Source organism: Passer domesticus, chromosome 25 (genome assembly GCF_036417665.1).
Source record: "Passer domesticus isolate bPasDom1 chromosome 25, bPasDom1.hap1, whole genome shotgun sequence".
In the NCBI taxonomy this organism is placed as follows: domain Eukaryota; kingdom Metazoa; phylum Chordata; class Aves; order Passeriformes; family Passeridae; genus Passer; species Passer domesticus.
In genome coordinates this window covers 5,883,786-5,999,609 of record NC_087498.1, presented here as the reverse complement: position 1 = coordinate 5,999,609, position 115,824 = coordinate 5,883,786, and the positions used below count along the sequence as shown (strand labels likewise).

The window sequence follows — 115,824 nt, the reverse complement described above, 5'->3', positions numbered from 1 at the left end:
AGTCGGGTTTATAACTGATTTTATATCATTTTGGGGATTATCTTGGCTGGCGAGGCCAGGGATGTGCTGGGGGGGTTTGGGATGTGCTGGGGTGTTCGGGATGTCCTGGGGGATTTGGGATGTGCTGGGGGGGTTTGGGATGTGCTGGGGTGTTCGGGATGTCCTGGGGGATTTGGGATGTGCTGGGGGGGTTTGGGATGTGCTGGGGTGAAGCTCTCCACCATTCTGTGCTGCTCTCCTGCACGGAGCTGCCTGCTGGAATGTGAGTGCTGAGAGCACACTGCAAGACTCCACATGCCCAGGACATTGTCTTGACTCATTGCATAATTTTGTTTTGCCTTATGGGAACCTGGTGATTTGTTCCCAGGAGAGAAAATGGTTCCTTTTTGTTTTGATGACTGCAATCTTCTCCAGCTGGGAACAAAGGGCTGCAAGAGACCTGGAGTACAAAGCCCAGCTGCTGCTGTTGCAGGTATCACGACAAACAATCGTGTTGATAAAATAGTGATATTAATTTGGCACTGAAATAAAGTAAATCCCATAGCTGCTGGTATGAGAATTCCTCTGCACATCCTCTGTGTGCTCTGCAGACTGCCTTGGAAGAGCTGCTGTCTCTCAGTGTACCTCACTTCATAAGGTACAGCTTATCAGCCAAAAGATCTCTTCATTTGATTTAAAAAAATGCAGATAGAGGTAAAAATGGGCAGAGAGAAGTAAAAATAGAAATAATAATTTCCAGAAAACGGTTTGTGCCTGAAGGAGCAGCAGCAATGCTCTGTGTGTCACGGTGAACACTTTGGGTGACCAGGTACAGACAGGTAACACCTGGCTGCACATCCTGCCTCATGAGCTGTCCCTGGATCATCACCTCTGCAGCTCCAGAGCTCTGGAGTTTCCCAGCCAAGAGCATGGAAAAAGATGTGCAGCTCCTCTCCCGTCAGCTGCCTGCCCCAGCGTGCTGCCACACGCCTCAGCACGCGCTGCTAGAAACTCAGCAGGGAAAAAACCACCAAAGCCTGCAGAGGGCTGGGCAGAGTCACTCGTTTGGCATCTGAGTCGGTGCTGGGAAGGCAGCAGAGGCTGTGGCACAGGCAGCAGGGTGCTGGCACAGCTGCAGGGACACTGCAGGCAGGACCCTTCTCTCAGGCTGGAGCTCCCAGGCTCAGCATCCTCACTCAGCTGCTCTGTCACTTTGCTCCGTTTTTTAAACCCTCAGCCCTGACCTGCCCCAGGACCCCTCGAGTGTCCTTCCAGTGGGGCCAGGAGGGGCAAAACCCTGCCCAGGCACCGCCAGCCCTGCCCAGGCAGCCCGGGCAGCAGGAGGGTGAGCAGCAGCAGTGCTGCTGTCCCCTGCACTGCTGTCCCCTGCTCAGCTGCCCTGCAGCCCACCACAGCCACAGCCAGCCCAGAGCATCCTGACCTTTCCCTGTGGGACAGGGGCGTGGGCAGCAGGAATGCAGGGAGCTTTTGTGCTGGCCTGTCTGAGGAGAGATCAAAGATCCTTCAGAGCCTGGCCTGGAGTTCAGCCCAATATCTGCCTGTGTCTCTTCCTGGCTGCTCCCAAAATTTCCTACCACTGCGTGCTTTACACAGCAGAATACCAGGGGTGTTTTACTCCAGGAACTGCTGTCCCTTGATTTGCACCTCAGGAATGGTCAGGTACCACTAAGGAAACCCATCTCACCCAGCACAGGGAGTGCTGACCCCGGAGTGCCACATCTGCTTATTGCCAGAAAGGTTTTCTTATGTGCTGACTAACTCCTGCGTGTTTCCTGAGTGGAATTCCATGCTGAATGAAGGCTGAAATATTTACCTTGCACTTGGTATCCAGCAAGGCGAACTTGCCCAGAAAAAGGGTGAATTGTTTTGTCTCTGTGTGAATATCTCCAAGATTTTGTCCAGTTCCAATCTCTTGGCTGGGGACTGAGCTGTGGGTGTAATCAGCCTGCCCAAAGTCAGGGTTCAGCGTTTCCCACAGTGTTCGTGGTGAGAAGGAGAAGGGAAATTCCCAATTTTTTTTTCTGGTTCATTGAAACTGAAAGGTGAAGCATTGTATGATCCTTGAAACCAGGATTCACCACTGAGTCACGCTTCTCCACCTACGAGGAAAATAAATAAGACGCGAGGCTGGAGGGCAGGAGGCCGCGGAGGGACCAGGGAGAAGCTGCTGAGCCCCTTGCCAGGGGTAGGTGCGACCTAGAGTGGGGATGGAGCCAGGGAACAGGGACGTTTTTATGCTTTTCAGAGAAAAAACTGCCTGTGGATTCAATCAGAGCTGCCTTTAGGGTTTGGCTCCATCCTGTGTTATCATTGCCCGGATATGGATTTATACGGATGGATGGATGTGGGACAAGAGCAAACCTACTTAGGTTGTGCTGGGGGAGGTTTAGGTTGGATATTTGGGAGAATTTCTTCACTGAAAGGATGGACAAGCATGGGAACGGGCTGCCCGGGGAAGCAGGGAGCCAGCGTCGCTGGAAGTGCTCCAAAGCCTGCGGATGTGGTGCCGAGGGACACGGTTTGGTGGCGGACCCGGCAGGGCTGGGTTAATGTTTGGACTCGATGATCTTCCAGGTCTTTTCCAGCCTTAATCATTCCGTGGTTCTATGACTCAGCTGAGTATGCTTTGAACCGCGAAAAAGCCCAGGAACGCAATGCTTTCTTCCCAAAATACTCCATTTAAAAGGCAAAGATACCCTGCTTCAAAAGCAAACTTCTTTTCCTAAACACTCCATTTACCAGGGGGAAAAAAAAAAAATCCCGTTTGGAAGTTTCCTAAATATTCCATTTGACGGGAAAAAGGCCGCGGCAGGAGGGCGGGGGTGCGAGGAGCTCCGCTCGGCCCCGGTCCCCGTGCGGGGTCCGGGGGTCTGCGGGACGGGACGGGCGGCACGGAGCGCACCTGGGCAGGTGAGAGGGGCCGGGCCAGGTGAGAGGGGCAGGTGAGAGGGGCAGGTGAGAGGGGCCGGGCCAGGTGAGAGGGGCAGGGCCAGGTGAGGCGGGGCAGGTGAGAGGGGCAGGTGAGAGGGGCAGGTGAGAGGGGCAGGGCCAGGTGAGAGGGGCCGGGGCAGGTGAGGCGGGGCAGGGCCAGGTGAGGCGGGGCAGGTGAGGGGGGCAGGCCCAGGTGAGGCGGGGCAGGTGGGGGAGGCAGGCCCAGGTGAGGCGGGGCAGGTGAGAGGGGCAGGCCCAGGTGAGGCGGGGCAGGTGAGGGGGGCAGGCCCAGGTGAGGCGGGGCAGGGCGCTGGGTGAGCGCGGCCGCCGCTGCCCGAGCGCCGCTGCCCCACGCGCGGGCCCCGCGGGGCGGCCCCGAGCCCCCGCGGGACGGACCCGCCCCAGCCCCACGGACGGACGGACGGACGGACGGACGGACAGACGGACGGGGTGAGCCGCGCGGGGACCGGACGGCCCCGGACCTGGAGCAGCCCGGACCGGGAGGCGCCGGGCGCGGCCCCGAACCGCGTGGGGCTCCGGGCGGAGCGGGGCCGGTGCGGGGCCCGGGGCACTGCGGGGCCGGTGCGGGACCCGGGGCACTGCGGGGCCCGGGGCACTGCGGGCTCCGTGCGGGGTCTGGAGGCTGCAGCGCCCGGCCCCGGGGGAAGGGCGGCGGTGCGGGGGCGCCGTGCGGGTCCGGGCGCAGCCGGCAGGGCACAGCCCGCTGGAAATGCCGATTTAGCGCTCCTTGCCCCCCGGGCTGCGCCTTCCCGGCCGGTGGAAAGCGAGGCCTAAAGTTAGGGCAAGGCTGGGGTGTTCCCCCATCCCCTGCAGTCTTCTGATCCCAGCTGTAACACCCCAAATCCCCACGGTTTGTGAAACAACTCGGGCCCCTTCCAATTTCAGAGCAGCCTGGCCGTGGTGGGGGCTGAGGTGGCCAGACTGGGGTGTGCAAACTGGGAATTCAAAGAGTTGATCGTGTTGAGATGTTTCGGGGACAGCAGGGCTGGTGGGAGGCAGGAGATGTACAGAGCTCTGAAATGTGGGAGCCCCAGGTTCCTGGTTAGGGAGGTGATTCAGCATCAGATGGAAATGCAGCCTGTTTCTCTGTGGGAAGGTTTGCCTTTGAAAAAATGAATACAGGTCCATGAAATCCAGGATAATACAGCAAAGACAGGAGAGGGGTCTGTGGGTTTGCAGCTGAGAACCCCGAGAAGATCCTTCCATCTTCAGAGGCTTTAATGGACGAGGTGGAGCAGAACACTGAGTATATCTGGATTGTGCAGCAAAGCTGAGTTGGGCTCCGGGATGGTTTTCCTGGTGCTCTGGGTGCTGTTGGACTGTCTGGACCTCACCGGGGCTGTCCTGGCCTTGGTCACTCCTCTGCAGCCCTCTGGGCAGTGGCTGCAGGCTGTCTGCTCCTTCCTGACTTGGAGTGCTTCTTGTAGGGCTGAATGTCTCCAAGGAGAAATACTAATAATTAGGGTACAGGCAGTAATTACATCACTGACCAGAGATGCATTAGCAGCACAGGGATGTGCTGATTATCCCTCCCCAGCACCCCGATGGAGTGGGAATCCGGGGAGCTGGCTCTGTGCAGGAGGAGCCTCTGCCTTGGCAGAGCCGGGAATGTCACAGGCATTCCCCGGGTGTCTGGCACTGGAGGAACCCAGCGGATCGAAGTTGAAGGTTGGGAGAGGCTGACTCACCGTCTGAGCCCAGCAATGGGATTCAAGTTGATTTGCTCTCAGTTATTGTGTCAACAAGGCCTTGGTGATAGAAGGTCATAAAGCATTGTAGTGTGGAGCGCTGACAGACGCTGTCTGCGGCCGGGGACAATCCCTGCCAGCTCCCACCCTGTCACCCGACCCCTCTGCTGTGACAGGGCCACAAATCCCCCCTTTTCTGGGGGTTTGAATTTACTGTGTCTTGCAAACCTGTGTGCACATCACACGTTGTTAGCAGGGCCTGCTTGTAATGTTCAGTGTAAAAGAGATGCTGGAAAGCAGCCGTGCTAAGGATTCCTCAAAATGTCACTTTTTTTTCCCTTTCAAGAGGAATCAGTGCCTGATTTTGATCTCAATTCCAAGTCCAGGATTAACTGGACGCTTCTGAAGATTTAATTCTGACAGCATTTTCAACATGGACAGCCAACACAGCAGAGTTTCAGGAACAATAAAATAATTTTGATGATTGCTTCCTGATCCTTTGCAGCTCCTGGGAAACAGTCTGGTAATGTGCCCACACATTTTCAAACTATTATTTAAAAATGGTTTGCAGTTGAAGCTGAACGTTTTCTTTGCAGAAAAGATAAACAGATAAACTGAGTTGCGTTTGGATTCATTTTGTGTGAGCGCTTGCCTCTGAATGGGATCTGCAGGTATTTGAACAAATAAAACCTGTTCCTAGACTAGTTCTTGGATGGGATTTTTTTTTAATCTTCTCCATCTCTGCTACCAGACACATTTTGCAACTCCTCCAGCAATATTCAGGGCTTATGGCAAAGGTTTTACTTGTCCTGTGACTGCTTTATTAATGGGAATATTTGTAATTTCTCACCTCTGTTTCAGGATTTACAAAGGAATATGGGAGATGCACCTCTGAGCACATGCATAGTACAGAAATCCCCTCCCAAAATCTAAAGATACTGAATGTTGCCTCTTCTTAGTGAAGGACACGCGTTAATTTTGTTTGTTTGGCTTTGTTCTACACAAGGAAAATATTGTTGGCTGGCTGCAGTTGTGTGAGCAGCACAAGGCTACTTAACAAAAACATTAAGTAAACAGCAGTCGATTTTTAGCAGCAGTGCAGGCAGACCTGCAGTTCATGTCCTTCTGGATAAACATCCTGGTTATTACAGGTCACTGCTGTTTGCCAGTGATTATGCTGCATTCAGGGCATTCATGGAAAAGTCATAAAATGACTTTCAGAGTCTGTGGCTGGGGCAGAGCAGCCCCTGTGCCTCAGCCTGGCCCCTGAGCCTCAGTTGAAGCCTCTCAGTCGGGGCCAGTTTCTCCTCAGTGTGTCTCTGAGAGGACTGAAGGAGCAGAGATCAGATCAGCCCCTTCTCCAAGGTGTGCGTGGAGCCTTTGGAAACTCTGCTGCCTGTTCTTGCTGCGGCTTGTTTGTGTCTTTATCTGCTGCTCGGGGTTTGCAGCCCAGCTCTGCTCAGGGCTCGGCTCCGTGTGCTGGTTGAGCACAAATAACACACTCTGGAGCACTGAACGTGAGCTGCTGTCCCTGTGGCAGCTCTGTCCCCCTTAGGGACGTGTGTGTGACTCTGAACGTGAGCTGCTGTCCCTGTGGCAGCTCTGGCCCCCTTAGGGAGGTGTGTGTGACTCTCCCTGGCAGAGGAGTCACCCGGCTGAATCCGAGTTGGTGCTCTCAGGGTGCAGTACCATAAAAACAGCAGTTGCACAGCACAGGGCCCTTTCTTGTTCCATGAATTCCGTTTCTTTGAAGCAAATGAGGCTGAGGTAACCTCTAGCAGCGGCTCTGCTGTCACCCCTGCAGAGCATGGCCCTCCACCCGCGGCGGGTGCGCCTGAAGCCATGGCTGGTGGCCCAGGTGGACAGCGGGATGTACCCCGGGCTGATCTGGCTGAACCGCGAGGCCAAGCGCTTCCAGATCCCCTGGAAACACGCCACTCGGCACAGCCCCCAGCACGAGGAGGAGAACACCATCTTCAAGGTGAGGCAGCGGGAGCTCGGGCGTCCCACCGCCCTGGAGCAGAGACAAAGGGCTGGATTGTTGGCCGGGGAGCTGGTCGGGCATCTCGGGAGCTGTTTGCAGGCACATTTTATTTATCTGACCTCAGAAAAGCCACTTTGTGCACCTGGATGCCAAGCTTGGCACTGCCTGGGATGGTGTTGAGTTCTTTAACCCTTTCCCACCACCCCAGGCTGGGTGCTGTGTGATCCTTGGTCTCTGGAAGATGACTGCTGTTGGCTTCATGTGCTCAGGCTGGGATGTGGTCACTGGCTTGTTCTTGGCAGCAAATCATCAAATGCTGTTACATAAGTCTTAAGAGGTCCACCACAAGCTCATCACAAGCACTCATCGCTGCTGTCCCTAATATTCTTATCCCAAGGGATTCACTGTAACTCCCTGCACTCCTTTGAGGAATTTCTGACCTTTGTCTTGGAGGCATCTTGGACCAGTAATCAGATTTTGGGGTGAGAGAGGGAGAGGCCAGCTGGATGTCTGTGGCTGTCCTTCCACTCCATTTTAACCGAGTTCATTCCTCCTACACAGGCTCACTGTCAAAAATTACTTCTGGTGTTGAATCTGAGACCCACAAAATCTCTAACCCAGAATTGTGAACATTCTTTTGGAATTTGGATTTACATCCTTTTTCTCCACTTTCTTTTAATAGAAAAACTGTTAAAGTGGGCATTTCCTTTTTTGTTATCACAAGAGCTCTAACTAAGACTTCTGCAAGAGAAGGATTTTACAGTGGATTTGTTTGGAGGTTTGGTTTCTGATAAAAGCTGCTCCGTGGGGAGGGCTGGACTGAGCTGCCTGTACTTTGTCCCCAGGCATGGGCTGTGGAAACAGGAAAGTACCAGGAAGGAGTGGACGAGCCAGACCCTGCAAAGTGGAAGGCCCAGCTCCGATGTGCACTGAACAAGAGCCGGGAGTTTAATTTGATGTACGATGGCACCAAGGAGGTGCCCATGAACCCTATTAAAATTTACGAAGTGTGTGACATCCCGCAGTCGCAGGGATCAATCATTAATCCAGGTGAGGGCCTTGCTGACACGGGCTGGCTCCTGGGCTGGCTCCTGGGCAGGCGTGGGTCCAAGGGAGCTCCTTCCCTCTCTGCATTAACTCTGCAGCTGCCAGGTGAAGCCTGTACTGTAACTAAAAGGACTTTGAACCACCCTTTAGCCCTAAAATTAAAATAGCTGCACACAGTTGTATGTTTTCCTGCTAAACAGGCTAATATTGGCAATACTGTGTCTTACTTCATCAGTACTTTAACCTTTGCTTTCTAGAATTATATATTAAACTGAAAATAGCATGTTGTATGGGTGAGATTTATCCTTTTTTACTGAGATTTGAAAAATACACAAATTAATATCCAACATGAAGATGATCCTTTCCCAGTGTTTCATGCTGATCATCCACCCACAAGAATGTGCTTGTTTGCAGGTTCCACTGGCTCAGCTCCGTGGGATGAGAAGGATAATGATCTTGATGATGAAGAGGAGGAAGAATTGAATCAATCTCAGCATGTCCCAATTCAAGAGACATTTCCATTTCTTAACATCAATGGTAGGTGGCACAGACTGATGTATTAGGGAAGGTATTTGTTTGGAAATTGCCGCATGCTTGAAATAAAATCTTGATTTATTGAGAAGTTGTTGCCTTTTTGTAGATTCTCCGATGGCTCCAGCCAGTGCAGAAAACTGCAGCTCTGAAACTGTGTGGCCAAAGAATGAACCTCTGGATATGGAAATGCCCCCAACGGCGCTGCAGCACGACTTCTTCAGCAGCCCCGAGCTCTGGATCAGCTCCCTGCCAAGTACGTGCATGGGCTTGTAACAGTGCTTCTGCTTTGTGCTTTAAAACCCCACAGAAAAGAGTTTTTCCTGTGGCTGTTCGTGAGTGAGTGAGGAGAACTTGTGTAGTTTGAATAGAATTGTGTGTGGTGTGAACATCCCCGTGAGGGCAGCAGGGCTTGCGTGGTGTCCCAGCTGCTGGTGCTCCAGGAAAAGCCACGCTGATGGTTTCTCTCTCAGTGACAGACCTAGAAATCAAGTTTGAATATCGAGGAAAGGAGACCGGACCCACAACGACCGTGAGCAACCCGCAAGGCTGCAGACTTTTCTACGGAGAGCTGGGTCCTATGCCAGACCAGGAGGAGCTCTTTGGGCCCATCAGTTTGGAGCAAGTCAAGTTTCCAGGGACGGAGCAGATCACCAACGAAAGGCAGAAGATCTTCACGAGTCGGCTGCTGGATGTTATGGACAGGGGACTGATCCTGGAGGTCAGCGGCCACGCCATCTACGCCGTGCGGCTCTGCCAGTGCAAGGTCTACTGGTCTGGGCCCTGTGCCCCCTCCTCCACCACCCCAAACCTGATCGAGAGGCAAAAGAAGGTCAAGCTCTTCTGTCTGGAAACGTTCCTGAGCGGTAGGTGACTTCTGCTTCTGGGAAACAGCTTTGGATGGCGGGCATGGCACTGTTGGGAAGGGTGGTCTGCACTGGGCTCTGCCTGGATGCACCAGGTGTGCACAGCGGGTCAGGGCCACTGACTTCAGGGGAGCTGGGAGCGGGTGTGTGGCAGGAGAAGGGCACTGCTCACTCATTTAGTGCTCTGAGAGACACCAGAGGGCCTTGCTTTTAAAGAAAGCACCTCACGTGCAAGGAACGAGCTGTAACTGTGTGAGAGGTGGCAGAGCACTGTGTAGGTAAGGCCGGGGTGATGCAATGAGGTGGGATGTCATGGGTGTTTCCCCTAAAGAGGACAACCCTGCAGCACTTTGCTTTTCTTCCTAGAGCTGATTGCCCATCAGAAGGGACAAATTGAGAAACAGCCACCATACGAGATCTACTTCTGCTTTGGAGAAGAGTGGCCCGATGGAAAACCCAGGGAGAGGAAGCTGATCGTGGTGCAGGTAGGGCACTGGGGTGACGTGTGCCAGCCTTGTTTGGTTTGGGATCAATTCCCGTGGATACTGAGACCTGTTCTTACCTGCTGTGGCTTCTGACACCAGGAAAACTCCAGTGAGATGGTGGTTTGGGAGAGCAAATACAAATGTGACGTGTGCTGAACAGAGTTAGTTTGTGAGTGTGTTTTAGGGTCTGCATCCAGGGCAGGGGCTCCTGCAGAGAAACAGGGATATTCCACATGCCTTTAGGCTCAAAAAAGGGACGTCTTCTTCACCAGGTCATCCCCGTCGTGGCGCGCATGATCTACGAGATGTTCTCCGGGGACTTCACGCGCTCCTTCGACAGCGGCAGCGTGCGGCTGCAGATCTCCACGCCCGACATCAAGGACAACATCGTGGCACACCTGAAGCAGCTCTACCGGCTGCTGCAGAACCACCAGGAGGGCTGGCCCATGCAGGCCCCGGCCATGCACATGGCACAGCCGCTGCCCGCGCAGTGAGCTCCCACCGCGCCCTCTTCTTGTACATACACAGGAGTGTTTCACACCTGTGCCTTGCCTCAGTCTGAGCAAATAAAATCTGTACATCCCGTCATCTTCTACGGTTTCAGCGATTCGTGGTGCTCTTGGTTTGGAAGTGGCTCAAAACAGAGGGGATTACAGGAATGCTTCTAACTCCTTCACCCTCTTCAGATGTTTGCTTAAGTAACCCCTCTGTATAAATCAGATTGCAATTCTGTAATATTTTTTAATCTGCTATAATACAATGTATATAAAAACTTGATCATTAGAAGGGGAGAAAGAAAATAATCTGTGCTCTATTAAATCTGCCTGGACAATATCACCTGGTCTTCTTTTTTTCTCTTTAACGGGCTGTAACAGCAACCTCAAAGGCTGATACTCTTTTCAGTGTGGGGTTTTTTATAGTGATGCATATATGTTGTCATTGTAAATGCATATATAACAGAATGGGGTTGGAAGGGACCTCTGGAGCTTCTGTAGGCTCCTGGGGGCTGGTCAATCAGATCTGTACCACCCTGAGCAGTCAGTGATGGCACGGAGCTGTCTGCGGCTCCCAGCACGGCTTGGCACTGTCCCTGTGCCCTGCTCTGCGCCCGGGCTGGGGCACTGTCCCTGTGCCCTGCTTTGTGCCCAGACTTTGGGCACTGTCTCTGCATTGCCTGCTCTGTGCCCAGGCTGTGGGCACTGTCCCTGTGCCGTGTTCTGTGCCCAGACTGCGGGCACTGTCCCTGTGCCCTGCTCTGTGCCCAGGCTGTGGGCATTGTCTCTGTACCCTGCTCTGTGCCCAGGCTGCGGGCATTGTCTCTGTACCCTGCTCTGTGCCCAGACTTTGGGCACTGTCCCTGCATTGCCTGCTCTGTGCCCAGACTGTGGGCACTGTCCCTGTGCCCTGCTCTGTGCCCAGGCTGCGGGCATTGTCTCTGTTCCCTGCTCTGTGCCCAGGCTGCGGGCATTGTCTCCGTACCCTGCTCTGTGCCCAGACTGTGGGCACTGTCCCTGTGCCCTGCTCTGTGCCCAGGCTGCGGGCATTGTCTCTGTACCCTGCTCTGTGCCCGGGCTGGGGCACTGTCCCTGTGCCCTGCTCTGTGCCCAGGCTGCGGGCATTGTCTCCGTACCCTGCTCTGTGCCCGGGCTGGGGCACTGTCCCTGTGCCCAGGCCTTCTCCCGGCCCTGGTCCCGGTCCCTCCCCGGCCATGGCGAGCCGGCCCCGCCCAGCCGGACGCGGCTCCGCCGGGGCCGGGCGGAGCGCGGGCCCGCCCCGGAACCGCGCTGGGTTCCGCTGATGGCCCCGGTGCCCGGGGCGCTGCCGGTGCCGCTGCTGGTGGCGGCGGCGCGGGAGGCGCAGGGGCCGGGCCGGCGGCGGCGGCTGCCCGCGGCCCGGGCGCTGCACGCTGCCGGCGAGGTGCTGGCCGTGGCGGCCGGGCTGAAGCCGGCGCTGCTGTGGGACTGCGGGCCCGCGGGCCCGGCCGAGCTGCGGCGCTACCTGGGCCGGCTGCGGGAGGCCGGGCTGGCCGCGGGCCGCCTGCACGTGCTGGCCATGGGCGGCTCGGCGCTGGTGCTGCGGCCGGGGCTGGCGCGGGGCCGGCTCCGCGCCGCGCTCCGCGCCCGGCCCGCGCCGCTCGTGGACGTGTCGGCGGCGCGGCGGGGCCCGCGGCTCTGCGGCCCGGCCCAGGCCCGCGCCGTGCGCCGCCACCTCGCCGCCCTCATGGGCCACCTGCGGCACGCCGAGGCCGCCGGCGCCGAGCCGGTGACCGCCAGCGAGGTTGTGGCCAGCGGGTGGAACCTGTGCACCGTGGCCGGGGTGCTGCTGGGCTACCCCGCCGTGTACACCTTCGCTGAGGGCGCCGAGAACTGCCTGGCGCTGACCCCGCTGAGGGTGTTCACGGCCCGGGCCTCCTGCCCCCGCATCAAGGACGGGCTCAGGGTGCAGATCTACTCCTTCAGCGTCCCCGAGAGCCTCTGCGCCGAGCTCCGGGACGTGCTGGATGCCTGGAGCCAGGAGCTCAAGGAGGCTTTCAGTGCTCAGAGCGATTTCGTAGATCTCTGCATTTCCAGCGAGGTCGTGTCTCTTCCAGCGGTTGCCTTGTAAAACACGAGCGTACTCAGACTTTTTAGCCTTCGTCACTGCATCAGGGACCAAGGCAGAAGATCCAGCTCCCTGTGTGTGTTGTCCCCAGCATCTCTCGTGGTCCTTGAGCACTGAAGGCTGAATTGTGGCAGTCACTGCAGGCCGGTGGCAAAAACCAAATACATTTTCTTTTAAAAAAAACCAAGTGTGCTCCCAGATGCTCTGCTGCCTCGGTCCTGCCTGCCTGCACTTTGCACCCTGCAAAGTCGGTGTGTATTTATTTGCAGTGGGCAGCTGAAATTTAATAAATGATTTGAATACCACCATGCTTTGAATTAGTGAAGTTTATTGTAGGCTCCTTGTGTATTTACTCTGTGTACATTATGTGTATATTTCAGGTGTATTTCCTTCCCTGGGAGGTGGTGTCATGGCCTGCATTGTGTCTGAGCCTGCACGTGAATGATGGGCCAGTGCTGCTGTAAAACCTGCACGGTGCAGCTGCAAAAGGGACTTTAAACCCCTGTCTCTGGTGAATTCTTGTGGTGCTGGCAGTGAAGGGGAAGCGGGTGTGGCTGTGGGGATGCTGGGCCACGGGAGAGGCTGGAGTGGGATAGAGCAGAGGGTGTGGGGTGGGAGAATCACTCAGGACACACGAGGGGACAGTGCTGAGGAGCACCCCCGAGCTGGTTCCTTTGTCAGGTAAGAGTAGAGAGCCCAGGATCGAGAACCTCCCGTTTAGGGAGGCAAAAATACAGGAGGAGAACTTGGGGGCATAAACCCCAGACAGGCTGGATGCCAGGGGCACAGGATGCCCTGTCCCTCTTGCTCTGTGCGAGCCACAGCAGCAGCAGGCACAGGGGCTTTGTCCCTCGGTGCCTCGGGGCAGGAACAGAGTAACCCCAGCAGCCGAGGGAAGGGGTGATGTCCTGTCCCCATGGTCACAGGAGCTGGCTGGAGTGAAACAGCTCGGGATGGAGTAACCAGCTCGGGACAGAGTAACCCCAGCAGCCGAGGGAAGGGGTGATGTCCCCATGGTCACAGGAGCTGGCTGGAGTGAGAGAGCTCGGGACACAAACCCAATGTGCATGTACAAAACAGCAGAAGGTGAGGTGAGGCCAGGCTGCTCCTGGTGAGGCAGAGGTCAGTTCCTGCAGTGAAGTCAGTCATCCAGGAGCTCCTTCACAGCCTGTAAGTCGCCAGGAAGGCAGCGATGGCCACCGCTGCCACTGCCACCAGGAGAGGGATCCAGGGACCGCGCCGTCTCTGCGGGAGAAGCTTGTGTTACTAGGAGCGTGCTGGGGGATGCTGCTTCCCATGCCAGCCCAGCAAATGCCCCCTGCACGGCGCAGAGGGGCTGTGTCCCAGGCTGGCATGCATTGCTGGGCTCGGGGCGGGAGCTCCCACCTGTGCCTGGCTGCTGTGGGAGCGGTTGAGCTCGTCGCGGCACTGGCGCAGCCGGGTCAGGCAGGACTGGTACTCCTGGCTCAGCGCCTCCAGCTCCGCGCGCAGCTCCGAGCACTGCAAGCACAGCGAGGGGCTCTCAGCAGGAGGGGTCCCCTGGGCTCTGCGTGCCCCCCGAGCAACTGGGCTGCTGCAGTGGGTGCAGCGCTTCACCCGCAGCCGGGCACGGCCCGGCTCTGCCCGAGAGTCCTGGGGTGCCTGCAGGGACAGGGCACAGCTCAGTGTCACTGCAGTGTCCTGGGGTACCTGCAGGGCACAGCTCAGTGTCACTGCAGTGACCTGGGGTGCCTGCAGGGACAGGGCACAGCTCAGTGTCACTGCAGTGACCTGGGGTACCTGGGGTGCCTGCAGGGACAGGGCACAGCTCAGTGACACTCAGTGTCCTGGGGTGCCTGCAGGGACAGGGCACAGCTCAGTGTCACTGCGGTGACCTGGGGTGCCTGCAGGGACAGGGCACAGCTCAGTGTCACTGCAGTGTCCTGGGGTACCTGCAGGGCACAGCTCAGTGTCACTGCAGTGTCCTGGGGTGCCTGCAGGGACAGGGCACAGCTCAGTGACACTGCAGTGTCCCGGGGTGCCTGCAGGGACAGGGCACAGCTCAGTGTCACTGCAGTGACCTGGGGTGCCTGCAGGGACAGGGCACAGCTCAGTGTCACTGCAGTGACCTGGGGTGCCTGCAGGGACAGGGCACAGCTCAGTGACACTCAGCATGCTGCTGGGGCACTGCCCGGCCTGCCAGCTTCCCACACGTGCCTGCTTTGCTGCCAGCACTCACAGCACAAGCTCTTTTCCTGCGTGGCTCTTAGCTCTGCTATACTATGTTATAATTTTTTTTTTTAATAAGTCCTTTTTAATAAATTCTTGCTGGCTGAACACTGCTATAAGAATTGAGGGGCTGTTGGTTGGCAGAAGGCTGGTTTGGTGGCAAAGTGTGTGTAAAAGGCTGTAAAGCTTTGGTTTTTTTGCAGCACAGTTGTACGGGCATTGCTTCTGTTAGCAGGCCCTTGCTGTTATTTTTATTGTTGTTATTATTGCAAGCATTTTCTTTTCCTCCTCTCCTTCCTTTATGCTCAGGGGCTTGGCTCTTAAAGTGTGGCTTTGGCTTTTCCTGTGGGGCTGCTGAAGCTCTCCTCTCTGTGAGAGCAGGGGGGTTTTTATGGGGAAAGTTCTGGTCCTGCAGCCCTGCCCTTGTGTGTAGGTGCTTCCTCAGGGGTTTAGGAGTGGATCAGGATAAAATTTAGGACAGATAATCCTTACAGGAACCAAGCCTGGGCTACCTGCAGGAGCTGTGGTGTTTCTGTGAGTGACTTCCTCACCTCGTTCTCCTTTGCTGTGAGCTGGGATGTCCTTTTCTGCATCTCATCCTGCAGGCTTTCTGTTCCCTCCTCCTCCTCCTCCTCCTCCTCCTCCTCCTCCTCCTCCTCCTCCTCCTCCTCCTCCTCCTCCTCCTCCTCCTCCTCGGGGTGCTCTGACAGAGCTTTTTGTTTTTCCTTGGCAGGAGTGAGAGGTGGGGTCTGTGTGGTGAAAACCTGGTCTAGAAAACAGTCAGGCTTCTGATGAGAAACAGCTCCAGGCTCTGGGCTGGCTTTAGCTCTTGTTTACTCAGCACAGTTTAAGGATAATATTTGTGTGCTGTGCACAAAGCAGGGGACACAGGAGCTGGGTTTGTTATCACAGGCCTGTCTCTGCTGTAGCTACAAGCTCATCATCTTAAGAGCAATATTTCTGAGCAGTTGCCAGAAATGGAGGGGAGAGTTAAAATGCCTTTTTTTTTTTTCTTTCTTTTTGTCAAGTACAGCTGTAATTGCAATTATACACTGGAATGTGTTTTGTTTGGAAAAAATATGGCAGAGCCACTGAAGTAGAATTTGCAGTGAAATCCATTTATTTTTTAAAGTGTTTGCCACCATAAATACGTTTATGTTTTAATGTTAGCTAGCAAAACAACTCATTCTGTGTAGCTCTAAAAGAACCCTTTGTTCTAAAGCACTGCAGACTTTTCCTAGAGTCAGGGCTAGTGTTCCTGTGTCCAGGGAGTGCTACGTGGGGGTTACAAAGTTTGCTGACCTGTCCTTTGCACCTCCACCTGCTGGCTCTTCTGTTGGTTGTTCTGGTTCTGGATCAAGTCTGGGAACACAAAAAGCAACATTATCGTCTACAGCACTAAGGGAGGTCTCTAACTTTGTGCATTTCTGTGTTACTTACTCTGCAAGTGGCTGATTGTTGCCTCCAGTGTTACTTTCTGCTCTTGTTCTTTTTGCAATTTATCTGAAATAAGGATAGAAGATCAAGGTTGGTATAAATATGTATCTTTATGCAAGGGTGGTACTTTTCTGTTCTCCACATGTGTAGAGTGGAGCAGATATTGTTGGCTGCCCTGGACTTTCTTCTCCGAAGGGATGTGATTTTTAGCTGTTTATTGCGCTTTCTTTTCTGGCAGCTTTTTCTCTCGTGCCTCATGTTCAAGTCATTTATGGTTTTATTTTAAAGCCGTTCATGCAAGACCCGTTATGAGATTAGAACTGCAACCCGCTTTCTCTTCCCTAATTATGTTTTAAAACAGCCATGTGTGAGTTTAAAATAACGTGTGTGAGTTTCCTGGCCTGTGTCTGAAGGACATTATCAGTTCCTCTGTGCTGCCCTCACCACGCAGCACTGGGTTTGTCTGATGCTCTGCCAAGGGAGGAAAGCCCTGCTTCAAGCTGAGGACACACCTTAGGTTTTTATTTCTTTTCAGGTCCCACATTACATCCTTTCCTCCAGCAAAGCCGCTTCTCTGAACTCTTTAATCTAGCCAGGAGCACCTTCAGGCGGGCTCTGGCACTCAGCATCTTTGCGGCACGCCGGAACGAGCCCGGTGTGCGCTGCCCTGAGCCCGTGGCTGCGGGAGCGCTGCCCTGGTCCCTGCCGCGCTCGGGAGGGCACGGCCCCGCGGGGAGGGCACGGCACGGCCGGGTACCTTGCTTGTACCCTGCACAGCCCCGCGGGGTACCTTGCATGTGGCGGATGTGGCCGGCCTGGCGGTCGTTGTCGCTGCGCAGGGCGCTGGCTCTCTGCAGCAGCTCCGCGCGCTCGTCCCGCAGCGCCCGCAGCTCCCGGCCCAGCCGCTGGCTCTGCGCGTCCGCTCGCTGCACCAGGACAGACGGACAGACACACACACACACACACCGGGCCGGCTTGGCAGGGCATCACAGCTCGCCTCGTCCTGCCCCCGCGCCGCCCTCCACTGCCCAGGCTGCTGCCAGCCCCAGTGTCCAGGGCACTGCCGGGGGTCTGGGGCAGCCTCGGCCGCTCTGGGCAGCCCGGCAGCAGCAAATCCCCAGAGCAAGCTGCTCCTGCTGGCAGCTGGCGTACCTGGAGCTCGCTCTGCAAAGCCTGGAAGCTGTTCCTGAGCTCGGTGTGTGCTGTGGTCTCCTTGGTCAGCTCGGCTTTGAGTGTGGCGTTGTGCTCCTTCCAGAGGGCCAGGCTCTCTCGCATCTCTGCCAGGCTTCTCTGGGGAGCAGAGCAGGGACCCAGGGGTGGGGGTGACCCAGGGGTGGGTGACCCAGGGCCCGGGGGATGCTGCCAGCCTGCCCTGGTGACACAGCTGGGGTCTGCTGGGCTGTGCTGGCTCCCCGAGCAGCAGCACACAAAGCCCGCGTGGGGCTGATGCCATCTGATGGACAGAGCCAAGCAGGGCAATGCTCCCTCTGCAACCGGTTCCTGTGCTCCAGCAGGCTTGAGGAGCCTGGTGCTGCTTGGCATAAAGCTCACTTGTCTTTCTGCAAATACCACTTATCCTGTGGGTCAAAGCAATTTGCTGCCTCTTGGGGAAAAGCTATTTTCATATAAATGAGCAGCTCCAGAAAAAGCAGCTCTGGAGACCTCGTGCCCTAGTGTCTGTTGGCGTGAGCAGGGCAGGGAACGGCCCAGAGGGATGGTGGGGGGGGAAGGGGTTGCAATTCAAGCTGACAAACCCGAGTACATCTCCCCAGCTGTGAGCTGTCTGTAACGTGATGTGCAGCCCGTGCAGTGAGCACAGGTTGCATTAAAGCTGCTTTGGGCTTTGCTGAGTAGTTAAAACTTCATATTTTTTTATCTTTGCTGCTAATGGCAAGCCTGTCATCACCTTTCCCTGACGCGTGGGTTTTCTTTATCACAGTTGGGCTATATTAAAGCCAAGCCAGGTGTAAGACCTGTTGCTCACCTGGGAGTTCTGCAGCTGCTGCTCTGTTAGGAGTTTGTCCTCCAGCATCTTCTGAAGAGCCTCTTTTGCCTTCTGCTCATAGGTCTGCTTCTGGTCCTCCATCTCTATCAGGATCTTCTGCACACACTCCTTTGAGTAACTCTGGAAAGAAAGAAAGAGCTTGAAGTGCTCATCTGTCAGATTCCCACCTTGCTAAACCTGAGTACTGGCAAACCCAGAGTGTGTAAATGCTGCTGCTAATGTGCTGTGAAGCATTGCTTCAGCACAGAGTTGAATTCCTTTTTGGATAGGTGTCTCATCACATTGATGTAGAAACTGAGACCCGGCCCAGTTCAAGGCTTGGTTTTTGTTTTCCTGCCTCTCTCACCCGTGTTTGTCAGTGAATCAGCATTACCTGGGTGCAGGCCTGCAGCTGATTTTCCAGCACCCGTAGTTTGCACCTCAGTTTGTCCTCGTTCAGCTGGCCCTGGGGAGAAGCAGTTGAAGTGAGGTGTGAAGTCATGAACTGCACAATGTGCCCCCAATGTTTTGTTGGGCTGTGTCCTGATTCATTCTCTCCCTTCATCTGTAATCAGATCAAATTCTCTTCAGTGCCGAGAGCTCCAGTAAACCTTCCCAGCCTCAGAATAACTGGGATATGGGGGAGGTGAAACTCGTATGGATTGAAAACCTGTCCTGAGGCAGTTTCTCTGGTTACTGAGTGCAGGTGCTGGCAGTGACATGACAAGCTAGGAGCGAGGGGATTTTGGGCTGTTCTGGCTGGCTTTGGCAGACATGCAGCTGCTGCCTGTCCCCACGGATAGCCCTGTTCTCTGCTCCCTCCCTGCCTCGAGCTCCAGCTGCTGGAGCAGCCTTTTCTCCTGCTTTCCTTAGAAAATGGGTTGGCTCTGTGTTGCAACATCTGCAGCTGGGCAGGGGATGGAGGGCACCCGTGATGATTCATTTTCCTCACTGTCATCATCTCTCGGTGTTAGTCAGGCTGCTCAGGCTTTGTGGAAGCAGACTGCATGCAAATTCAGATAACACTTCTAGCAGAGTTCACGTGGGCTGTTTTCCGCCACCCGTACTGAGAGCACCAATATCCTCTCTGCCCACTGCTGTCTGAAGTCACGACTCTGAAAAGAAACTCCTCGATGCTACAGGAATAGCTGACAGACCCAAGCAAAACCAGACTCCCCGGTGTCTCAGCACTGGTTAAATTTGCACAGAAGCACATTTACAGTCCCAAAGACTCAATCTTCCCAGTTCAGTTGTTGATGCAAAGAACTAAAGGCTCTTAGTAAGTAGGTGGAATTTTGAAAAGCAATTTTAGATGTGCAATATTGTGCCTGGTTTTTCTCAGTTCTCCTCTGCTGTCTGCACAGGTTCCAGCTGTGCACAGATGTGGCTGTGCCATGTGCCAGGCAATCAGGCACAGCCTTCCTGTGCTCCGGAGCAGAAATCATGGAAGGGTTTGGGATGGGGAGACTCACTGAGCATCACCCTTCACCTGGCAGCAGTTCTGAATCAGCCAAGCAAGTTTTACAGCTGGTGGGGGATTTGAGGCACAGACCTGGGGTAGGAAGGTTTCTCTGACCTCAAAGTGAAATTGTGGAGGGAGGAGGAACGAAATGCTTTGTCCCTGCACTGTGCATTCACTTGCCCCTTCAAGCTACAATGGATTCCATCCATCCATCCATCCATCCATCCATCCATCCATCCATCCATCCATCATCCATCCATCCATCCATCCATCCATCCATCCATCCATCCATCATCCATCCATCCATCCATCCATCCATCCATCCATCCATCATCCATCCATCATCCATCCATCCATCCATCCATCCATCCATCCATCATCCATCCATCCATCCATCCATCCATCCATCCATCCATCATCCATCCATCCATCCATCATCCATCCATCATCCATCCCTTTGCCAGCACCCCCTGGAGAAGCCCCCCAGCCCCACCTGCCTCGTGGAATCCCCTCCCAGCAGCAGCATCTGCCCGTTGGCTCCAGCACCGAGGGGATTGCCAGGCTGATGGAAAGCTGAATTTTAGGCGGACAAAAAGCTGATTTTCAGGCGGATAAAAAGCTGATTTTCAGGCTGATGGAGCAGCGGCGTGCAAGAGGCAGCACAAAGCCTCTCCTGCAGCAGGGACAGCGAGCAGCAAGGAGCACCCACCTGTCTGTTATCTGAGGTTTCCTGGCCACTTCCTGCGCCTGTGGCCGAGTGTTTTTTCCTGCTCACGTTATATTGGAGGAGCGAGCGAGGAGGAAGTTTCTCACCACAGGATGTGTAACAGGAGTTTTGTGCCCCCTCACCCAATCACTCGCTTCTCTGCCCCAACAGAACTTTCACAACCCTTTTTTTAAAATGCCACAATGGCATGAATTGTTTGATTTAAGGATCCTATAAGAAAGCCCCATATATTACAAAAAATGTAACATCTTAATTTTGCATCTGCATAGAAAACAAAAAGATTTTTTTCTGCTGAGTTGGTGCCACCCTCCCTGGGCAGAGAGGCAGGGGACCAGGGGAGGTGATGGGCGTCCTGCAGCTCTCAGGTACCTGCCAGGATTTCTCTGAAGCCTGGAGCAGAGTGGAGAGCAGCTCCTGTAAAATCACCATCTTCTGCTTGAGCAGCAGCTCGCGGTGCAGGGCCTCCTGTGGGGCGGGGACACGGTCAGGGGGGGCACAGCCCAGAGCCCCCCAGCCCAGGGCCTGGGGGCTCCAGGTCTTTGAGCTCTGTTGGCTTTTTTGGCCATGTGAAAAATGGGGTTTTAACACCCCTTCATTTAGCAGTATTAATAATTTTAAATGTGTCATTCCTGATGAAAACCAGCTGTCCCAGTGGGTGCCGAGCACTCGTTGGTACCTACCTTCAGGTAGTTGGAGAGCTGCACCATTTCCTGAAAGGGAAAGGGCAGATGTTTAAAAATAGGATTGTTTCAGTTTATAAACATGTCGTGAACTTGCTCCAAAAAACTAAATATTTTTAAATAAAAGTGGACTAGCAGCCTATATTTGGGTGGAGAAGGGGAGCCTGCTGGGGTCCACTGGGTTAGTTTCTCCAGTGAAGTGGAAATATTTCCACAGCAGTTTAATTTCCAGCACTTCCAGCTGGTCATTACCTGTGCTTTGCTTACCTTATTTAAAACTGCTATTCCCCAGCTGAAATGAAACACAAAGTGTGTTACTGAGGTGTCAGGGAGGGTCTTCAGCTGGACACCCCCTCCCCAGCTGAGCTGCTGCCCCGTGGGCATTGCCAGGCAGGGCAGGGGCAGGAGCTGCTTACTCTGTCTGCTGGCTCGAGTCTGTCACTCCTGAGCTGGGGCTGGGGAGGGTCTGAGTTCCTGTGGGAGCAAAGGGAGAGGCTGTGAACGATCCCCTGAGGGGCCGAGGGTGTTTTTCCATGAGGGTGTCCAGTTTAAATAAAATAAAATTTGAAAAATAAATCATTATTAAACAGTGTCCAGTGACAGCCCAGTGGGCACAAGAGGCAAAGAAAAGCCCTGCTCTGCTGGCAGAGAAGCAAAGGAAGTTATTCTGCAGTGAAGTTGCTCCCCTGGCTGGTCCTGGGGCAGCCCTGGGCACAGCAGCTGCTCAGCAGCACTGGGGTCACTCTGCACTGCTTTACCCTCCCCCAGGAAAAATATCCCTAATCCCCGAGTCTGCAGGGAGACCTCAGGCTGGGGTGGTGAAGCAGCACAGGAGGGGGATGCTGCCTGGGGAGCTGCCAGCTGATCCCAAACAGCTCCGCGGGGATGGGAAGGTGGGAAGGGAACATTGAGGGAGATCTGAGCAGCCCTCACGTACCTTGGGTGGTGACAGAGTCCCCTCGTGCCTGGGGGCTGCTGGGGCTCAGCTGGGACTGAGCAGGGGGCAGCGTGGGGCAGCTCCTGGGGTGCTGGAACGAGAGAGGGCGGCTGGAGTCAGTGTCTGCCCCAAACAGGGGCTGTGCCTGCAGGGAGGGACTGCCCGAGGGGCAGCAGAGATGCCAGGGAGTTCTGGCACTTCCACAGGGCTCTGCTGCTTTGGCTGCAGCAGCTCCAGAGCTTCGTGGCAGAGTGGGCAGCAGCCTGCTGACTGCTGCCTGGGGAATGACAGCCCAGAAAGGGGCGAGGTGGCCGGGAGCTGGGCCCTGGTGTGGGTCTGTGCTGCCCCTTGGCTGCTGGGCAGGGGTGCCAGCTCTGCTCCCCGGGCTCTGCACAGCTCACAGGGCAGGCCCTGCACGTCACAGCTTGTCCCAGAGGCTGCTGAGGTGGCAGCAGGGGTGGGTGGCTGCCCTGCTCACCCTGGTGTGGGGTGGGTGTGTGTAAATCACCCCGTGCTCAGCTGTCTGAGCCCACACAGCTCTGTGACCCCAGGGAATTTTACACAGAAATACACTGACAGGGAGATCTGCCTGGGGCGTTCTGCACAAAGGTGTTTGAGGGCAGGGAGCCCTCTGGGCTCCGGTGTGGCACGGGGAGGGTAATGAGTGCCAGGAGTCTCCTGCCTCCTCCACCCTTCCTGCTCACAGCACGGGTGAGGGAGGATGGAGCTCACTGATCAAGGGTAAAATTAATTTGTGCAAGTGCAGAACTGCAGCCTGGCAGCAGAAAGGTGCAGCTGTGCTTGGAGAAATGGCAGAAAAAGCTCCGTGTGGTTCAGGGCTTGGCACGCAGGAGAAGAGCAGGGACTGTGAGAAACGCACGTTTTTGTCTGTTCACTCTGCATTTGGGCTGTGTTTGACTGGGATGTGATGCTCTGGTGGTGGCTGGGGCAGGATGAGCTCCAGGATGAGCTCCGGGCTGAGCTCTGGGCTGAGCTCTGGGCTGAACTGCAGGGCAGGTGTTACCTGGAGCAGGATTAGCTCTGGGCTGAGCTCTGGGCTGAGCTCCTGGCTGTGCCCACCAGGCGTTACCTGGAGCAGGGTGAGCTCCTGGCTGTGCCCACCAGGCGTTACCTGGAGCAGGGTGAGCTCCTGGCTGTGCCCACCAGGCGTTACCTGGAGCAGGGTGAGCTCCAGGCTGTGCCCACCAGGCGTTACCTGGAGCAGGGTGAGCTCCAGGCTGTGCCCACCAGGCGTTACCTGGAGCAGGCTGCTGGCTCCGCGCTCCACGCATGGGGAAGGTTCCAGAGGGGTCGGTGCCTCGGGCTCGTGTCCCTGCAGGGTCTCCCCGGCCTCAGCCACCAGGTTCCTCCTCCTGAGGAACTCTGCCTGCCGGGGGCTGGTGGCAGGCCGCGGGGCGGGCCGGCGGGCAGGGTGGCTGCAGGTGCCATCCCTGCCCCGCGGCCGCGCCTCCTGCCGCCGCTCGCTCCGCTCCTCGTAGCTCTCGCCCGGGCGCGGCCGTGCCCTCCTGGGCATGCTGGCCTCGTCCCCTGCCCTGTGAAGCCAGGCCAAAACACGGGGGATGAGTGAAAACCCGCCCTTTCTAGGGTTTGTGCATGTGGGGTGTCGGGCAGTGCTTCTGGAGGGCCAGTTACATCCAGAGTGCTTCCGTGCTGTTCAGTTTGTACTAAAATCTGCTCTGTAATTCTTTTTACTCTCCTTGTGGTACTCAAAGCTCAATCCTGGTGCTACCTCTTACTGTAGGGGCCTCCTTTGAAGCAAGCAGCATTTCTGGCGTGGTCCCTGGGAGGGGAAGGTGCCCACAGGCCCCAGGCAGGACACTGCTCCAAAAGCTGAGCGTTTTAAAACTCATTTTGTTCCATTTTAGAAAAGGCCGAGTTGTGTGTGCTGCTCGTTCAAAAATGAGCATTTTTCCACTCATTTTGCTCCATTTTAGAAAAGGCCCAGTTGTGTGTCCTGCTCAGCCTCCACTCATCCATCTCTTCCCACCAGGAAAAGCTCAGTCCTCTCCCACCTGTGCTGCCTCTGGCTTGCCCAGCCTGTCCCACGGCTGTAAAAGCCTCAGTTCACCAAAAATGCACTGAAAAGCAGGATAAAGCTTAAAGAAACACAGTCCATTACTCACCGGGGGCTGAGCAAACCCCGGAGGCTTTCTTGACAAGCTAATGCTCCATTTCCTCCTTCTGCTATCCCAAATTACCCTCTGGAATTAAACATGTCCTCTATCTCTGCTTTCCGAGCTGTTACACCTCTCGCTTCAAGGGAAACCACGAAAAAACCTTGCTTCTTGCTGGTTCACGTTGCAGTTTCCCAGTGCAAGCTGCGGAGGCTGAAAGTGGGGTGAAAACAGGGGGCGAAGGTGCCTGGAGCTGCCTCTGGCCGCTGCTGCCCTCCAGCCCAGCAGCCTGCAGCTGCAGGTCTGCAGCTCTTACCTGTGCCAGGCTCCTGTCCTGCCCTGGGTGCCGTGCCGAGCCGGGTGCTAGCGGGCAGGAGCACGCCCCAGCTGCCCTCCTGGTGCCAAGCAGCCCATCCTGTGCTCTCCTGCTGTCTCTGCAACAGGAAGCGCTGCAGCTGCGCCCCGGTTCCTGCGTGCGCCCGCAGCCCGCTCGCAGCGGGGTCGGGTTTATCTCGGGAGCCCCGCGGCTCCTGCCCGGCTCCCAGCACGGCCAGCAGTTTTCTTCTGGGCCATCTCCCCCTCTGTGGCACGGAGGTTGAGGTGGAGCTGCCTGTGGCACTCGGGGACGGAGTTTCCCCGAGCGGCTTTGGGGAAGCTTCTTGCAGATTGGAAAGAGGGGAAAGAAGTGTGTTCTGGCAGCTGAGGAGAGGTCAGGAATGGCAGAAATTCATTAAGGTCTTTAGAGAAGTGAAAGCTCCGTTAATGCAAATCGGGAGGAGGTCGGTTTAGGCAGCTGGGCACTGATAAGGGCGCCCTGCCCTGATAAGGGCTGTGCACATGGAGAAGGAACACCCGGAAAAGCAGAGATCTCAAAGTAACACTGGATTTATTTTTACAAAGACCGGCACGGAAGGGATGTGTGACAGAAGACCTCCAGATTCAGAGACCCTCTGGTGGCTTTGGGTGGTTTGTGCTGCGTGGCCGAAAGCCTGGTCCTGGTCCTGGGCCCAGCTCAGCTGCCTCGGTGGCTCTCCAGAGGGAACAGTTTCTGCAGGCTGAGCAGGAACCCCGCCGGTGGGCAGGGCACGGGCACCAGACTCTAAAGTGCTTCCTTGGAAAAAGCCCTTTACAAGAGCCCGGACTAAAAAGGACATTTTTGTGCTGCTGCAGACTCCTGGAGTGTCCCGCCCCAGGCTGCCAGGGCGCCAGCACAGGGATGCCCCAGGGTGAGGAGAGGAGCTGGGCTCCGAGGCAGCCGTGCTGCTGGGCCCAGGTGCCAGCACAGCCCAGGACTACGTCCTGCGGACGTTTTCCAGGCGGTAGCTGCTGCGGACGAGCGCCTCGAGGAGCTCGGGGGCGAGGCTGCGGGCCAGCAGCATGCTGCCCACGGCGCGGCCCGGGTAGTGCAGCTCCCGGCGGCGCAGCGCCCCGGCACGGATGATCTCCAGGGCACACTCCTCCTTGGGGGCCGGCGTGTCGGGGATGACGTGTGACACGGCCCGCACGGCGCTCTCTGCAGCGGGGACAGGGGCGAGTCAGGGACAGGGACCATCAGCCCACTGGGGTGTCTGGGGCACCCCCAAACCCACCAGCTCTGGGGATCAGACCTGTGTAACAAGGCTCAGAACAGTGACAATAACAATTCTCTCCTCTCATTTTCCTTCCCTTCCCTTCCCTTCCCTTCCCTTCCCTTCCCTTCCCTTCCCTTCCCTTCCCTTCCCTTCCCTTCCCTTCCCTTCCCTTCCCTTCCCTTCCCTTCCCTTCCCTTCCCTTCCCTTCCCTTCCCTTCCCTTTTTCCTTTCCATTCCTTTTTCCTTTTTCCTTTCCTTTCCCTTGAGAGGCCCCAGGACCTCCCCTGAGCTCACTGCGAGCCTGGCAGAGTCCAAGGCCTCAGGCCACGCTTTTGGAAGGGCTGGGGTGGTGTTTTCCAGCTGCAGAGGCTGCAGGAGGAGGCTCCAGCAGCAGCGGCACAGCAGGCTGGCACCAGGGGCTGGGGTGGGCTCAGCTGGGCTGTGCCAGGCAGGGCTGAGCCGGGGGTCCTGGCAGGGCTGAGCTTACCTGTGTTGATGTAGCCCAGGATGCAGAGCGTGATGGAGACGTTCACCTTGTCTATGATGAGTTCCTGCCTCAAGGAGCTGAAAAATCCGTCTAAGGCGAACTTGGTGGCGGAGTAGGGAGCAGTGAAAGGGCCGGCAATTTTACCTGGAGCAGGGACACCGTGCTGGGGTTCAGGGTCTGGGCAGGCACCAGGCTGCACGGCTCTCCCCTCCTCCTGCCCTGCCAGTAGCTACCGTGCTGGGATTGAGGGTGTTGGGATAAGCTGTCATGAATGCCTGAGGGATAAAACACACTCAGGAATGTTTAAAATGTAACATATGGCACAAAGGGCCTCCCAGAGCAGCTGATACTGCTTTTGTATCCCGGCAGAGATGCCCATGTGTTACAAGTGTGTTTTCAATGTGTGGCCATGCCTGTGAAATCACACATTTGCAAGTGTGTTTTCAATGTGTGGCCATGCCTGTGAAATCACCTGCACTGCAGTATGTGGAGGTGATCAGAGGGTGCCAAGGCACTGACAGCACAAAAGATGAATTTCCCAGAGGATTTGGGTTGTGCACCAAAGATCTCAATCACCTTCTGACCCCAATCACCAGCTCTGCTTGTGGTCCTTGCTCTGCCTTTTGCAGCAGAGTCCCGACAGGGATCCGTGGCAGGCTGAGGGCCCCGGGGCTCACCTGCTATGGATGAGACCACCACGATGCTGCCCTGGCTCTCCTTCAGCATGGGCAGGGCAGCCGTGGCCAAGGCCACGTAGCTGATGAAGTTGGTCTCCATGAGCCTGCGGACGTGGCCCACGTCCCCGCTGAAGAAGGTGAAGCCGCTCTGGCCGATGTGGTTCAGGATGAGCATGTCCAGGCCACCTGGGGGCAGAGCAGGGGTGCCACCAGCCGCTGTCACCTCCGAGCCAGCACCTCCTGCAGGCTGCGGGGTCAGCAGGGCTGAGCCGTGATATCTTATGAAAAATCCTTTGTTGGGTTTTTCCCTCCTGAGGAGCTGAGGAGCCTCAGGAAAGAAATCTAAACAACAACTGTGTGCTGCTGTGAATGCAACAGGTGCAGCTGGGATTGGGGCAGGTTGTTGTTTCTAATTAATGGCCAATCACAGATGCAGCTGCATCGGACTCTGAGAGTCACAAGCCTTTGTTATCATTCCATTCCTCTTCTTTCCAGCCTTCTGTTGGATCCTTTTCTCTCTATTCCTTTAGTATAGTTTTAATTTAATATAATTTTTATATAATATATATTATAATATAATATATTAATATATTTTTAATATAATATATATAATAATATAATAAACCAGCCTGCTGAACATGGAGTCAAGATTCATGTCTCTCCACTCATCCCGGGAGCCCCCACAAAGCCTGGACCCCATGGGCAGCTCCCAGCACCTACCCCAGGTGTTCTCAGCCTCCCTGAGCAGCTCCTGGGGCAGGCTGGGGCTGTCCATGGAGCCGCTGATGTAGCGGGCGGAGGCAGCACCGAGCTCCAGGCACCGCTCCACGACCTGCGGGCACAACGGGCTGGGATGGACCCCCTGCACGGAGCCCCCAGCCCAGGCTGCTCCTTCCTGGGCCGGGCTGGAGCTGGGGAAGCGCTGGGGAGGGTCTGCAGGGAACCTCGCGCCCAGCCCAGCACGCCCTGCTCGCCCTTTACTTTCTGCAGCCTGGCCTCGGTCCGTGCCGTGAGCAGCAGGTGGGCCTCCATGCGGGCCAGGTGATATGCCATCTGCTCGCCGATGCCGCTGCTGGCTCCCGTCACGATCACCCGCTTGCCCCGGAGCATCTCTGCAGAGGAGGGCATGGAGCTCAGGGCTGGCACAGCCCCTGCTGTGCCTCTGCCCGCGGCTCCTCCGTGCCCTGCGGCTCCTCCGTGCCCTGCCAGCCTCGCCAGACCCCGCTGGAGTCTGATCCCCAGTCCCAGTGTGGCGGGGAGGCTTCAGCTCTGCACGCAGCCTGCCCAGGGAGCGGGGAGAGCTGGCCGGTAAAGGATGGAATGTTTAAAACTGCTCGTTTCCCGAATAAGTCACTCACAGAGGTCAGGCTGTGCCCAGCAGAGCCAGTGCAGCTCGGTGAGTTCCCCGTGCTCTGACCCTTGCCTGGGGCGGTGTGACCTCCCCTGCCGGCCCTGAGCCCTCCCTGGCTCTGCCAGGCCCGGCTGGTTCCCTGCACGGCACACGCCGCCCCTCTGGCGGTGCCCGTGGAGCCTGCTGCTCCGGGCTTACCTTCGCTGAAGTCCTCGGGTGCTGAATAAAAATAAAAGGCCAGTGCTGCTCCCAGCAAAGGGATGAGAATCTTCAGGAGCAATCCCATCCCCTTGCAGAGGTGCAGGCAGGAACCAGAGGAGCCCCGCGGGGAGGTGGAGGTGGCTGGAGCTCGCAAACGGGGCTGGCAAGTTTTGAGCTGGCTCTTATCTCACACAAGTTTGCTGTTGGACCTTTTCTTTGCCCTGCCGGTGATTTAGCAAACATTAACCTAATGAAGCGTGTGGCTTTGGACTTTAGGCTGTCCCTTTGCACCCTTGGCCTGCCAGGAGAGCCAGGAGTGCATTTGAGAGAGCTGCAGGGAAGGCACTGGGCAGAGCAGTGGTGCAGGGTCTGGAGGCTGCCCTGGGACAGCAGTGTCCCCTCAGAGCAGACATCCTGGACCAGTGGACATCTCTGTCTCCCCACTCCACGCCTAAACCAGGAGCAACCCTTCTCTTCCTTGCTGCTGCACAAGGATTTGCTGAGCAGCACTCTGTTGTGCAGCTCATAGCCAGATCTGGAGAGAGCAGGGCTGGCAAAGGTTCCATTTTCCAACCATTGCTGATGGTTCTGGTTTATCCTCTGGGCCATCACCATGGGGGTAACACTGGCAGTTTGCTGGGTGGCTCTTACCCCTAAAAAATATCCCTGTTGAGGAATACATGGGCTGCAAAAGGCAGTAAAGGAGCCAAGTGGATGAATAGGAAAGATCTTCAGCTTTCCCAGGGCTGTGATTCTGCTCAGTGTCTGCTGCGCAGGTGGCAAATGGCTTTGAGGGTGATTTTCTGAAAGTTTAAAGGGCAGAGCCCACTCTGTGTGTGCTGGTTTGTGAGGGTCATCTTGGGGTAAGGAGAAATTAGGGAGGAATTGTTCCCTGTGAGGGTGGCAGGGGTGCCCAGAGTGCCCAGTGGAGCTGTGCCCACGAACAGCTGAGAAAGGCGATAAAGCCCCGCCAGCACACGCAGAGCTGTCGGGTGAATACACTTTATTTAATAATTAGCTCAATAATTAGCGTTCCGCGGCCGGGCGGGGCCGGCGGGGCACGGAGCGGTGGCGGCCAGGAACGGGGCTGGCCGGGGACCCTCCCGGTGCCAGGGACCCTCCCGGTGCCAGGAGACCCTCCCGGTGCTAGGGACCCTCCCGGTGCCAGGGACCCTCCCGGGGCCGGGACCCTCCGGGTGCCAGGGGACCCTCCCGGGGCCGGGACCCTGGCGGGGCCGGGGCTCAGTGGGTTGGGCGGGGGGCGGCGGGGGGCGCGGGCAGGCGGTAGCGGCTCCGCACCAGGTAATCGAGCAGCTCCGCGGCGCAGTCCCGCAGCAGCAGCGGCAGCCGCGTGGAGCTGTAGCGGTAGTAGAGCTCCCTGCGGCGCAGCGCTGCGCCCTTGAGGATCTCCAGCGCGCACTCGTCCCGCGGCGCCGGCCGCTCCTGCAGCACCTCCGCGGCAGCGCGCACCGCGCGGTCTGCGCGCCGGGTCAGCGGGGACCCCCGGGATGGGGGAACGGGGAGAACGGGGATGGGGGAGAGCGGGGATCCCCGGGGGATGCGGGAGAGTGGGGATACCCAGGGGATGCAGGAGAGTGGGGATACCCGGGGGGTGGGGGAGAGTGGGGGTCTCTGGGGGATGGGGGAAAACAGGGATCTCTAGGGAATGGGGGAGTGTGGGGTCTCTGGGGGATGAGGGCAGAGCGGGGACCCCCGGGAGATGGGGGAGAGTGGGGATCCCCAGGGACGGGGGACAGTGGGGATCCCCTGGGGATGCAGGGAGAGTGGGAATCCGGAGGATGCAGGGAGAGCAGGGGTCTCTAGGGGATGGGGGAGAGTGGGGGTCTCTGGGGGATGTGGAGAGAACGGGCACCCCCGGGGGATGGGGAAGAACAGGGATACCTGGGGATGGGGGAGAGTGGGCACCCGAAGGGGTGTTGGGCTGTGCCAGCCTGTAAGCAGTGCCCAGTTTTACGTGGCACAGGGAAATAAATGGCCTTTGAGGCTGTTTTTTGGGGCAGACAGGTGGGATCCCCCAGAGGCTGCAGCAGGGGTGAAAGGCTGAGGGGGGCAGCAGAAGGAGCTGGGCTGGGGATGCTCAGCCCTGAGCAGGGCTGGACAGCTCTGCTCTCACCTGTGTCGATGAAGCCGAGGATGCAGAGCGTGATGGAAACATTAATGCTCTGAATGGCGAACTCCTGCCTCAGGGAGCTGAAAAATCCATCCAGGGCAAACTTAGTCGCAGAGTAGGGGACGGTAAAGGGGAACCCGACTTTACCTGGACACAGAGCAAAGTCCTGTGTTAGCACACGAGGCTGCTGTGCCTGACTGCTCTTCTGCCCTTCCTCAGAGACAGCATTTTACCAGTGAAGTGTCAGCCTGGCACCTGAGCACAGCCTTACAAATATTCCTGCTGGCTTCCAGCTCTTAAGGCCCAAGCCATGGCTCACATCTGCTCAGGGCATGGGCAGCCCACAGGCACCACAAAACCCTCAGAGGGCAGAGATGGAGCAAAGTTGAAACTCTTGGCCCTGGCCTGGGCTGCTCAGCAGAACACTGACAGCACGGCAGCTGTGGGTTTAACTGCAGATTCTCTTGAAGGAATTTGTTTTCTGCTCAATCCAATCACCCCATTTTGGTCAAAAACTGAAATGGGGTGATTGGATTGAGCAGAGAACAAATTCCTTCAAGAGAATCCCAAACCCGTCTGGATTTGGGTGTTGGGGCTGGTTTTGGTGGGCTTTCAGTGTGGAGCAGTTCTGCCTCTGGAGGTGCCTGCTGTCTCTGTGCTGCTCCTGGCAGCCCAGGTGCCTCCTGAGCCAGCCCCGTGCCACCAGCCTGCTGACACTGCCCGCTCACCTGCCATGGATGAAACCACCACGATGCTGCCCTGGCTCTCCTTCAGCATGGGCAGGGCTGACGTGGTCATGGCCACGTAGCTGAGGAAGTTGATTTCCAGGAGCTTTCGTACGTGCTCCACGTCCCCATCAAAAAAGCCAAAGTAGGACGCGCCAACATGGTTAAGGATCAGCATGTCCAGGCCTCCTGCAGCAGAAAAATGGAAAAATGGGCATTAGTGCTTGGGGGGAGAGGGCTGCAGCCAGCAAAACAACATTTTCTGGGAGCACACTAAGTGTAATCCAAGGAAATCAGGTTTTTGGGTCAGAGCTGTGGCCTGTTATCTCCGGAGCAGGGATACAGCCTGGATGGTGGCTGCCAGTAAATATTTTGTTGTGATATATTTTTTTGGTTCAAAACACAAATGCCATGGCCCAAGGGAGATCACCCTGAGCTGTCTGTGGGCCGGGAGGGAGAGGGAGTGCTGCATTTCTGAGCCGTGACCCGTGGCCACAGTGGCCAGGGCTGCTGGATGCCCCGGACCCCGGCACTGGGCTGATGAAATCCAGGGCTGTGACACTGCCAGAGGATGCCAGGAGGCCACAGGGCTGAAATCGAGAGCGCAGTTCAGTTTGAGAGGCAGCAGTGCAGGCAGAGGAGCGGGGCTGCAGAGGGCAGAATTCGGGGAGAATTTTCCCATCTCTCCTGATTTTTTTTGCACGGCCAGGCCGGGATGCTGGCAGCGTGCAGAGCAGTTCAGACGTACCCAGCGAGCTCTGAGCCTCCCTCACCACGTGCTGGGCGAAGGCCGTGTCCTCCATGGTGCCGCTGACGAAGCGCGCCGAGGCTGCTCCCAGCTCCAGGCAGCGCTGCACCACCTGCAGCATGGCACAGCGGGGCTCAGCAGCGCCCCCCTGCCCGGGAACCCCCTGCCCGGGACCCCCATCGCTGCCTGGGGACCCCATCCCTGCCCGGGACCCCCATCCCTGCCCGGGGACCCCATCCCTGCCTGGGAACCCCATCCCTGCCCGGGACCCCCATCCCTGCCTGGGAACCCCATCCCTGCCCGGGAACCCCCTGCCCGGGACCCCCATCCCTGCCTGGGGACCCCATCCCTGACTGGGAACCCTATCCCTGCCCGGGGACCCCATCCCTGCCCGGGGACCCCATCCCTGCCTGGGAACCCCATCCCTGACTGGGAACCCCTCCCTGCCTGGGAACCCCCTCCCTGCCCCGAGCCCCATCCCTGCCTGGGAACCCCATCCCTGCTTTGGGAACCCCATCCCTGCCCAGGAACCCCATCCCTGCCCAAGAACCCCATCCCTTCTTGGGAGCCCCCTCCCTGCCCCGAGCCCCATCCCTGCCCAGGAGCCCCCTCCCTGCCTGGGAGCCTCATCCCTGCTTTGGAAACCCCATCCCTGCCCTGGAGCCCTCTGGCTCTCAGGTGTGGGTGTCTGAGCTTCCTGTGATGTGTCCCCACCCAGAACCAGTGGTTTGGATTTTTGGGGAGTGTGTTTGGAGCCTTGTGAGCTTCAAAGGGAGCTGGAAAATGATTGCTTGGGTGGGCGCGTTCCCCGAGGCAGTCTGGCTGCTCCTGCGTGCAGGCTGAGCTGGAACTGCAGGAGTGTGGGATGAGGGGTGTGGGGATGTCACTGCGACTGTCACTGTGACTGTCCCTGTCCCTGTGTGCGGCCCAGACACTGCGGGGTGCAGTGCAGGGAGCTGTGTGTGCAGGAGGGGACACGTGTGTGTGTGTGTGTGTGTGTGTGTGTGCAGGAGGGGACACGTGTGTGTGTGTGTGTGTGTGTGTGTGTGTGTGTGTGCGTGCAGGAGGGGCTGCCAGGTGTGCAGGATCTCCCAGAGCACAGGGGTCTGTCACCATGCCCAGGTGGACCCTGTGCCTGTCACTGTGCTCAGCCAGGACCTGTGCAAGTCACCATGCCTGGGCAGGGCTGTGCCGTGGATGTCCCTGTGTGCCATGGATGTTCCTGTGTGTCCCTGTGTGCCATGGATGTTCCTGTGTGTCCCTGTGTGCCGTGGATGTCCCTGTGTGCCATGGATGTCCCTGTGTGCCGTGGATGTTCCTGTGTGTCCCTGTGTGCCGTGGATGTTCCTGTGTGCCATGGATGTTCCTGTGTGCCGTGGATGTTCCTGTGTGTCCCTGTGTGCCGTGGATGTTCCTGTGTGCCGTGGATGTTCCTGTGTATCCCTGTGTGCCGTGGATGTCCCTGTGTGCCATGGATGTTCCTGTGTGTCCCTGTGTGCCATGGATGTTCCTGTGTGCCCCTGTGTGCCATGGATGTTCCTGTGCGCCCTTGTGTGCCGTGGATGTTCCTGTGTATCCCTGTGTGCCGTGGATGTTCCTGTGTGCCGTGGATGTTCCTGTGTGTCCCTGTGTGCCGTGGATGTTCCTGTGTGCCGTGGATGTTCCTGTGTATCCCTGTGTGCCGTGGATGTTCCTGTGTGCCGTGGATGTTCCTGTGTATCCCTGTGTGCCGTGGATGTTCCTGTGTGCCGTGGATGTTCCTGTGTGCCGTGGATGTTCCTGCGTGTCCCTGTGTGCCGTGGATGTCCCTGTGTGCCATGGATGTTCCTGTGTGTCCCTGTGTGCCATGGATGTTCCTGTGTGCCCCTGTGTGCCGTGGATGCTCCTGTGTGCCGTGGATGTTCCTGTGTGTCCCTGTGTGCCGTGGATGTTCCTGTGTGCCATGGATGCTCCTGTGTGTCCCTGTGTGCCGTGGATGTCCCTGTGTGCCCCTGTGTGCCGTGGATGCTCCTGTGGGAGGTCCCCTCCCCTGCCATGCCCAGAGCAGTGCCCATTTACGTTCTGCAGCCGGGCCTGTGTCCGTGCCGTGAGCAGCACGTGGGAGCCCATCCGTGCCAGGTGATATGCCATCTGCTCGCCGATGCCCGTGCTGGCTCCCGTCACGATCACCCGCTTGCCCCGGAGCATCTCTGTGGCAGAGGCACAGCCCTCCCAGTTATCCCCACGCTCTTAGAAACACCTTTAAACTAAGAGACAATAAACCCCTGCGTGCCCTTCGGATCAGCAGTGAATTGGAAGGCAAAGGAGCCTGAGAGTGCAACGCCCCCGGCACCAGCGGGGCTCTCCCATGGCACGGCAGAAGCTGTGGGGCTGCTGCAGCTCCCCGGGGAATGCAGCGACACAGGGACACCTCTGGACTCTCCCAGCAGCTTTTCCCACCAGCCAGGGCACAATTTATCAACGCCACAGCTGTTCTGTAGTAAAAGCAATCCACTGAGTGCGTGCTCCAAGCTCTAACGCTCACAAGCCCTGTTTATAAACTCTTTTCCTGCACAGGGAAATTGGAGCACTCAGTGCCCTCTCCCTCTCGCCCCCTGCCTCACGGGCTCCTTCAGGAGATTTTTCTGCATGGCCCTTGCTCAGTTTGGTTTAAATCTGTGTTAAAGCCACTTTCCAGAATCCTCCACCACACAAAGGCTCGGCCGTGCCTCGCTCCGAGCTCTGAGCGGTTTCCATGCAAAACACCCAAATGTGGCTTTCTGTCGTTTTTTCCTAAAGTCAGATTCACTTTGGACACTTACCCGGATTGAAAGTGTCCCTCGCAGAATAGAACCAGAAGGCCAAAACCAATCCCAGAAAGGGAATGAGAATCTTTTGCAACCGACCCATCCCACTGTGGAGTCAGGAAATACAGCACGGGAGAGAAGGAAGGAACAAAAAACCCTCTGCAGAGCTGCTCCTGAGGGAAGCAGCAGTGTGACCCTTTAAAAACCTGCCAGCCGAGGAGCTGCAGCTTCCAAAGGCCCGGAAAATCACGGCTGGGTGGATGGATAAGCCAAGCAAAGCCCTTGCTTTGCTCCCTGCTGCCTGGCCTGGCCAGCGGGGCTGTTTGGGTTCTGCCCGGCTCTTTTCATATTTCCTGTCCTACATTAAAATGCAGAATTTTGCACAACACCCTGGAAGAGGTGTGTCTTTGCTGAGCAGCATCAAGTTTCACTTGGAGAACATCAGAGGGAGCCCAGTGCAGGTGGTTCAACACTGTCCTTTATTCTGCAGGCCCAGGGCAGGGCTGTGACCCCCAGCTGGTGCTGGGCTCCCCAGGGCAGGGCTGTGGCCCCCAGCTCATCCTGGGCTCCCCAGGGCAGGGCTGTGGCCCCCAGCTCATCCTGGGCTGCCCAGGGCAGGGCTGTGACCCCCAGCTGGTGCTGGGCTCCCCAGGGCAGGGCTGTGACCCCCAGCTCATCCTGGGCTCCCCAGGGCAGGGCTGTGGCCCCCAGCTCATCCTGGGCTCCCCAGGGCAGGGCTGTGACCCCCAGCTCATCCTGGGCTCCCCAGGGCAGGGCTGTGACCCCCAGCTCATCCTGGGCTCCCCAGGGCAGGGCTGTGACCCCCAGCTGGTGCTGGGCTGCCCAGGGCAGGGCTGTGACCCCCAGCTCATCCTGGGCTCCCCAGGGCAGGGCTGTGACCCCCAGCTGGTGCTGGGCTCCCCAGGGCAGGGCTGTGACCCCCAGCTGCTCAAGAACTTCTTTGGGACTTTTTCTTGGGGGTGGGAGCAGGAAAGGCTGCGGGGAAGGGTTCTGTGACCTGGCTGCTGCAAGGCTTGGTGGGCAGAGCCCAGAGCTGTGCCAGAGCTGTGCCCAGAGTCGTGCTCCCTGTGCCAGAGCTGTGCCAGAGCTGTGCCCTGTGTGCACAGAGCTGTGCCCTGTGTGCCAGAGCTGTGCCAGACCTTTGCCCAGAGCCGTGCCCCCTGTGCCAGAGCTGTGCCAGAGCTGTGCCCCCTGTGCCCGAGCCCTGCTGTCCTGGATCACCCCTCTGGGTGGCCCCGGGTGCGTTCCCTGTCCCTGTCCCAGTGCCCAGGGCTGTGCTCCCGAGGGTGCTCCTGCCCTGTGCCCACCCTGGGCAGGGAGCGTGTCCTGGCAGACCCCGAGAGGGGAGCGGGGAGCCTGGGGAGCCCCTCAGGTGCCAGGGCACGGCTGGGGCTGGGGCAGGTTCGTGCAGGCAGCTCCAAGGCTCAAAAACACTTGGCAGGAATTTGGATTCCACTTCTTTTTTTTAATTTTATTTTTTTTCCCCTTTTATGAATGACATTCAGCTTTTTTCAAATCATTATTGAATATTGATCAAATGCAGAAGATTTTCCTTTTCCTTTTTTTTTTCTTTCCCCTCTTGCTTTCCTTTATCTCATAGACATTCCAATATTATTTTTCCCTCCCTGCTGTCGCAGTGCCCTTTGCCATGAACACAGCTCCAATTCCTTCCTTTACAGACGGGGCCACCACGATATCAGGGCTGGCTGCCCTCGGTTCTGCTTTTCCCCTTGCACATCCTGCAGGTCCCATCGCTGTCAGGCCACACTGGAAATGCCCTCCCAGTCCCAGGGCAGCTGAGAGGATTGGGGGATGGCTTTGCTTTGGTTTGACATCACAGTTCTGCTGCTTTAGAGACAATCCCATGATGTTTGAGTCCTTTCCAAGCCCTAAATTTGTGTTTTTTTCCCTGTGTGACCAAATTGGGAATTTCTGCCTTGAAGTTCCATTGCTGGGACAGCGGCTGCTGGGAGCCTTGGCCGCTGTCCATGTTCCCAGTGCCCTTGGAGCTGGGCTGAGGCTGATATTCTTATCTGCACCCCTAAATTTAGCCTGGCAGCCCCTGGGGTATGCAGTGTGCACGCTGACATAGTGAGGGCTCTCTGCTGACATCCAGCCCCTGCCTTTGGAGTGGCTGAGCTGTCAGGGGAGGGCTGAGCCCCTGGCATGAGGGGCTGGGTGACAGCTCCAGGCTGAAACCAGATCTTTGAAAGATGGCTGCACACAAAGACCCACCTGAGTTTGTGCCAGCTGCGTTTTTTCCCTGAGAATTTAATGTACCAGGGAAGTGTCACCTTTACAGGCTGGAATAAACCACACTGAGACAAGTCTCAGAGGAGCAGGGACAGGGACAGGGACAGGAGAGGGGACAGGAGAGGGGCAGGGGCAAGAACGGGGCAGGGGACAGGGAAGGGCAGGGTCGGGAGCGGGACCAGGGGCAGGAGAGGGGCAGGAACAGGAGAAGGAGAAGGAGAAGGAGAAGGAGAAGGAGAAGGAGAAGGAGAAGGAGAAGGAGAAGGAGAAGGAGAAGGAGAAGGAGAAGGAGAAGGAGAAGGAGAAGGAGAAGGAGAAGGAGAAGGAGAAGGAGAAGGAGAAGGAGAAGGAGAAGGAACAGGAGCAGGGCAGAAGCGGGGCAAGGCAGTGGCAGGAGAGGGGCAGGAGCAGGGCAGGAGCAGGGCACAGCCCGTCCTCCGCGGGCCCTGCCGAGCAGGGCTGTGCTTTAGCTCCCTAATCCCCTGAGCTGCCTTAGCCGAGGCTATTTTGACTGCTCCCAACCCTCTTTGCTTTAAGCTCCTCACTGGGAGGAGGAGGTGTGGGCAGCCAGGCAGCACAGCCGGGGGTTTGGGGCAGCCTGGAGGGGCTCACCTGGATCCCCCGGGGGCTCAGGGGGTCCCTCTCTCCCTTTCCCAGTGCCCGACCGCGGGGCAGGCAGGGTGGCACACCTGGGACTGGCAGGGCAGGGCTGGTCGGGGGGCTCAGGGGGATTAAAGCTGCCCAGGACGGGCTGGCACTGTCCCCTGGGTGTGACCCGCGTGAGCTGGCAGGACACGGCAGCCCTGGGAGCGCCTCCATCCCCCCGACACCACCACGGGCACCCCGCTCCTGCCCTGTCCTGCCCCAGGGGTCGCACAGCCAGCTCCAGCCCGGCCTTCCTGCCCCGAAATGTAAAAACCCTTAAAAAGCTGGGGTGGGCAGGGCAATGGCGCTCCTCAGCTGGTGACCCCTTCAGGCCTGAATTCGAGTTTCCCCAAGAAACTTCCACCGGTGTCAGCGAGGGGTGGGATTGGTCAGCCCTGCCAGAGACCAAAGGGCATTCAGTTACAGAATCAATTCATTCAGTCACAGACTAAATGGAGTAATTCTCAAATACTGTTTTAAATTAACCTATCATTTTAATTGAGGAAAAGTCCTTTAAATGTGAAAGCTTGAGCAGATTTTTTGTGCAGATGCTGGGTAGGATTCTTTCTCCACTTGGTGCTGCTGGGTTTGTTTTGGTAACAGAAATAATCGTCAGTAAAATGAGTTGTGGGTTGCGTATTGTGAAAATGAAATTGTGAACTTCAGCCGTGTTCTGACATTTTCAGGTCCTGGTCTTGCGTTGTGCAGCTCAGGGAGGAGCTGTGCACTGGGCACTGAGGTCTGGCAGGGCTTTTTCATTTTCCATGAGCCGTGTTTGGCTCAATTATTTTGTCTTTAGCTGGAGAGTGGCACACTGCTGGTCATCTCCCAGGTTCTGTGCGGTGTGTACCCTGCTGCTCCTGCCCTGAGGGCGTCTTTGAGCAGATAAAGAGGATTTTCTGCCCTGGCCAGGGCTGGCAGGGCCTGTTTGCCTGCCCTCCCCTCTGCAGTGCAGCCGGGATCACTCAGCTGTGGCTGGCTGCAGACTTTGACTGACATGACACAGTCCTGAATGCAAGAGATTCTTGCTAAGCCCCAGAACATTTTTTAAATAGGTGAAAGTCCTCTAATGCTCCTGGCAGCGCTCTGAGTGGAGCCTGAAGCCTGGAACAGTTTGCACACCGCCGGGCTGACTGGGCCATCTCCGGCTTTTTCCATCTGTGACACCCTGGGACTCTGGAATCCAAAATTCCCCTGGCACTCTGCAATCCAAAATTCACTCAGGTGCCTGTGGTGGCCTTGTGAAAGATCCCAGGAAAGGTGGAAGGGTTTTGGTTTTGGTTTGAAGATTTTTAGCTGTGCAGCAGCTGTTGGAGGAGTGCCAGGGCAAGAACGGGGTTTGATTTATTTTAAAGCAGTTCTGTGCCCACGTGGCCGTGGCAGAGACAAATCTGTGCCATTGAACCCAGATAACCCCCGAAGCACAGCCCCACCTCCAGCTCGGGCCATGTGGCACCCGTGTGACACAAATGCCACCTTGGGAAGGAGCAGAGGGACAGACAGACAGACAGAACAGCCCCCAGAGCAGCCTCGCTGGGTTCATCTCCTCCCCTGCCCCCTGCGTCCCCCCCTGCCCCCCAGAAGGAGCCAGAGGTGTGAGCAAAACCTCTGCAAACCAGCACGGGAAGGCTTTGAAAACAAACGCAGCAAGAGAGAGCAGCGGTACCATATAAAATATTTATTGATCTTGCAAAACGGTGTAAAATGCGTCCGTAAGAAAAATAAGAACCCGCGCTGTGCGTCGCGCGCGGGTTTATACCAACAAAAGGTATTTTTCCCCACTGCTGCACGGCAGCAAATATAACCCTTCACTTGTGGCGAGGCTCACACGGGCAGCCTCCTTCAGCCGAGCCTTCTCTTCGTGCTGGAACCCCCTGGGCAGGCGGAGTCTCTGGGTGCTGTGGCCAGCCTAGGACGCGTGCTGCCGGGTCACCAGGGCCCTCTGCAGCGCCGGCGCAGCCTTGCCCTTGGCCAGCACCAAATCCTCCCTTTTCTGCGGCAGCCGCTGCTCCCGGGGCGCCGCGGCCTTGCTCCTGTCCTCCTCCTCCTCCGGGCTGCCCTGGGAGCTGAAGGGGCTGCACACGGTCTCCACCAGGCCGATGACCACCCCGAAGAAGGCCAGCACGCTGCCCAGCATGTACAGCTTGACCATCTTCCTGTTGGGCTTCTGGCTGAGCATTTCCTTGGCGAAGGGGATCAGCTCGTGCATGGTTTCCATTTCAGTTCTGCAGCAGTGGGTTTGGATGTGGGTTCTGGAGGAGAAGAGAGAGGGGGATGTGAGTTAAATCCAGCGGCTGTGGTGGCAGAGCTCTCCCGGCTCCCTGAGCTCCCCGCAGCTGTGCTCTAAATGGGGATTTTTGCTGAAGGTTTGCTTCAGGAAAATGCACCCACCCTGTCCCTGCGGTGCTCCAGGATGGAGCCACCCTCCCCAGGACAGAGCCACCCTCCCCAGGACAGAGCCACCCTCCCCAGGCTGTGGTGGGGGCACTCGCTGCTGGTCCCACGCGTTTTGAGCAGCGTCCCACCGCATCCCATCCCATCCCACCGCATTCCCCATCCCACCGCATCCCGTCCCCTCTCAGCCCTTACCGGCGGTGTTGCTGCGGGCTGTGCTGTGCTGTGCTGTGCTGTGCAGGGAGCGCTGCGGTGTTGCTGCAGGGCTGAGCGGTGCAGGGAGCAGTGCAGGAGCAGTGCAGGGAGCAGTGCGGTGGTGCTGCGGGGCTGTGCTGCTGTCGCTGTCGCAGCCGCTCCGCTGCAGCTGCTGCCCGGGGCCGCCGCCGCCGCCTTTTATCGCTGCCGGGGCGGGCGGGGCGGGGGCCGGGCCGGGAGCGGGGCCCGGAGCCGGGGCCAGCCCGGCCCCCCCGCGCCTGGCAGCTCCTGCCCCTAATCCGGCCAGACAGAAAAAAAAACCCACTCTTTTTTTTTTTTTTTTTTTTTTTTTAAACCCTTTCCTCTCCCACTTTTTACATTTTTTTTGTTTCTTTTTATCTCTTCATTCCATTTCTTTCTCCTTCCATTTCTCCTTGTGTTTTCCCATCCCTCCTTCAATTTCTTCTTTTTCTCTTAAAAAACTTATTTTTCCTTCCTCCAAAAACCCCCAAGATTGTCTCAGTCGAATCCCCCAACCAGAGATCTGATGCCTGGCTTGCTGTGCAGCTCTGTACCTGCTTCTGCAATAAATATTTCAAATCTTCACACAAATATATTGCCTGGGAGGCAGGGACAGGGTCTGTGCCCACAGCTCCCAAAACAGGGCAGCGTTTGGGTCAGGGCTCGGGGCTGTGAATGGCAATTCTGCAAAATGTCCCTGCCTTGCTGCCAGTGGCCAATTCTGAAAAATGTCCCTGCCTTGCTGCCACTCTGTGGGGAAGGAGTGAGAAAACACCCTGGGGACACAGCGGGTCGGTGTCACCGGGCTGAGGTGTGACAGTGTCACCGGGCAGAGGTGTGACATGCTCGTGGAAGGTTTCTCCAGGTGCCTCACCAGCCATGAGCAGGTGATTCTGCAGGTGTGACAGCCCCCGACTTCCTGGGAGTGAGAGAACTTCGGGAAAGTCCAAGGATGGAGAAGGGACATCAACTTCTGATCCACTCTTCACTCTTCCTGCACCTCGTGCTGAATCTGTGTCCCCCCCTTTGTGCCCCCCTTGTGCCCCCCTTTGTGCCCCCTTTGTGCCCCCCTGTGTCCCCCCCTGTGTCACTCCGTGCCACCTGCAGCCCGGTGCTGTTTCCGACCTGGCCTGCAGCCCGGCAGTGTTGCACCAGTAACCCCCAGCACTGCTGATGGTGCAAGAACGATTGCATCATCATCACCATCACCACCATCATCTGCTCCGGCTGCAGGGGCCCTCTGGGCTCCATCTCAGCCCAGCCCAGAGAGCTGCTGAAGCCTCGAGGGGTGGTTGGGATCTACAGCAGATGAGGGGCTCTGGGACAGGCTGGTCCAGGGGGCTGAGAGGACGGGAATTGCTCTGCAATTGAAATATCAGCTGATGCTGCAGCAGCAGTTTTAGGGAGGGGTTGGTGGATGTGGAAGGAGTAAAGTTCATGTCCTTCCTGCCCTCCTCCTCCTCAGCTCGGGTGCCCCACGCTGCCCGGCTCTCTGCCCAGGAGCTGGGCACTGCTGAGCAGCCCCAAAAAGGGGCCCGGCCCTTGGATGTGAGGGGTTTTCCCGAGGCCCTTGGATGTGAGGGGTTTTCCCGAGGCCGAGCCGTGCCGGGCGCGGGGCAGTGACTCAGCCCTGGCTCCTCACATCCCGCACGTCCTGGGCTGCTCCAGGGAAACGCTCCTGCTGAAACTTGGAGTTTTTGCTTTTATTTTTGCAATTTTGAGTCTGCTTAGGAAATTGTATTGCAAGACTGGCTGTAAAAGTTGCTAAAGACTTGTCTATCCCTCCTCAGCGTCTGGGGTTTTCTGCTTTAAATAAAGGGTCCTTATCTTCCCTGCCAGCTTGGCAGCCGAGGCTGCGGCCGATCCCTGGGTTCGGGCTGTGCTTTTTCACTGCTGCAACACTCAAAAAAAATGGCTTTTGGAGAAAAGATAGCTGGAGGAGACAGCGACCAGACAGGGAAGTTCAAGGGCACGGCTGCCCTCGGGGGTCACCGTGCTGCCCCTCAGCTCCAGCACAGGCGGGGCTGCTCCGGCCCCTGGCACAAAGGGCGCTGTCACTGTGACATTTCACCTACAAAACGGATTTTTGGTTGGTTTTGGGGTTTTTTTTCAGGCAGGGTTTTTGTTTCCTGCTGAGCCTTGTGTTTGCAGGTCTTTTCCTGAGGGCTGGGAAGGGTATTTTTGTTCATGAAATACTGATGGAGAGGTCCGTGCTTTCCCAAATGCTGAGAGCTGGAGCTTTTGGGCTGACACGGAGCTCAGGATAATTTTGAGCATTAACCAATCAGCTGGTAATCATCTCTGGCAAACACTTCTCATGGCAGCACTCAGATTGTGTTGATCTAATTTAATAATTTAACAACAATTAATTCAATTTTGGTTTAGATTTCAGTAACAAAGCCTATGCAAGCTCGTTGTGTGGACATTTAAATTGAATTAAGTGGATAAAACGATTAATGGTTAACACTAAATTAGACTAATTTTAGCCGTTCTAAATCTTATTTGGGAGAGTCTGCACGAGGACGTTGTCAGGTTTAATCGCAACTTTGCCTGAGCCGGGCTTTGTGCCTGGGGAGCCGCACGAGCTGAACGTCACGGGGGAAGCGCTGTGCCTGAACCTCCCCTGCAAGGTCAGCGGCTTGAGCCGAGCCTCGCCGGGAGGGGAGCCCGGGGCGCGGCAGCTCGGGGAGGATGCTCCGGAGCGCCGGCCGGGAGACCCGCCTGGAACTGCCCTGCAGGGGCACGGGGGTGCTGGGCTGCACCGGGGCGCCTCTGCAAAAACTGGGCATCCTCCTGGCACGGCTGGGTGGGCACGGTGCCCTCGGTGCCAGGGGTGACATTGGTACCAGGGGGTGACCTTGGTAAAGCGGGGTGACCTTGGTAAAGCGGGGTGCCCTCAGTACCAGAGGTGCCCTTGAAGATGCACTCGGAGCAGGAGAGAGTCCCGCTCCCATCCCCGCTCCATCCCCTCTCCATCCTTCTCCCATCCCGTTCCCATCCCCGTTCCCATCCCCGCTCCCATCCCTGCTCCATCCCCGTTCCCATCCCCGTTCCTGGCCCTTTTCCCATCCCCGCGGAGGTTTCCAGGAGCCCGGCTCTGGTTTCAGCGCCCGGGGCCGGGCTGGCACTCCGCGCTGGCATGGGCAGGGGCACGGCAGGCGCTGGGCACAGCAGGCGCCGGGCACGCCGCGGGTGCGTGCTGCGGGAGGAGAGCTGCCCTGGAAGGGGCTGGCAGGGGACGGGAGCTGCCCCTCCTGCCAGAACAGCCCCACAGCACGCCCAGGAGGCTTCCAGGGTGCCTGATCTGCTCGGGCACACGCTGCTGCAGGGGGGGTCACCCTGAAACACCCAAGGGAGCAAGGAGAGAAAAGGGGAAGGGAACCCTAAAGCCCTGCAAACCCCAAAGCCCAGCAAACCCTAAAGCCCTGCAAACCCCAAAGCCCAGCAAACCCTAAAGCCCTGCAAACCCTAAAGCCCAGCAAGGCTTGTTAAGGACCTGTCCTATTGCAAATGAATAAAATAAAGCAGGTTTGGCTCCACCAGCCCGGCTGTGCCTGCTGGGCCCAGAGCAGCCTCCCCAGGCTGGGATGGACTCAGGCTGCAGAGAGCTCTGGCACAGCTCTGGCACAGCTCTGGCACAGCTCTGGCATGGCTGCCTCAGAACCCTGCCCTGCCGTGGGGTCTGAGGAGTGGTCACTGCCCTGGGCAGGTCACAGGGGCACAGCCACGGGGACTCTGCTGCTGGTCCTGTCCCTGTGCCCCTGGTGCCAGCACTGTCCCTGTGCTCTGGTGCCAGCAGTGCCCTGTCCCTCGGTGCCAGCTCCCTGAGTGTGGCACCCCAGGGTGGGCTCAGCAGCATCACAAGAACAGCACAGAGCTGTTGCCTCACCTCCCACGTGTCTGTGAGTGGGCAAGGGTCGGGCACTGCTGGACTTTGTCTGCTCCGTAGGCTGTGCCAGGGAGGGCAGCAAAGGTGGCACCAGCCTCTCTTCTACCTGGGCAGGCAGGAGCAGCAAACAGCGTGTTCTTGGTGTCACACAGGGGCAATCTGTGCCTTACAGGGGCTCCTAAATGTCCCTAAATGTCAGTTTAAACTTAAAGGGGGCTTAAGGTTTAAACTTCTGCCCTGGATGTTGCAGGGAGAGGCTTTTGGGGGTTTGCTGGCTGGCACCAGGGTGCAGAGACCCCCCCCATTCCACCTGGAAGAGCCAAAATCCTCCAGAGGAGAGCTGGACGCTTTCCTGATGGAATATTTTCCTGTTTAGAGAGCAGGGATGTGACAAAAATAACGCTGCTCCCCTGCAAGGATCATTTTATCAAGGTCCCGGTGGGAAGTGGGCACAGTGCCAGCTGTGCCCTGCCAGCCCTGCGCCGTGGGCCTCGTGCCTGGGGGGCCGTGCAGCCCAGCCCTCCTGCTCCACGGGGACACTGGGGACGTTGGGACACTCGGGGTACTGGGAACACTGGGATACTGGGATTCTGGGGATATTGAGGCATTCTGTGCCAACCCATCGAGGGCCAGGCCACAGGGAATTCCATGGCGTGGGGAAAGCAGCTGGGGGGAAAAGGAAAACCCAATTTAAGGGCAAATCCCGAGCCTTTGCCTTGCTGTGTGGAAGGATTTGGGACGGCTGCTGTGCCCCAGGGCTGGGCTGGGTGAGGGGCAGCTCCTGAGCCCCAGCTGTGCCCACAGCTGTGCCCTCCCTGGCAGCACAGTCCTGCCCCAGCTGTGCCCACAGCTGTGCCCTCCATGCCACCAGTCCTGCCCCAGCTGTGCCCTCCATGCCACCAGTCCTGCCCCAGCTGTGCCCACAGCTGTGCCCTCCCTGGCAGCACAGTCCTGCCCCAGCTGTGCCCACAGCTGTGCCCTCCATGCCACCAGTCCTGCCCCAGCTGTGCCCACAGCTGTGCCCTCCCTGGCAGCACAGTTCTGCCCCAGCTGTGCCCACAGCTGTGCCCTCCATGCCAGCAGTCCTGCCCCAGCTGTGCCCACAGCTGGCACGGCTGCGGGGCTGCACAGGGAGCTGGGCTCACAGCACTGCTGCCCTTTGGAGCCAGCTCCCAGAGTTACTGGAATTTAAACCCAAAGTAGGTCAGTGGCACTTTGGTTCAAAGTTTTATTTGCTTTCAGAGCAGGTTTTCAGAACATGAACTGGAATTTCATCAGGAATTCCTGAAGTGCTTTTAAAGGAGATCATGGTAATTAGCCAAGCCAGTGATTTAAATCATCTCTGCTGGAATAAAGAGGTGGTTTGCTGGTCAGGATTGAATTAAAATGGGAAATGAAAAGATTAGGTGGAGGAAAACCTCCTTTATTACTGATATGATTAATCTTCCAGCTCAGAGGGTTATCAGAAAGTTACAACACGAGACATAATTTCTTACCCCTGACAAAACCTCCCAAGTTTTCCTTTTCCCAAGCAGCTCCAGTGCTTCCAGCCCATGTCCCGTGACTCTTGCAGGTTTTTCCCCCAAAGGCTGCAGGTGCCTGACAGGACTCAGGCTGTGCCTGCCCAGAGCTGGGAGGATTCATCCCAGCCCTGGGAACTCGGGGGCTGGAGGGGGCTGGGAGTCCAGACTCTGCCCTGCCCCGTGCCAAGATCCTGCTCTGCATAAGCAAATTATCCCCGTGCCTGGTTTTGTCCCATTGTAAAGCAGCTGCTCGTGCAGCAAACGTGCTTTCAGGAATTGTGCTTCAGACATTTCTTAATCCTTCCATGGAAAATGTGACAGCAGCATTAAGTATTGTTCCATTTCTGTGTGCTTGAACTACAAACCCGTCCTGAAGCAGCACCCTTTTCCCTGTGCAGTGTCCCCTGTGCAGTGTCCCCTGTGCAGTGTCCCCTGTGCAATGTCCCTGTGCAGTGTCCCCAGCTTCACCTGGGCCTGAGCCTTCCTGCCCTGCAGGGCTGGCACACGGATCCTGCCTGGCACACAGATCCTGCCTGGCACACGGATCCTGCTGGGCACAGAGATCCTGCCCTGCACAGGGATCCTGCCTGGCACACGGATCCTGCTGGGCACAGGGATCCTGCCTGGCACAGGGATCCTGCCCTGCACAGGGATCCTGCCTGGCACACGGATCCTGCTGGGCACAGGGATCCTGCCCTGCACACAGATCCTGCTGGGCACAGGGATCCTGCCTGGCACAGGGATCCTGCCTGGCACAGAGATCCTGCCCTGCACACAGATCCTGCCTGGCACACGGATCCTGCCCAGCACACGGATCCTGCCTGGTACACGGATCCTGCCGGGCACAGGGCTCAGGCTCTCCTGCCCCTGTGGTGCCCCTGGGCACGGGCAGCAGCAGCTGGTGCCGATCCGCCCCTGGAGAAGAGGCTTTCCTCGGCAATGCTCCTGCAGGGCAGGGGACGTCCCGTGACTCAGAGCACGGTTTCCTGCGGGACTGAATGGTGTTTGTTCTCCAGGGAATGTCTCGCCCAGCCCTCGGAGGGCTGTGGGCACACCTGGCACAGGTCAGCACAGGCTGGAGAGGAACTGGAGCCCTGTGAGCATCCCCTGTCTGTCCCACCCACCCCAGATTGTTCCAGCCCTTGCATTTATTTGCTGTGGTGAATTTCCAGCAGCAGTTCCCATCTCCATCTGCAACACCTTCCCCCCCTGCTGCCCAGGACAGCGCTGGGGCTGTTCCAGCCCCTGGTGCCACCAGGGCTTTGAGGGACCCCCTCTCCCTGAGCACCCCCGTTCACAGCTGATTTTCCCTTTCCCATTTCCTCGCTTTGCAGTTGATTTTCTGTGCCGAGCCCTTCCCTCGGTGTTGTTCTTGTTTGAACCTGTGCAGCCTGGCACTGCAGGCGATGTTTTACCTTGGGTGGCTCTGCGGGGTCGGTGGGAGCCCTTCTCACACCCGGGGGGCCACAGAGGGGCTCGGCGTGGGGCTCTCCGAGCAGCTCGGGGCAGGTCCCATCCCATCCAGGGTTTCTTCTCGCTTCCCTTTCCCTTCAGACATTCCAGGGCTCCTCTGGCTCCCCTTGCCGCCGGGCGGGGCTGGGGAGGAGGAATGCGGCGTTACCGCATTGCTGAGCAGGAGCCGAGCACGCCCAGGTGTGCCCAGGTGTGCCCAGGTGTGCCGCACCTCAGCCCGGCTTTCACACTCTGTAGCCCCAGGGACGATATTTTTATTTTTTATTTTTTCCCCAGCCCTGTGTGGCGCCCTGCTCGGAGCTGCTGGCCCTCAGCTTGTGCCCGTGTCCCTCAGGGTGGGGACACACGTGGGTGACACAACAGCAGGAGACACCTGGGGTCGCCTGGGGGGTCCTGCTGAGCCCCTCAGCCCTATGGGACAGGAGCTGACCTTCGGGTTATCCCACTGAAGCACGTGGAAAGGGCTCGGTAAAGTTCTGCTGAGGATGAAATTTCAGTTTTAGCAGGAATTCAGTGCGTGGGCAGCGCTGGGGGGAGGTGGCTGCTCTCAGCAGGGTTTAGGGGTTTCCGACTCTGCTGCCGCTGTACAATAATAACAAATCAATAAATAAATCAATAAATAACAAATGCTGCTGTTTCCGTTGGTATTCAAAGGCTGGAGCTGAGGTGCTGGAAGCGGCACTGCCGTGCCAACCGGTGTGGGCACAGCGTGCCAACCCTGCCCCGAGGGTGGGCGAGCTCTGTGCAGCGGCTCCAGGAGCCCAGGTGGGTTAGACCGAGCCCAGATGGGTTAAACCGAGCCCAGATGGGTTACACCGAGCCCAGCCAAGTTAAACCGAGCCCAGCCGGGTTACACCGAGCCCAGCCGGGTTACACCGAGCCCAGCTGGGTTACACCGAGCCCAGATGGGTTAAACCGAGCCCAGCCACGTTACACCGAGCCCAGCCGGGTTACACCGAGCCCAGCCGGGTTACACCGAGCCCAGCCAGGTTACACCGAGCCCAGATGGGCTACACCGAGCCCAGCCGGGTTACACCGAGCCCAGCTGGGTTACACCGAGCCCAGCCGGGTTACACCGAGCCCAGCTACGTTACACCGAGCCCAGCCGGGTTACACCGAGCCCAGCCGGGTTACACCGAGCCCAGCTGGGTTACACCGAGCCCAGATGGGTTACACCGAGCCCAGCCGGGTTACACCGAGCCCAGATGGGTTAGACCGAGCCCAGCCAAGTTAAACCAAGCCCAGCCAGGTTACACCGAGCCCAGCCAAGTTAAACTGAGCCCAGCCGGGTTACACTGAGCCCAGCCAGGTTACACCGAGCCCAGCTGGGTTACACCGAGCCCAGATGGGTTAGACCGAGCCCAGCCACGTTACACCGAGCCCAGCCGAGTTATACCGAGCCCAGATGGGTTAAACCGAGCCCAGATGGGTTAAACCGAGCCCAGCCAGGTTATACCGAGCCCAGATGGGTTAAACCGAGCCCAGCTGGGTTACACCGAGCCCAGCCGGGTTACACCGAGCCCACATGGGTTAGACCGAGCCCCGCCAGCTTAGACCGAGCCCAGCCGGGTTAGACCGAGCCCAGCTGGGTTACACCGAGCCCAGCCGGGTTAGACCCAGCCCAGGCGGGTTTCCCCTGCTCCCTGCCCGCCGTGCCCGCCCGGGAGCTGCCGGGAGCCGTGCGCTCACAGGGTGTGGATGTCTGGGATCCTGAATCACTCCTTTGTCATCGCTGCACCCACAGGCACCTTCTCGGCAGGTGAGGCAGCGGCGTTTAAAGCCGGCGAGGCTCGGCCGGCGTCAGAGCTGCGGCGGCTGCGGGGACGTGGGGACACGGCAGGGGACACAGGGGACACAGGGGACACGGCAGGTGAGGCTGCTGTTTGCTGGGGTGTGTGCTGGCAGCATTTCCTCCCCCGGGGCTCCTTTCCCTGCCGGAGACGCTCACGGGAGGTTTTTATGGATTTCTCCTTTTCCTGGAATGTGAGTTCGGGCCACGGAGCGAGCTGGGATCCGGGACTGGCTCGGGAAGCGCAGGCGAGGGTGGGGCTGGGGCACCCAGGGTGCCCGGGGGGTGCCTGGGGGCTGTGGGGTCGTGTGTGCCCACTCCAGCCCCGTCCTGCCGGCACCAGCGGGGGCTCGCTGCATTGGAGGCAAATTCAGCTCCAGCACCTGATTTTCCTGTTCATTATTCTTGGTTTTTCCCCCACGCTCTTCTGTGCGGGTTAATTAATTAAAAGTATCTCCCTGTGAGGTGAGAAGGAAGCAGGACCTGGGCTGAGCTTTTGAACTGAAATTTTCTGCTCTTTTCAGCCTCGCTGCAAACTCCCCCAGCTGTGTCCGAATGGAGCCCTGCTGCCAGCTGTGGGCAGCGCTCGTGCTGCTGGGTAAGGCTCGCTCTGGGCTCCCAAAGAGCAGGGCACAGCTGGCCAAAGAGCTGCTGGATCACAGTGCTGGGGGGCAGGAGGCTGCCCTCTGTCCTGAGCTGCAGGGCTGGCTCTGGGACTGGGGAACACCTCCAGGGCTGGTTCTGGGACTGGGGAACACCTCCAGGGCTGGCTCTGGGACCAGGGGACACCTCCAGGGCTGGTTCTGGGACTGGGGAACACCTCCAGGGCTGGCTCTGGGATCAGGGGACACCTCCAGGGCCGGCTCTGGGACCAGGGCACACCTGCAGTGCTGCTCAGTTCGATGGGCAAGGCACAGAGCATCCCTGCAGCCCCAAACCCTGGGGCCAGGGCAAGGAAGTGTTTCGGAAGTAACTCTTAATACAAAGCGCTATTATTAAAAAAAATAAAGGTTTCACCTCAGGGTGAAACACCCTTCTCTTGGTTGGCACGTGCACTGGGAGGGTGTTCCTGGTCACGGCTGGTTTGGTGCAGTGGGGCAGGTTGGTGTCTGTGCCCCCAGCCCTGGGCACGGCTGGTTTGGTGCAGTGGGGCAGGTTGGTGTCTGTGCCCCCAGCCCTGGGCACGGCTGGTTTGGTGCAGTGGGGCAGGTTGGTGTTTTTACCCCTGCCCTCAGCCCTGCTCCCCTGTTGCAGCCGCCCCGGGGCTCCTGGCAGCGCAGAGAGCCTGTTCCCAGGGAGCCTGCTACCCTGCCCCCGGGGACCTGCTGCTGGGACGGGCCCCTCACCTGAGAGCCTCCTCCACCTGCGGCCTGAGCAAGCCTGAGACCTACTGCACACCCCACGGACAGGTACTGCACACCCCACGGACAGGTACAGCCCCCAGCCCACACCCAGAGCTCCCCAGGGGTGGGAAAGCCTCTGTGTCCCTGCCCTGAGCACTCCCTGCAGCCTCTGTGTCCCTGCCCTGAGCACTCCCTGCAGCCTTTCTGTGTCTGCTGTTAACCCCAAAGTGCCCTGGGAGGAGCGCCGAGGGTTCAGTGCAGGACAGGCAGACAGGGTTTTGGAAGGGATGCTGCAGAGGAAAGGAGTGGCAGCTCTCCAGTGGGGCAGTGTTTTCTGCAGTGGAGCCCAGCTCCTGTGAGTCAGCCTCGTGGTTTTAATTCCCCTGCAAACTGGAGGCCAAGATGTGGCTGTGAGTGGGTTTGTTGTGGAGCCAGTGGTGTCCTGGCTGGGCTGGAGAGATTTCCCCTCGTCCCTGAGCTCAGGGTGTGAGCACTGAATGCTCCTGGATGCTGGGCTGGCTGCAGCTCTCTGCTCCCTCAGGTCCCTTTCCAGGCTGACAGTCACAGCCAGGCATTTCCTCCACTCCCTTTTTCTGGAGCTCTTCTGCTGCTCCCAGGGATCAGGATTTGTGCTCACAAATAAACCCTTACTGCTTCCTGTTGCTTAATTCGTTTTTCCTTCCAAATTTCTGCTTACAGATGAGGAAAAATGCTCAGAGATGTGCCTCTGAAAAGTTCATGTAACAGTGATTTTGGCAGTGATTTATATTTGAGAAGGGGCCGTGGGGGCCTTGTGCTTGGGCAGTGAGGGAGGACGAACCTTGATGGGTCTGCTCATGCTAAGAGCAGCTGGAATGGGCTGGCTGCCCCCTTGCCTGACCCTGGGAGCTCTTTCAGAGGGCATTGCTGTGACCCTCTGCATCATTTGAATCTCCGAAGAGGGGCTGGACCCCTGTGCAGGCTGTGCAGGAGTGACCTGCAGGCTGCAGGGCTGGAGGGAGGGCTGCTGGGGGAAGGCAGGGACAGGGCTGCAGTTGTCTCTTCCAGGCTACAAATCCCAAATCCATTTGGTTCTCATGTCCCTCGTCCCTTGCCTTACAAGTACCAGGGTTAAAGCTGGCATTGTGTTGAGCTGGATTCTCCAGTTCTGGCTCTGGGAATGGGCTCTTCTCTTCCTTACACTCTGCTCCTTTCCTTTATTGAAATGAGACATCCAGAGCTGCTGAGAGCAAATCCCCAGATTTCTGTTCTGCAGCTGTAATTGCTGATGGAGGTTTGATTATTCCAGCTCTTAACTCGGGACAAATCCCCACGGCTTCAGCATTTCCTAATTCTTCCCTCCCTTCCTCTACTTCCCTAATTTAAGCCAAACTGAACTCGATTTCCCTATTCCCACCCTATAAAAAGCAAGCACGTTTAATTTATAGACTCCGAGGAGCCTTTTTTTGGTTACAAGGCTCGCTCTTGTTCCGTTGCCAAATAGGTACAAATCCGGGGGTGCTTTTGCAAGCTCAGCAGAGGGCACGGGACCAGGGGTGGCTGCGGTGCCCGGGGCTGCCAGCGCTGCTCCCTGGGGGCTCTTTTGCAACCCTGGTGGCCACTGATGGACCGCAGCCTCTGCTCCATTGTCTGCCCGGCTCCGGGCCCCTCTAACCTTTATTCTTTGCCCTGCCCCTTGCTCCATCCCTGGGTGGTGGGAGAGGAGCGGGGCGCTCAGCCCGGCCGGGGCAGGGCAGGGGGAAGGACTCGGGCTCAGGGCAGGACTCGGGCTCAGGGCAGGACAGGGGGAAGGACTCGGGCTCAGGGCAGGACTCGGGCTCAGGGCAGGACTCGGGCTCAGGGCAGGACAGGGGGAAGGACTCGGGCTCAGGGCAGGACTCGGGCTCAGGGCAGGACTCGGGCTCAGGGCAGGACAGTGGGAAGGACTCGGCTCCTGGAGCCACCAGGAAACTGGAAATGAGAGGGGAAAACGAGCGAGGCTGGGTTTGGGGAGTGGCAGGTGTGATGGGCTGAGGTGAGCTTCAACCTCGGAGCTTTATTGAACTCTGGAATGGATATATCAAATGTATCTGAAATATTTTAAATATAAAGGTATGCACAGCGCTGGGGAGCAGCCCCACTGTACCTGCAGCCAGGGGAGGCTCAGAGTGCCTTCCACAGAGCCCTGAGCATCCCTGTGAGATCCCGTGCCAGGGAACAGGGCAGGAGGCAGGGCAGGAGCAGAGCTGGGTCCTGTGCTGCTCCTGGAGACTCTGAGTCCTCACCCTCCAGCCCTGGCAGACTTTGGATGTTTAAAATGTTCTTTGCGTGGGATTTTCTGCCTGCCTCACCTGAGCTTTGTGGGCACTTACTGCATGTGGAGGCTGGGCAGTGCCCAGCTCGGGTGTCACGGAGCCATCCAGGATGAGAGGATTGACAGGAGAGGTTCCAGAGGAACCTGGGGCAGCCAGGCAGGGAGATGTGAGCCCGCTGGGCTGCTGGCACAGCACAGGGGGCCCTGCTGCTGATGGATGGTGGCAGCTGCCTGGCAGGGCGGCTCTGCAGCATCTCTGGAGCCTCAGCACCAGCTCCTCTTTGGCTGCTTCCAAAAATACCGGCCAATGCCTGCCAGGAGGGCAGTGCCAGTCAGGTCTGGGCTGGGCTGGTGCCTGCATCTGCTGGGCCACCTGCCTGAGTCCCTCAGGGAGCTGGGAGCCCACCCCAGCACTGGAGCAGGCAAAGCTGTGCCTGCCAGCCCACGCACAGCCACAGCAGCACTGGGCAGGAGCAGGGCACCCCCAGAGACATTGGGCAGGAGCAGGGCACCCCCAGAGACACTGGGCAGGAGCAGGGCACCCCCAGAGACACTGGGCAGCAGCAGGGCATCCCCAGAGACATTGGGCAGGAGCAGGGCACCCCCAGAACCCCTGGGCAGGAGCAGGGCACCCCCAGAACCCCTGGGCAGGAGCAGGGCACCCCCAGAACCCCTGGGCAGCAGCAGGGCACCCCCAAAAGCACTGGGCAGGAGCAGGGCACCCCCAGAGCCACTGGGCAGGAGCAGGGCACCCCCAGAGACACTGGGCAGGAGCAGGGCACCCCCAAAAGCACTGGGCAGGAGCAGGGCACCCCCAGAGATACTGGGCAGGAGCAGGGCACCCCCAGAACCATGACATAACCGTGGCTGGATGGCACCGAAGCGTGGCTCTGGTTTGGGTTTCCCTTTGTCCAGCCAGGGCTTTGCCCTGCCTGTCTGTGCTCCGGAGGGGTTGGGGTGAGCAGCAAGCACGGGCTGCTCTGTGTTTGTCTCACCTGGCACCCGGGCACGCCCTGCTCCCTGCTGCAGGATGTGCCCCTGCCTGCCCAGGGAAAAGCCTCCTCCCCTCTCTGCTTCTCGTTTTCCTGGCCTCAGGGCTGCAGGCTGGCACACGCTGGGCACATCTCCCCACTGCCTGGCACCCTGCATGGGGTGTGGGATCAGCTGGTGCACTTTGGGGTTTGCAGCCTGTCAAACCATCCTGGCAGACTTCAGATGAAGTTTTGCTGGTGTGAGAACAGATGGGGCGAGGAAAACAGCACCCACGAGCTGGCTTGGAAGAGAGGGAAAGGAACTTCCTTTCCTTAAAACTCATCCCTGGGAGGTTTGTCCCACTCCGGCCTTTACCCCATCCCTGCTGCCCCCCTGAATCTGGGGTAAAACCAAGGTGGATCTGGGGTAAAAGCAAGGTGGATCTGGGGTAAAGCCAAGGAGAATCTGGGGTAAAACCAAAGTGAATCTGGGGTAAAGCCAAGGAGAATCTGGGGTAAAGTCAAGGAGAATCTGGCGTAAAAGCAAGGTAAATCTGGGGTAAAACCAAGGTGAATTTGGGGTAAAAGCAAGCTGGGGGCAGAGCCCCCTCTCTGTGGTTCGAGCATAACCCAGAGCTCGTTTTCAGTGTCATTTGCCACCAGCCACAGTGACACTGATGTCCTGGCAGAGAATCCCAGGCTGGGGCTTTGGGGTGTCCTGTGTGGGGCTGGGAGCTGCACTCGGATCCCTTTGACCTCCCTGACTCTGTGCTGGGTCTGTGCCCCCAGATGTTGTCCCAGTCCAGTTCAGGGAACACCAGCTGCTCACTGGGAAGTTCAACCATGGTGGCAGAGCCACGGGAGCTTCTGCTGCCTTTTGCCATGGCAGGGGAATGGATTTCCTCCCTGCCCCAGGAGCCTGCAGGTGCCAGGGCTGGAGCAGAGAGCCGTGCTGCACAGGGGGGCTGGAAGAGGGAATGGCACAACCTGGCCTGGCAGGGCTCTGCCCCCCAGGGAGCCTTGCTGCCCCTCATTGTTTAATGACCCCAAATCTCTGTGTGTGTATAAACTCCCACAGTTTCCAGTGTTCCCAGGTGGAACTGGGATGGTGATCGCTGTCCCTGAGGAATACTGGCAGTGCAGGAGCTGCCTGGGGGGCTGAGTGCCAGCAGCTGGCTGGCACCGTGCCCTGTCCCTGCTCAGAGCTGGGACCCCCAGGCCCCGCAGCCAGGAGAGGTCTCTGCTCCATGGCTGCACGGCCCAGCTCCCCTCTCTGCTGGTGAGAAAGTGCAGTTATTCTGGGCTCTGCCCCTGTGCCAGGAGGTTTTTATTTCAAGGGCTCTCTGCTCATGTTCAAATGGCAGCAGGAGCTCCTGGAATAGCTTTGGCCAGGGGCCACCAGGTTAAGCTGAGGGGGGTTTGCTGCCCCTGCACGAGCAGGGAGGCTGCTCAGGAGCTGGGCCACGAGGGCAGGGCGGGGGGAGAGCAGCACAGACCTGCACACTGTCACGCTCAGCCACTTCCCAGTTGCTCTCTGTGCACTTTTCCCCCTTCCATTTATTTCTGAGACGTGACTCTATTTATTCTGAGCACAGGAGTTTTCCCTCTGTGCTGTGAATTCTCTTTCAAGAGTCTGGAATGAATTCCCGTTAATCCCAGAGCCTCCATAACCCATCTTTTGGGTGTCTGGAGCAGCTTGGGGGCACAGAGGGCGAGAAGTGATTTCCTTGCAGACCCACAACCCCTTTTACCTCCCTGAAACAGCCCTGTCACCCTTCCCAGCAGAGCCTGGCAGGGAGGGGAGGCTGTGCTGGAGCCAGCAGTGCCCAGAGCAGATCCAGAGCTTCCCTGCCTTGGGGCACGTAGCACTGCAGCCCTGGGTGCTCCTGGCCACCCAAAATGTGAATTATGGAGCCCCAGAACAGATTTAAAGCTTCCCTGCTTTGGGGCACGTAGCACTGCAGCCCTGGGTGCTCCTGGCCACCCAAAATGTGAATTATGGAGCCCCAGAGCAGATCCAGAGCTTCCCTGCCTTGGGGCACGTAGCACTGCAGCCCTGGGTGCTCCTGTTCACCCAAAATGTGAATTATGGAGCCCCAGAACAGATCTAAAGCTTCCCTGGCATGGGGCACGTAGCACTGCAGCCCTGGGTGCTCCTGGCCAGCTCCCAGGGCTCCTCTGAGCCTGGTCAGGAAAAGAAAAGGCAAAGAGCTGGGAGAGGTACGTGCTGCTGGAGCTCTCGTCGCTCCGGGCTGTCATTTTTGGTAATTGCCTCTGTCCCAAGGAACTTTGAGACACATAGTCACAGCTGGTAAGAGCAAACCCTGCTGTTGTGCAATGCAGGGGTTTCACAACTCACTCCCAGCATGTGGAATGGATTTGGTTTCCAGTGTTAATTTTAGTCTTGATTAAAAAACTGAAGAGAAAAAAAAAAAAAAAAAAAAAAGGAGATTTTTGCAGCCAGCAGAGCCCTGGGCTGCCTGGGAAGGGTTTGTCTCACAGCCCTGAAGCTTCATTTTGATTTAGCACCAGGCTGGAGTGGGGCTGCTGGGAGCTGCCCCTGCCTGTGTGAATGGTCTCACAAGTATGCACCAGTCACTCCTAATGAATAATTTAGCCGAGATTAACCTTTCCCCTCGCAGAAAACCTTCCTTTCTCCTTTGCTAAGCACAGTCAGGACTGGTGGGAAGTTTAATCACCGCTGGCAATTGTTCACTAGATTATTTCTGTGGATAATTCCTGCAGCTCCCTGACAATTTGCTGCTCGTGGCCATTATCTGAAATGAGTTCTGTCTAATCCTGATCAAATTATTTGTGATTCTCACTGGCAGAGCCAGGGAAATGGCATGATTATAGATTTTCAGTGCTGTGTTTGCTTACTTTGTGATGTTGTTATAAATACTGCCGGTTGCCAGCTCCTGTGCTGGGGTATTTATAGACACAGAACATAAAGATTGTGGAAAATGTGGAAACAGATGGGTTACAAGTGAGGATCTCAGTGTGCCCAGCTGGGGAAGGTTCCAGCCTGGACAGAGCAGCCTCAGCTCTGGGCTGTGTGAGGAACGAAACCACAGATTCACTTTTGTAAACCACAAATTAACTTTTAAAGGGGAAACCATTAACTGGGGTGTCACTGTGGCCCAGTGGCTGCCACCCTGCTGCCTGTCCCTTCCCCATCCCTGTCCCTCCCCATCCCTGTCCCTTCCCATCCCTGTCCTTCCCAGCCCTGTCCCTTCCCCAGCCCCACGAGGGGCCCTGTAGGGTTTGGGTTGGATTTGGCTCCTCTGTTTTAAGCATCCCGTGGAAGGTTTTAGCACAGGGTGCCTGTGCAGTGCTGCTTGTCACTTGTCACTTGTCACCCTGCTCAGGCCCTGAAAGCTGCTTCCCCCCTGGGGTCCCTGCATGCCCTGGAGTCACCTAAAGCCACTGCAGCCCCTGCCAGCCTTGCAGAGGTTATCTCATTGCTCTCCCCGTGCCAGCTGTGCCCCTGCCAGCCCCAGCCCCCCTTCTGCAGCCAGGGTGACATTTCTGAGCCATCAGGGCTGACTCCTGCCATCTCTGGCACGCTCTGCTCCATCCTCCCTGATCCCCCTGGGAGGTGGCAGTGTGACAGACGTGTCCCACTGCTCCCTGATCCCCCTGGGAGGTGGCAGTGTGACAGACGTGTCCCACTGCTCCCTGATCCCCCTGGGATGTGGCAGTGTGACAGACGTGTCCCACTGCTCCATTATCCCTGATCCCCCTGGGAGGTGGCAGTGTGACAGACGTGTCCCACTGCTCCCTGATCCCCCTGGGAGGTGGCAGTGTGACAGACGTGTCCCACTGCTCCATTTGGGAGGCTGTTCTGCTGCTCAGGCCACTGACACCTCAGGCTCCCAGAGGTTTTTTTGGGCTGAGGGAGATGATGCAGCTCCAGTGCCCTGTCATGGGACACCTTCCACTGCCCCAGGCTGCTCCAAGCCCCATCCAGCCTGGCCTTGGGCACTGCCAGGGCTGGGCCAGCCTCAGTTTCTCTGGATAACCCATTTTTCTCCAGGCTGGAGGTGCTGAACCCTTCATTTCATGGTCTGGGCAGCATCTTCCCCCTCCCAGTGGTCTCTGCAGTCCCTGGCCCAACTCCAAGTGCTTCAGTTGGGGTCTGCCTGTGTCCCCTGGGATGCTGCTGTGGGCTCTGGCACCATCTCATTCCCCATCTCCTGATTCATTCCCCATCTCCTGATTCCCCATCTCCTGATTTCCCATCTCCTAATCAATTCCCCATCTCCTAATCAATTCCCCATCTCCTGATTCCCCACCCCCGGCCCTGCCCTGCCCACCTTGGTTTCCCCCAGCTGTCTCCATCCCACTTTCCTGGTGGTCCTGGCCCATCCTGCTGTCCCCCCCGAGCCTTGGCCGCTGTCCATCCCCTCCCCGCTCCCGGCTCTTGCTCAATCTCTCCCTGGGGCTCTCTGCCCGTTCCTGAGCCGGCGCAGGACCCTGTGGTGGTGGCAGCTGGTGGCTGCAGGAGCCTTGCCTGCTTAGTGACAATCTGGGTATTTGTTTGCTCCCGGGGGATGATTTTCTGCAGCCCCCGCGTTCCCCGTGCTGAATCTCTGTTTACTCCTTGGGCTACTTGCTCAAGTGGAGGGCTGAACTTTGAGCCACTCGACTTCCCACCCCCTGGCTTCTCACCCACCGCGAGCTCTGCTCGGCTCCCCGGGGAGAGCCCTGGGGGCTGAGCATCGCCGAGCCCTCGGATAGGAGAGAAAGGCCCTTCTGTTCACCAGACAGCCCCTGGGCTCTGTGGAAAGGGCAAACCAGTCCTGGAAGGCTGCAAAGGGCTTTCTATCCAGCCTTGGTGCTGTGGAAACCAGGGGGGTTGCTTAAAAAAACCGCAATTTTGATGGCTCGCCAAAAATCTGTGTTAGTCAAAAGCGTTTTGGGTTTAGTTTTAAGTCCATAAAACCTTGAGCTGTGGCTTTCAATACAGTTCTTAGTCCATAAAGCCTTGAAAGCTGTGGCTTTCAAGGTGTGGAGGGGAGCTCTTGAGGCCCGCGTGCTGTCAGACTCGCTGACCGTGGTCCTTCAGCTCTCTCTAATTGGCCTCAGTGAACCCACCCTGCCCTTCTCCTCACCCCGAGGCCTTTCCAGGGGCTGCAGGGGTGGTCACTCCCGCTGTCCTTTCCTTGCAGTGGAGCATGAAGTGCTGCAGGTGTGACTCGAGGCTGCCCCACAGCCACAGCGGGCACCGCGTGGAGAACGTGCTGTCCTCGGCCGGCCGCGCGCGCTGGTGGCAGTCCCAGAACGGTGAGAGCCACCAACTGCTGCCCACAAATGTGCCACGGGAGAGCAGGGAACGCTGCTGAGCTCCTGGCTGGGAGGACAGGAGGAAATGGCTGTCACTGTCCCCAGAGTGTCCCCGTGACCGTGCCCTCTGTGCCCGCAGGTGTGGAGCGCGTGTCCCTGCAGCTGGACCTGGAGCAGATGTTCCAGCTGGACAGCGTCGTGCTGCACTTCAGGGTGGGTGTCTGGGGCAGCTGCTGGCTCGGCAGCTGTCACCCCGTGGTGCCAGCCCCGGTGCCAGCCCGTGTGCCTGTCCCTGCCCGCAGTCGCCGCCCGCAGCCATGCTGATCGAGCGCTCGCTGGACGCCGGCAGGACGTGGCAGGTGCTGCAGTACCTGGCCTCCGACTGCGCCACCGCCTTCCCCCGCGTGCCCCGCGGCCCCCCCGAGGGCTGGCAGGACCCCCGGTGCCAGGAGCTGCGGGGGCACCCCCTGCATGGGGGCACGGTGGGTACCGGGCGTTTGTGGCAGGGACCCAGGTTGTGGTGGGTGGGAACACGGGATGGCCTGGGAGGCTGGCACACCTGGAGAGGGGTGGGAGCCTGGCACACCTGGTGAGGGATGGATGCAGGAAGCCTGGCACACCTGGTGAGGGATGACAGCCTGGAACACCTGGTGAAGGATGGGGAATGGAAGCCTGGCACACCTGGTGAGGGATAGGGGATGGAAGCCTGGCACACCTGGTGAGGGGTGGGGATGGAAGCCTGGCACACCTGGTGAGGGGTGGGGAATGGAAGCTGGCACACCTGGTGAGGGATGGGGGATGGAAGCCTGGCACACCTGGTGAGGGATGGGGAATGGAAGCTGGCACACCTGGTGAGGGGTGGGGAATGGAAGCTGGCACACCTGGTGAGGGGTGGGGAATGGAAGCTGGCACACCTGGTGAGGGATGGGGGATGGAAGCCTGGCACACCTGGTGAGGGATGGGGGATGGAAGCCTGGCACACCTGGTGAGGGGTGGAGCCCGTGGCACCCAGCAGAGCTGAGGGCGGCCCCTGGGAAGATTCCTGCTCTGCAGGCACACCTCTGCTGCTCTGTGACAGGCGGGCGCTGTGTCCTCTGCAGCTCTGAAGGCTGTCCCTGTGTTTAGTGAGGTGCAGAGGCAAGTCCAGAGCACAGTGCCCAGAGCAGGAGCAGAGGGCAGCTCGAGTTCCCTGATTTTTAACCTGTTTTCTTTCCCTCTAAGGTGAAATTCAGTGTCCAAGACCTGGGGTCTACAATCAGCTCCTCTTACAGCCAGGCCATTGAGCGTAAGTGATGGGTCTGCTCCAGAGCCGAGCAGGGAGAGGGGAATGGGGCTCCTCGTGCTTCTCCTGCCGTGAGGGAGGTGCTGAGCTGGGGTAACCCCGGGGGGAGCCTGAGCTGCACCTCTGGGTGCCACAGAGCAGCACTTGGTCTCACCTGCTGCTCTCTGTGCCACTTCCTCCTTCCCGTGCTCCAAGCCCTCCCCACCCATTGCAAGGAGCTTCTGTGGGCACCCGCCACCCCTGCCACCCATCCCCTGTCCCCAACAGGGCTGGCACCCTTCACCAACCTGCGCATCAACTTCACGGAGCTGCCCCACATCCCACGCCAAGGCTACCACTCGCCCAGCACCTTCTACGCCGTGACGGAGCTGCAGGTGCTGGGGAGCTGCTTCTGCCACGGCCACGCCGAGCGCTGCGGCCCTGAGGGGGACCAGCACAGCACGGTGAGCTCGGGCTGCCAGGGGCATGGGCACCGTGGGCAGCTCGGGCTGCCAGGGGCATGGGCACTGCTGGGATGGCTCTGCCATGGGCCTGGGCACCACTGGATGGCTCTGCCAGGGTCCTGGGCACCGCGGGGATGGCTCTGCCATGGGCTACCAGGGTCCCAGGCACTGCTGGATGGCTCTGCCATGAGCCTGGGCACTGCTGGGATGGCTCTGCCAGGGGCCTGGGCACTGCTGCGGTGGCTCCACTGCCTGCCGGGGGTGCTCCTTGGGGCATCTTCGCCACAGTGACCGGACACGGGCTGGGGGAGGCTCTTTCCTGGCCATGAACTGTGAGGCTCCGTGCTGAGCCGCTGCCGCAGTGAGGGTGACACGTTGTCTGTGCAGCAGGTCCCTGGGCACTGCGTGTGCCAGCACAACACGGCCGGGCCGCACTGCGAGCGCTGCGCTGCCCTGTTCAACGCCCGGCCCTGGGCGCCCGCCGAGGACAGCGACCCCCACGCGTGCCAGCGTACGGCCAGAGCTCCCCCCGCCCCAAATCCCTGTCACGGGTGTCACTGTGCCACTTGGGCACCCTCTAGTGCCACCGCTGCTCGGCCGGCGGGGTTTGCGCGGTGCCAGCTCCAACGGAGCCGTGTGCTGGGATTTTTTAGGATGCGACTGCAACGGTCACTCGTCCTCGTGCCACTTTGACCCCGAGCTGTACCAGGCCAGCGGCGGGGCCAGCGGGGGGGTGTGTGACAGCTGCCAGCACAACACCGAGGGCAACAACTGCGAGCGCTGCAAGAGCGGCTACTTCCGCAGCCCGCGGCGCGAGCTGAGCCACCCCGAGGCCTGTCTGCGTGAGTGCCCCCCCAGAGCCCCCCAGACCCTTCCCCAGGGCCTGCCCCCTCAGCTGCGACCTTTCCTGCCCCTTTGCAGCCTGTGAGTGTGACCCGGATGGCACGGTGCCCGGCTCTGTCTGTGACCCGGGCACGGGGCGCTGTGTCTGCAAGGACAACGTGCAGGGCGACCGCTGCCACCTCTGCAAGCCGGGCTTTGCCCAGCTGGCCGGTGCCAACCCCGCTGGGTGCCGCAGTGAGTACCCCTGGGACACCCCCTGCCCCGGGGTGCCCCCTCCAAACAGGAGCTGTGTCCTGCCCAGCTGTGGTTTGGCGTTTTCAAGCCAGGGCCCTGTTTTGTAAAGGTTTATAAAAGCTCCCTGCTCAGTCTGGGGGCGGTTTCAGGTGTAAGTTTAGCAAGAAGCAGAGGGTGGGTGGGGTTTGGGGGGTGCAGCTGTGCCCCCAGGGCTCAGGGGTGATTCCACGCAGAGCAGGGTGGGTGGGGGCACTGCTGTGTCCCCCGGGCTGGGGATGCTGAGTCCTCTCAGGCTGCAGCGTTTGGGGGATGCTGCCAGAGCTGGGTGCAGATCTCCTGAGCTCGGGTGGGGAGGGAGGGAGGAGAACCCCCCCTTGGGCGGCTGCGGGCTCCTCACACCCCTCCCTGTTGCAGGGTGCACCTGCAATGCCCTGGGGACACGCCAGGACACCGCGCCCTGTGACGGCGACACCGGGAGCTGCTTCTGCCTGCCCAACGTGGTGGGCAGCGACTGCGGGCAGTGCGCGGCCGGGCACTGGGGCCTGGGCAGTGGGCAGGGCTGCCAGCCCTGTGCCTGCCACCCCCGCGGCTCCCGCAGCCCCCAGTGCAACCAGGTACCCCCGGCCTGCTGGAGCCTCAGGGGCTCCTTTCCCTCTCCTTTCCCTCTCCTCTCCTCTCCTCTCCTCTCCTCTCCTCTCCTCTCCTCTCCTCTCCTCTCCTCTCCTCTCCTCTCCTCTCCTCTCCTCTCCTCTCCTCTCCTCTCCTCTCCTCTCCTCTCCTCTCCTCTCCTCTCCTCTCCTCTCCTCTCCTCTCCTCTCCTCTCCTCTCCTCTCCTCTCCTCTCCTCTCCTTTTCCTTTCCCCTGTGCTTGCTCTGTTCTCTCCTTCCCAGTCCTCTGGGAGGGGCTCTCAGGGGCTGAGCTGCAGGGACCAGGGTGTCACTGCCATGGCTCTGTGTCCCCTCTCTGGGGAGCTGCCAGAGCACCAAACCCACCTGCTGGGTGGCTCCTTTGTCCCGTCCCATCCATAGGAGCCTTCACAAAAAGTGCTGTGTGTTCCCCAGCGCATCCCACTCCTATTTTCCTCCTCCTAATTCTTAGAAAACACCACGACAGACTATTCAGGAAACTGAAAGAAAGTGGTAATTATTGAGGCAAGATTAAGTCGCTTTAACAAGCCTGATATTTATCAAGGAAGTCCTAATAAGACATCTTCATCCAGGCGAGGGAAGTTAATTATGCTCATTTGTCAATGAAAAGCATGCGTGCCACTTCAGGCTTAAGAGGCAACTGGGAAAATTAAAGTTAAATGCAAAAAAACCCAAACCATGACAAATTCTAAGAGCCTAAGATAGGCTCCAAATGAGCTCAGCGTGGGGCGGAGACCTGAGATGGCAAAGCAGCTGCTCGTGGGCGATTGCTTTGTTTTTGAAACAAGGCTGAGCACCCTCCTGGTGGTGCTGGGGCTGTTTGGAGCCTGTTTGCATCCTGTGTCTGAGCTGCAGCCTGGCACGGGCACCTCGGGCATGGCCTGGGCATGACTGACAGGAGGAAATGGTCCATGGGTGGTTTTGGTGGTCGTGAGCAGCTGGGGGAGAGCTGTGCCAGGCGTCCCTGACGTGCTGCCCTCTCAGTTCACAGGACAGTGCCCGTGCAGGGATGGCTTCACAGGACAGACGTGCTCGGCGGCGGGGCAGCAGCAGTGCCCACCCCGCCACTACAGGGATGCACGGGGCGGGTGCACAGGTACTGCTTTGGCTCGCTGCCCGCTGAGATCACAGATTTACCCACCCGTGCCCTCCCAGCGAGTCCTGGGCCCCCCTGTAGGGTCAGGGCTGTGCCAGCTCTGGGGGGGTCTTCCCATCCTCTGCTGTGCCAGCTTTGTCCCATGGGAGGGATGTCAGCTTGGGCTGGGGCTCATTAACCCTAATTGAGGGGCTGATTGTATACAGATATAAAGTTATTCACCACCACCTTCTCCCTCTGTCTGCCTGTCCCAGAGTGTGACTGCGACTTCCAGGGCACGGAGGAGGCGGGCTGTGAGCAGGCCACGGGCCGCTGCCTGTGCCGCGCCGGGGCGGCCGGGCCGCGCTGCGAGCGCTGCCAGCGCGGCCACTGCGCCTCGCAGCCCGGCTGCCAGCCGTGCCACCCCTGCTTCCACGCCTACGACGGGGACATCCAGGCCCTGCGCCGGCGCCAGGCCGGCCTGGCCAACGCCACAGCGCGGCTGCCCGCGGGCACCGGGGGCTCCCAGCTCGACCCCCGCCTCTCGCGGGCACAGGGCAACCTGCAGCAGGCGCTGGGCATCCTCGGCCACCCCACTGGCACGCAGCAGGGCCTGGCCCAGGCGGGCAGCGCGCTCGCTGCCATCAGGTGAGGGATGGGTGCTGCCCGTGGGGCACGGGGAGCTGCTGGGGTGTCTCTGTGAGCTGCTTGTGTGGGTTCTGCTTTGCTTCTGTCCCTGCCGTGCCTGGCTCTGCTCATGAGGGGAGCAGGGCAGCAGCAGAGCAGCTCTTCCACGTGTGCCCGTCCCGCTTCCAGGTGTGCCAGTCCCGCTTCCACACGTGCCTGTCCCATGCACAATGTCCCCAAGGCAGGAGGAGCATGGGCAGCCTGCGTGGTGGCACTCAGGGCTGCATGGTGGCACTCTCAGGGCTGCGTGGTGGCACTCTCAGGGCTGCGTGGTGGCACTCTCAGGGTTGTGTGGTGGCACTCAGGGCTGTGTGGTGGCACTCAGGGCTGCGTGGTGGCACTCAGGGCTGCGTGGTGGCACTCTCAGGGCTGTGTGGTGGCACTCTCAGGGCTGCCTGGTGGCACACAGGGCTGCATGGTGGCACTCTCAGGGCTGCGTGGTGGCACTCAGGGCTGCGTGGTGGCACTCTCAGGGCTGTGTGGTGGCACTCAGGGCTGTGTGGTGGCACTCAGGGCTGCATGGTGGCACTCAGGGCTGCGTGGTGGCACTCTCAGGGCTGTGTGGTGGCACTCAGGGCTGCATGGAGGCACTCAGGGCTGTGTGGTGGCACTCCCAGGGCACATCCAGCATTCCTGGTCCCTGTGTGGGCACAGCCCTGCTGTGGAGGGGCTGTAGCCCGGCTCCTCTCTGCAAACCTGCGGGGCCCTGGTGTGTGCTCGGCTGTCTCTGGGCTCACAAGTGCCCCTTGGCCAGGTGCTGGCAGTGCCCCAGCACAGGTGGCCCTCTCAGCCCTGCTCTCTAATTCCCACTTTGTTCTTGTTCTCTGCCAGGGAGCAGCTCCGAGGCATAAATCCCGACCTTCATTTCCTGGCTGACACTGCCTCTCTGTCGAGGGAGCTGGAAGCCCTCAACAGCAGCTTGTTTGTCACCAGCTCCCAGTACCAGAGCAAGAAGACCCAGTTTGAAAGCAGCCGCAGCATGGACCTGTCAGGTACAGCTCTGCAGCTGCAACATCTCTTAATTTGCAGTCATTAATCTACCTCGGCGTGGCTGCCTGGGGTTTTTCGCTGGCTGGTGGGTGAGAAGGGGATTTTGACCTGCTGGCAGCCTCAGAGCAGCAAACACATCTCCTCTCAGTGAGGGTGCTTCCCACGCAGCCTGGCCATCACCGGGGCCTCACACTGCTGGGGATTGCTCTGGTGTTTTGGGGCTGGCAGCTCATTCTGCGTTCCCGTTCTGCACCAGGACAATCTCTGCTGCCAGGGAGGGGTGGGAAGGGGACAGCTCTGCTGGGAGAGTGCCACTGAATCCATGAGGCAGCAGAGAAGGGCTGAGCACAGATGGAAGGGATGGAGGGAGGGGAAGAGAGCCAGGCCAGTGTCAGACATGGGGAGGAGAAGAGTTAATTAAGCCCTGTGACGATGCTGGTGCTTGCTGCCATGAGTCCTGCCCCAGCTCCTTCTCGCTGCTGTCCCCTCCCTGCCACAGCACACAGCTCGGGGACGTGCCAGCTGTGCCCAGTGGCACCAGGACAGTTCTCTCTGCACCTCTCTGTCTGCTCAGAGCTCCGTGTCCTGGCCACCCTCTTTCCAGCCTGTGCTGGGGGGGAGCCATGGGGCTGCTCGGGAGCTGGGAAGAGGCTCTGAAATCTGCCCTGCCCTGCCAAAGGCCAGGATCAGCGAGTGTGCCTTGGCTGGCCTCAGTTGAGTTTCAGCCCTGAGTTCATTTTAGACTCCAGCCCTGAGCTCAATCCTTCAGGAGACCCTTGAGGGAATGGCTGAAAGGTGTTTGGAGCTAAGAGGAGTTTTTGGTGATGCCTTGGTGCTAATCCTGCCCCCTCCCCTGTGCGGGAATCCAGCGCAGGGCAGAGGCAGTGCCTCCCCGAGGGGCTGTGCTGCATTTCTGACTCATTTGTGCCTTTTATCGCCTTGATTCCCACAGGAGCCTTCCAGACCATCCAGTCTGCCTACCGCAGCTCGGGCAGGGCCAGCAGCCTGGCCGCGGGAGCCCCGGGGCTGCTGGCCCAGGCCAGGGAGAGCCGGCGCAGCGCCCAGGGGCTGCAGGGGACCCTGGCGGGGGACACGGCCAAGCTGCTGGCCCTGAAGGGCGAGCTGGCCTCGGCCCCCGACCTCACCCCTGTCATCAACCAGGTGAAGATGCAAAGCGGGTTTTTGACTTGCCCACAGGGCGTGTCTGGCTCTTCAGGGGGCCCTGCAGAGCTCAGGGGTCCCACCCTGCAGAGCTCAGCGGTCCCACCCTGCAGAGCTCAGGGGTCCAGGGTCCCATCCTGCAGAGCTCAGGGATCCCACCCTGCAGAGCTCAGGGGTCCCACCCTGCAGAGCTCAGGGGTCCAGGGTCCCACCCTGCAGAGCTCAGGGGTCCCACCCTGCAGAGCTCAGGGGTCCCACCCTGCAGCCCTGCACCTCTCCTCAGGCACGGCAGGACAGAGCCTGGCCACACAGACTCGGCTGCAGAGCTGGCTGAGCACCCCCTGCCCGGGGTCACAGATCCCACAGCACTGCCCTCCACCCCCTCCCAGCCTGTCCCTTTCCCTCCAGGGACTCTCTCCTGTCACTTCTTGTGTCTCCAAGACCCCCTTAATTTCTGGATGAGCTTTCTCTTATTTCTCCTTCCCTGCTTTGTTATTGCCATGGAGACCCATTTCGGTGTCGGTTGCTGTGGAGACCACCAGCCTCCCCTCTCTGCTGCCGGGGGCACCGGCACGTTCTGAGCCACCAGCCTGGCCAGGCTGGGCACTGCTGCGCTGTGAGCCCGGGGGCAGCTCTGCCAGGTGCCAGCCTTAGAGCTGCTGCTGCTCCCGGGGCTGCTCGTGCAGCTCTCCCCCAGAGCCAACGGGGCACAGGGGTGGCTCTGCAGAGGTTTGCTCCATGCAGATGTGCTGTTACTCACCGTGAGCCACTGGGCCTGGCTCCTGCTTTGTTTCTGCTGCAGCTCGGGCTGGTGATGCCATGCTGATGGGTGGGCATCCAGCTCTGCCTGCCCTCCTCTGACTGGCACATCTCCAGTGGTTTGTGCTGTGCCTCCTGTGTCAGTGCCAGCCCGCTGGGCTCCCTCCCATGCCCACACAGCTCCTGCAGCATGGGCACAGCAGGTCCCAGCTGCCTTGGCAGGGTGTGCCATCCCTGCGGGGCTGTGTTTGCCTCCCTGCGGGCACCGAGGTGTGTCCAGCCGGGCGCTGCCCAACCCCAGCTCTCCTCTCCCTGCCCAGGTGTGCGGAGGGGCCCGAGTGGAGCCGTGCACCCCTGCCCACTGCCAGGGGCTGCTGTGCCCGAGGGACAACAGCTCTGTCTGTGGGGCTGGCCGGCCCTGCCACGGCCTCTTCCCGCTGGCCAGCGGGGCCCTGGCCGCGGCCGGGCGAGCGGCCAAGGAGTTCAGCAGCCTGAGCGCCCGGCTGAGGGACACGGCACAGCTGGTGAGTGTGGGCACTGCCCACCCCTGCTCAGACCTCTGCTTGCCACGGCAGAGAGCGAGGAATACCCACCTCAAACTCTGCTTGAGGCTCAACCCCTTGGGCAGCTTCAGAAATCCAGGGATTTTGGAGTGGGAGCTCCCTGCTGTGGGTGGGTCCTGCCTCCCAGCTGAAGGCACTGGACACAGCACAAGGGAGCCTCTCTCCCTCCTGGGTTGGGATCAGTGTGGCAGAAGGGCTGGGAAAATGGAAAACTCTCGGATTCTGCAGGTTTGATGCATTCAATGCAACCAGAGAGAGTTCATTTAGGGTTAGGGCTCTTGCAGCTCCTTTCTGTGCCTTGCAAAGAGAAAGTGAGGTTTCAAAGTGATTCAAAATGCGTTTCAAAGGTGTTTTTAAAAGCTGAATGGTGCTGCCTCTCTTTGAGAGCTTCCTTTGCACACCCAACCCTCACTCTTTGACATCTACAGCCCTTTGAAGCTCTGGCACAGTGAGAACAGGGAATAGCATCGTGCCTGGCCCAGGCCAGAGCTGAGGCAGGGCTGTTGTGAACACCCCATGTATGGAGACATGAGGCTTGACTCCATGTTTTCAGAAGGCTGGTTTATTATATTATGATATATATTATATTAAAATACTACATCAAATCTGTACTAAAAGAATAGATAGAAAAGATTGATCAGAAGGTTTGAAAGAACAAGAACAGAATGCCCAACAAAATCTTGTGACTCTCAGAGTCCAATGCAGCTGCATCTGTGATTGGCCATTAATTAGAAACAACAACCTGCCCCAATCCCAGCTGCACCTGTTGCATCCCACAGCAGCACACAGTTATTGTTTGCATTTCTTTCCTGAGGCTCCTCAGCTCCTCAGGAGGGAAAAACCCTGGCAAAGGATTTTTCATAAAATATCATGGCTCTGGAGGGAGCAGAGCCCCCAGCAGGTGATTTCTGTGTGCAGATTGAGACGACGGAGCTGTCGGCGAGCCGGATCCAGAGCAGCACGCGGCGGCTGGCGGAGCAGCTGGGCCAGAGCAGGACGCAGCTCCAGGGCGACGTGCGGCGCGCGCGGCAGCTCCTGCAGCGCCTGCGCGCCTTCCTGGCAGGTACCAGGCCAGGGCAGGGCTGGGCAGGGCTGCAGCCTGCCTCCTGCACGGCACAGCTGCTCCGTGCAGTGCGCAGGCATCACTGGGCTTGGAACAGGCCTCCAAGGCTGCGCCCCCTCCCCAGCCCAGAGCAGGGAGTGCCACGTCCGGGTGGTCCCTGGGCGCTCCAGGGATGGGGGTTTGCAGCCAGCAGTGACCTGAAGCACAGAGGTTTTCTGGCCACGCTCACTGATGCAGACAGACAGACAGATGACCCTTCTCTGGAGCAGGCTGTTAATCAGATGAGGATTCCTTGTTGTCCTACAAGCTGATGGGATGACTTATTGTTCACGGACAGATTGTAATAACATAATGAGCCTCCTGAGCATTAGCTGAATAAGAAAATCAGGTCATTTGGTGCTGCCTGGTGTTAATGATGAGTGAAGATATTTCTGAGCTAATCACAGGGCTAATGTCCCTTGGGCTCTGCCTGCTTCTGATTTATTTTTATTTGTGAAATGAAAAAAGGCTTGTCTTGAAACACACCCTCATCTGCTGAGTGAGGGCTGCCTGACTGCTCTGGGCTCAGCCATGGTGTTAGCATTGCCAAATTCAAGGTATCATTTCAGCTGTTTCCTGAGGGTTTTGCTGGTGTGAATGAGCAGTGCGTGGAATTCAAGGAGATGATTTCAGAAGGGATCCTGGCAGCTGTCTGGGATGAGGAGATGTGTGTGAGACGTGCATGGGTGGCTGCCCTCCTCCTCCCTTGCGTTTGCACTCCCACCTTCCCTGACGCCGTCTGTCTGCTGCCTCTGCAGACAAGGACACGGATCCTGCCTCCATCCAGGAGATCAGTGAGTCAGTTCTCTCCCTGCGGCTCCCCACGGACGCCGCTGCAGTCCGGAGGAGAATGACCGAGATCCAAAAGCTGGCGACGGAGCTGCAGTGCCCCGAGGACATCCTTGCCCAGACGGCCGAGGACGTCGCCAGGGCCAAGAGGCTGCAGCAGGAGGCAGAGCAGGCCAGGTGGGTGGGGGTTCAAGGCCATTGCCAGCTGAAGGTCCCTCGGCTGGGCTGGAACTGGTGGTTTTCAGCTGGGCTCAAATCTTGCTCTGCCCGAGCTGTCCTGACTTGCACAATCTGAAGTTTTAGGCCGGGATCTTCTGTGTCCATCCAGTGCCTAAAAGAATGAGTCTGCAATCTCCAGACACCTCCCAGGGGCCCCAGTGCGAATAAATCTCCCCAGAATAGATCCTGTTATAGATTTCAGGACAAGAAGGGCTTTATGGAAAGCAGAGGAGGCTTTTCTCTTATCTCGAGTGCCTGTGCTGGGAGATGACTGCATTGCCCTGGTATTAGCTGATATTGGTGACCTACATCCTAATTGCACAAGAGAGCATGGGGACAGTTAATGGGCTATTTGTTTTCTGGGTGAAAGTTGGGACGATTATTCCACAGCCCCTTAAAAAGTAATTACAGGGTGTCCTTGCCAATTTGGAGCATCTGCTTTGTCACAAGTTGACTTGCAGCAATACCCCAGCGAGAAGGTCAGCAGGATAAAACTGTAAACTCCTTGGCAGGGTCTGACACCTGCTTAACCTGCTGGAAGTGATGAGACAGGGGAGCCTGGCTTTCTCCAGGGCTCTGTCACCCGGCCCAAGCAGTCCCACTGTGAGCAGAAAACTGTTCATTGGAGCTGCTTTCCCTTTGACACCTTGTCATGCCCCATAAAATTAACATTTCTGACTAGTTTGAAGGAAGGTGTTTATCCCCCCTTCTTAGTTTATCTCCTCTGCTTGAGGCTGTGAAGCAGAACTGATGTTCCTCTCACAAGGAAACCTGCTGGAGTCCACATGTGTGGGTTTTGGGGGTGGGACATCCCGACCTTCCCAGCAGCAATCCTCTCCTGCTTCCCAAGCTCCCTGATTTTACCTCTGTGACCTCGACACCCAGTCTTTGCCCTCATCACACTCATCCCTGGCTGCTTCCCACCTTTCCCCAGGAACCGGGCAAACGCCGTGGAGGGCAGCGTGGAGGAGGTGCTGGGGAGCCTGCAGCGAGCCAACACGGTGCTGCTGGAGGCCCAGGGGGCCCTCAGGGGCTCGGGCTCCTCGCTGCGCTTCATCCAGGAGCGCGTGGACGAGGTGAGGGACACCCGTCAGAAACGACCCCGAGTGCCTGTCCCCCCTCCTTCAGCTGGCACTGGGAGGGCTTTGGATGTGACTCCCCTCCTGATGGGGCTCCTTCTGCCCGCAGATCGAGGCTGTCCTCGGGCCAGCTGAGAAGAACCTGGTGGCCATGGGGGCCGGGCTGGCCGGGCTGGCCGGGCGGCTCTCGCAGCTGCAGCACAGCACGGAGCAGAACCGCCTGCGGGCCGGGGACACGCGGGACACGGCGGGGACAGCGGCACAGCAGGCCAGCAGGGCCCAGCAGGTACCAGATCACAGCGGAGCCCAGTGGGGCCCAGCTCATAGCAATGCCCAACAGATACCAGCTCACAGCAGTGCCCTGCAGTGCCCAACTCACGGCAGGGCCCAGCAGGTACCAGCTTACAGCAATGCCCAGCAGGTACCGCCTCACAGCAGGGCCCAGTAGGGCCCAGCATGTACCAGATCATAGCAATGCCCAACAGATACCAGCTCACAGCAATGCCCAGCAGGTACCGCCTCACAGCAGGGCCCAGCAGTGCCCAACTCACAGTAGTGCCAGCAGGTACCAGCTCACAGCAATGCCCAGTGGGGCCCAGCAGGTACCAGCTCACAGCAATGCCCAGCAGGTACCAGCTCATAGCAATGCCCAACAGGTACCAGCAGGTACCAGCTCACAGCACTGCCCAGCAGGTACCAGCTCAGGGTGTGCCCGCTGCCAGCACAGCAGGGCCCTGCTGTGCCCTGGGCAAGGCCAGGACACCTTCCTGTGCAGTCATGGCTGCTGAGCTGTCACACCACAGCATCCCCCCACTGCTGAACCTCTCCAGAGCCATTCCCAACCCTAAGGCCCTTTGCTGGGAGCTCATTTCTGTCTGTCCTGCCTGAGGCAGGGCAGCTCGTGGAGCTGTCGGTCTGTGGCTGCACCACAAACCGGCACACGTTTGGTACCAAAGCTCTGGTGCAGTATCCATTCAATATCCAAACAGCATCCAGCACTGGAAACGCCCCTCTGCTGGGTGTTAGCTGCAGCGTTTGTTGCCTTTCCCCAGGCTCTCGCCCAGGTGAAGGAGCTGTACTCGGAGCTGCAGAGCAGGGTGGGGCAGGGCCCGGCGCTGGGCGAGCGGGGCAGGAGGGTGCAGAGCATCGGCCAGGAGGCACAGGCGCTCTTCCAGGAGACCGTGGCCATCATGCTCAGGATGGAAAGTAAGGCTCTCACACCCTCTCAGTGTCATCGTGCCCTGGGGAAGAGCTTGGGCTGCTGTAATGAGGGACACAGCACTTTGGGCAGTGAGAGGGTGGGGTCTGGGCTGGAGCTGGTGGTGCTGTGCCAGGAAATTGAGAGTTTTCAAATGTGCCACCATGAAGGGAAGCCCTGCCTGCAGTGCCACTGTGCTCCTGTTTTCCTCCATGCACTCATTTCCATTTTTTGGCATTCAGAACTCACGGGAGTGGTGTTTGGGGGTTGTTAGAGGGTGGGGAGCAGAGGGAGTGCAGGGTGTTGGTTTTCTTGCCCTGTCAGAGCTGTGCAGGAGTGAGGTGGAGGCTCAGCCCAACCCCACCATGTAACCCTCCCCTTCCCTGCCCTCTCTCCTCAGCTCTAGAGTCGGAAATTCAGGAAGGCAACAAGGCTCTGGTGTCCAGGATGTCGCGGCTGTCGGGGCTGGAGGAGAAGGTGGGAAAGATCCGGGACAACATCAAGAGGAAAGTCGCCTACTACGAGAGCTGCTCCTGAGCAGCCCCGGGCACTGCTGCCTCCTCTGCACACACCCACTGCTGCATTCATCCCACTTCCCAGCTGGAGCTCTCCTGTGCCCAGTATCCCTATTTTTAGCAAGTTAATTTTCCATACCTCTGGAAAATAGCTGCACTGAACTGCAGGAGCAGCCCCATGGAGGGGGCTGGACTGGCCAAAGCTGCCCAGTGGTTGGAGGAAAAAGGGGGAGAGACATCCCATGGCAAATAAACACATCCCCAGGTTGTTATTTCCAGAGGGCTTTATAAACCGGGAAATTACTTTTTTCTTCTTTTAGCCAATTCAAGCTCTTTAAGCTGAATTTCACTGTTCAAATTAAAGCCCTCCTGTGGGGTCTTCTAAAGCTTTTTATCTGTGCTGCAGTTAATTCTTCAAACATGCCATGGCTTCAATACTTCCCTCTGAGATCTTCCTTCAAATAAGCAGATCAGAGAAATGGAGAATTTTATCTCCCTCTGTACAACATACCTATATTTATGCAAATGAGAGAAACACAGGCTCATAGTCAAAGGTGAAGTCAGATGTCTTGTTTGATTTCCTGCCACAATCTTCTTATTTTCCACAGAACATTTTGCCAGAAAAACACCAGTGGGAGCAGGTCTGGGATGCACAGGGAAAGCTTTAGGAGAGACTTAACAGACCATTTCCATGTCAGATTTCTATGAATAACCAAGAGGCCCTTTACAAAACAAATCTCAGCTTTATTAAGCAAGTGTTCATTGTGCAATTACAGCCTTGGAAGGGGAGCTCAGACCTTGCTGTGGTATTGTCACACACAGGGAGGTTTCTAGCAGGTTCTCTCTCCTGCTGCACTGAGGGCTGGGCAGCTGAACTCCAGCGTGCCAAAGCCTGCACTAACCAAGCCCGAGGAGAGGGCTGTAAAAACAAGGGAGCTGCCACGGGGGGAAAGCTCTGCATGGCTTTGGTTTGTGGGGTTGGTGCTGTTCAGGGTGTTTGGGCAGTGACACCTGAGCAGGGAGCAGGAAACAGAAGCTCGCAGCACTGAGGATGCCCTATGGGAATGTACACTGGGTGTGGGAGCAGGAGCCTCAGACCTTCCCTCGCCTCCTCCCAGCTGGAACCATCCAGAAGCACCCGGAGCCGACGGCAGGGATGGATCCTGGCACTGCTGTGCCCCTGGGCCCTGCTGGTCACTGCTCTGCAGAGCTGCTGGCAGGGCAGAGCCTCCCTTCTGCTCCGCGTCTGGCTCTGAAGTGCAGAAAAGAGTAAAAGAGCCCTTCTGGTTCTGCAAGAGAGAGAATTCCAGGTGAGACTGGGCTGTGCTCCCCTGCCCTGCTCCCTGCAGATCGTGCTGCCAATGAGCCCCGGCGGGCGGGGACAGCTGGGGTCCCTCTGTGGCTCTGACAAAGGGCTGAGAGCTGGGGTCCCTCTGTGGCTCTGACAAAGGGCTGAGAGCTGGGGTCCCTCTGTGGCTCTGACAAAGGGCTGACAGCTGGGGTCCCTCTGTGGCTCTGACAAAGGGCTGCCACAGCACTGATTGCTGGAGTGGCCTCTCTGGACTCTGCAGTGGCTCTGACTCCATTGGTCTCTGCTGTTAATCGCTGTGCTCTGCAGTCCTGATCAAACAACCTCATCAGCAGAGACTGGCACAGGGCATGAGAGCAGGGAGCTCGCTTGATGTGGCTTTTGAGGAGAGCTGTGCCAGCAGGACACAGCTCTGGGACATTCCTCAGAGCAGCATCTGACAGCAAAGCTTCTCATGCTCGCACACAAGTGATCACAGCACTGAGCCGAGCTGTGGCCAGACAGGATCCAGGCTGCATCATTTTACTCTGCTTTACAAAACAAGCATCTCTGGGCTCTGCTCACAAAGACATTCGAGCCTGCCTGGGCCAAACCTGGCAAAGAGAGGAGCTGCCTGTGCTGAGCCCTGGAGCTGCAGCCCTTGTCAGCCCTGTGCTCACGGCCACAGCTGAGGCACGGCTGAACAGCCTAATCCCAGCTGAGGGAAGGTTTGCTCGCTGTTTTCCCATGAATAGCTGGAAATCAGTGTAGAGTTTGGTATGACAAACCCAAGCTTGGCTCCCTCTCTCACCCTGGGCAACCTCATTGGGATGTAAAAGTTGTGTTCTGAGTCAGGGCCCTGGCCCTGGTGGAAGCTGAGAGCTCTCATGGCTGGAGAGCTGCTGGTGAAAGGCTTTTTCTCTCGCAAAAAACCTGGGTTTGTTTATTTCATATACAGACACTGTGCTATTTGTGCCTTTCCCTTTTGCCTGCCCTAATTGGATTAATTAAGAGCAGCCGAAGATTGGACTGCAGGGCACTCACCTCTGACCATGTGGCTGCCTCCATCACATGATCAAACAAACTCCAGTTTGCCCAGTGCCACAGTGAGACGAGTGTTTACTGGTTTTCATTGGAACAAGAACCTCTGACTTGAAATGACTGGTTGGGAACGGGTGAAAGGGAGCAGAAAGAAGAGAAATTGCAATTATTTAGGATCATTCTGTAGGGGAATTGTGGTACAGAACACCAGCTGTCAGAGCAGGGCTGGGTGCAGTCCCTGCAGCCAGGGCAGGGTCTGGTCTCTCAGCACCAGCAGCTCGAGCCACTGGTAACTCTTGAGGAAAACCAGTGAGCTCCAGTTCATGGGAGCTGCGCCACCCAGCCTGGGCGCCCTGCTCACCTGGGACACCCAGCAGAGCCCGGGCTGGGCACAGCTTCCAGCCCAACAAAGCTGGCTCATCCCTCCCCTCCTCCCCCCACCTGGCCACGGCTCCTGTTCCCTTTCCATTTCCTGGAATTTAACGGGAAGGACCTGGATACCTACTGGGATTTTGAAGACTTTTTGAGCAGCACTGTCTCAGAGCAGGAGGACGCCTTCATCTTCTCATGGCCCACGCAGGAGGGGCTGCAGCCACAGGAGCTCCTGCCCGGGGGGCTGGGGGTGTCCGGCAGGGCCAGGCTGCTGTCCCCGGGCAGGGGTCCCTCCTCTGGGGGGCTGGGGGTGTCCGGCAGGGCCAGGCTGCTGTCCCCGGGCAGGGGTCCCTCCTCTGGGGGGCTGGGGGTGTCCGGCAGGGCCAGGCTGTTCTCTCCAGGCAGGGGTCCCTCTTCCAGGGGGCTTGGCAGCTTTTCCTCCCCCATCTCGGTGTCCTGCTGGGGCTGAGGGGGTCTGGGGGGGTTTGGGTGCCCCTGAGAGGGGCCCTGAGCTGTGTCCTTGTCATGGCTTGGCCCTGCTGGCGGGGGGGTCCCGGCGGGGCTGCTGGGCCTGGGGGGCTCTGAGGTCTCTGTGGCAGGGACAGAGCCCTCAGCTGCCCCGTGGCCGCTCATGTGCAGCTTCTTCATGTGGTGCACGACGGCCGCGGCGTTGAAGGCTTGCTGGGGAGGGAGACAAAAGCCCCAGTGAGCAGCTGGTGATGCCAGGACACGCTGTCCCCCCCCTGCCCCAGGTGACACCAGTGCTGTCAGCACTGGCTGTTTGGGATGGGCACATTCCTGCCATAAACATCTTTCCCAAGGAACAGCTGGGAATGACCCCCTGCCCTCTGCTCTGCTGGGAGAGCCCTGCAGCTCCATGATTGTGGTGAATCTCACTTTGGGAACATTGCTGCAGACAGCCTGTAAGCATCGGCTGCAGGCAGTTGCAGCTCTGGAGGATCCCAGTTCTGGGTGCTCACCCACCCTGCTCGGTGCTGGCTGACAGCAACTGGTGTTTGTTGGTGAAATGGCTGTGGGCTCCCGGCAGCAGCCACTTACCCTCCATTTGCTCTTCGCAAAGTTTTTCTGGATCTGAGCACTGACAGATGGGTAGATGTCACGGTGAAGGGCTGTATTTCCATTAATCCTGCAGATGGAAGAGAAGGAAATGGGCTCGTAGGCAGATGGCATTTGTAAGGCATTCCACATTCTGGAAGCACTGAGCTGCTTTGTACGTTCAATCAGCAATAATTAAACCCAAAGGAAAAACAGCAACAAAATGTAACACAAACACACACTTCAAAGCCTGGGAAAGCTCAGGGTGGGATTTCTCCTCTGCCTCTGTTTGTGGAGGCAAATATGCACAAATTGCATCTTTAATTATTCATGGTTTGCTTTCTTTGCTCACAAGAAGGAGCCAGCCCGGAGCGCGGGGGCGGCGGTGACGTTAATGATGTAGATGATGTTAATGACGTTAATGACGGGGTGGGGGACACTCCTGTTCCCCCTCCCACGGAGCACAGCGAGCGCACAGAGCGCCACTGGGGCTGCAGGAGCCCGGGGCAGCGCGAGCCTCACCAGGGGTGCCGCAGGGCCTCCTCGCAGGTGAACCTCGCGCTCGGGTTCTTCTCCAGGAGATGCCGGATGAAGTCCTTGGCTGTTTGGGAAAGGGGGAAAAGCAGACAGGGGTCATTGTCTCCTTCTTCCAGAGGTGATCCTAACATGGGGAATGCTGCTGGGTGAACAGCACAGAAGTCAGCCCCAAGAAGGGGTTTGTGTCCCTGCACCAGGGGAGGTTCAGGCTGGATTTTGGGAAGTCCTTCACTCAAAGAGTGGCCAGGCATTGGAAGGGGCTGGCCAGGGTGGTGGAGTCACCGTCCCTGAAAGTGCTCAAAAAATGAGAGATGGCACTTGGTGACGTGGCTTGGTGGGATTCAGTCAAAGGCTGGATTTGATCTTGGAGCTCTTTTCCAACCTTAATAATTCTGTGATTGCTCCAGTAAAGGAAGATTCTTAAAGTTACAGGCTCCAGATGAAAAAATATCAACTCTGCATGTACCAAACTTCACTCTTAAATTATGTGAGCTGGAGTTGAATTATTCACCTAAAAAATAACTCTAGAAACCATGAAGTGAAAACTGAGCAGATTTAGAAGTTGCCCTGAAGAGCTCTCACATCTCTCCCTGTTTTTTTTCCCCTTTGTTTTTCTTGCAGGAAGGATTGTGATGTTTGTTATTAAACCCCAGCTCACCCCCTGCTAGGTTTGTTTGTTTGTATAAAAGATTGATGTTGAAATAAGCCGTGAGGATGCTGCCTGCAGTGAGCTCCACGAGCAGCTTGGGCTGGTGAAGTGGTGGCTGATGGGACAGAGGAAAAAAATGGGGAAAAACTGCAAAGTTTCCCTTCTTACAGAACCACAGAATGGTTTGGTTCGGAAGGAGCCTCAAAGCTGACCCAGTGCCATCCCTTCATTACCTGACTCGGAGATGTCGTCCCAAAATGGAGACTCGAACTCGAAGTAGCCTTCCTTAATCTTCTCAAAGAGTTTGGATTCGGTTTCCTCATAGAAAGGAGGGTACCCACAGAGCCTGGAACAGAGCAGGGACAGGGGCCCTTCAGTGCCACACAGAGTGGCACAGGCTCCTCCACACACACACAGAGTGGCACAGGCTCCTCCACACACACAGAGTGGCACAGGCTCCTCCACACACACACAGAGTGGCACAGGCTCCTCCACACACACAGAGTGGCACAGGCTCCTCCACACACACACAGAGTGGCACAGGCTCCTCCACACACACACAGAGTGGCACAGGCTCCTCCACACACACACAGAGTGGCACAGGCTCCTCCACACACACACAGAGTGGCACAGGCTCCTCCACACACACACAGAGTGGCACAGGTTCCTCCGCAGCCACGCGAGCGAGGAGTGGCCGCGGTGACAAGGAGCTGCTCTGCCCCCTCCGCTGTCCCTCTCTGCTCAGGGATCAGCAAAGCTGCACAAAAGAGTTAAAAACTCCACTGCAGCAGCGAGAGGACAAAGCCACAGCTGGTACCGAGCTGAGAAGTGTGGGAGGAAACGAAACAAAAAGTCCCCGGGAGGATGGAACGGTATTTGTAGGGAACTGGAGAAAAACAAAGCACAGGCTGAGGCAGAGACAGAGCACATGGGGTTCCTCTCATCTCCTCTCCTGTGCTCGATTCCCCACATCCCTTTAATTCCTGTGTTTGGGCAGAGCCCGGGGCACTCGGGAGAGGAGCGGGATGCTGCTGCCTGCCGGTACTCACAGGATGTAGGTGATGACCCCGATGGACCAGCAGTCCACGGCTTTGCTGTAGGGCTTCTGGGCCAGCACTTCGGGGGCTGCAGGACAGCAAACCAAAGGGCAGCTCTGAGCAACAGTGAATTATCCAGCACTGGGGGAAGCAGCAGTTTGAGCCAGGAACAGCCCCATTGCCCAGCTGAATTGGGCTGTGGTTTTGGATCTTTTTTATGCCATTATACAGAAAGAACCACAGACAATCTCTGTCTGTGTGCTGAGGTTTAACCACAGAGCTGCATCCAGCCAGCACAGTCTGGTGGGAATTAAACAAAATCCCATTGCATTAAAATAATTTTTATAATTATTTTCAATAAATATATTGCCCTTTAAATGACCTTTTTTTTTGGATTTTTAAAATACTGATATTTTTCAGTCCCTACACTCATTTATAGGGTCTGTGCAGTGCATCTGTGAGTCCCATGATGTTACCAACATATTGCTGTATTTCTTTCTCTCTTCCAGGCACATCCTGTGCACAACCCTTTCTGCAGGAAATCCACCAGCACAAGCCCACTCCTGCCCCTGGCTCACCCACGTATCCTGGAGTCCCACAGGCCGTGGACATGATCCCGTTCTGCTCCATTTTCGACAGGCCGAAATCCGTGATCATGATTTTGGAGTTCTCCTCGGGGGTGAGGTACAGCAGGTTCTCAGGCTGTGGGCATGGTGAGTTCATGGTGAATTCACAGTGAGTTCATGGTGAATTCATGGTGAATTCACAGTGAATTCAAGGTGAGTTCATGGTGAATTCACGGTGAATTTATGGTGAGTTCACGGTGAGTTCATGGCGAAAGGGAGCAGGGGGAGAGTGGTGGGCAGAGCAGGTGAGGGGCACGGCAGGGCTCACCTTCAGGTCCCGGTGCACGATGCCGTTCTCGTGCAGGTATTTGACGGCTGTCAGCACCTGGTGGATCACCAGGCTGGCGTCCTTCTCCGTGTACACACCCCGCTCCAGGATCCTGTCAAACAGCTCTCCCCCAGACACCCTGGGGAGAGAAGAGCGCTGGGACAAACGTGGACAAAGCTTCTGCGTTAGCTCAGCTGAGCTGCTGCTCCTTTCTCAGCAGTTTTTGGAGGGTGATGGACGCTCCTGGGTGCAATGCCAGGCTGCCAGTGGGGATTGCTGCCAAAGCTGGGCAGTTTGGGTGAGCTTGTGAGGCAAGCCCTGCTAGGGCTGCGCTGCAGGGACCCACACAAGTGGCTGGAGGGCTTTGTTCTTTACTAAACCTTCAGTCAGGCAGCAGCAGCCGGGTGCTCAGAGCTGTTCCCTGCTGCTGACACAGTGCCCATTCCATTTCTAGAAACCCTGCGTGGCACAGCTTTAATTAGAAATACTTCTCTCTCTGCCCTGCTCAACTGTGAGGAATTAATTTGCATAAATAGATCCAAATCGTGGTTCAGAGGGTTGCTGTTAAACGGGGATGGGCCAAGGGGCCACAAGGAGTGCCCAGGTCGGTGCTGACATCCCTCACATGCCCCTGCTCCTGCCCTGGCCCCAAAGGAATGGCTCTGCTGGCACTCACAGCTGCATGACCAGGTAGAAGTGGGTTGTGCTCTCATAAATATCTTCCAAAGTCACGATGTTTTCGTGCTTTATTCTGCAAAGGGAAATGTGGGTCAGAAACAAATCCTGGCAAGGACAAAAGGGGGAAAACCCAGCAGACACCTTGCTTTAATCACCAGGGAGAGTTCACTGGGGGTTCTGGGGCTGCTGTCCCTCCCCCTGCATGGCCGAGGATCACTGATCCTTTTGGAGCACCAGGCACCATCAGTGGGGGCCAGACCCTTTATTTAAAGTCCCCAGCACATCAGGAGTGCTCCTTGCACTCTCACACTCACTTTTTCAGCACTGCTATTTCATTCTCCAGGCTGCTGTCCCTGGTGAGAGGAGACTTCTTGATGCATTTGAGAGCAAAGAGCTTGCCAGTGCTTTTCTGCTTCACCAGGAAAACTTCAGAGAAGGCACCTCTGCAGAGAGGGGGAGAAGCTGCATTTCAGGGGCTGCTGCTTCTGGGAACGGGAGGGGCAGGCAGAGAGGGGAGACAGCACAGAGAACTGTGTGGTGGGAACTTCATGTGGGTGCTGATTCTAAAGCTGGAACCGTACTGGAGCAGCCCCAAACTCAGGGTGTTCGAGGCAAGGTTATGCAATGTGAATAAAACCCATAATTTCTCTGTGGAGAAAATGTTCATTCTGCACAGTCCAGGAGGGAGCTGCAGTTCGGGTTGTGTCACCCAGCATTCTGCAAATCCAAAATGCAAAACAGCAGGAGAACCCTGTTAATCTTTAAATTCAGCCTGTGCTTGTTCTCCTGCCTGCAGAGGCTGTGGCCCTGTGTCCCCTCGGGGACAAAGTGACAGTGAGTGTCACACTGAGTGTCACAGTGAGTGTCACACTGAGTGTCACACTGAGTGTCTGCTCACCCCCAGCAGCAGCAGCAGCAGGTATTTATAACCTCCCTAAAGCCCCAATCCTGTCACAGCTTTGTCCCAGGAGCTGAGCACGAGGCTGGGGCAGTGACAGTGACCCTGGGCCAGGCCAGTCCTCACTAATCCTCATCAAACCTTAATGATGCAGCTCCTTAATTGGGGGCGTTAAATGGGACTTGCTGTGAGTCTGCAAAGCCCTGCAGGGAGCTGAGGGCAGGGCAAGGAAGGGCAGTGCTGAGGAGCCTGGGGGAAAGTGATAACAACTTGGAGGTGGTTTTAAGTCCCAGATCTTCATTTCAATTCTTCAGAGAGCTGAAACGACGCACGTGGGAAAAATCCCAATTTCTAATGCTAAATTTTCTTATTAAAGCAATAGTAGGAAATGAACAACCTACAAATCAGCTGCTGGGGCATCTGTTCTACATCTCTGTCCCAAACAGTTTATAATAATTATGCCCCTTATTAAAAATGATGAATCAACAAGTGGGCTAGGAGAGAACAAAGCTTCTTCTAACCTCGTTCCTTTAGTGAAAGCTGCTGGATAATTCAATTAATCTCTGAGGCTGACAAGGCACAGAATTTGGAGAAGCTGCTTCTTTGGGAGCTTTCTTGTGGGCTCAGAAGTCACAGAAAATTTGTCCATGACAGAACTTGCTGGTGGAGGTAATTCAATTCCTCCCCCACAACCTTGGAAATGTTTTGTTGTCTCATCCCCATGAATAGGCAAATGAAGCTGTTAACGCACAGGGAAGGATTGTACAACTCCAACATCCTTGTTTTTGTTTCATTCCCCGACTGAGTCAGGGTTCCTGAGCTAAATATACAACTTGTTATTGTCATTCTGTGCTGCGCCAGCCCCTGACCTTGCAGCAGCAGGAGTGGGGCAAAACCCCCAAAACCTTCCCTGCCAGAGAGGCTGCCTGGGGGTCAGAGGGGCTGCAGGGAGGGCAGGGGGCACCTGGGGCTGGCTGGGGGGGCTGGTGCTCTTTGGGAAGGATGAACCAGGAGTGGGAGCAGCAGTGTCCTGGGCACCCCTCACCTCTCCAGGACACCCCTCAGCTGCCCCTGGGCACACCTCACCTGCTCCTGGGCACCCCTCACCTGCTCCTGGGCACCCCACAGCTGCTCCTGGGCACCCCTCACCTGCTCCAGGACACCCCTCACCTGCTCCTGGGCACCCCACAGCTGCTCCTGGGCACCCCTCACCTGCTCCAGGACACCCCTCACCTGCTCCAGACACCCCTCACCTGCCCCTGGGCACCCCTCACCTGCCCCTGGGCACCCCTCAGCTGCTCCTGGCCTGTCCCAGAGCAGCAGGACAGGGACACTGACCAGGGCCAGGAAGGTCTGGGGATATTGGCCAGGGCTAGGAGGGCTTGGGGACATTGGGCAGGTCCAGGAGATCCCCGGGACATTGGGCAGGGCCAGGAGGGCCTGGGGACATTGGGCAGGGTCAGAAGGGTCTGGGGACATTGGGACATTGCTCCTCCCCAGGCCAGCGCTGGTACTCACGAGCCCAGGGCCTCCATGAAGATGAAGGTTTTGCGGATGTTGCTGGTCTGCTTCTTCCAGGAGCCGCTACCGTCCTCCTCCTTGCGCCCCATCTCCTCCAGAGTGGAAGCAGGAACGCTGCCAGGAGGAGGAGGAGGAGAGGTCATTGTCACTGTCACTGTGTCACTGTCACTGTCACTGTGTCACTGTCACTGTCACTGTGTCACTGTCACTGTGTCACGGTCTGTGCTCGCAGGCAGCCCAGGACTCGCCGCTCACAGCTGGAGTCACAGCTGCCCAAGGCCTGGGGGCTGTGAAATGCTCCCCAAACCCCTCAGAACTCGTCATGAGATCGGGTCTGGGGACGGGAGGGACACTGGAACCTGAGACAAGGGACAAACAGATATAGAAGTGACCCTGGGCAGCAGGGACATCCCTGCCAATGTCCTGTGGGCCAAGGGCTGTGGGGCACTGCTGAGCCTTCAGAAGACAAAGCAAAAGCTCTCCTGGATGTTTTTTATCCCTTTGGACAAGGCAGAAGTATGAAAGCAGAGAAAAAGCTGAAAGGTCTTTTTTCATGAGAGACTGCTTAGATATTGGATTCCTCCTGAACCTACTTTATCTCCTTAATTAGCACGTTTGCAGGGTTTTCAGCTCCTTGACACAATTTTTAAAGGTTAATTTAACATTATTGAAACCAAAATTGACTCAGTTGTAAACAGTTGAAGCCTGCAGTCCATGAGGCCTCACGAACTTGACCTTTATTTACCTCTTGGTTCTGATGCCTGTGGAACTCACAGAAATGCAGCTCCTTCTAGAGCCCAGCCTTATCTTGCTGTTTGAAATCAGGGAAGGTCAAAAGTCCTTCACAAAAATGCTGATCAATCAGTAGAAAACTTTCTGCCACTTATTTGAAGTTCCTAAATAATGTTTTCTTCGCAGTCATCTGCAAAGAAAACCCAAATCTACAGATCTGGAATAGCACAGAAAAAGAATTTGTTGGCAGAGAAGTTCAGCTGGTGATGGCAGGTGAGTTTTATCCACTTTAAATAAATACCAGACCTGGCAGGGTGGTGTGAGTGACAGGGAAAACTGAGAGGAACTCTCCATTCCTGTCCCTGGCTGCTGCCAACCAGAGAACACGAGGTGGAAAAAGAGAATAAAAGCCCCAAGTAGGTCAGTCTGGCCCTGGGGACAAGTGGCATTTTGGGCTCGTGTGCTGCAGCAGGAGCAGCTCATGGGACAGAGGGAACAGAGCGAGCCTCCTGCCCGGGCAGAGGTGGCTGTCCAGCACTGGGGGACAGGGGGAGGGACATTCACTGCTGAGAATTTGTCCCCTCCAAGCCCAGGGGTTCATTTGCCCAAGCCTGGCTCATTTCAGCTCCATCCCCAGAGTGTTTTGAGGTTTAATTCCTTGTGAATTCAACAAGTTCCCCGTTTGAAAGGGAGTTTTGCTGCCAAGGGAAGGAGGGTCGTGTTTTCCTCACTCAGTGAACCATGTGCTCCTCTCAGAGCTGCTCCTGCTGTCCCCTGGTGTGGCAGTGCTGCTGGGGACAGGCTGAGGAGCAGCCCCCACTCCCTGCCCTGGGGCTGCTTTCCTGCTTCCTCAGTTTCCCTGTGCCATCAGCACCAGGCATTCGTGCCTCTCCGGAGGAGGGGGAGTAGATGGAGCTGTTCTGGAGCAAAGAATGGAATGTCTGAGCTCCTGAGGTGGGAAGCTGCCCACGGCAGGGGGGAAGGGGATGATCTTTGAGGTCCCCAAACCACCCTGTGATCCCAGCAGTGCTCAGGTGATGGACATTCCCCCCTGTGCTCCTGCTGGACCACATCCTACCCCTGGATTTCCCTCTTTGGGTGCCAGGGGAAGGCTTTGCCCAGGGGTGGGTGCAGCACACAGCCCCCCAGCCCAGCAGCTGTGGGGTGGGGAGAATAGGGGTCCCCTGAGTCTGCGGGGGCTCCCCTTGGTCTCTCTCTGCCTGAATCACCTGTTGCACTCACAGCTGCTCACAGTGCAGTGCTCGATGTAGCTGTTGTTTGTCTTTTGTTATTTGTTCAAGCTCTGTGCAAGAATCCCCAAAGCACAGATTGGTTTGGGTTGAAGGGACCTCAAAGCCCCTCCAGTGCCACCCCAGCCATGGGCAGGGACCCCTCCCACTGTCCCAGGCTGCTCCAGCCTGGCCCTGGGCACTGCCGGGGATCCAGGGGCACTCCCAGCTGCTCTGGGCACCCTGTGCCCTTCCCAGTGCCAACCCTGGGTTCATGGATGGACTCCCTCAGCTGGAGAAACCACCTCCAGCAGTGGGACCATGGCAGAGGCTGGGCAAACCCCTGGTGCTGGGATTTCCTGCCCTGCTCTGTGCCCACCTGCACACTGCCACCCCTGCCGTGCCCTCCTCCCCTGTCAGCTCCACCCTGACCCCAGCCTGGCATGCACACGGAGGGCACCCATGGGCACCTGCAATTCACATGATTTTAAATAATTATTTAAACAATTCACAGGATTTTAACCCCTGATCCCAGCGAGGGGCTGTGGTGCCCTTGTGCCCGTTCACCTCCGGGCAGTGCCAGCACACCTGTGTGCCAGGGTTGCATAATGAGACTGAAAAGCTCATTAAGTAATGCAGGTGAGACCCTGTGGAGCTGGGAGTGAAAAGGTCAGTAAGTGATGCAGGTGAGACCCTGTGGAGCTGGGAGTGAAAAGGTCAGTAAGTGATGCAGGTGAGACCCTCTGGGGCTGTGAAGTGCATGACACAGCTCTGATCTGTGGAGCTGCCCCATCCTAACAAACACAGCCACACGCAGGGCTTCACCTGAGTTTCTGTCCTGGACAGAAGATAAAAACAAGTGTGGTATCAGTGTCTGACCTCTGGGCTCTCCTGCAGCCTGAGCCAGCCGAGCTCTGCCCTGGCTGATCCTGCACGGCGCTGCTCAGGGTGCAAGGCTTGTTATTATGACCTTGCTTAAATCTTTGCCGAGGAAATCTGCTCTGCTTCCACATCCCACAGCAAGGAATCCTTCTGCAGCCAGCCCCTGGTTCTGAATGGATGCTCTGCATTAGCAGAACGATTGTAAGTCATGATTAATGGTCTCGTGACAAACTTCCATGTGCAGGGGGAGCAGACATGCAGCTTGCAGGGCTTTGCCTTTGCAATTAGAAGTTTATAGGAAAAAAGGGGGATAAAAATTCAAAGGGCTTTGATTTAAAAAAAAAAAATACAGCAAAGCAAGCAAATCTGCACGTGAATGAATGAATGAATGGGTGAATGAATGAATGAAGTGCCAGGGCAGCCTCCGTGTTCGGGGACAAAAGAACAAGAAATTGAAGCCACGAGCTCGCCATTAAAAACAAATCCACACCAAAGCTCCCGTATCCCCCCACCACGCCGCCCATTCCAAGGCAACTTGGGGGACACTTGCAAAATCTCCATTTTCATTGTAAATAGCCCAGACTCCCCACAGCACTTTGGATGGAAAATGTCAGAGACAGCTTTCCATGAAACCGCGGAATGCAACACGAGTGCTGGGGGATACCACGGAGGAGAAGTCCTCTGCTGTTTCCCTGCCACGAGATCAAACCCATTTAAAGCCAAGCAGGTGAGCAGGGCTCCCACCCGCGTCGCTGCAGGAGCAGGAACAGCAAATGGCTTGCAAGGAAAGAAAATTTTGCTTACCCAAGTCAGCACAGACAAAGCAACTCCTGTTGGCTGCTCGTGCTCGGCGCCGAGTCTGCGGGGATTAGAGCTCGGGAGGAGGAGGAGGAGGAGGAGGAGGAGGAGGAGGAGATGGAGCCCAGCTGGTAACCAGGGAGTCACCAGGGGCACGGGGACGATGCAGCAGGGCTGGGAGCCCCGGTGGCAGCGGGCTGAGGGCTGGAGCTGGGCGTGCAGCAGCCGTGCACACCGAGCCTCCCTCCCCATCCCGACAGCTCCTCAGGGCTTGGACACCGCCCTATGGCCTTGGCATGGGCTGGCAGAGCTGGCACCTCTGGGGCACTGCCCTGGGAGGGACAGGCTGTCCAGGCAGAGGATGCTCCTCACTGTCTCTGAATGGCACAAACCTGGAGAGAATCACTGGGCAGAGGTTGACCGCCATGGCTGAATTTGGGGCTGTTGTACCCCCCACATTGGCTGTGTTTTGACTTTCAAACCCTCCCTGCGAGTGCCTTCACACAGGAAGAGAGGAAATCTGAATAATTCTTTGAATCTTTTCTACGGTGTGGGATTTTTAGAGCTGGCAATAACAACTTTACTGACTGCATTCTCAGTTGATTTACACTGCCATCTAGAATAACGCATGGGAAAAGTCCACATCATTGTGGAGTTTAGTTTTATGTCAGGAATAAATCAGCTCTGAGGCAATACCTGAACACCACCTTCTTTTTCTCAGGGTATTTTCCCTCAGGAGCTTGGTTCCAAGGCGAAAGCTCTTGGGTGTTGCTCCTGTCTTTGCTGGTCGGGCTCCATCTCTGGGATTTCGGGCAGGATTCCTGGATGTGCCTCTGGATTCCTTTAGTGCAGGGTTTGGGTGGAATTTGCACGGATTTTCCCTTGAAAGCCTTGTAAGGCCTCACCTGTGGAGTGAGGAGTCCCGCTGCTGGGGAGACACCAGAGCCAGAGTGGGGTGGGAGGCTTTTGGGGGGTTTAGTGGGTTTATTTAGTTTATTAGAGGGGTAGATTAGGGGAGATTATTGGGATTTATTAGGGGGGTTTATTAGATTTATTAGGGGAGGTTATTGGGGTTTATTAGGGGGGTTTATTAGATTTATTAGGGGAGGTTATTGGGGTTTATTAGGGGGGTTTATTAGATTTATTAGAGGAGTAAATTAGGGGAGGTTATTGGGGTTTATTAGGGGCATTTATTTGGCTTATTGGGAGGTTTATTAGGGGAGTTTGGGGGGTTTATTATAGGGGTTTATTCAGGGGAGTTTGGGGTGTTTATTAGGGTTTTTTTGGGGGTGTTTATTAGGGCTTTTTTGGGGGGGGTTATTTGGGTTTTTTGGGAGTGTTTATTAGGGATGGTTTTGTGGGATTTATTGGGTTTTTAGGGGTGTTTATTAGGGGTTTTTTGAGGGGTTTATTAGGGGTTTTTTTTTGGTGTGTTTATTAGGGGGTTCCCAGCCATCCCGGGGTGGTTTGGAGCAGCTCAAGGTGAGGAGCACAAAGAGAAGCTCGGCCGTGCCAACCCCAGAGCTGTTTGGGGGAGGTGGCTGTGCCAGCCCAGCCCTGCCTGGCCCCTGCAGACCCCACCGGGCACGAACCCACAGCCCCACAGGGCCCCGAGGAAGAAACCTTCCCGGGAGCAAGGAAGGGGAGCAGAGCTCCTCGTCTGCAGCGCTCCCACACCCCAGAGCTCAGAGCTCAGCCTTCAGAAGCAGCCAGAGACAAACAGCACCAACCTGGAGTGAGGGGAACAGCTCCCGAGGGCTCAGCTGGGCAGGAGCCGATGGAGATGGGGGCTCTGACCTTCCTGGTGGAAATCTGGGCCAGCAGCAGCGCAGGGACCCGTGCTGAGCTGGAGCTGAAATAGCTGCTGTTACCCAGATCAGCAGGGAAAGCTGCACTGCTGGCTGTGCTGTGAATCAGACTGAGGGGGTGCCAGGGAAACAGCAAATGCTCAGCACAGCCCCTCTGCACGGGGGGAAGGGGCTGCTGTGCCCATCCCTGGGCAGAAGCACCTGGAACACGCCTGGGAGGAAAATAAAGATATCTCCTGAGTGTCATGGAAGAGATGGAGAGGGGATTTTACAGAGGCAGCTGCTGAGAGGACAAGGAGGAGCGTTTTTAAACTGGAAGAGGGAAGATTTGGAGTGGATGCTGGGAGGGAATCCCTCCCTGGGAGGGTGGGCAGCCCTGGCACAGGTGCCCAGAGCAGCTGGGGCTGCCCCTGCATCCCTGGCAGTGCCCAAGGCCAGGCTGGGCAGGGCTGGGAGCACCTGGCACAGGGGAAGGTGGAAATGGATGATCTTTAATATCCCTTCCCCGCAGACCCTCAGTGAGAGGGGAACAGGGTCCTTTGGGCAGGAGCTGTGTGCCCGGGGTCACGGGGAGGGTTTTGAGCCAGGACACCCCGAATGCACACACACACTCAGCAGGCAGACACAGGGCCAGGACTGGCATCCCTGGGCTGTCCTGGAGCCCGGCTCAGCTCCTCTCAGCCCTGGCTGTGCCTCACCCGGGCTGCCCGGGTGGCCCTTGGGGACACGGGTCCCTGTGGCAGGGCTGGGGGACGCTGGGCTCGACGTTCCTGAAGGATTTTCCCAACCCAAAGCGTTGTGTGACCGAGGCCAGGCTGGGACAGCCCCGGGAGCATCCCGGGCTGGAGCCAGCAGAGAGCACTGCAGCACAGGCGATGAGCCCCGGCAGCGCCAGAACCCGGCAGGGAGAGCCCTGCAGAAAGGAAAGTTGTGCCAACCCCAGTGCTGCCGTCGGGGCTCTGAGCGGCTGCCCAGGGGCAGGTTCTGCGGCAGAGCTCCTTGAAATAAAGCGCATTTCAAGAAGGCATTCCTGGGAGCATTGTTCACTTTTCTCTGGTGCCCTAAACTGGTTCTGTAAGGCAGGGAGGCTCCTTCATCCATGGCACGGCTGGGAACGAGCTGGGGAGGGGCTGGAAACTCTGAGTCCACCTTGCCTCCATTGGAAGGAGCTGCTCCTTTCTCCAGGCTTTATTTTTAAACTTCCGTGGATAAATTGGTGAATGAGTTACCCAAGGAACTCAGTCTCAGGTTTTGCACGTTCTCCTTAACCTGGGAATTCTGGTCCCGGTGACTACCTGGTAACCACTCATTTAAAAATGGCAAAGAATCATGTCCTTAGCTGCTGATTAACACTACTGTTAATTACCCTGTTCATTTACTGCACGGCTTCATTATCTGTCCCCAAATAATTCCATCCATCTCTTGCGTCTCCATCATTTCCATACAAACCTGCTTTTCTGGGACACCCAAACCACCATCCCCAAACTGACCCCAGCAGCCAGGCCTTGGGGTTTGGGGCTTTGGGGTTTTGGGGTTTTGGGGCTTTGGGTCCTTGGGGTTTTGGGGCTTTGGGGCTGCATTTCTCCAACCTGAGCTCTGAGAGCCCCCACGAGCAGAGGTTTGATTGGACACCCTTGGCCACCCTGTGTGGAATTCCAGCCTCACATTCCCAGCCCACACAGAGCCCTTCCTGTGCTGCCAGTTCATACCCAGAGCTGACTAAGAGGAAGCCAATTAGGAACCTAAAAGGGCCTTTCATTAGACTTTTGAAAAATCCGGTGCTAATTACGCAGGTCTGAATGGATGTTTGCTCAAGGGGTTAATTATGCATCCCTGAAGAGCAAAACTTCCTTCAGTGCATCTGGGGAGGCTCAGGGAGCCGAGGCTGCTGCAGGCTTTGCTGCCCTGGGGCCTTCATCCCCTCCTCATCTTCATCCCCTCCTCATCTTCATCCCCTGCTCATCTGCTGGGAGGAGCAGCCAGGGGTGCCCACCCTCGCTGGTGTGGGGCTGTGCTGGGCTCTGGTTCGTGTCCTTCCCTCTGGGCTGCTCTGACTGCACCAAGGGCAGCTCCCAGCACCGTCCCCAGCCTTTGGGATTCCCTGGAAGCTTCGGCTGGGACAGGAGCACAGTGGGAATGGAAGCTCAGCCTCCTCCAGAAGCCCCCAGGGAGGTGCCTGCCCTGCCCAGGGCCCCGTGCTCTTGGGGAGAAGTCAATACTTCAACTTCTACAGGCAAAGAAGGCAGCAGGAGCCACGGAATTCAGAACTTCCAGAGCCATTCCCTTTACACCTTGTGGCTGTACAATATTCCCTCCCGAGCAGAGGACTGACCACAGGATGGCTTTTGCAGTGGGGGGACAAGGGAGGGTTCCCTGGGGACCCCGCAGGGCCTGGGCTGGCTCCGTGCTCGCCCCCAGCCCCCTCAGCACCTCCTGCCCATGAAATGTGTAAACCAGCACGAGTTCACTGGGACATGAACATCTCGGTGTTTGTGTGCTCCTCTGCTCGTGCTGCACAAGCCCACCCTCGCTCTTCCCCTCAGGAAAAACGAATTCAAAGAGAAGGAAGAGAAAACCAGACCGTTTTCCCGAGGCCACAGAATGTCTCAGATATCCATTTCAAGGTGTTTATTGAGCCTTTCATCCCCCTCCCCGACTGCTGGGGCTGAATTCCCTGCCTGGCAACAGATGGGGCACCGATTTATTTTTAGCAATTTGTTTGCTTTGATTGAACCCTCAAACACCACCCTAAGCCCATGCAGCACCTCGGGGGCTGCAAGGTGGGCTGAACTCTGCAGCAGGGAGTTCAGGACAGGAGCTCCTGGGCTGGGAACATCCCAGCTTGGGGTGTTGCCCTCCCACCCTGGCCTGGTCAGAGCCATTAATTTCATTCCACAGGAGGGGCCCTGCAGGAATGCCTCAGCCTGACCCCTCCCTCAATCCCACAGAAGTTTGGAGATGCCTCACACAGCCCCAAAACAGGCACGTCACCCCTGTGTGCAGTCCCTGCACAGGATTCCCTCAGCTCTTTGCTAAAATTACCCTTTCAGGCACAGGGAGCTGCCTTAGACCCCTCCTTTTGTGCCTCCCCACAAATGGCTTTTAATAATTAAGGGTAATGGAGGAGCTCTGATTGGATTCCTCACTCAGATGGTTAATTGAGTATTTCTAAATAAGTTACAAAATGTGTTCCTTTGGACTCAGCTCCTTTTGCTCTATCCAGACTAAAATACACTGTTCTCCAGAGAGTTCTTTTTTGAGAATTGACTGAAGATAATTATTTCAGATAATTAAGATCACTGAGCAAAGTAATTTAATTTTCTTCCCTGCCTCTCCCTCCCTCCAAGAAATGTAAATGTCTGTGGAAGAGTGGATCAATAAAAGAACCTTTCCAAAGGTTAACTTGGCCAAGGGTGTTGTTGAGCTGGGAGAGACCAGCATGGAGTGAAATCCAGCAGAGATGTTTGGAAAAGTACTGAGATCTCCAATTAAATTATTCCCCCCACCAATATTTTTTTTCTGAGTTTATTTTTGGATTTGTATGTTTTGTTTTTGTGTTTGTGTTTGTTTTTGTTTTTGTTTGGTTTTTTGGTTTTGTTTTTCTTTTAAATCTTCATGTTGGCCAAGGCAGGTGAAGCTCTATGGCCACATGATTTTATTGAAATCTGCTCTGGGCAGACCCAGCAGTGAGGGAGATGATGAGGGAAAGGTGGATTGTGCTCAGATGGGGAATTCACTGCAGCAAACCTTTGGCAAAGCTGTGCTGGGACAGCAGCAGAGAAATGGAACTCGGGGCCTGTAGAGGAGTGGATAAGCTGCGTGAGAAAATGTATCTGAGGCTTTTACTTTCTTTTTGTGCCTGGTTTTCTGGCTTTTTTACTTTCTCTGAACACCTGCTTGCTGCACAGAGAGCAGGGCTGGTCAGGGCTCTGGCCTCCCAGTGTTTGTGCGGGGAGCTGGTGATATTTGTACAAAAAACATCTTTTCTGTCCCCTTGCCCTGTGACCACAGCTCTCAGGCTGCAAGTGGAGAAAGTGCCCAGCCTCTCATCACAGACACGGGAAAAATAACAATGCTAAGTCTTTCTTAAGCAGCTTTTGGGATTTCAGCCTGACCCAGACCTATGTCCTGAGCTGTGCCCTGGGCTCAGAGCTGCTCCCAGCTGGGTCAGACCTGCCTGAGCTGGGGCTGGGGGCAGGGGAGGAACCTCTCAGGGCTGCAGGAACCCTGCTAGGAATGGTTCTGAATATTGGAAACCAAATATTGCATACTGGATACTAGATACAAAATAACAGATACTAAATACTGCATACTGGATACTATATAGTAAATATAGATATTAAATTCCAAATACTGGATACTATATAGTAAATAATAGATACTAAATACTGGATACCTGGTTTATTTTAGCCCAAATCCACTGCTAATGGCTGCACACTTCCGTGAAAGCTTCCCGTGGTGTGTTCATGATCATTTCTGTTTTACAAGGGCCACTCAGCAAAGCACAAACACTTCAGTGCCCTGCTTTGAAGCTGCTGGGGAGGTGAGCACCGAAGATCTGCTGTCTTAATTGGAACAAGAGGTTACAGAGATGCTAATACCTGATCGTGCAGGGCTGACAGAGAGGATTAAAGGCGGTGCAATCAGATGCCTGTAAAGCAGAGGACTCTGGATGCTGGGGGGTTCATCCTGAGCTCACATCCATGGGTTGTGGCGTCCCTTTCTCGGCTGAAGGAGCTCCTTGGTGCTGGGAGTGCCTGGGACAGGGATGGGAGCAGCCAGGAGGGTCTGAATCCCCCAGGAATTCAGGTGCTGGCTCTCCCAGGGTGTCTGTGTGCGACAAGTTACACTCAACCTGTCTCAAGGTGGTAAAAATCTTGCAGCAATTAATTAACTTATTGTATTTCTGATGTTGGCTGTGCCTCCTTGGCACCCAGAGGATCTCAGCTCTTTGATCTGGGGGTGTGATTTATTGGGCAATTACACATCCCCACACCATCACTCATGCTGGGAAGAGGTGCTGTGATCTCATCAGTCTGGGCAAACGTGACATGGAAGGACTTTTATCAAATGGAGGGGGGCTGATGGATGGAGGAGCCAGGGAAGTATTGATTGGAGCCAATATATTATTTTCTACATGAATATTGTGCAGACAGTGGCAGCTAGAGCCCCTGCATGGTCCTGGTGCTCCTCCATGATGAGGAATTACCCTTCAGTGCAGTTCCACTGCAGTGAGGGATGGTGCTCTGGGACCTTCAGTGACTTCGCAGGGAAATGTTTGTTCTTTAATTATGGAAAGAAAGAGGCAAACTGCACAATTGTTTTTCAGGCAGAAACGACGTCAGGGGAACGCTCTGGGAGTTGGAGCTCCCTGTGAGTGCTGCTGGTTTGGGGATGGCTCAGGAGCGCTCAGTGTGTCCTGGGGTGGCTGTGGCACTGCCGGGGTCCCTGTTGGGGTGAGCACAGCCAGGGCAGCCCGGGGCTGTGGTGTCTCCCCAGGAACACCGAGTTCCAGGAGCTCCGTGGGCTCCTCCAGAGGCTCCAAAGGGAGCTGGAGCCAGCCCCGAGTGGATAAACATCACTGCAGCTCTGGGAGCTGAGAAAGGTGGGATCAGGAGAGGTTTTTAGTCTTGGTTTAGTCCTGGTGCCTCTCCTGACTCAGCTCCAGAACAATCCAGGGCCTGGGTTCTCCTTTTGATTCCTCCCACTTCAAGGTGGTCCCTGTGAGTTTAGCAGAGCTTTGCTGGGTGGGACTGATGTGCTCCCCTGCTGTCTGTTCTGCCTTTTAATCCTGCATTTATTAGCCAGAGTTCTGCCCATATTCATCAGGACCAGATGGTGATAAGGACTTGTGGCTTAAAAATTACCATCCTCCTTTTCTTCCCTGACCAGCAGCGGGAAGGAGGGGATTAATCTTGGACTGAAATCTTTGGTTCTTGGCCGGCTCAGAAGTCATCAGGAGATAACCAGGAATGAGACTGAGCCCCTGGCTTGTGCTGACTGATGAAAAGGTGAAGAACCTGCAGGATTCGGGGGTTGGTTGAGCTCAGGCAGCTTGGTCCAAGGTCCTGTTGTCCAGACAGGGAAGATTTTCACCGAGTTCCTGCACCAGAGGGATGGGGGTGAGTTTGAGCTGTTTAAATAAAAAACGAGGGAGGTTTTCTCGCAGCCCTTGCTCTGTTTGTCCGTCCGGGGCAGCCCTGCAGGAGGGTCCCATCCTGGCAGCCCGGGGGCTGCAGGGTCGCTGTATTCTCGCCGGTCCCCACTGGAGGTCACTGGAACATTGGTTACCATTGTCCCCTAGAACAAAGGAGCTGCCAAACGGACGACTGACGAAATTAATGTTTGAAATTTTCATGATTTTTATCAGTTTCACGTATGAAAATAAATCTCCAAATTGCTCATAATCCCTGCGTGCAATGGGTATTTTATAAACAGTTCTTATGCCCCGAGGAGACATCAACAGAGGCTTTATTTTACAGAAGTATGACTCAACTGCCAGGAATTTTGAGCAAAGCTCCTCTAATGGGTTCTCTGTGCCCCAGCTTTCTTTGTCATACCCTGATGGATGTGTCAGAAGTTCTAAAACACACCTGAAGCCATTCCGTGGTTACCAGCAGGAAGCCTAAAAGTTGCCATGGCCATCACGGCATGGTGTTTGTGTTGTTAAAAATGCTGGGGAGAGGATGAGCAGCTCCAGGTTTGCAAAGCTCATTTTATAAAGATCAGTTCCAATCACGGAAGCAAATATTTTATTTCTTTCTCCCTCTGTCCCTGCCCACTCAGATTTTTGGGAAGTCTGCTCAGATCCCTCCTGCCCCCCCGGCATGAGCAGCCCCAGCACTCGGGGCTGGAGCAGGAGCAGCTGATGAAGGAACAGGAGCTAATTATCAGCAATAAGGAAAGTTTGGCAACTCGTCACAGACTCATCAGTGCAAAGCAAAGCTGCTTCTCAACCCGTCTATCAAAGTGCAGTTGCTGTTAATGATAGACTGAATAATAATTAGTATTAACTAAAAGGATCCCTTTCTATTCCCCAGCGATATTTAAAGCCAAGCAGCAGACTCCTGGCTTTGGGTGAGATCCAGCTTCAATATAGCTCTGGGATTTATATTTCAGGCTTTAGACAGGGAGCGAATTGGTGGAATTTGTGTCAGCTCCCGGCAAGCCCGGTGCCGTGTGCTGGAAGCGTTCCCTGGGTGCTCCCGGAGCTCAGAGGGAGCCCGGGCCCGGGGGAGGAGCTGGGGATTGCCATTGCAGGGGGGAGCTCCTGGGGATGTGCTCCCACAGCCTGGATCCTGCGGGGCAGGGCTCACACCCCATGGAGCAGGATCACACAGCCCATAGCCTGGATCCTGTAGGATCACACACACCCCATGGAGCAGGATCCTGCAGGATCACACACCCAAGGAGCAGGATCACACAGCCCATGGAGCAGGATCACACACCCCATGGCCTGGATCCTGTAGGATCACACACATCCCATGGAGCAGGATCCTGCAGGATCACACACACATGGAGCAGGATCCTGCAGTTCCAGGGCTCACACACACCCCATGGAGCAGGAGGGAGCTGGGGCTGCAGCACTCTGCACTATTTCTGTCAGAGAAGCACGGACCCATGCAATCATCAGTCAGGGTGGTTTGGGAGGGTTAAAGGTCATTTATTCCATCCCCCTTGCACTGCCCCTGCTGCCCCCAGCCCAGTCTGAGCTGTGCAGGAGCTGTGGGGGCTCTGCCTCTGGCACACAGAGCCCTGGGGGTCAGCCCTGCTGCCACCTCAGCACACCGGGGCTGTGCTCGGGGGCTCTCTGAGCCTCATCCTCCTCCTGGAGAGCCCCGAGCTGGATTGAGGCCCTGAAGGGATGAAAGGCTCCCTGCCTGGGAGCCCTGAAGGAATGAGAGGCTCCCTGCCTGGGAGCTCTCCGTGCTGGGAGGTGCAGGATGTGTGGCAGGAGGGCAGGAGCTGCTGTCTCTGTGTGCTCAGCCCTGCAGGTGCCAGTCCTGCCCTCCCCAGCAGCTTTTGGCAGATGTGGGGGACAGGGGAGGTGTGAGCTGCCAACAGAGCTCCAAAATCCTTCCCCAAACCATCCCTTTATTCGTGCCAGGGGTTTGGAAGGGCCTGGTGGGACCTGCAGGTGTCTGGGGCAGCCTGGAGAGCAGCCTGGCCTGGCTCTGCAGCACAGCCACTGCTCCGTTTCAGAGCTTCTCCTCAAATGTTTGCTCCAAAGCCCTGGAGCCCCAAGAAAAGAAGATGCAAATAACTTGACTCTTTTCCCATGGAAGCAATTAAGGAACTGTGTTAATAAGAAATGAAGTTGTTTGTAAATTTTAATGGTTTAAAAGGTGCCCCAGGGAAATCACAGACAAATAGGAGCTGTTTGGTGCAGACCCTTTCTAGCCAAGCTCCACCTCCGTGGTGGATGTGATCAATTAAAAATTATCAGGAGAAAATGACACATTCTTTTTCATTTAATGCCTTTGGCCAGAAGCATTTTCTAACATAATGGTTTGGGCTAGGAGGGGAGTGTTGCTTTATTTCCTCCCCATTTCATCCAAAAATAGCCTCAAAGGAAAGAAAAAAAACCCAAAAAAACCCAACCAAAGCAACCACTACCAAACCCCAAAGACAGCCCCATGAAAATGCCTAAATGTATGGGGTTGTTTTTAATTCTGTGACTGCAAAGCCCTTCGTCACTCTGAGGCCCAAACCCAGCCCTCTGGACTGGTGTGTGGGGCAGGGGGAGCTGCCAGGGCTGGTTTGGGGCAGGGGGAGCTGCCAGGGCTGGTTTGGGGCTGGTTTGGGGCAGGGATTTCTGCCCAGGGCTGGTTTGGGGCTGGTTTGGGGCAGTGAGATTTGACCAGGGCTGGTTTGGGGCAGGGGGAGCTGCCAAGGCTGGTTTGGGGCAATTAGAGATGGTCAGGGCTGGTTTAGGGCTGGTTTGGGGTTGTTCTGGGGCAGGGATTTCTGCCCAGAGCTGGTTTGGGGCAATGAGAACTGGCCAGGGCTGGTTTGGGGCAGGGATTTCTGCCCAGGGCTGGTTTGGGGCTGGTTTGGGGCAGGGATTTCTGCCCAGGGCTGGTTTGGGGCTGGTTTGGGGCAGGGATTTCTGCCCAGGGCTGGTTTGGGGCTGGTTTGGGGCAGGGATTTCTGCCCAGGGCTGGTTTGGGGCTGGTTTGGGGCAGGGATTTCTGCCCAGGGCTGGTCTGGGGCTGGTTTGGGGCAGGGATTTCTGCCCAGGGCTGGTTTGGGGCAGGGATTTCTGCCCAGGGCTGGTTTGGGGTTATTTTGGGGCAGGGATTTCTGCCCAGGGCCGCTCCGGGGCAGTGACCCGGTGTCCTCTGGCACTGCCAGGGTGGCACTGAGGGCTGCCCGGGCAGGAGGGGGTTCCCGGGGCTCCCTGGCTGCTCCAGGAGCCCGGGCTGAGCCCAGCCTCTCCTGCTGCTGCTCTGGCAGCCCCTCCTGTGATCAGTGCAATTTGTTTCCCCCGGAATTCCTGTAAGGCTTGACACGACACAAACTTCTGGGGAGTTCCACAAAGGCCTCCTTTGCATATTAAAGACTCTGCGTTGTCACTTGACTAAATTTGGGAGAAAACATCCTCGCCGTGAGTGCCATCAGAGCTGAGATGAATTCCAGGGCTCGTTAGGGGTGCTGTGACAAAGAGGAGGAGGAAGGACTGGAAAGTGGCGCTGTGCTTTTTCCCAGAGCCTGTCGAGGCTCATTTTCCCTCTCTCCATCTCCAGCACTCTCAATCCCTCGATAATAAATGCAGCTCACATAGGAACTACCCCCCGGACTGATTTCTTTCCACTGCAAGAAGTGATTTAAAAGAAGACGAAAAAAGACATTGAATGTGTTCATTATTGATAATCTTAAAGATTTACTGCGGGCTTTCAGGAAAGCTGCTGCCTTAAAGCAAACTGCTTTTATCTCCTTTTTGTTTGCTTAGTTGGCTTTTGTGGGTTTTGTGTCTTTTCCTCCAGTAGCTCATGTAGGTAGGAGCTTGAATTATTTTCTCTTTTGCTGAGGGGGAGTTTGCCAGCCCCTGGCAGCGGTGGGAGAGCTCCGTGGAGCTGCAGGAGGAGGTTCCTGGCTGCTGCAGGGCTCCGTGGGCTGCAGCACTCCTGCTCTGGGGGCCGTGGCCACTGAGAGCAGCAGGGCTGCCCCTGTTGGGGGAGACTGGGGAGCAGCTCCGTGCCCGGAGCTCTGCACGGAGCTGGGATCCCACCCGCAGGCACTGCGGCTCTTCAGAGCAGTTTGGAATAGAAATTAATGGTAAATATTTAGGAAACAAGCAAAAAAAGCCCCACTTTGAGCAGATTTCGCCACGATTTGCCAGCAATTCCAGCTGTTTCCAGCTGTTTCCAGCTTCCTCCTGAGCCTGGGCTCTGCCCTTGTCCTGTACCCCTGGCTCGGGGTCAAACATCGCGGCTGGAGGGGGGGAACTGGAGGGGCAAGGGGGGCTGGACTGGGGGCACAAGGGTCACTGGGAAGGGGGGGTGTTCAGCTGGGCCTCACTGACCCTCTCAGAGCTAGCAGAGTCCCCGAGTGGCCGGGGCTGGAAGGGATGTTACAGATCCCCTCATGCCCCCTGCCAGGGCAGGGACACCTTCACTGCCCCAGGTGCCCCCAGCCCTGCCCAGCCTGGCCTGGGCACTGCCAGGGATCCAGGGGCAGCCCCAGCTGCTCTGGGCACCTGTGCCAGGGCTGCCACCCTGCCAGGCCACAATTCCAATGTCCAACCTGAATATTGCCCATTTCATCTGAGCCCGTGCCTCCTTGTCCTGCAGCTCCTGGTGAGGAATCCCCTCCTCATTTCCTCTGAGGGTGACTTTGGGAAGGAACAACACAAACCTGAGGGTCCCTGAGGCTGAGGGACGTTGGAGCAGAGGTGTGAACTCTGGATTTGGGTTTTGCTCAGGCCCTGGGGTGCTGGGGCAGTGCTGGGGCAGTGCTGGGGCAGTGCTGGAGCAGGCTGTGCTGCTCCTCCTCCTGCAGCTCCTCTTCCTCCCTGCTGCCCTTTCCTCCTGGAGCAGCACATCCCCCAGGGCCCTGAGCACTGCATTCCACCCCACTTTTCACAGAAAATACCAGGGCACAGGGTGTCACAGGGTGTCACAAAGCACAGCCACGTGCTGCAGCCCTGTCACCAGCTCACAACAGCATCATCCTTCACCAATCAGAATAATTAAACAGCCTCATTATTTTAAATATTCATTGAGTCCAGATTCCATGTTTGGCTTTCTTGGTCAATTTGGTTCTTGCTAATCTGGGGGAAGGAAAGAATGTTCTCTAGTGCTTAATTTGCATTAAAAACACTATAATTTGTAAGTAAATTGGAAAGCTTTTAAGTGAAGAGGGAACATCAGTGAGTTGACAGTCAAAGCTCTCCTTTGTTTTTCAAGCACAATGTTCCAGAAAGATGCTCTTCCTTTCTTGGAATTACACGGCAGTGAGAATGAAGCCTTGTAATTGTTCATTAATCCACGGTCATTAGGAGACCCGGGGAAGGAGGCACCAGCACTGAAACCCAAATCCACAGCAGGCACTGCTCCACCAGAAAAGCGATTCTGAATTTCTGGGGCTGCTCAGGAGGGTAAAGGGCCAGGAGAGCTGAGGCTGGGGGGGCAGGGATGCTGCTGCCTCCATCCCGAGGGTTTTCCAAGGACAGCCTGTCCCCGAGCCAGCTCTGGGCTCTCCTGGCTGAGCTGAGAGGGGCCGGGTGAGACCCCAGAGGCTCCAAAGGACACAAAGGTCTGGCCCCAGCAGATTTCCTTCTCTCTGACCAGCTGGCACAAGAGCCCAGCTGCACTGCTCTGGGTCCAAGATGCCCAAGGAGCCCGGCTCTACTTGTCTTCCTTTTTTTGGAGCATCTGATTGTGTGGATTTTCCTTTAAACCCCCTTTTCTCTCTTGTATTTGAGATGTTGCTTTCTTTGTTGCTCCCACCTCTTTATTTAGGAGGAGGAGGAGGGATAAAGGCAGCAGAGGAGCTGATTTCAATGCAAATCTATTGTTCATAATTGCAGTTTTAAAATCTTCTCAACCTTCAGCTGAACAATGATAAAAGAATAATGGCTGTGAATTATTAGCTGTTCCACTTACCTTCAAAATAGTTCTTACACTGTTGTGATACTTGGCTATATTTATTATTGTAATTCTTTTTCCTTTTGTAGGAGCTTGTGCTTCCTGTGGCCTTAATTTTCTTTTCGGACCTCTGCTCATTCTGCATCTGTATTTTTGATGGGGATATACAGGGCCAAAATCAATTAAAAATCTCTTCCATGCCTCCAGAGTAATTAGATAATTTCCCCATTACTCTGTTTCCAGGCCTGTCTGGTTAAGGTAACAAATATTAAGATAAAAATGGAGCAAGGCAATGAAATTGGAGAGTTTTTTTATTGCTCTGCTGGAGGTGTGGGCTCGAGAAGTTCCTCGTGGCACTGAAATCCAAATTTCTGCCAGTTGTGGCTGTGACACAGTGAGCACAGAGGGCAGCTGGGCTGGGGCAATGTTTCACCCCTTTTGTGCAGCATTTCACCCCCTTCATGTGTTTTGTGCACAGAAATGGCCTCGGGTGTGGGATGAAGGGAATCCATCCCCAGGGATTCTCACCTTATGTATGCAAATGTCTGAGTCTGGATAAACTCTCAATGCAGAGGGAATTCTTCATTTTTATTTGATTTTTTTAAGCGTTTTGAGATTTAAAGGCAGCAATGAAAACCTCTCAGTAGGAAAAGGAGATATTTGAATTGCAGTAAATAATAAGAGAGAGCTGAGGCTCCTAAATCTGCTTAAACCCCCCAAGCCCCCGGCTTTGCTCCCCTTTCCTTTCCATGCCAGAGCGATGGCAGTGTTTGTCTGGATGGGGATGGGTCTGCCCGCGCTGTCACCTGTCCAAAGTGACAGCTGATCTCCCGAATTCCTGCGGGATCAGCGTCAGAGTGGGAGAGGGATGGGAAAGGAGGCTGGGGGGGATTGAGGAGGGGTCAGCACAGCCCAGCAGCTCATTGTGCTGATTGCCTGAGCTGTGTGACAGCCTGGGAGCCTGGGGGGCTGCTGGGTCTGGGAGCAGGAGAGATCTGGGTACAGGGACACTGAGAGCAGAGAGAGCCAGATCTGGTACAGGGACACTGAGAGCAGGAGAGCCAGATCTGGGTCTTGGTACAGAGCCCCTGAGAGCAGAACAGCCACACTGAGAGAATTCAGTGACAAAACCACACTGAGAATTCAGTGACAAAACCACACTGAGAATTCAGTAGCACGGGGTGATTCCCTCTCGTGTCCTCGGGAATCCTGGAGCTGCTCCATGTAAACCATGGAATTATGGCACAGGATTTCCAGCGCTGGCTGCTCTAGGGGTGGAAATGATCCCTTTCCTCCTCTAAAAAGGCATTGTGGGTTTTCCTCTGGGAGTACAACGGCAGGAGAGAGCAGAGGCTTCCCGACGTTCTTGAGAATGCCACTGAGGACAGAATCGTGTCATTAATGAGTCATTAGCGACACTAATAATTCGAGAGTGGCATTAAGGACAGAGTTAATGGCACGCAGGTGGAGGGAGCTCTCTGAGACACTCAGCACTTCCCAAGGAGCATCAGTCTCATCCCCATCCCGAGGGCGGCACCAGACAGCTCAGGGATGAGAGGGGGGTGATTTATCCCTGGTGCAGCAGCATCCCCTCCTGAACCCCCGTGGCCCGGCTTGCTCTCCTGGCTAAACCCTTAAAGCAGCCCGGGAGGGGCTGAGGCCTGGGGGAGAGGAGGAAAACCCCGACCCATCCCGAGGGGATCCCAGCCCGGGAATCCCTGCCCCTCCGCTGGCACCTGCTGCCCACGGCTGCTGAGCACGCCTGGGGTTCAGAGCACGAACGTGGAGCTGCCAAGGCTTTGATCGCCTCGCCTCAGCTGCCTGAGGAGTGTTGGAACCTATTGCTTTTGACAATGCACCTCAATTAGGTCTTAAAATCAGTGCTACACGCTCTGGGAAACCAGAGGAGTGTGGTGGATTCCTCGGAGGACTGAGCTGCTCGATTTCAGCTTGAGGATGATGTTTCTCCACAAGGGAGTCACCAGTCACAATAATTACATTGCTGTCTTCTCATAATATGATTTATTTAGATGTTGCCGTATGAATTAATTCTCTCTAATTGCTGCTCTTCTCACTGTAAATCAAGGTTTCTTGCTTTCTGGAGAGTAGTGAACATGATCCTACACTGAAGTAATTAGTCCAATTAGAAAGGAAAGCAGATGTGGAAAACCAATTACTTCCAGGAATATGTCTGCTCCTCTGTAGCCCAAACGCTGTTCAATCAAAACGTAACAGTGGTTTGATAAAGCATTGTTTTATTCATCGACTCCATCCAGCGGTGAGGCTCCACCTGCTCTTTCGGAGGAGCCACTTTGGAGCAGCTTTGGGGCTGGGAAGCTTTCTTCAGACCTGCTGCTGCTTCAGGAGCTCCAGGGACAGCACAGAGGGGCCAGCAGACGATTGTGCCCGATCACTGAAGAGGAGGCAGAGAGGAATTGTGCTGGTGAGCTCTGCGTGCACCAGCAGCAGCAGCAGCAAGGTTCCCCAGTCCCCCTGCCCAGAGGAGCTGTTGAACCAGGGCTTGTGCCCAGCCTGGAGGCCGTGAGGAGCTCCCCGTGTCTCTCACCAAGAGCCAGCAGCTCTGCAGAGCTTTGTTCTCACACATTCCCACAGGCAGGCAGCACCTCGTGAGGCCGGGAGAGGTTCTGTGCTCCCCCGAGCCTGTCCCGCTCTGCAGGCAGGGTTTGGTGTCCTGAGGATGCTCTTTGTTAGCGGAGAGAAGGAGCCAAGCCCCGAGTGTGCTGTCTGTAATTAACTGTGCAGGGATGATGGCCAGGTGGCCGTGCCAGCCCCGAGGGCCAGAGCTGGGCACACACAGCTCCTGTGCCACCAAAGCTCGTCCCAGAGGCCTCCTCGGGGTTTGTTTTCTGAGTTCTTCATTAAAATACCTGCAGAGGAGCTTTGCACTGGAGATTCACCCATCTATTTTCCTCTATCTGCTGCATGGAAGACAAGTGTTCTCATAATTGGGCCATTAAAGGAGGTGTTGAAATGTTACTAATTGTCAAAGGCAATTAAGTATGGCAACATGTCACAGGTAAATTAACGAGGCTGCAGGTGCTTTGAGCAAACTGCAGATCCGTAGGTGTAAAACACTTCCACTCCTCTCTGCTGCTTGTCTGTGGAGTTTGGTGCGCTCTGATTTTGGGGTTTGCATTCACTAAAACGCTCCTTTTGCTGTTGAAAAGCACCAGAAGACGCTCGGAGCTCCTGCAGACACCTCTCGTGGCAGGCAGAGATCGCTGCTGTCCCCTCTCCCTCACAGTGACCCCAAAGATGTCGGGGTCACTGAGCATGGGCAGGGCTTGAGCCCCAAAACGGGGTTTGCTCCTCGCTCTGCTCCCCTCCCCACTCAGAGTGCCCACATTTGGGGTGCCCAGCAGCTGCGGCAGCGCTGCCACCCCCATGGCACCGTGCCCTGCCTCTGTCCCTGCCGGGGCGCTGGCAGAGGGTGGCACTGTCCCCAGGCCGTCACTGCCAGCCTTTGTGGCTGCTCTGCTCGGGGCACGCTGCTGATTGTGTGCATGTGCTCAATTAGGGCGGAACCCTAATTGTATAGTATTAAAATATTATGATTTTTCCCCCCCTTCCAAGCTGTGGCACCTCCCCATGGCTGGTGCAGCTGGCTCCCACTGGCACTTGCAAGGTTGTCCTCCAGGTGCTGCATCAGAAATCTTTTGACACAGTGTCAGTAATTAAGTGTACAATTAAGAGAATGTCTGCAATTAAGTTCAATCAGTCAGTCAATCAAATCTACATTTGTAAAGGGTTTCTAAAAGGCCTCTCATCCAAACCTCCCCTCTGCTTCTGAGCTGGGCTGAGCTAACACCACACAAGGCAGTGTTTATTTGGAGCAGCTCGAAGGCTGAAGGTTTATATTGAGATGCTGTGTGAGGCCTGGCTGTCTCCTCAATCAAAACTGGCTTTAAGTGAGGCATCGAGGCACAACACCGAAATGTAACCATTAAAAAAGCTGCAAACTCCTGGCTCTTCCAGCAGTGTGTCTCCCTGGGCTCAGCAGTGTAATTCCTCACCTTGTTTCCTTTGGGGAATACTCAGAGAGGACAGATATTCTGCTGGAATAAGCCAAAACCTGGTTTTGAGCTGTTTTGGGCATCTTTCAGCTCCTGACAGTTCAGTTTTTGCCAGGAGGCAGCAGTGGGTGAGCACTTGCTGCTGCCCAGTCAGTGAACCTGGAGTGGGGAGTGCCCTGCTCGGGGTTATTTGTGTAATTCTTTGTGTTATTCTTTGTGTTATTCTTTGTGTTATTAATTGTGTAATTCTTTGTGTTATTCTTTGTGTTATTAATTGTCTTATTAATTGTGTTTTAATTGTGTTTTAATTGTGTTATTTTTTGTGTTATTGTGTATTGTTTGTGTTCTTGTGTTATTGTGTAATTATTTGTGTTATTCTTTATGTTATTGTCTTATTGTGTTATTCTTTGTGTTAGTGTGTGTGTTATTCTTTGTGTTATTAATTGTCTTATGAATTGTGTAACTATTTGTGTTATTCTTTGTGTAATTGTCTTATTAATTGTGTTATGAATCGTGTTACTCTTTTCCTCCTACAGCCCAGGGCTACCTGCACCTGAGGGCCTTCATGCAGCCCAGCAGAGGCAGGGCCCTGCACACACACCCTCCCAAGGACACAAATCCCAGTTCCAGCCCTTCCTGGCGCTCTCCAGCTCTCCCTCACCGGGCTGCAGTGGTACAAACTGCTCAGGGTTTGGTGTCCCCAAGGAGCAGCGGGAGGGGACACTGGGGGTGAGGTGCCCAGAGCTCCTGGAGCTGGAGCAGACCCTGCTGGGCGCTGGTGTCACTGCTGTCCCCTGAGAGGGGCCCTCCTTGTCTGCACTGCCGGCTCTGTCTCACCAGCTGCTCCCCGAGGCCTGGCAGCATTCAGTCTCCAGGCTGCAGACATTGCTCCAAAGAGTGACTGGAGGGGTTTTCTTGTCTCTGGTGCTACATCAGTGTGAGCAGCAAGCCGTGGTTGCTTTGATAACGAGCTTGCATTTACACAGCGCCTGTCAGCTTGAAGGGAGCTCTGCTAACTCAGCCCGAGCTGACAGAGCCTTGTCCACGGCTCTGCCAGCCTGGCTGCTGGCTCATTATGTGCCTCGCTTTAATGTATGGGAAGCTGTTACCCAAAATGTCCTTTACACAGGGAAAAAAGAACAAATGGATGGGGAATATGTGACTTGTGGCGCTGCAAACGTTCCCCAGCGTGTCATTAATACCCAGCTTGGTTTGTGTCCTCATCCCCCGGCCTCTCCCGCCCTGCACAGGGAGCCTGGGGAGCTCAGGGCAGGCAGGAAGGGTGGGAAGGCAAAAGTGCTCCAATGATCTTCAGCAGAAGCACAGAATTCTGCCCTCCAGACCCGGGGCAAGGCAGGACCCCTTGTTTTATTGATTTCAGTTGGTAAATACACAAAGCTGTGTGGTTTTCATCCACTTGTGCTCGACATGTGAGACTTACCCTGGTGCACTTGGACTCCTGGTTTTGCTAAAAGGATAAAAAAGGAAATAAACCTCCAAATTCTTCCCAGTGTCCTTGTCACCCACCACCAGACCTGCAAAGAATGGTTTACTGAGCTCTGAGACTGAGGGAAACCCTTCAGGAAAAGGAAGTGTTGAGGGCTGGGCTGAACAGGGCTCTGAGCAGCCTGGGGTGGTGGAAGGGCCTGGAATGGGACAGCCCTGAAGAACCTTCCAAAGCAAACCAGCCCATGAAAAGCTCCCAGGACTGGTTTTGGTGGTGATTACATCAAGAGATGAAGGATTAGATGGACAGGAAAGTACAGAAAACAGAACCAGGGCTGGCCAGCCCCCTTTGCAAACCTCTTGTGCTCTGATCTGCGGCTGGAATGGTTTGGTTTGAGCACAGTGTGAGCTCAGCACTGAGCAGGGAACCCTGGTTTTGGGAGACATTCAAGCAGGAATGGCTCTGGGAATAAACACCAGGAGCTCTGACATGGCTGAGAGGCAGAGCTCAGCAGCAGGGCGGGTGGGAGCTGCAGGGAGCAAAGCCTCCTGTGCTTGTAGGGAAAACCATCAGCAAGTGGCTCCTGAACACTCCCAATCAGTCAGAGAGAAGGGACAGGCAGCTGGGAAATAATACAGGACAATAAATTCCTGAAATCTGCTACTAAATCTATCAAGGCAAATAATACATCCTGATGGGAGCGAGACATTATTTGTATTTTTTTGTTTTAAATTTGCCAGATCTCATTTTTTTTTGCATTTGTCTCAGGGAGGTGAGGACTTGCAAAAGGCAATTACAACTGGTGAATGATTAGCGTTAGATGTGACACATTTATGCATCAAATATGTTTAACTGCATTAACCTTCAAGGAATTTACACTGACATCTTGAAAGATCTATCCTGTGTTCAGCCTGAAAAATCTGAGTTCTCCCTCAACTTCCATCTTATTTATATTAATTTTATTACAAAATAAATGGGTCTAAAATATTCATGGAGTTTTCACAGGTTCTGAAGGTGGTGTGGCAGGGGAGGAGGCATGACTGGGATTCTGTAGGGAGAGGGTTTTGAGGGAATGCAGTGGTGCAAACGCACTGAAATGAGGTTAGCTTCTGCTTTCTTCCCTGGCTGTCCCATCCTGGAGGGAAGACGGCTGAAAGGGATGAGGTTACACAGCTCATTTATCCACTTTAGGGTTTAATTTCCTGCTAATAAGGTATTTAAACCTTCCAGAAAGCAGCTTGTGGTCTTTGCAGACTTTTAATCTTTACACATGATGCAGAAAGGAAGTACACGCTCGCAGAGGGTTCCCACTGGGGGTTTTTAGGACACGCTCAGAGCCCCTCGTGCTGCTGCTGTCCGTTTGCAGCGTGGTCTGTGCCCGGTGCAGCCCCATTTCCAGGCCGTGTCCCCCCCTGCAGCTCCTCTGTGCTGGCTCAGCTCCATGCCTCTTGTGCTTCACTCCACTGAAATCTGGTTAGCTACGAGACAGACTCCGGTGGAATGAAGGACAACAGAACCCATGGATGTCCTCACGCCCCTCGGGAGCACGGCCGGGCTTTGGGGCGCTCAGGAGCCCTTAGGGAAGGCTCAGCTGTGGGTGGAGGTGGGCACTCGGTGCTTGGAGGGGCTCTCGGGGCTGAAACCCTCGCTTTCCTCCCCCCACACATCCCTGGGGCTCACCTCTGTGATTTAGCCTGGAACAAAGCAGCCACTTTGGACACTGTCCCGTTCCTTGTGGGAACAGCTGACCCCAGGGTGCGGCAGCTCTCCATCCATCAGAGGCCCTGCAGCCACCAGGAGCTTCTGGAAATTAAATGCTCAAGGCGGTTTTCTTGTCTTTTATGGCTTTTACAAGGGAGGCGCCACCAGATAATGGCCAGGGTCCCTCCTGCCCTTAAACCCTGAATTTACAAAACCAAGGAATGCCTGGAGGCGATTTTCCTCAAAGTGCCGGAGCTTTTTAAAGACCTCTGGCCACACTGGGAGTGTGTTAAGGTACTGCTTCCCTTTAGCCGAGATAGGGGAGGGATAATCCCATTAATGCCGGCCCCACAGGATGTGGGAATTGGGGTCTGCTCCCCTCGGGTGCCTCCTGAAGCCCGGGCAGGGCAGGGAACTCATCCCCGTCCCAGCCAGGCTGCCCCTGTCTCTTCTGGGAGATGCATCCTGGATTTCGTGGGATTGCCCCGGGGCACCATCAAGTTTTGAATAGTTAAAAACCCTCTAAAGGTGCGCGGCCTCTTCCTGAGAGCTTCCCATCTGTGAAAGAGACAAAAATAATGAAAATTAAGACTATTAGGAATATTCCCCCATCAAAGCAACCCATCCCTACATCTGTGCAGCAAAGATATTTCTGGGATTCCTGCAAAGGAATCTGCTTATAGATTTAAATATTTTTCCTTATAGATATGTCCTGGTTTTATCTATGAAATTAATAAATCAGAATACAATGCATATCCTTAGCATTGCGTGTTGCTTCTCCTCTAAAGAACCACAATCATCAAAACGAATCTACATCAAAACACACAAATCCCTTGAACGAAATGGAAATTCCACATCCCAGCAAGGAGTTGCAAATGGAGTTTCCAGTTTGGGTGGCTTTGCCAGGTGAAGGTCCCAGCTCCTTCCTCCTCAGTGCCTGGGAAAGCCGGGGCTCTCAGGAGGGTCCAGCTCTGACTTTTGGCAAGTCTCCCACGCACTTGGAGAACTCCAGATTTCAAATTTTAATTTGCTTGCACTTCACAGCTTGGGAAAAGAGAGGTAAGGCACAAAACTTGCCTTGAAGGCGAACTGAAGCGCTTGCCCGCACTTGAATTTAAAAAAAAAAAACCCAAACCAACCAAAAAGCCAGCCCACAAACCCCAGTGCGGGGGCGCTGATGGACGATTTAGCAGAACAAATAGTTGGGGGTGTTTCTCTCCCGTGTTAAACCCGAGGCTGCCGCTGCCCGGAGCCTCTCCCCGGCTGTGTCAGGACTTGTCGGGAGCTCTGGGTAAGCCCTGAGAAAGGGTGGCCTGGGCAGGAACCCATCAACCGAAATTCCTCCTGCAGTCCTGCCTTGTTTGAAACGCTTTTATCCGGCAAGTCAGGACGGGCTCAGCCCGCAAATGCCTCCTGCTCGGCTGCGGGGCATTTAACCCCTGCGAGCCCGGAACGCGCCCAGCGCAGCGAGCAGCTCCCATCATTAAATCAGGGGTTTCATCAGCGAAATCGCGCAGTAAATCAATGCTAATAAAAACCTGAAATACGAGCTGCACCTCCAACAGCTCCCCCCACTCCTGAACAACCAATTTAAAGTGGGGGGATTTCGGTTTTCTACGTTTTAATGAGATAGATACACCTTGATTTTTGCTTTTTGCTGGGGAGAAGCTCTGGGGTCAGGCTGCAGCTTCACCTGAACAGCAGCAAAGGTCTGCAGCATCCTCAGAAGGGGCAAACCTTCAGCTAAAGGTCAGGGAAAATTGTGCTGGACTCCCTGAACTTTAAAGCGAGCAAAGGTTTCTCTGTTCCTTTGTCTGTGGGGGCCCAGCAGTCGAGGCAGATGCTCTGAGCACTGAAAGGGCTCTGCCTTCACCCCAGGGATGGCAAACTCTGGACATTCAGTGCCGTGCTCTGAGGAGTGCCAGGAGCTCCCCATCCTGGGGAGAAAACACAAAATCATTTCTGTCCATGTCTGGGCTCAGCTCTGACCCTCTGGATTCCAGGGGCAGCACTTGCACAGCCCCAGCCCCTTCCAGGTGTTGTGCCCAGCGAGGACCTTCGGGCTGGTCCTGCTCATCCAGGGTGTTCCAATTTTTCCTGCCCTTCTCAGGCATTACCCTCACACTTTCCCAAACATTTTGCTTGCAATTGGCTGCTACTGCTTTCAAAAGGGAATTTTCTCTTGGCTTTGAGGAAGTTTTACCCCATAAGAATCAGTTACATCTGGAATTGGCTTTAGCCCTGTGCACTGCACGTGGAGAGGAACCTGATTGTTCAGCAGCACCGAGGTCAAAGCTCCCGATTCTCTCTTGGGAAAGTGAGAGAAGGCCTTTGGACACTTTTGCTGGAACTCAACAACCAACACAAACCAGAGATCCACAGAAGGGACGGCCTGAGCCCCCTGGTCCCTCTGATCCCAGAGACCAGGAGGGAGCTCACCCAAAGAAAGCTTCAGCATCCCACAGCACCACATCACAGTGACTCAGGACCTCAAAGACCTTGGCAAACTCAAACTAAAGCAAGTTAAAATTGTCTCCACAAGGCAAATTACCAAGTGTGACTGTTTTCCAAATATTTCACTTAGGATACCGCTGGATAGGGAGCAATTTTAAGCGAGTCACATAGAAAATCAAGAGAAGAATCAACAGATTGAAAAGAAGTTAAATGCTTACAAACGGTGGCCTGGACAGCAGCTCAGCTCTGGTATTTGTTGCACCAGTGCAAGTCCAGAGTGACTGTGCAGGATGTGATTGAACCTGAGCGTTCTTAAACAGCACCACCCTCCACATTCTTGCTGCTTTGGGAGACATCTCCCCATGTACCACCAACTGCTGCTTTCGGTGTCTTTACTATGACTTAAAATACCCCCAGGAGCTGCTTAAGAAAGTCTCATTTTTCCTTTCAGAAGCCACATCCTGCCACGGCCAAGGACAGCTCGTTGGTGTTTGTAGGGTATGGGATGCGCTCCTGCCAGGATTAATTAGCACAGCTCGTTAGAGCATCCCGTGCCTCTCTCGCCCATCCCCATCCCTGCCCCGGGTGTCCCCCAGCCCTGCCCCGGGTGTCCCCAGCCCTCCGGACACGAGGCTGGAGGGTCGCTCACTCACCTGGCTCTGCTGGGCAGGTCCCAGTCCCAGCCCGCAGCCGCTCCACGGAGCTCCGGCCAAAACAACAGAGACAGGCTGGGGACACGGGAGAGCCAACGGGAACTGGGGGCTCGGTGTTTGGAGCAGAGCCCGGGGAGGGGCCCGGGACAGAGCGGTCGCATCCCGGCCCCTCCCGGCGGCCGCAGGTGCGGCTTTATCCCCGCGCTCACCTGCGGCCGCAGCCAATGGAGCCCCGGCTCCTCCCTGCCCGGCCCGCCCCGCGCTCACTAAACCTCCCAAACCCCCAAAACCCTCCAGCCTGCTCTGCTGCTGCTCCTCATCCTCACAAAACCTCCCAAACCCCCAAAACCCTCCAGCCTGCTCTGCTGCTGCTCCTCATCCTCACAAAACCTCCAAAACCCTCCAGCCTGCTCTGCTGCTGTTCATCCTGTTCTCCCAGGTCTTGCTTATAAGCCCAGCATTAATTCAAAGTGTAGGAGAACACTTTCAAAGCATCCACTTTAATTTTTGTCCCATCAATTGCTATTTTTTTAAAACTTGCTCCTCCGTACAAGAAATATTCCATGTTACTTTTCCAAAGCTGTTAAAGTGGGAGATGTGCTGGCTCTTGCTGCCCCATGAGCGGTGGGGTAGGGACTGTGATGTAACCCCTGCAAGCTCAGTATCATTCAGGTGGCAGAACCTGCCTTTGGGCTATAAACTTGTAAAGAATTTGGAGAGGAGAGCTCTGGGAAGGGCAGGGATGCTCTGTCCAAGGGCCTCCACGCACGGCTTTCATTCCAGTTCTGGAGGAATCCCATTTGTAGAGGGACTGACTCTGTGTTCTGTGAATCTCTGGAGCCTCTTCCTTTCCTTGCCCCTTTATCTCTGCCCTGCTGTGGCAGGGGGTGCCCGGCCCTGGCTGGCACTGGGGCTGCCCTGCAGAGTGGGCACAGCAGGGTTTCTTTCCAGAGCTCGAGGTGCCCGTGCTTTGCATTCAGCAAAAACATCCTGGGGGGCAGAGTTCTTCTGGATCCTCTGGGCCTGCTCATGTGCACGAAGGGAAATGTGCCACTTGGTTTGCCTTTCCAGTGGAGGAGGGTGTAAATAACTAAATAACAAAAAAATTAAACCTCACTGCTCTTTTTGTTTTCTTTCTGTAGTGCTAACAGCTTTCTCCTGTTCTTCCACGCTGTTTTCCACGTGAGGACTGCACACAAGTGCTGATTTTCCTTTGTTTATTGGATAAATTAGAGTTTCCAAAGCCAGGCTGCTTTAGCAGTGACACAGGTCACAAGGTTTGCTGCTTTAATTTGGGCTGTACTGACTTGCCCTGAGAGCACTTTCCAGCACAAGTGCCCACAGTCAGGAATGAAAATCTCTGATTTTTGCCCACACGTTTCAAGCACAGAGGTGAACACATCAGTCTATAAATGTGGCTCCTGCAGTACCTTCAGAGGAAAGGAAGTCAGTGTTTTTCATGTGAGAAGCAAGAAATGAAGGTTATCAGTGTTCATTGCCTGCTTTTATTTTCTCAGGGCTCTGTGAAACCAAGAGCCAAACCCGCCACAATTTTCGCTCTGCACAGTTTGAAGCCGGGACTGTTGTTCTTTCAGATACAAATCTGTCCTTTTATTTGTTTTATCTCCTACTGGAAAATAACAAATACCTTTAAAGTTTACAGCTGCTACTGTCAAGGACAGACAGGGAGGGACTGGCTGGGGCACGGGGAGCTGCAGGAATGTCCTGTTGTTCCATAATATCCAATTATGTCAACTACCCCTTCCTTTAAACTTTCAACACGTCCCCGTTAGGTGGGAAAAGCTGCCAGCACATCATAAAAGTGCTGCTGCAAAGCCCAGCCCTGCTGATGGAAACGTGTCAGGGGATGGAGGCTCTGCCCTGCAGGCTCTGCGAGGCACATTCCACCCCTTGGCTCCCGAGCAGCAAACCTGTGTGGTCTTGAAGCTTTCTCAGCCCTGACCTCTAAATTTGTCCCGTAAATGGGATCAATTTACTGGGTCTGGAGGTCTGAGACATCAAGCACAGGCCAGGGAAGCTCAGGGCCACGTCTCCTGCAACTGCCCACTGTAAATTCAGTCCAGAGCAGCTGGAGAAGAATCACTTGGAGTTTTTTCACTGTTTGCCTCAGAAGTTTATGATTGTGAAAAGTGTATTTATAAAGCAGCTGCTCCATGGGAGTGAGGATTGGACAGAGCCCCAGATGTGCATTCCTGCTGTCCCCATCCCAGAGAGGGGCACAGTTTGGATCCCACTTTGATTTCCCTGTGCTCAGCACAGCCAGCCCTTGCTGCCCCCTCCCTGGGCCCTGCAGCCTCTCCCACAGGCACAAAAGGCAAAGCAGCCCTTTGGGGCCTTTCTGAGGTGGAGCCAGAAGTGCTGCCTGGTGCTGGGGAGGCACCCTGCGTGCTGCCCTGCTCTCTGGGCTGGCACTGCAGGCTGGGCAGGGTGTCTGTGGAGCACAGCTGCTCCCCAGCCAGGCCCTCCCCTCAGCTGCTCCTCTCTCTGCTCCGACCCGGCTGTTCCTGGGAGCAGCAAGAAACACGTGCTGCAGAATTCACACTTGGAGCTTGGAGGCTCTGGGATATTTTTGTGCCAGTCCCCATCTCTGGAATTGTTCAAAAGCTGTGGATGTGGCTCTAAAGAACATGGTCTAGTGGTGCTGCTGGGCTGATGTTGGACGTGTTGCTCCTAATGGTCTTTTCCAACCTTAAGGATTCCATGATTCACTCTGTGATTCACCAGCCAAATCCTGAGGTGATAAACCAGGGAAAAGAAGGCAGCACAGCCTTTAAGTGTAGCTAAAATGGGCCAAATCCTGAGGTGATAAACCAGGGAAAAGAAGGCAGCACAGCCTTTAAGTGTAGCTAAAATGGGCCAAATCCTGAGGTGATAAACCAGGGAAAAGAAGGCAGCACAGCCTTTAAGTGTAGCTAGAATGGGCTCTTCTGCTCTTTCAGTCACTGCAAAAACAACAGCCCCCAAGCAGTGCTGGTGCGATGCAGGTTTGTGGTGGAGATAAAATGAGTTGGGTTTTTTTTGGAACAACTGAAAAAGTGAATAAATTGGAACGTTCAGGCAGCGCCAAGCCCGGGGCTGGTGCAGGTGGCAGGATGCAGTTGTGCTGCTCAAGTGAGCAAATCTGGAGATGAAGCTCCTTGAGAAGACAATGAGGAGCCTCTGTGCCAACTCCTCCTCCCTCAGAGCGTGGTGAATTCCTGTCACAGCCCCTGGGTCGGGCTCTGCAGGGCTCCTGGGGGAGGAGGAGACTCAGCAGCTGCTGCCCCATCTCTGCTCAAGCTTTCCAAAGGGGCTGGCGCAGGGGAAGGCCTTAAACAACCTTCAAAGGAAATAATTCGAGATTGATTTATACCTTAATTGTACAGCAGTATCCCAAGGCTCTGGAGGGAGCCAGGCCTGCTCTGCCTTTGAAGATCAGACAGAGTGGCTGTGTTTTAATTACTGGAGGGTTACCTGTGCTTTCTGCGTCTGCAAGAGGTCAAGAACTGAGATTTACAGCAGTTCCTGGATTTCTGCAGTGGAATAGAACCGTAGAAGACAATTTCCCTGGGCAGACCAACAATCCTAACAGAGTGTTCGGCTGGGGCAGCTCGTTGCTGTCAGGGAGTTTTGCCTGTAAACTCTGTCTAAACCTTATTAACAAAGATATTTGTGCAGAGATGCATCTTCCACACCCTCCTGCTGCAGGCATCAGGCAAAGTCAGCTCTGCAGTCCCCAGCCAGTGCAGGATTAACCCTCACTGTGCCCACCCTCACTCTGGGAGCTGCCTGTGATGGCGAGGAGGCAGAATGAATCACCCTGCTGACAAAACTAATGCAACAGTAATTTAAAAATGAACCTTTTAAGCTGATGTATGTGGTCTGAAGCCACCAGAGCATTGCTAAGGAGTGTATTTTTCAGTTTAATGTTTGCAAAAGAAAAAAAAATGCAAGAAAAAAGTCTCAGCATCTGCCCTCCCAGGGAATGAACTTTTAAGCAGAAGAGATAAAATTTCTGATTCCTCTGTGAATTTTAATGCTCTGAAAGACGCATTCAGCATTGCTTTAGCGTGCAGGTTGCTGGAGGTGTCTGCCTCTGTGCACAGCTGGGTTTCAGGAGCCCTCTTTGCCTCGTCCTGGGCTGGAGTTTTGCTTCCCATGCTCCCAAGCAAAGGAAAAACCTGATGGCAGAAGTTCAGGGCTGAGGAGGGAATGCATGAGGCAGCTGATGTGACTGAGTCACAGGCACAGATAAATGTCTGCAGAGATCTGTGTTACTTATACTGCAGAAATGTAAGGGAAATTAAATTACACAGAAAAGTCTTTCCTGCGTGGGGGGAACATTCCTCCCTCTGCTCTGAAGTTTAAAACAATGCTAAAAAATTGCATTCTGCAATCACAGGCATTTAAAAGAACCTGATAACTGCAGGTGGGGGGCAGAGGACACCTTGTTTTCCAAGGAATCTGTGGATTTGCTTCCTTGGGGAGCACAGACGTGGCACAGGGCAGGCTTTGCTCTGCACTGAGGGGTTTGCCAGCCTTTAGTGACAGATTCCCTGCACGGGAGGAATCTGTTCCTCCTCAGCTCTCAGGAAAGCAGCACTGGACAAAGCAGGCTGCTTCTGTGCTCGAGCTAGCCTGGGCGTTTGGGGGAACTTTGGGTTTCTTGTGAAATGTCGAGTGTGGCTGCCCTGGGGTTGTGCAATCGCTGCTCCTCAGTGTGTGTGTGATCCCAAAAACACCAGAGAGCTCCTGGCTCCCTCCTCATAACACTGCAAGTGCTGACAAAGCTAAGTTTCAAAATGTACAAGTGCAAAACTTGGGCTTAATTTGGATAAGTATCCTTGGCTTCTGGAGGCTTTTTCATACCCTTCTGGCCTCTCTTGAATCCACTTCCTGATAATGCTAAGCAGTGGGGATTTGTTTTTTTCGTGACATGATTTATTTTGTGATGAGTGAAGCTGAAAATACTAAGTCTGTTTTCTGTTTTGGGGCTATTTTTGTGGTTTTTACTGCCCAGAGACCTGTGACACTGAAAGGTGTCCCTGCCCAGGCAGGGGGCTGGGATGAGATGAGATTTAAGGTCCCTTCCAACCAAACCACTCTGTGATTCCCTAACCCAGATCCTGGTCCAGCCCAGCCCTTCCCTGACCCTTTCCCACGCCGGGATCCATCCCTGACCCTTTCCCATGCCGGGATCCATCCCTGACCCTTTCCCATGCCGGGATCCATCCCTGCCCAGCCTGCGGGGATGCTGGGGGGGTCAGAGCCCTTCCTGCGAGCTGCGGAGCTGTTCCAGCACGCCCCGGGCTCCGCGGGGCTCTGTCACCTCATTCCTGGCCTTTGTGCGCGGCTCAGAGGGCTGGGAGCAGCCCCAGCCCTTCCCTGCCCGACAAGAAGGAACACGCTGCCTTATCTGAGCAGCAATTCCAGCCGGGGCCGGGGCCACGCCTTTGGGAACGCTCCCTGCCCCAGCCTCCTGCAGCTCGGGGCTGCCTCGACTTGTTGGGGATGCTCTCGAGGCTGACAGTGCCTCCCTGAGCTCTCCTGGCCGCTCACATCCAAGGAAAAGTGCTTCAGCTCTGAGTGGAGCCTCGCTGGGCTCGGCTGGTGCCACGTTTGGGTTCCTGCAAACCTGGGGCCATCAGACTCTGCCCTGTGTATCAAATATTTGTGTGCACGGACCTCGGTTTTGCTGGGGTGTGTTAAAGTAACACCCACGGCCTTTTATATGGCGTTTAGAGAAATAATTTGTAATTTGAGGCTCCATTCCTCTGGCCAAGCGAGCACTGGCTGAGTTCAGGGACGTGCACGGGGCAGCTGCTTGACACAGCCTGGAATCTGAAGCTTTGAAGGGAACAACCCATAATTTCTGTGTCTGTGTCTGTAAGTGACACCTCCAAAGGCAAAATCCCCTTCTCGGGGGGGCCTTTGAAGCTGCAG

At 56.3% G+C, this 115,824-nt stretch overlaps 8 protein-coding genes across 14 annotated transcripts; 3 read left to right on the top strand and 5 right to left on the bottom strand.

Moving 5' to 3' along the window:
* The first annotated feature begins 3,268 nt into the window (after positions 1–3,268).
* Positions 3,269–10,387, top strand: IRF6 (interferon regulatory factor 6). The gene is made up of 8 exons (XM_064399078.1): positions 3,269–3,381; positions 6,445–6,621; positions 7,470–7,674; positions 8,086–8,208; positions 8,312–8,458; positions 8,676–9,068; positions 9,435–9,553; positions 9,826–10,387. Exons 2-8 carry the CDS (start codon positions 6,448–6,450, stop codon positions 10,045–10,047), a joined length of 1,383 nt encoding a protein of 460 aa, XP_064255148.1. The 5' UTR covers positions 3,269–3,381; positions 6,445–6,447; the 3' UTR covers positions 10,048–10,387.
* A 939-nt stretch (positions 10,388–11,326) lies between these two features.
* Positions 11,327–12,462, top strand: C25H1orf74 (chromosome 25 C1orf74 homolog). The gene has a single exon (XM_064399096.1). The coding sequence runs from the start codon at positions 11,351–11,353 to the stop codon at positions 12,155–12,157; it is 807 nt and encodes a 268-aa protein (XP_064255166.1). The 5' UTR covers positions 11,327–11,350; the 3' UTR covers positions 12,158–12,462.
* A 145-nt stretch (positions 12,463–12,607) lies between these two features.
* On the bottom strand, positions 12,608–24,174 carry TRAF3IP3 (TRAF3 interacting protein 3). Of its 2 annotated transcripts, none has more exons than XM_064399093.1 (16): positions 24,041–24,174; positions 22,848–23,142; positions 21,590–21,680; positions 21,069–21,126; positions 20,920–20,944; positions 20,653–20,682; positions 20,342–20,437; positions 18,178–18,249; positions 17,784–17,924; positions 16,952–17,089; positions 16,590–16,725; positions 15,803–15,865; positions 15,665–15,724; positions 14,914–15,131; positions 13,541–13,795; positions 12,608–13,399 (listed from the first exon to the last, which is right to left on the bottom strand). In XM_064399093.1, exons 2-16 carry the CDS (start codon positions 23,121–23,123, stop codon positions 13,316–13,318), a joined length of 1,743 nt encoding a protein of 580 aa, XP_064255163.1. In that variant the 5' UTR covers positions 23,124–23,142; positions 24,041–24,174; the 3' UTR covers positions 12,608–13,315. The 2 variants fall into 2 exon arrangements, with proteins under 2 accessions (XP_064255163.1, XP_064255164.1); XM_064399094.1 differs by having other exon boundaries at positions 13,541–13,654.
* A 417-nt stretch (positions 24,175–24,591) lies between these two features.
* On the bottom strand, positions 24,592–28,219 carry LOC135286111 (11-beta-hydroxysteroid dehydrogenase 1-like). Its single transcript, XM_064399095.1, has 6 exons — positions 28,009–28,219; positions 27,441–27,571; positions 27,180–27,291; positions 26,460–26,645; positions 25,783–25,926; positions 24,592–25,237 (listed from the first exon to the last, which is right to left on the bottom strand). Exons 1-6 carry the CDS (start codon positions 28,094–28,096, stop codon positions 25,017–25,019), a joined length of 882 nt encoding a protein of 293 aa, XP_064255165.1. The 5' UTR covers positions 28,097–28,219; the 3' UTR covers positions 24,592–25,016.
* Positions 28,220–29,235: 1,016 nt separating this feature from the next.
* LOC135286033 (11-beta-hydroxysteroid dehydrogenase 1-like) lies at positions 29,236–34,763 on the bottom strand. Of its 3 annotated transcripts, none has more exons than XM_064398934.1 (6): positions 34,417–34,763; positions 33,674–33,804; positions 31,616–31,727; positions 30,871–31,056; positions 30,146–30,289; positions 29,236–29,489 (listed from the first exon to the last, which is right to left on the bottom strand). In XM_064398934.1, the coding sequence occupies exons 1-6, from the start codon at positions 34,502–34,504 to the stop codon at positions 29,254–29,256; spliced, it is 897 nt and encodes a 298-aa protein (XP_064255004.1). In that variant the 5' UTR covers positions 34,505–34,763; the 3' UTR covers positions 29,236–29,253. The 3 variants fall into 3 exon arrangements, with proteins under 3 accessions (XP_064255004.1, XP_064255003.1, XP_064255002.1); XM_064398933.1 differs by lacking the exon at positions 29,236–29,489 and having other exon boundaries at positions 29,789–30,289; positions 34,417–34,508; positions 34,608–34,763; XM_064398932.1 differs by lacking the exon at positions 29,236–29,489 and having other exon boundaries at positions 29,789–30,289.
* A 4,220-nt stretch (positions 34,764–38,983) lies between these two features.
* On the bottom strand, positions 38,984–40,089 carry G0S2 (G0/G1 switch 2). The gene is made up of 2 exons (XM_064399036.1): positions 39,910–40,089; positions 38,984–39,572 (listed from the first exon to the last, which is right to left on the bottom strand). The coding sequence occupies exon 2, from the start codon at positions 39,536–39,538 to the stop codon at positions 39,230–39,232; it is 309 nt and encodes a 102-aa protein (XP_064255106.1). The 5' UTR covers positions 39,539–39,572; positions 39,910–40,089; the 3' UTR covers positions 38,984–39,229.
* A 9,070-nt stretch (positions 40,090–49,159) lies between these two features.
* LAMB3 (laminin subunit beta 3) lies at positions 49,160–72,473 on the top strand. Its single transcript, XM_064399024.1, has 22 exons — positions 49,160–49,202; positions 49,859–50,013; positions 58,383–58,497; positions 58,637–58,710; positions 58,800–58,979; positions 59,719–59,782; positions 60,047–60,222; positions 60,613–60,733; positions 60,876–61,064; positions 61,144–61,299; positions 61,714–61,913; positions 62,931–63,042; positions 63,297–63,669; positions 64,540–64,700; positions 65,651–65,859; positions 66,939–67,142; positions 68,100–68,244; positions 69,042–69,249; positions 70,226–70,367; positions 70,480–70,656; positions 71,423–71,576; positions 71,969–72,473. Exons 1-22 carry the CDS (start codon positions 49,160–49,162, stop codon positions 72,103–72,105), a joined length of 3,495 nt encoding a protein of 1,164 aa, XP_064255094.1. The 3' UTR covers positions 72,106–72,473.
* A 333-nt stretch (positions 72,474–72,806) lies between these two features.
* CAMK1G (calcium/calmodulin dependent protein kinase IG) lies at positions 72,807–87,581 on the bottom strand. 4 transcript variants are annotated; one of them, XM_064399026.1, is made up of 13 exons: positions 87,426–87,581; positions 82,052–82,168; positions 79,950–80,078; positions 79,634–79,708; positions 78,958–79,096; positions 78,642–78,765; positions 78,076–78,151; positions 77,260–77,372; positions 76,363–76,441; positions 75,844–75,931; positions 74,918–75,465; positions 74,416–74,532; positions 72,807–73,372 (listed from the first exon to the last, which is right to left on the bottom strand). In XM_064399026.1, the coding sequence occupies exons 2-12, from the start codon at positions 82,141–82,143 to the stop codon at positions 74,439–74,441; spliced, it is 1,557 nt and encodes a 518-aa protein (XP_064255096.1). In that variant the 5' UTR covers positions 82,144–82,168; positions 87,426–87,581; the 3' UTR covers positions 72,807–73,372; positions 74,416–74,438. The 4 variants fall into 4 exon arrangements, with proteins under 4 accessions (XP_064255096.1, XP_064255097.1, XP_064255095.1 ...); XM_064399027.1 differs by lacking the exon at positions 87,426–87,581 and adding an exon at positions 86,392–86,412; XM_064399025.1 differs by lacking the exon at positions 87,426–87,581 and adding an exon at positions 85,702–86,187.
* Positions 87,582–115,824: the final 28,243 nt, after the last annotated feature.

Coding starts and splice junctions, on each gene's coding strand:
- IRF6 (XM_064399078.1), top strand. CDS start 6,448: ATGGCCCTCCACCCGCGGCGGGTGCGCCTGAAGCCATGGCTGGTGGCC. Junction 6,622..7,469: donor AGGAGAACACCATCTTCAAG/GTGAGGCAGCGG, acceptor CTTTGTCCCCAG/GCATGGGCTGTGGAAACAGG. Junction 9,554..9,825: donor GGAAGCTGATCGTGGTGCAG/GTAGGGCACTGG, acceptor CTTCTTCACCAG/GTCATCCCCGTCGTGGCGCG.
- C25H1orf74 (XM_064399096.1), top strand. CDS start 11,351: ATGGCCCCGGTGCCCGGGGCGCTGCCGGTGCCGCTGCTGGTGGCGGCG.
- TRAF3IP3 (XM_064399093.1), bottom strand. CDS start 23,123: ATGCCCAGGAGGGCACGGCCGCGCCCGGGCGAGAGCTACGAGGAGCGG. Junction 13,796..14,913: donor TCACAGCAAAGGAGAACGAG/GTGAGGAAGTCA, acceptor CTGTCCCTGCAG/GCACCCCAGGACTCTCGGGC. Junction 13,400..13,540: donor CCCACAGCAGCCAGGCACAG/GTGGGAGCTCCC, acceptor CTTCTCCCGCAG/AGACGGCGCGGTCCCTGGAT.
- LOC135286111 (XM_064399095.1), bottom strand. CDS start 28,096: ATGGGATTGCTCCTGAAGATTCTCATCCCTTTGCTGGGAGCAGCACTG. Junction 27,572..28,008: donor ACCCGAGGACTTCAGCGAAG/GTAAGCCCGGAG, acceptor CCTCCTCTGCAG/AGATGCTCCGGGGCAAGCGG. Junction 26,646..27,179: donor GGAGGCTGAGAACACCTGGG/GTAGGTGCTGGG, acceptor CTCTGCCCCCAG/GTGGCCTGGACATGCTCATC.
- LOC135286033 (XM_064398932.1), bottom strand. CDS start 34,504: ATGGGTCGGTTGCAAAAGATTCTCATTCCCTTTCTGGGATTGGTTTTG. Junction 31,057..31,615: donor GGAGGCTCAGAGCTCGCTGG/GTACGTCTGAAC, acceptor TTTCTGCTGCAG/GAGGCCTGGACATGCTGATC. Junction 30,290..30,870: donor GGTGGTTTCATCCATGGCAG/GTGAGCGGGCAG, acceptor CTCTGTGTCCAG/GTAAAGTCGGGTTCCCCTTT.
- G0S2 (XM_064399036.1), bottom strand. CDS start 39,538: ATGGAAACCATGCACGAGCTGATCCCCTTCGCCAAGGAAATGCTCAGC.
- LAMB3 (XM_064399024.1), top strand. CDS start 49,160: ATGGAGCCCTGCTGCCAGCTGTGGGCAGCGCTCGTGCTGCTGG. Junction 58,711..58,799: donor GCGTCGTGCTGCACTTCAGG/GTGGGTGTCTGG, acceptor CCCTGCCCGCAG/TCGCCGCCCGCAGCCATGCT. Junction 64,701..65,650: donor CCGCAGCATGGACCTGTCAG/GTACAGCTCTGC, acceptor TGATTCCCACAG/GAGCCTTCCAGACCATCCAG.
- CAMK1G (XM_064399026.1), bottom strand. CDS start 82,143: ATGGGGCGCAAGGAGGAGGACGGTAGCGGCTCCTGGAAGAAGCAGACC. Junction 78,766..78,957: donor TCGTGCACCGGGACCTGAAG/GTGAGCCCTGCC, acceptor CCATGCCCACAG/CCTGAGAACCTGCTGTACCT. Junction 75,932..76,362: donor GAGGCCCTGCGGCACCCCTG/GTGAGGCTCGCG, acceptor TTCCATCTGCAG/GATTAATGGAAATACAGCCC.